The 136252-nt window shown below is 44.8% G+C and overlaps 15 protein-coding genes, 1 long non-coding RNA gene, 3 other non-coding genes and 1 pseudogene across 34 annotated transcripts; 11 read left to right on the top strand and 9 right to left on the bottom strand.

Moving 5' to 3' along the window:
- Window positions 1-5815: 5815 nt before the first annotated feature.
- On the bottom strand, window positions 5816-11772 carry LOC120667236 (gamma-tubulin complex component 4-like). The gene is made up of 16 exons (XM_039947314.1): window positions 11499-11772; window positions 10741-11035; window positions 10433-10569; window positions 10130-10228; window positions 9578-9698; window positions 9208-9480; window positions 8711-8791; window positions 8514-8597; window positions 8299-8385; window positions 8052-8107; window positions 7768-7953; window positions 7351-7576; window positions 7052-7140; window positions 6561-6714; window positions 6310-6432; window positions 5816-6219 (listed from the first exon to the last, which is right to left on the bottom strand). The coding sequence occupies exons 1-16, from the start codon at window positions 11678-11680 to the stop codon at window positions 6154-6156; spliced, it is 2259 nt and encodes a 752-aa protein (XP_039803248.1). The 5' UTR covers window positions 11681-11772; the 3' UTR covers window positions 5816-6153.
- Window positions 11773-12359: 587 nt separating this feature from the next.
- LOC120667237 (E3 ubiquitin-protein ligase RFI2-like) lies at window positions 12360-16862 on the bottom strand. The gene is made up of 6 exons (XM_039947316.1): window positions 16396-16862; window positions 15234-15403; window positions 14700-14758; window positions 13900-13928; window positions 13430-13823; window positions 12360-13047 (listed from the first exon to the last, which is right to left on the bottom strand). The coding sequence occupies exons 1-6, from the start codon at window positions 16583-16585 to the stop codon at window positions 12585-12587; spliced, it is 1305 nt and encodes a 434-aa protein (XP_039803250.1). The 5' UTR covers window positions 16586-16862; the 3' UTR covers window positions 12360-12584.
- A 10509-nt stretch (window positions 16863-27371) lies between these two features.
- On the top strand, window positions 27372-37833 carry LOC120667238 (kinesin-like protein KIN-13A). Its single transcript, XM_039947317.1, has 12 exons — window positions 27372-27888; window positions 29850-30083; window positions 30203-30376; window positions 30466-30570; window positions 31259-31336; window positions 32230-32311; window positions 34484-34646; window positions 35244-35579; window positions 35690-35908; window positions 35997-36597; window positions 36677-36742; window positions 37186-37833. The coding sequence occupies exons 1-12, from the start codon at window positions 27721-27723 to the stop codon at window positions 37366-37368; spliced, it is 2409 nt and encodes an 802-aa protein (XP_039803251.1). The 5' UTR covers window positions 27372-27720; the 3' UTR covers window positions 37369-37833.
- Window positions 37834-38490: 657 nt separating this feature from the next.
- Window positions 38491-41924, top strand: LOC120667239 (serine/threonine-protein phosphatase PP1-like). Its single transcript, XM_039947318.1, has 4 exons — window positions 38491-38832; window positions 39563-40122; window positions 40221-40412; window positions 41490-41924. Exons 1-4 carry the CDS (start codon window positions 38631-38633, stop codon window positions 41502-41504), a joined length of 969 nt encoding a protein of 322 aa, XP_039803252.1. The 5' UTR covers window positions 38491-38630; the 3' UTR covers window positions 41505-41924.
- Window positions 41925-42852: 928 nt separating this feature from the next.
- LOC120667240 (U1 small nuclear ribonucleoprotein A) lies at window positions 42853-46541 on the top strand. Its single transcript, XM_039947319.1, has 5 exons — window positions 42853-43036; window positions 43761-43933; window positions 44392-44485; window positions 45456-45547; window positions 46058-46541. Exons 1-5 carry the CDS (start codon window positions 42928-42930, stop codon window positions 46346-46348), a joined length of 759 nt encoding a protein of 252 aa, XP_039803253.1. The 5' UTR covers window positions 42853-42927; the 3' UTR covers window positions 46349-46541.
- A 5497-nt stretch (window positions 46542-52038) lies between these two features.
- On the bottom strand, window positions 52039-53786 carry LOC120667242 (mediator of RNA polymerase II transcription subunit 28-like). The gene is made up of 3 exons (XM_039947321.1): window positions 53527-53786; window positions 53014-53126; window positions 52039-52437 (listed from the first exon to the last, which is right to left on the bottom strand). Exons 1-3 carry the CDS (start codon window positions 53693-53695, stop codon window positions 52303-52305), a joined length of 417 nt encoding a protein of 138 aa, XP_039803255.1. The 5' UTR covers window positions 53696-53786; the 3' UTR covers window positions 52039-52302.
- Window positions 53787-54001: 215 nt separating this feature from the next.
- Window positions 54002-57064, top strand: LOC120667241 (60S ribosomal protein L18-3-like). Its single transcript, XM_039947320.1, has 5 exons — window positions 54002-54151; window positions 54243-54332; window positions 54660-54788; window positions 55010-55195; window positions 56381-57064. Exons 1-5 carry the CDS (start codon window positions 54149-54151, stop codon window positions 56537-56539), a joined length of 567 nt encoding a protein of 188 aa, XP_039803254.1. The 5' UTR covers window positions 54002-54148; the 3' UTR covers window positions 56540-57064.
- LOC120668285 lies at window positions 55384-55459 on the top strand. Its single transcript, XR_005672379.1, has one exon. It is a non-coding gene; the product is annotated as a small nucleolar RNA snoR53Y (small nucleolar RNA).
- On the top strand, window positions 56140-56239 carry LOC120668277. The gene has a single exon (XR_005672371.1). It is a non-coding gene; the product is annotated as a small nucleolar RNA snoR69Y (small nucleolar RNA).
- A 396-nt stretch (window positions 57065-57460) lies between the features above and the next one.
- LOC120667243 (probable ethylene response sensor 2) lies at window positions 57461-62342 on the bottom strand. 2 transcript variants are annotated; one of them, XM_039947322.1, is made up of 6 exons: window positions 61885-62342; window positions 60407-61381; window positions 59322-59690; window positions 58964-59230; window positions 58309-58436; window positions 57461-58159 (listed from the first exon to the last, which is right to left on the bottom strand). In XM_039947322.1, the coding sequence occupies exons 2-6, from the start codon at window positions 61310-61312 to the stop codon at window positions 57931-57933; spliced, it is 1899 nt and encodes a 632-aa protein (XP_039803256.1). In that variant the 5' UTR covers window positions 61313-61381; window positions 61885-62342; the 3' UTR covers window positions 57461-57930. The 2 variants fall into 2 exon arrangements, with proteins under 2 accessions (XP_039803256.1, XP_039803257.1); XM_039947323.1 differs by lacking the exon at window positions 61885-62342 and having other exon boundaries at window positions 60407-60489; window positions 60591-60730.
- A 2682-nt stretch (window positions 62343-65024) lies between these two features.
- Window positions 65025-68671, top strand: LOC120667245 (nifU-like protein 4, mitochondrial). Its single transcript, XM_039947324.1, has 6 exons — window positions 65025-65264; window positions 65639-65803; window positions 66646-66821; window positions 67661-67764; window positions 67848-67959; window positions 68215-68671. The coding sequence occupies exons 1-6, from the start codon at window positions 65051-65053 to the stop codon at window positions 68284-68286; spliced, it is 843 nt and encodes a 280-aa protein (XP_039803258.1). The 5' UTR covers window positions 65025-65050; the 3' UTR covers window positions 68287-68671.
- A 159-nt stretch (window positions 68672-68830) lies between these two features.
- On the bottom strand, window positions 68831-70782 carry LOC120667246 (GATA transcription factor 23-like). Of its 2 annotated transcripts, XM_039947327.1 has the most exons (3): window positions 70579-70782; window positions 70339-70446; window positions 68831-69672 (listed from the first exon to the last, which is right to left on the bottom strand). In XM_039947327.1, the coding sequence occupies exons 1-3, from the start codon at window positions 70600-70602 to the stop codon at window positions 69391-69393; spliced, it is 414 nt and encodes a 137-aa protein (XP_039803261.1). In that variant the 5' UTR covers window positions 70603-70782; the 3' UTR covers window positions 68831-69390. The 2 variants fall into 2 exon arrangements, with proteins under 2 accessions (XP_039803261.1, XP_039803259.1); XM_039947325.1 differs by having other exon boundaries at window positions 70339-70748.
- Window positions 70783-74187: 3405 nt separating this feature from the next.
- Window positions 74188-78981, bottom strand: LOC120667247 (importin subunit alpha-1b-like). The gene is made up of 11 exons (XM_039947328.1): window positions 78608-78981; window positions 78376-78472; window positions 77678-77769; window positions 77449-77580; window positions 77186-77371; window positions 76934-77097; window positions 76757-76835; window positions 75824-75952; window positions 75536-75663; window positions 75057-75425; window positions 74188-74964 (listed from the first exon to the last, which is right to left on the bottom strand). Exons 1-10 carry the CDS (start codon window positions 78821-78823, stop codon window positions 75059-75061), a joined length of 1590 nt encoding a protein of 529 aa, XP_039803262.1. The 5' UTR covers window positions 78824-78981; the 3' UTR covers window positions 74188-74964; window positions 75057-75058.
- A 2212-nt stretch (window positions 78982-81193) lies between these two features.
- Window positions 81194-81267, bottom strand: TRNAT-AGU. The gene has a single exon. It is a non-coding gene; the product is annotated as a tRNA-Thr (tRNA).
- Window positions 81268-81800: 533 nt separating this feature from the next.
- On the bottom strand, window positions 81801-82968 carry LOC120667530 (annotated as a pseudogene).
- A 228-nt stretch (window positions 82969-83196) lies between these two features.
- Window positions 83197-96205, top strand: LOC120667248 (heparan-alpha-glucosaminide N-acetyltransferase-like). 13 transcript variants are annotated; one of them, XR_005672105.1, is made up of 6 exons: window positions 83197-83407; window positions 83479-83616; window positions 84308-84370; window positions 87397-87544; window positions 91101-91269; window positions 95731-96205. XR_005672105.1 is itself a non-coding variant. In XM_039947329.1 (4 exons), the coding sequence occupies exons 1-4, from the start codon at window positions 83213-83215 to the stop codon at window positions 95873-95875; spliced, it is 555 nt and encodes a 184-aa protein (XP_039803263.1). In that variant the 5' UTR covers window positions 83197-83212; the 3' UTR covers window positions 95876-96205. The 13 variants fall into 13 exon arrangements, 3 of the variants coding, with proteins under 3 accessions (XP_039803263.1, XP_039803264.1, XP_039803265.1); XR_005672111.1 differs by lacking the exons at window positions 91101-91269; window positions 95731-96205 and adding exons at window positions 87874-88234; window positions 88352-89131 and having other exon boundaries at window positions 84294-84375; XR_005672107.1 differs by lacking the exons at window positions 91101-91269; window positions 95731-96205 and adding exons at window positions 87874-88234; window positions 88352-89131 and having other exon boundaries at window positions 84308-84375.
- Window positions 92173-93251, bottom strand: LOC120667249. Its single transcript, XR_005672112.1, has 2 exons — window positions 93176-93251; window positions 92173-92993 (listed from the first exon to the last, which is right to left on the bottom strand). It is a non-coding gene; the product is annotated as an uncharacterized LOC120667249 (long non-coding RNA).
- Window positions 96206-102926: 6721 nt separating the features above from the next.
- Window positions 102927-104301, top strand: LOC120667532. Its single transcript, XM_039947591.1, has 3 exons — window positions 102927-103241; window positions 103372-103939; window positions 104020-104301. The coding sequence occupies exons 1-3, from the start codon at window positions 103210-103212 to the stop codon at window positions 104299-104301; spliced, it is 882 nt and encodes a 293-aa protein (XP_039803525.1). The 5' UTR covers window positions 102927-103209.
- Window positions 104302-104721: 420 nt separating this feature from the next.
- LOC120667250 (mediator of RNA polymerase II transcription subunit 15a-like) lies at window positions 104722-106120 on the top strand. Of its 2 annotated transcripts, none has more exons than XM_039947333.1 (3): window positions 104722-104954; window positions 105045-105133; window positions 105526-106120. In XM_039947333.1, exons 1-3 carry the CDS (start codon window positions 104934-104936, stop codon window positions 105731-105733), a joined length of 318 nt encoding a protein of 105 aa, XP_039803267.1. In that variant the 5' UTR covers window positions 104722-104933; the 3' UTR covers window positions 105734-106120. The 2 variants fall into 2 exon arrangements, with proteins under 2 accessions (XP_039803267.1, XP_039803268.1); XM_039947334.1 differs by having other exon boundaries at window positions 105529-106120.
- A 1865-nt stretch (window positions 106121-107985) lies between these two features.
- LOC120667251 (heparan-alpha-glucosaminide N-acetyltransferase-like) lies at window positions 107986-112937 on the top strand. Its single transcript, XM_039947335.1, has 13 exons — window positions 107986-108249; window positions 108341-108478; window positions 109339-109420; window positions 109520-109596; window positions 109696-109802; window positions 109992-110124; window positions 110850-110966; window positions 111093-111184; window positions 111354-111420; window positions 111542-111620; window positions 111719-111810; window positions 112066-112209; window positions 112378-112937. Exons 1-13 carry the CDS (start codon window positions 108043-108045, stop codon window positions 112516-112518), a joined length of 1476 nt encoding a protein of 491 aa, XP_039803269.1. The 5' UTR covers window positions 107986-108042; the 3' UTR covers window positions 112519-112937.
- The last annotated feature ends 23315 nt before the right edge of the window (window positions 112938-136252 follow it).

Raw genomic sequence — 136252 nt, forward strand, 5'->3', positions numbered from 1 at the left:
GAGTCACGACATTGAAAATTTTACCTATACTTATGTTGTAATTGATGGAATTAGATTGGAACGATGAGGAGAGAGGAGGACAAGGAAAAGGAGGCCACGTCGTCAAGCCCATAGGTGAGCGGCATAAGCAACCTCTCTTTCCGTGTTATGCATAAGCCCATAGGTGAGAGGCATAAGCCCATAGATCATGTAACTTAGGCGTCTCCTGTTCGAAAGAGATACGGTTCGAAATATATAGCTCTTTGCATATATGGAACCGTATGTGTTTCGAATTGTCCACGTCATTTGGACAGCCCAAGGATGCGTAGATATGGTTAGTTTTCATGGTCAACTCCGATCCGTGCCAGAGTTTCGGCATCACCTCTCTGTTGTTCTCCGGATACACAATCTCCTTGACAGGACGTGTATTTGGAGAGCAGCGGGGAGGTGCTGCCGAAATTCTGTCTCGGCTAGGAGTGGATCATGGAAACCAACCATATCTACGCATCATCGGGTGGGATTAGGACCTATCTTCACCTATTAGAGTTTGTTAGATATCATGTATATGAAATCGATTTTTAAATTTCTCGCTCGTATGTTAAAGGATGGATGACCGTGAGTGGATGTACAAGGGCTGGCAGAGCGAACAAGAGTATATTGAGTTTGCTCTAAAAGTCAATGACTTTTTGGAAAAGGCATTTGATAGAGGACAGAGTAGAATGCCGTGTCCATGCACCAAGTGTCAAAATAGGATACATCAATCACAACTCACTATGGGTAAACATATTATCACAAATCATGCACCGGTGGATTTGCCATGGTGAAGCCCGTCGTGCGAGAGAAGAGGTAGTCAGACAACGCATCGATGATTATGATGCTGATGCTGGTTGCGCAGACATGTTAGCAGACTTTCATGAAGCACACTTCGAAGAAGGACCTATAGAGGAACCGCCAGAGCCTACGGCAAAGAAGTACTACGACATGTTGTCTGCGGCACAGAAACCACTTCACCAGCATACCAATATTTCTCAGTTCGATGCTATTGCATGCATACTGGCCCTAAAGTCTGGGTGTGGCATTAGTCGAGATGGCTTCGACAAAATGTTGACGGTTTTTGGTAGTCTGCTTCCGGAAGGACACATTCTTCCAAAGAGCATGTATGAGGCACAAAAACTTCTTCGTAGTCTTAAGATGCCATATGAGAAGATACATGTTTGTCCGAAGGGATGCATATTGTTTAGGAAAGAACATGCAGACGCAAATTACGGTACAAAATATAAATCATCTCGGTGGCTGGAGGTAGATTCTGGTGATGGTCAAAAGAAACAGCTCAAAATCCCCGTGAAAATCGTACGGTACCTTCCATTCATACCGAGAATCCAACGTCTGTTCATGACCGAGGACTCAGCACAACAGATGAGATGGCATAAAAACGGCAAACGCTACCGTCCTGAGAAGATGATACATCCATCCGATGGTGAAGCATGGAAACATTTTGACAGGCGTCACACAATGAAAGATCTAGAGGCTCGAAATGTACGTGTTGCATTGGCAACAGATGGATTGAATCCTTATGGAATGACGGCTGCCCCGTACAGTTGTTGGCCCGTGTTTGTTATCCCCCTCAACCTCCCCCCTGGAGTTATCTTTCAACGGCAGAACATATTCTTGTCGTTGATAATTCCTGAATATCCGGGGGATAATATGAGTGTGTATATGGAGCCTCTTATTGATGATTTGCTCCATGCTTGGGAGGAAGGTGTATGGACATATGACCGAGCTACAAAGACAAACTTCAAAATGCGAGTGTGGTACATGTACTCCCTGCATGACTTGCCAGCGTATGCGATATTCTGCGGCTGGTGTGTGCACGAGAATTTCCCTTGCCCAGTATGCAAGGCAGTTATGAGGTTCATCTGGTTGGCGAAGGGTGGCAAGTATTCTTCGTTCAACAAGCACCGACAATTCCTCCCTATTGACCATCCATTCCGACGTGACATCAAGAACTTTAAGAAAGGTGTCGTGGTTGATGAACCTCCACCGCAGATGATGTCAGGTGTCACGGTCCGTGAGTGGTTACAATCGCTGAGGGTTAAATAAGGTGGTGGTTTTGTGGGTTATGGCGAAGAACATGCCTGGACTCAGAAGTCGGGCCTGTGGAGGCTCCCCTACATGGATGATCTTCTTCTTCCTCATAACTTTGATATGATGCACTCGGAAAAAAATATTGCTGAGGCACTCTGGGGTACAATCATGGACATTCTTGATAAAACAAAGGACAATGTTAAGGCCCGAGTGGATCAAGCTAGTTTATGCGATAGACCAAAACTGAATATTCCGCCACCCAAAGATGGTAAGAAATGGAAAAAGCCTGCAACTGAATTCGTCCTGAAGAAGCACCAAAGGAAAGAAGTACTAGAATGGTTCCAGACTTTAATGTTCCCCGATGGGTATGCAGCGAATCTAAGGAGAGGGGTGAACTTATCTACTATGCGAATCAATGGGCTGAAGAGTCATGACTACCACATATGGATTGAGCGGCTTCTTCCGGTGATGGTTCGAGGCTATCTCCCTGACCATGTCTGGCAAGTGCTGGCGGAGTTAAGCAATTTCTTCCGCCAGCTATGTGCTAAGGAGTTGTCTCGGGCTGTAGTTGAACAAATGGAAAAATTGGCCCCTGTGTTGATTTGTAAGTTGAAGAAAATCTTTCCACCCGGCTTCTTCAATCCGATGCAGCATATGATTTTGCACCTCCCGTATGAGGCACGGATGGGGGGGCTGTTCAGGGACGTTGGTGCTACTCGATTGAGAGACAACAAAAAATCCTTCGAACCAAATGCAAAAATAAATGCAAAATAGAAGCTTCCATTGCAGAAGCATACATTCTGGATGAGATCTCCAACTACACAACAAAATACTATAGTGAAACCCTTCCAAGCATACACAATCCACTCACTCGTTACAATGAAGCCGAAAATGAAACGAACATCAGCCTATTCAAAGGGCGACTTGGAAGTGCAAGTGGTGCGACTCCTAAGGCCTTGCTCAATGAAGAGTTGCGCATTATCATGATGTATGTGTTGACGAACCTAGTGGAAGTCGAGCCGTACATACAGTAAGTTCTCAACAAACTATTTCCTCGAGTATTAACTATTCTGCATCCAACCCCCTTTACCTCTCGTTTATATAGGGAATTTACTCAACAATTTTGGCGTCGCCGAAGAGATCCAACCCCGCAGGAAGTTGACGTCCTTCTTAAATCTGGTGCGGGACAAAGAGCCCCCGATTTCATTTCTTGGTTCAAGCACAAGGTATAACAAACCATCATGCTTGTTAGACATTTGAAGTTTCTTGTATGTGCGAATAGTATGACAAATCATCATGCTTCTACCTGCAGGCCCAAAATGACGTGTCTATGTGTCCCGAGTTGAGACAGGTTGCCAACGGTTGTGCCTATAGGGTCTTGTCATATTATGGTTATGACGTTAGTGGATATCGCTTTCACACAAGAAGCCACGAGCAGAGTCGGCCCAATCGAAGAACAACAAATTCCGGAGTTTGTACGACAGCCCTTAATGGGGTCGAGTATTATGGCATAATTGAAGAAATCTATGAACTCACATTTCATGGTTGCAAACCTCTTAAGCCTGTCATATTCAAATGTCATTGGTTTGATCCTAACGAAGTGCGACGGACCCCTCATCTCGGCCTAGTCGAAATTCGCCAGTCATCAGTGTATCCAGGAGACGATGTGTATATTGTGGCTCAACATGCCACGCAAGTTTATTATCTCTCATATCCATGCAAAACTGACGATCGCCTTATGGGTTGGGACGTTGTGTACAAGGTATCACCACACGGTAAAGTACCTATTCCAAATAATGAGGATTACAACATAGACCCAAACACATATGACGGGGAATTCTTTCAAGAAGATGGGCTTGAAGGACATTTTGAGATAGACTTAACCGGAGTGATCGAAATGGAAGTACACGATGATGAAATGGTTGATGACAAGGATGCTGGTGAGGAGGTTCGTAATACGAAGGACCTAGAATTACTTGAGCGATTACAATTAGGCAATGACAATGAGGATGAAATTCCACCGTTAGAGCACGGGCTTGAACTTCTCGACTTGCGTGATAGTGATGATGAGACATATGATCCAGCTAATTCCGATGAAGATGATTATTTCTAATACATGTATGATCCGTACTAATTGATTTATTAATGTCACTTTCTAATTATGTCGCATTTATTTTCTTTCTCTTTATAAGATTGTTTTGTATATATGTGCTGATTGGTTTACTATTTTTAATTGCAGGTGATTGAAGAAAGGTGCCGGGCGGCAGACTTCAACGATCGGTCGCCTCACTGTACAGGAGAATGATGCCACACTCGGATGCTGGTGAGGGCTCCGATAGGAGTTCCGGATTGGGGCGAAGCAAGGGTCAAGGGAAGGGTGGACCCAAGAGGGGTCGAGGGAAGGGTGGAGGCAGGAGGCGTCGAGAGCCTTCGCCTGTACCGCCGTCTCAGGAGGAGGAGGAGGAGGAGGAGGAGGAGGAGGAGCCTTCCCAGGACCAGGAGCAGGAGCGAGAGGAGGAGGAGTGGCAGGCGAACGCGCAGGAGGAGGAGGGGGAGTCGTCTGAGGAGGACACGGCTGAGGATACCTCTACGCCGGCTGTCTGGTTGCGAGGTCCTTCGCGACTCCCAGATAGGCCGATACCTGTTGCCTTGCGCCTGCTGATTCGACCGAGCGGAGATATGTAAGTAATTTGACATGTTATTACTACTTTTTTCATTTCCTAACTCGAAAATCACGGTACAAACTAATATTTTCTCTTAATCACTTTTGCAGGAGTTGGACTGTCCTCAGTGGCGGTGCTCACAAACGCAAGGTCAACGGCAACCTGGGTCTTTTGTGAAGGGACCACTTCCCAGGCCTGGTCCACTATCAAGGACAGTACGAGCCGGCCTGGACGTGGGACCACTACATCGCCGCCAACAATGATCAGTTGGATCGGAGCGGCAGAGCCTTTGAGAACAAGACGGAGCGGGTAAAGGGCGAGCTCTGGGTAAGTTTTCCCCGGCAAAAATGGTCAATACATCACATTCATTGAACATTTTGTTAATAATGACATGATCCATCGTCTTTATATGCAGGATTTTTATAGGTGTGACGAGGGATACGAGGAGCGGGCGACGATTGTGGCTCACAATCGATGCGTTAAACTCGTGAAGGACATGCATTATGAGGCGCAAGTCCAGTGCGTCACCAACTATTGTGCACATTTCCTAAAGCAGAAGATCGGGAAGACTGAGGCGAGGGATTTGAAGCTGACCCGAGAGCAATATTTACACACGGCGAATAGGTTTGCCGTGTGCCCGACATTTGGCCCACGGCGAACAAGGTATTTGCTGTCCCCGTGGCTGCCGTCGGGGCTTTGCCGTCGGCCACCGTCGGCGAAGTCTTCGCCGTGTGCCTACGAGTCTTCGCCGTGTGCCTCGGGCACACGGCGAACTCGAGGTCTCGGATAGTGGCTCATCCTAAAACAAATGGAATTTTAGGACTGAGCACGCAAACCAACACTATGTGTAAAATTATAAAAATACATCTTGTCTTTTGTGATAAGTGAATAAGGTATTTGTTATTTTTTGTGAAAATGTTCCGAAAATTAACTTATCTTATATGGTAAATATGTTAAAGTTACCAATTTTTTATGGAACAAATTTTGAACTCTATAGTTGCAATTATTTTGAGATGGAGAGAGTAATCTTCTAGATAGACGTGCCACCAGAGGAGATAGCAGGGCATTCGAGAGAAATTGTACTTGCGTTTGAGTTTGATGGCACTTAGATGAATATATCAAGAATGTGAACAAGCCTGCGGGTTGCAGCCAGACAATTAAGGCCCCAAGAACCGGATAGTATCATCAAATGGCAGCATGTAAAATATACACAAAAGGTAAGATGCGCACAACACAACATCACAAGTATAAATTCACCTATACGCTATACTCCACTTTCCAGGACATGACCTGCACGCTATCATGATCTGCACAAACTACAAACTCCTCTCATGCTTCACACACGCTCCATGCCAGCCAGCAGTAGCACCGTGCCAGCATCCCCGTATAAACTTCAAGGGATTAAGTCGCACGTCAATAGTCATCGTTACAGCTGGGCACCTGCAGTGCTTGGGCGCAGCCTGCCAGAATTCATCACTCCCCTTGCAGTGGTCTATCATTGGAAAGAAGAGCCATCAGATTAAGCTAGTAAAAAGAAGCATTTGTACCGTCTTATCCAAAGTGCCCCAGTTGCTGGAGGTACCTCGAAGAATGAGTTGAAGTTTAGTCTCATCAGGAATTGCCTCAGGAAAGGTGCTCTTTGGCTACCCGCGAGGCGGCTGCTCCTCAAGATAGTGTACAGCGAATTTGATTTCTTGTTGAATTCCTTGTTATCATCAAATACAGCAAGAATGAAGTATGCTTACTAAAAAAAACAAGTGAACGCATATACTTTTTAGCAAGCTATGCTAGAGATTGCCATTTCACATCTGTTCAGGAAAAAGGCAGATATACCTCAGTTATGTGATCAATCTCAGATATGTTTGGGCGGGTTTCATATTGCTCAATGCTCCAACAAAACTGCAAGCATAGCTTCATTATGCTGTCGAGTATTCTAGAGACTGATCCAATATCCAAGAATGATTGTGAAACCAGTGCTGACAAGTACCTGCAGTGCAAGAGGTAACTGTTAAACAAGAACGACAATAAAAATTAATTTAGCCATGTGAGTAAATTCAAAAAAAAACAGTGGGATATCTCCATGTAACCTCAGTGAAATAGAATTCTATAATAGTAGAAATAAAATGCCAGGGTTTATTGAAAAGATATGATGAATGCATGCACAAGTAACTTCCTCAAAGGAAAAACTCCAATCAAACTGATTCAGTTTTAAAAAAGCCATGCACATTCATACTAGCAAAAGACAAGTTTTATCACTTTATGTCTGTACATAACAAATCGAAGAAATTTTCATGTTCAAGAAAGAAAAAAAAAAGGTTCCTTACTCTTGATGAAAGCTCACTAGCTCTGTGAAATCATGTGAATCTTGCACGTGAGATTGCAAAACATTCCATTGGGACTCTATTACATCAACCTGAAAAGCAAGTTCAATGAGAAACGGCAAGATTATTTTCATTTGAATAGCAAAAGTGAAAGAAACATAGAACAAAAGAAAACCCCAGAATTGATATCATGTAGAAAATAGTCCAATTTCAGTGTGATACATTTAAACCCTAAAATCAAGAAACCAAATACATGGAAAATAAAAGAAAAAAAGTGATAAAAGGTAGTAACTTATTTTAACCTGGATATAAAACTGTAGGTTTCTGATCAAGAAAGCCATGTGCTCCCTTACTCTCCACAAAGGCTTAGAGCGTTGCCGACGCAGTTGTGTTGCAGATCCATTTTTTCGATCCTTGCAATAATCGGAAAAATCAGCATGATCTTTATGCATTACTGCTGCCCAGGATTTCTCCAGTTCCATTTGTGTCCTCTTCAATCGGATGAGATACTGGAAAACCTTGCGATACCTGGATAAGATTTGTGTATATTAAAGAGAGGTAAAGCAAATACTGCAAGAACTATCCAGACTTGAAGTCCAACAAGCTGTCTTTTTTTTGTAAATTTTCAAGATATAAGTGAACACTCAGGGAAAATAGCTGCGGAACTCAAAAGGACAAAGGAGTGTAACTTAGAATTGCTTATGTAGTATGATACATACTTTGACAGAACATCAGGAGTGAAGAAGAGCTGCAGTGGCCAGTCAACAGAATATTCCAGAGCAATACTATCCCATCCATCAAGTGCCAATTCTGATGCAGCTTTTCCTTGTGAAGGAAGCTCCAAAGCATTAGGCTTTTGGAGATCTTTCTGCGATGTACTACTTTTCATACCATACGATAACATCCTACAAAAATAGAAATAAAATCAGTTGACAATCGCAGAGCTGAAATCCACTAGGCAGGGCCTGAAATTAATTACTGTGAGGCTATTAGAAACGTTGACCTTAATGAGACTCTGGTGAAATACTCGTCTTCCTCACCTATAGTCTTCAGTGCAGCCTGTGAGAATTAAGAACAGAAAATTTACCTCTGCCACAATAATATCAAATCTATTTTGCTGAAATGAGCTACCACAGCACATAAGAGAACTACAGCAGCTATCTGATAAGTTTCTGAAAATAAAACCAGTATAAAGGAAAATAAGATTGCGTATCATCAAGACTTCTAAAAAACGGGGACATATTACTTACCAACTGAAATGGGATCATGAGATCTGCTTCAGCTGTAGATTGACGCGGTGGTAGATGCATTAATTGGCGGCTTTCCTCTAGAAAACACTAGTTCAGAAACAGGCTTGCGTGTCAGAAAACAATCCCCAACTTGCTTGGGACAAAAGGCTACGTTGTTGTTGTTGTTGTAAAAGGAATAGCAAAGATATTTCATGGGTAAAGAATTGCATGCTCACCTGGAAAAAATCACCTTTCGCTAAAAGAAAATAATCTTTCAATGCCTTCAAATGACCATTCAGATCAGCACGTACCACCACTAGCTTTTAACAAAGATAACAGTAGGTGATGTTAGAAAACAGTTGTTGTAAAAGGCTACGTACCACCACTAGCAATCAAATTTGATAGAATACATAATGTTAGAAAACATTAGTGCCTGCCAGAGATGATTAGCAGCAATTGTACGTATTGACCCAACAGCAGACTCAAAAAGCCATTTGTGGAACTCCGAAGAATGCTGCAAAAATAAAAGCAGCCATATGCCTACATCAGTATAGCGTTTTCAGAAAGAACAGGATAAAAAATTGTGTGTCCGTAAATGCAAAACAATGAAAAGCATGCAATAAAATATAGTGGTGGAATAAACTGTGCTGGCAGTATAGTTGGTAACTACCCCCTCCTTCGACATTTATAAGGCGTACAAGCATATCAAGATTCAAACTTTTCTATCTTTTACCAATAATTTGACTATTAATTTTTTATTTTTATAGTGTAAACTTTATATGGTTGGATTCGTAATCAAATATGCTTTACCATGATTATAAGTTTATAACCATAAGTGATATAACATATGAGAAGTGAATGGTCAAAGTGTTATTTGGAAGACTGTGTCATGTTCTAGTATGCCTTATAAACGTGGAAGGAGGGAGTAACCTTTAGCTCCTTGAGCATAGCATCAATTTTATCAGCTTCAGCTAGTGGCAACAGTTCTTCTGCGCTGATGTTAGAGAAGTTTGGCAGGTCTTTTGGAGCACCAGAACCTCCGGTAAAGCTTTGCATTCTATGAGATCCTTTAGGGTTCTGGCCTTGGTTAACATGCTCCTGCAATGTAGCACCAGGACTCGGATTTCGAAGAACCCTTATTGCTTTGCCGGCGAAGAGAATGGACTCTGCAACTCGCATGTGGATATACTCGGGCAACATGTCCTGTGAAGTGCAGGGGCCAAAACAAAGGATATAACTATGTATGCTAACATTTACTGATAATATGCATGCACTTCGCATTAAGACTATATAAGCATACCAATGATACATGAAATCCTGTATGCCAACTAGCCAGGGATGTGTCTTTAGCTAATTTCTGCATAAACTTATCAGAAAAATCTCGCTGGGATGAGTCATTCTCCCCATCCCTGTCATCTTGTCTGAAAATGAAGATGAGAAGGTCAAGCTTTATATGTCAGGAGTGATACCATAGGTCAACAGTAAAGACTACTTGTCACGCAAGACAAATACTTAGTGAAATTTAACATAAAACAATACATAGCAACCCAATTTATTGCATCCCGCAGATCAATCACATTAGGCTGCATATGATCTGGATTTAAAATACCAACGAAAAGGTATGTGGGGAAAATTACAAAAAAATATAAAAGAAAATGTGATCTACAAGGGAATCTATCATGCTGCAATAGAAGTTCAAAAGCCATGTGAAATTGGATGCCTCCAGATGGAGCATTCCCATTCCATTGACCAGGTTACAATAGACAATCAAATATGGAAATGAGATATGAGAAGCTGGCAGGGGTTAGTGTGAACAAGACAGCTTTAAAAAAGCACTGTAGAAGATGCTGACCTCCTAATGAAAAATTCACTGTACTGATCTTGAAGAATCCCATAAACCATCCAAGATGTCAACTGGTTGAACATGACCTGGTGCCCATGCCAAAGTAGCCTATTCATTTTTTTTCAATCAACAGAAAGAAAATAAATGGACAAAACTCCACCATTAGGGGACATATGGAAGAGAATACACTGCAAAGTAACTGTGACGAAGATGGAAGCACAAAGGTTTCCATGAGAAACACAAAAGGAATTAGAATTTATGGCAGTCCAGTTATCTCAAATGTCACATGTACAAAAGTAGTTGTGGTAATACCTCTGAATGCAGCTTTGCAGTTCTGGAACCCCACAATGGCATCGTTTATGCAAAAGGTTAAGTAGTTGTCCACCCCTGATATCTTTCTGCTCTATTTCCATAACAAGCTCGTAAAGTGGAGGGAGAAGAACCTCAAACTACAATTTAGTCAGCAACAAATATGGTAAATGCCAATAAGTGATAACCAAAACATCAACACATTAAAGAACACAAGACAACATATACTATCAAAACACAACACAGATTTTTCAATTAGAAGATGTTATTTGCAAACAGAAAATGTTAACACGAGATCTTAATAGGCATACCTTATTCAGACCGTGAGTTACCGTCGCGAGGATTGGCAATGGATCTGACAACAGGTTTTGCTCAACCTGTAGGACAGCTGATCTGTAGACTGACAGAATCTCCGTAATACCATTGGCAATTGCCCTCCTATACACACTCCCTTTTCTCACTTTTCCATTCTTATTAGTTTTATCGGTATGAGGTGATGAAACATCTATAGAATACTGGATCCAGCTCAGATCACGAGATTCAGTTGCAAAGCGGTTCAGTTCTTTATAGTAAAATCCCAGAGATATGAGCCTCTCAATAGCACTCCTGCAAACAATACAAGCCATTTAGCATACCAAATTCTATTTGTGTTGGATTCCGATTCTGCATGTCTTGTTATAGACGTTACAATTACAATGCTAATGCACAAGTATAGTCAGTAAGACATCTGGGAAGAGTGAACTACAGTGCCTGTGAAGGTGAATTCTGGGGAACAAAAGTATCAGATTTCACTATATCCAGAGGTGTAGACTGGATAAAATTAGGATGGCTACTGTGAAAGTTTCATAACCATAAACATCAAATGAGGCAACTGTGCTTAGGAATGCAAAGAACCACCACCAAACGCAAAATTCTCCCATTTCTCCTGAATTTGGTGGCACTGGAGCCACACCAAACTCAGTTACCCACCCGCACACACAGATCCCATTCCCACGCAGATCACGGGCGCCACAACACTACAGCACGGCCACAGATTTGCGTCCGAGCGCGGGGGCTAGTGCAGCCTTACCTCTCGGAGGGCTGGAGGAATGTGAGGTCCGGCGCGAGGCGGAAGGCCGGGCCCACCTCGCCATCCCCATCCCCGCCGCCGGCCGCGGCATCCTGGGTCGCGGCACGGCGGCGCGCGGGGGAAGCGTCGAGGACGAAGTCGCCGGTGAAGCCGAGCAGCGCGAGGAGGAGCTCGTGCAGCATCGCGGCGGCTTGGCCCCGGCAGGGCGGGGGGGTTTCACTAGGGTTTCCACGAGATGGCGAGGAGAAGAGTGGGAGAAGAAAGGAAAAGGGCGGGGACGCCTTGGCTTTCCTTGGATTTTGAAAAAAAAATGGTCGTGTGATACACTATTTTGCTATTATAATCTAGGAAAAAAATTACCTCGCTTAACACGTCTTTTCAGTAGCGACGTCTTTTCTCATAAAAATATGATTTAGCTCAAAGTTTACTGAAAAGATTTGAATTCGACAATTTTGTCGTAGAACTTTATGATCTCGCAAAACTGGGTTTTCTTTTTCTTAGAACTTTGAACGATAAAACAACATGCTTCTGCATCACCATCGCAACCAGATTACTGTGGTGAGGTTGTGCAGTAATTAAGAACATCTGTATCTTGCAACATTTCAACATTTTACTATACTAAAACGATGATACCACCAAGTCAATTGTAAGAGCATTCAACTAGTTTTCGTTTTATTGCTAACAGCATGAAAGGTTGCTTGACATGTGACGGTGATGATATGGAAACAACCATCTTCAGTTCAACAACTAACGTGTGCAAGGGTCAGTCAGGAAAAAAAAACACTAACGTGCAAGGGAAATGCAATAGGTCAATAGCACTACCGCACTGGCATCCATCGACCACCAGAACAAGAAATTATGTCACATGTTGAAGCTCCAAATATCCCAATTTGATTTCAAATATGTACGAGATGGAATTCACATAAACCAAATCAAATCCTCTCAGCCGGGCCGTTCCTGTTTCTGGCCCCTCAAATAGTCACAAAGTTTATGGCGCAGACCGGCTTAATTTAATACAATGGGTTTTCCCATCGTTTCTTACAAGCAACTCAGATTCCAAATTAACTTGGATTCTCGCAGCAGGGTCTACATCCGAGGTGAGTGAAATTGCCGATATGAAGAGCCCTCGGGCGATCTGTTTTCAGGGGATGACCTGCCGACACCAAGCCATTGCCCAAATAGCCTCCTTGGCGCAGATGCGGGCTCTGATGTGCTGTGCGACTGCTGTGAGGTCCACCAGCTCGTCTCGCAGTCCACCGGCATCAATGGGTAAGGGGCGAACCGGTCACGCTCCCAGGCATAGAACCGGCTTCCTCCCACATCATCAGTCTCCATTGAATTATGGCCAGATGAACCCGGTGGGAACAAGGAAAATGTGGGGTTCTCTGGTAGAGGTGCTGGGGCAGGTCGCATGCCTCCAGACCTATGAGCCCCAGCAAATAGGCTAGATGATGAATTCTGCTGATACTGTTCGCTGATGCTGCCATGAGCCCTCATAAATTGCGGCATCAATGGAGGAACATTGGGAGCTCTAGATCTAGAACCAGACCTGTATACACAAAAAGAATAATCTATAACTCAAATGGCATAGATGAATCAGATGCTATATGTATGATAGTTTATGTTGTAACAATCAATATAGCTTTTATTCTAAATTTATTCTCCGAAGTCTTAGATTATTTAAAGGTTCAAACACCAAGAGGAAATTTGAATAAAGCAGACAAGGCAAAGACAGTAATGTAACAGCAAGAAATCTGGACGGACAACTTATGGCAAAAGTGTCATATGTGCTAGCAGAGATTTCCATTGTTATTTCAGATCATTTTACAGAAATGATGCATGATCAATGTTCTCATCAAGTACAATGCCAGAATATAGAATTTTGTATTTTCATAGTGAAGTCATAAGAGATGAGATGGACTCGAAATTACCCGTTACTGAAGTACGATGGAGAAACAACAGATGCTCGACGCTGGCTATCACCATCAACCCGTGCAGCCCTTGTCCCAAAAGGGATTCCTGGCTGCTCATTATTGCTGTTGGGCTGAGCATAGGAATGGGGCATATGCGCCCAATGGTTATGATGGAAATCAGCAGGTTGCACTGTTTGCATGGGCCTAACATCTGATGGCCCAGCCAGGGGGTTCCAATGATCATGGTATGCAGGACGATCCATTGTTCTCTCAGGGACATGGGAGCTTGACGATGATGTCAGTGGTGGAAGAGGATGCAAGTATGCCACATACGGGCAAGGATGAGTTGTCCCTGGTGCAGCAGATACAGCTACTTGCTCCGTAAACACATGCTGTCCCATGAAGTCATGAACTGCACAGGACCAATATTTAAACATATTCAATATGACCTCAATTTTACAAATTGTTCAATTCAAATTAGAACTTACAAGTAACTGGAGGTGATGATTCTCCTTCCCTGATAGAAAAAGGGAAAGAGTAAGTGAAAAACACTCATTTTTCCAATACAGGTAAAAAGGAAAAGAGTAGAAATCTCGGCAATAGATAGATAAAGACAGGTCTGCTGATAAGTTGGGTATGATCTTAGAAGATAATGGAAGGAACAAATGTATCATTAATGTACACATTCCATGCCTGCTGACTTGATCAGTACTTCATTGAAAATTACATATGAATTGTCAACCATGCTTCTCAGAAAAAGGACCCATGTATATTCTATCCTGACAAGAATGCCACAACGGGCGTCATCAAATGTCAACAAATTTATGCACTATACCAAATTGTTCAGGATTGCATCACAAGGCAAATAATTAAGTTTTCTAGTAAAATCCAAATAACTGAGTCACCCTCCATCAATTTTTCGTACATAGTAGCATAGCTCAAATTAATTTTTCAAATTTCCTTACATAGTTGCATCCCTTAAATCATTTTTTCTTGCATGCAAAGAAAACAGGATCTTTGGACTGCTCGCTTGTTTTCTTTAATGTACCTTAACCCCACGTGGGCACAGCCACCTATGTTTGCCACCCACAAATTCCAAAAGGGTGTTTTGGGCTGACAAGAGATACTAATCGTGCATTGGAATCTATAAAAGCAAGGTAGATAGACAATGTGACTTATGTTAAAGCTATTGGATTATTATCTATTACATGAAACAGCATGTTTTGAATCCTTGAACAGAATGTCAAACAAAACAAAACAAAACATATTAATCTAAAGCAGAACATACTCAAATAAAGATGGGAGTTGTGCTAAGCGACCGAATGGGCACCAATGGAAGCGAAATGGCTGCACAACACAGAAATACAAAAATTGTCAGGATAGTCATGCAGAAGAACTGGTAAAAAAAATGACAGCAAATAGGAGTAACCTAAACTAGGATGGCTTATTAGATTAAAACAAACTATGATTTTCATAACATCTGCGTAAATATGTTTTGAGGAAGGCAACAAGGAAGCACAGGCATGAATTCTAATTATTTAAAAAGGGAAAAATTTGTCCCAGGATTATTCATGCAGCAAAAAAGTACATCCAAAAGAAAAGTTCAAATAGCGGAGCATGGTCAAGTGCCATCATTTGCATGTGCGTAGTACTGTATAGAAGTACAAGGAATCACATTGAGCGTCAGGCATACTCAAGAGAATAATACTGGAACACAGGAAAATTGAGTGGGAAAAGGCATATTGCCAACATAAAAGAGGAAGAATCAAGATTCTTTAACAAGCACGAACAATTCAAGAGTAAGGTTGACAGGGTCATGTACCATTTCTGAGTAGCTAACGTCATAAAGGTCTTCATCATGAGCCCACTCGTCCATGTTGACATCATGTGCAGATCGGGAACCATTTGCATAAAGCCAATTCCCTTTCTCAATTTTGCGGCAATTGGGGCATTGCATAACCCCTTTGGCATTAAATGCTGATCCAATGCAGTCTAAAAAAATAACTGATACTTAGCATACCAAAGATTACCAAGCAAAAAAATTCAGAGCGGTGCTTTGATACTGTTTAGTGTACACTACGGTAAGCTAGTAACACGCCATAATAGAAAATTTGCATTACGTAAACTAGCACAATATTTAGGAAAACTACGGTAAGCTAGGAACACGTCAAATTTCAATATTTTCATTTTTGCACTTGAACGAACATGTTTCGATCCCTTCGAAGCACTGGCAAACTCAAAAATCCAAATTTATGCTAAGTTTAATAAACTAGATCAACAGACCAAAATTTCTTGCAAAACCCCACGTCTCACTTCAAATTCACACTAATTACAGACAGGCTCAACTACTATCAATGTGCCTGAACCTTGAACTTATTTCTTTCGGGTTTCATCTCTAGCCTACCCCAACTTGCTTGGGAAAAAAGGCTATGTTGTTGTTGTTGTTGTGGTTGGGAAAAATAAGCCAAAACTACGCAAAACTTACACAAATCAGGTAACAATCACCAGGTGTACTCTCCCAAATCGCCAAATCATCCCCTGACATAAAATTGTTCCCCAGAAATTAGAGCACAAAGTTCTCTCTGTTACCCAAATTATATATGGTTTAAGAACTTCAACAAATAATTAGGCACTGTCAACACTGAACACACTCCCAACTAATTATTTGGGCATCAAATCTAGCACACAAACAGCACCTAGATAACTACCGAGCCAAACAAAATTAACACAAATTCACCCACGCCACGAAACTAACCTTACAAAAAAAATTGCATATGGTAACCCCCCAAAAGACCCGACTTTCAGGCCTTTAAACCCAAATTCAGCACCGCCGGAACTATAAAATTGTGAAATTGATCCTAATTACGCCAAATCGAACCTAATTTTAACGATCCTGGTCACATGTGCGGATCCTACTGCCAATTTGGACCACAAAATTCGCAGCCAAGAACCCACTGGCAGATCCAGCGTTCATGGGCACTCACCTAGGTGGAACTCGTGGCCGCACTGCAGCCTGGCGGTGGACCTCTCCCCGGCGGCGGCGAGCACCGCGTCGAGGCAGATCGAGCAGGACACCGCGGCCGCCTTTTCCTCCTTGCCGCTCGCCCCCTCCTCCGCCGCCGCCGCAGAACCAGTGCCCGCCGCGTCCTCCTTGGGCTCCGCACCGACGCCCATATCCCCTCCCCCCTCCCTATCCTCCCCCTCACCAACCGCGGGATTTCTTGGCCGGATCCCGCAAAATCCGAGCCGGGCCGGAGGGAAACTGGGCTCGAAGCGGCCGCCCAGGCGACGGCGAGGCCGCGCCCCGTGCCTCGGGGATCGCGCGCCCTCGGAGTGCTCGCTCCCTGTCCAATCGCGAGGAGAGCCTCCGCCGAGCGTCTCTCTGTCTCTCTCTCTCTCTCTCCCTCCTCTCTATCTGCTCGCCTCCACGAGAAATTAGAGAGGGGAAAAACGCCGGAAAAACAAAACAAAAACACAAGGGGAGGGGAATAAGACGGACGTTTTGCGACAAAGACCTCGTAAAATTTGATATTCCAGAAACTCTTAACTGTTTTAACAGATTTACCTGACTCCGGCTTGGGAGTCAGGACAGCTTCACATCTTGTGTACAGCAGCTGGCTATTACGATTTGTTTGCAGTTAATTTTATCTACTCGCATGTTCCTTGCAGAATTGCATATCATTTTGTAAATAACATTTTGTATCATTGGATCAATTACAATGGCTTTTTACCAAGAAAAAAGTATTCCACTCATCGCTTCAATGGATTAACAATTATTTTTAAAAAAGTATTATAAAGTTGCAAGCATGTTCTATCTATTTAAAATCATATTGGCAAACACATGGTCAATTAAGCTAGCGTATTACTAATAAATATCTTAGCTCAACTTTTAGCAACTATATGATATCAAAGCACTAAGATACGAGTTAGTCGATCTGATGTACTATTATTTAAATAATGATTGTAATATTTAAAAGAGCGCATAGGAAACAATATAGAAATGATGGGTAAAATGCATAAAGAAGATCTAAGGGCAATCCCAACCTATGATATTCATTGATGATGTCTATAATGCTATATAAGTAAGATACTCCTTACTTATGAAAGCAAGTACAATAGTTGGCGGCTTATGCTATGCAAATATGTGGAGGAGAGAAGAGAGATGAGAGACGAGAGCTTGGCTATCATGTGAGCACCAAACTGAATACAAAAGCATATAAAGCTAATGGGCTATATATTAAATGGATGTGATGAAGACTAAGAAAGATAAGATAGAACATGAAATTTAGGGCCTGTTTGGCAGGGCTCCGGCTCCTCCAAAAACAGCTCCGGCTCTGGCTCCTCAGATGGAGCGGCTTCTCTGGTGGAGCTGGAGCCGTTTTAGAAAATACTTGGCAAAATAGCTTCACTTGTTAGATTGATGTGTAAGCCGCGTGAAGCCACGATTTCATGGCTTCACCTTGCCTGTGTAAGTCGCCGATGGCTACAAAACTACCGTTTGGGAGGGCTTCACCTGGAGCCGCTCGTGGAGCCGCTCCCGAAGCCCTCCCAAACGGGGCCTTAAAAGTTTCTTATAAACAAATAAGAGACCACTATTGTATAGCTCTGCTCTTACAACTTGGTTAATAGCCAAGCACTTGACTTTATTATTAAATTACTTCTCACATTTATTCACAACACTACCATCTTCCATTGTAAATTTATAGTGCCTGGTGTATTGGATTTTTTGTTGAAACCGAGTCTTGCATGAGATCTGATTTTTCCGCTCTCTTCTCTCTCGTTTATTATACATCTATATAAGCTTAAAACTATATGTATCAATATATAATTAATACTATAAACATCATTCTACATAAAGGATTGGGAACATTCCTTATTTGACTTTTGATAGGCTGGTGCCCGTCAGAGCTGTGTCAGTGTTACAGCCAGGGTTTAACTTCCCGTTGGGAAGTAATTTCCCGGTGAAGTCCGGGAACGGGAAACCGGGCGGTTTCCGGCGTTTCCGACCAGTTTCCGGCGTTTCTCGATCGGTCTCTTGTTTTTGAGTCGGGACGAGAAACGGGAACTGCGGAAACCGCGACGGCTCCCGTCCGGGAAGTTGAACCATGGTTACAGCTAAGGTGAACCCGCTAGAGTGGCATCCAAGTAAGGACCACTCTTCGCGTCACCAGAAACATCAGGGTGCCATCTGCAAAAACCAACCACCGCTACCCCACCCCACCCGCGACGGCGAGCGCACAAGCCACCCGTACTAGCCGGCACCTACCCGCAGCCGTCCGACGCGGATCGGACGGACGCCACGCCCGCCCCCTCCTCCGCCGCGAGCCCTCTCCGCGAAAGCAAGCGGCGGCGTGCCCGCATCCGCACCCGGTAAAGGGAAGCCGCCCAATTCTGTGGCCTGTGGGCCCGGGATCCCGTGGGCCCTGTCTGTCAGCGGGAGCAGGTCGCGAGGCGCCCCGCACGCGGGTTTGGGGTTTGACCGGGGCAGCGGAGGAGTGGAGGCGGTCAGGGTCCGCGCGCGCGGCGCGTGAAAGGGAGGGCGCGATGACGTGTGCGGCGGCCGGGTTTCTTTCGTCGGTGACGTCACGCGGGAGAGAAGTGTGCGTGCGCGCTCGCGTACGTGAGAAGCCAGAAGCCGGTACGTGATAGCCTCACGCAATGTGTTTGCAAGACATGGGCTTGGAGATTTCCCCTATTTTTCAAGGCCCGGCCTGCCAGTGGGAGGGGTCGCACAGCGCGTTTTTTTTATTTTTTTATTTTTCAAAAAAAAAATTACAGAAATATATTTTTGGTTTCAGGTTTTACAATTGTGTACCTACCGCCCAGCAGGGGGGCGGCAGGGGGCCTACCGTCCGGCAGAGTGGCGGTAGGGACCTATATATAAATAAAAATAAATTTATTTTGCGCAGAGGTCCTTGGAGGGAGCCTGCCGCCCCCCTGCCGGGCGGCAGGGGGCCTGCCGCTCGGCAGGGGGTCGGCAGGCTCCCTCCTCAAATCTAAAACTCCGCCCCTTCCCTCTGCGCTCTCATTTTCTACCCACGAGATCCAGAGAGGGGAGAGGGAGAGAGGAGGGGTGAGGGAGGTAAAAAACCGGTGAAGCCCTGCAGAATTTTGGATCCGAACCGCAGGTAACCAATATTTTTCAACTATTATAGACTTATTTCTAAAATAATTATGAATTAGAATAGATTTAGTTTTTGGATATTGAAATATAGAATAGTAAACTTAGAATGACAGTACCTTATTATTATTGCAGCATAAGGCAATGGCTGCCTCCAATTCTGTTGGATTTTCATGGACCGAAGAAAAATCTAGTATATTTCTTGACATCATGACACATCTTGTAATCAATAAGAAGTTGGATCCATTAGCGGATGGTACGATAGAGATGGTGTTGTCCAAATTAGTTGAGTTTAAAAATTTGACATTGTTTCGAGGTATTACAATGCAAGATTTAAAGGAACACCTGCTAGAACGTCGGAAGATATACATGAGGGTATGTGAACTAGCGAATCATCCTTATGTTATTGGATTCTTACAAACTAATTGTAAGATATGGATGCGGCCAGAAGTGTATGAGATGCACATTAAGGTAACTCTTATTTAGTTCTAATCACGTCCGTTATTTGTAATCCATATTTACGAAATAGTAAAATTATTGTGTAATTATATGCTATGATTACCCCGAGGACACGGAGTTGATTAACAAATCGATACCAAATTTCCGTAAATTGATATGTATCTTTGGTGGACTTATGCCGCAAACTAGACGAAGGAGGTGGATAAGATCTTCGGGTGATAGTATTTGGCCTGCGCAAGAACAGATGCCCGGAGGTTCGTCGAGTCATGATGCAGCACCTCAACCATCAACTTGTGTTAACTGGGATGACGACATGGATGACTTCATGCCCCCAAAACCATGGCCTCCAACACATGATATTCCTCCCCCTTTACATGAACCTAGAATCAGAAAAGAGACAAAGGGAAAGACAAGAGGTTCATCATGTCATGTTGCACCACCTGCAGCACAAACTTGTGTTAACTGGGATGACGACATGGATGACTTCATGCCCCCCAAACCATGGCCTTCAACACATGATGTTCCTCCCCCTGTACATGAACGTAAATCCAAAAAAGAGAGAAAGGGAAAGGCAAGAGGTTCGTCGAGCCATACTACACCACCTGCACACCTCACCTCGTATTCTTTGCTGCTAGACTTCAGTACTCTGAATTCCTTCCTCAGAGATACAACCCAGAGCTTCACAACATCCTTCACATCCTCAATGGTACGATACTTTGCCTCTTGTATGGCCTAATTCACTCTGTATTCAAACTCCGAACATCTAATATCTTGTACCACTGGATTACCAAAACCCTCTTTACGCCATTCACCTAATACTGGGAAGCGCTCATCGTCCTCATCGTCCGATGAGTCCCCACATTGCTCTATTATTTGTGCATCCTAGTCTTCTTTCTCCATGTCCTCCACAATTCCAGGTATTCGCTCGCCTTCATCTGCTAAACCTTGTGGTTCTGGTTCTGGTTCTGGTTCTGGAGCTTGCATGTTCTCTTCTTCTTTATCATCTTCCATCTCTTCATTGCATTCAGATGTTGTGTGTGTTGACCCTTCACCTAAATCAGCGGTCTTCTGGTGAATCTGAATTACCATTGCGAGAGGCCAACCACTTTCAAGAGCTGCGTGCATGTAATGTTGTCATTCTTCCGTACTACTTATATGCGTCAACTCCCAGAAATCCCCATTAGCTTCCCAGGAAGTCAAGGTATGAACCGTAAGCAAATGGGTCTTTGGATTCACATTGAACATCTTGTGAAGACATTTCCGTATGGACTCAAAACTCCTCTCTAGGGGTTTATCTAGACTGCACTGTCTTCTTTCCAATGCTGATAGATTTACTCCATAGGAATCATGAGTAATTCTATAGAAGTCACCGTAATGAACTTGAAACGCCACTTTGCTCGACATATCTGGCCATGCAAAGACTTCATTTTAATTAATTTAATATCTACAAATATACTATGCCTTCAATTATAACCACTAATCCGAACCCTAAGTGCTTACAATAATAAAAAATACTAATCATAAAATTAAACATACAAAAAAAACTGAAATGACAAAGTTGAGAAATATTGGTTACCTGCGGTTCGGATCCAAAATCCTGCAGGGTTTCGTCAGTTTTTTTTACCTCCCTCACCCCTCCTCTCTCCCTCTCCCCTCTCTGGATCTCGTGGGCAGAAAATGAGGGCGCAGAGGGAAGGGGCGGAGTTTTATATTTGAGGAGGGGGCCTGCCGCCAACTGGTGGGGCGGCAGGGGGCTTGCCGCTCGGCAGGGGGGCGGCAGGCTCCCTCCAAGGACCTCTGCGCAAAATAAATTTATTTTTATTTACATATAGGTCCCTACCGCCTTCCTGCCGGGCGGTAGGCCCCCTGCCGCCCCCTGACGGGCGGTAGGGATACATAACTGTAAAACCTGAAACCAAAAATATATTTCTGTAATTTTTTTTTTGAAAAATACAAAAATAAAAAAAAAACGCTCGCACAGCCGCCGGCCGCTGAGGATGCACGGCCCCGCGGCCCGCTCCGCTTTGCGGCCTGACTGAGCCCACGCCACCGGGAAGCCGAGCAAAGGTTGCTGCCGTCGCCATGACACCGAGAGAACCCTGCTGGTTGCCTTGATCTTGCTCGCCTTTAAAATCCTTTTTTTTCTTTTGAAATAAAAGCCAGGAGCACTGCCGCATCATATAAGAAGAAGAAGCATTCGTACATAATGTGCCGAAGCGAACACCACCACCACACAAACAACACACGCAAACAACGCACACAACAAAACACTACACCACCACAACCTGAGAGAGGAGCCAAAGAAACTACCCGCGAACCGCGCCGTCGTCACCAACGCTGTGCTACGCCAAAAGCCGCAACCCGCTGCAAGCTCAAGTGGCCACCTGAACTCCTCCAGCATGGGCTATCACCATCGTCGATCCCTTTGCTTTGGCGTTGCTTCGGCAGAACACTCCTGTTGCAGTACCAATGAAACCACCGATCCTGGCCACTCTGCGTGGGGGCCTCGCCTCACCCACCGCCTCACACTCCTCTGCCAAGGACTCGGACACCTGAGACTGCTCTGAGAGCAACACCACCACCCAGCCGTCACCGAGATCACCACTGCACCAAGCGCGCCAACTCGAGGCTACACACCCATGGGCCCTCTGCACCTCCATGCCAATACGGACCAAGTGTACCACCACAGCCGCAACGCACAAGGCAACACCACCAGCCCACCACCACCGCTGCAAACAGACCGAGACGGATCTCTAGATGCGGTGCCTCCAAGAAGGGCATGACGCCAATGGCGCCATCGTCGCACGCCACAACGGACTGGGTTTTCACCCTGGGACCCCGTGCTGCAAGGACATGGTAACCCTCAATGGTGCCCTCTCCGCCACCATTGCCACCAATGGTGGAGGCTTTCGCCCGGAAAACACCATTCCTGCCGCACGCTCTCGACCAATGACAGAAGCCCGCACCCCACCGCAACCATGACACCTCCACCGGGAGAAGCCCGGCATAGCCCGAGGAGCCACCACGACACCACCAGCAAGTACCTGTCAGCCCCCGACCCCACCACCAAGGCAGCGCCGGACCAGCAACGCCGTCGAGGAGGAGAAGAGGAGCACCACCATCTGGCCGAAGCGCCCATTGCTGAAGCGTCCCCTCATAAGAGAAGACTTAAAAGTGATACAATATCAGTCCCAAGAGGACGATAACACTTTTATTACATCAGATGGTACATCACCGTACAACTCTACGCGAAAGTGGGCAGTGAAGCGCCACTATCGCGAGGATAACAACTAACACCCACACAACGATATTAACTAAGAAGAGGGGGTCATCAGTGTCTTGTGCCATACGGAACTTCCTGCGGGTGACCCTATCCACAGGCAATGTTGGGTGCAGGACGGAACCTCTACTCAACGTCTTCGGGGACGAAGTCTGGATCTTCCTCTGTAAAATTAAGAATGGGGTGAGTACAAACGTACTCAGCAAGTCCAACCACACCCACGGGAGGTACAACAAAATATAATGCACAGGGTAAATCAAGGAACACACAATCAAGAAAAAGAAATAAAAGTTCACACCGTGATCTATGACGCATACAAACAAACACACAATCAAGAAACAGAAATAAAAGTTTTATCGTTGAGCTCGAATCGAGAACAATTAAGATATAGAGATAGAAGCAATATTTTTGGGCGGTTTCCTAATGGAATGGCCAAGACTATGTTAGGATTGGCGTGGTAAAGTTTCAGGTCGATCCGAGATTGTTTGGCGCATGAAATGATAGGTTATATAAAGGTTTAGGGGTTAAATAAGGAGTCAGGGACCTGTTCGTAATTATTTTTGAGGAGGCAGGGGCTTGATTGGTATTTTAGAAATTATCCGGGTTATTCTGAAAAAGGTCAGGGGTTTATTTAGAAATATGTTTATATGAGGGTAGAATTTATTTTTTGAATATAATAAAGGGAAGGGTTTAATTTGAAAAAAGGCTAATGGGTGGGAGGGCTCTTAAACAAATAGAGAAAAAGGCAGGGGGTTTTGTGGCAAAAAGCCACCTTCTCCCTCCTCTCTCCACGGGAAACAGAGGAGGGGAGGGGCGGTCGCCGGCGGCCCTAGGCCATGGTGGCAGATGGAGGAGGGGGAAAAGGGGCATGGAGGCGCGGGGGTTCGATTCCCCCCTCGATTTCGAGGGTGGAGGCCCGCAGGGAGGGGAGCCATGGCGGCGGGCGGAGGCCGTCTCTGGCCGGCGCGGTGGCGACGCTGTAGGGCCTGGCGGCGGCTGGAGCTAGAGGGAAAAGGGAGAGGGAGCCAAGGGGGTTCTATCCCCTGCCTTGGCTCGGGATGGGGCGCGGCGAGGAGGGGGGCTCCGCGGTGGCTAGCATCCTGGAGGCGGCGGCAATGGCGATGGCGGCGGTGGGAGCTCGGGGAGGGAGCTTGGAGTGGTGGTGGAGGTCGTGTGGGAGATTAGTTGCGCGGGGAGCCTCTTTATAGGCGGAGTAGGTCGGTGGAGGAGGAGCGAGGCGGTGGTGGCGGCCGGCGAGCTCAGCGGGGTGCCTTAATGGCGTTCGGCCGCTTGCGAGTGTCGCGGAGCGGCGCACGGGGCGGGCGGCGCTGTGCTTGACGGCGGGCAGCGCGGCGAGCAGTGCCGCGCGTGGGCGCGCACAGGAGCGGCCGGCGCGTGAGGACGGGGCACGCACGTGGCCCTGCTCGCTGGCGGGCGTGGGAGTCCGGGCGTCGAGGTAGGCGAGCGGCACGGCGGCTCGGCGAGGCGCGGTGGCAGGGGGCGGCCGGCGTCGAGCGGCGAGCGACGCGGCGGGCTGTGCGGCCGCGTGAGGCACGTGTGGGCAGGGGCGCGCGCGTGCGCGTGTCGCGTGTGGGGACGGCCGGGAGCAGGGGTGCGCGTGTGCGCATGGACGGGAGCGGGGCGTGGCGGTGGCGCAGGCGGCGGTGGGGGCGGTGGCCAGCAAGCGGTGCGGCGCTCGGGAGCGCGCGGCAGAGGAGGGGGGAGAAGGGGAGAGAGAGGGAGGGGAAAGAAAAATGGAAAAAGGAAAAGAAAAAAAAGAAATGGAGAAAAAAAGGGAAAGAGAGAGAGATAAAAGAGAGATCGCTCGGCGGATTTCGCGGCGGTGACCGCGGCTGGTCACGCACGCGGGACGAGGAGGAACAGAGAGACGGGACAACTGTTGGATTCGAGTGTCGGGACCGGTTTTTCGGGAGATCGGGCGGGGAAACGATTTTGAATGGATTGAGCTCAACGATTGAAAAGAGATTTTGAAATTATTTAGCGCGTGATTTGATTTGATAATTTTTCGGGATGTCACAGTTGCCCGCACGCAGGACACCTCCGGCCCCACCAGCTCCTAGCCGCCAAGGCCCGGAGCAGGCAGACCTAGCGGGTCCCGGGCGCAGCCATGCCCGGCGCCACTGCACCGGCAAAAGCCGCCACCGGCCGCCACCTCCCTGCGCACTCCCACGCCGGGCGTCGCCACGCTGGCCGCCGCCGCCGCAAGAGCCCATCCGCGCCAGCCACAGCCGCCGTCCTCATCAGAACGCCGGCTGCCGCCCCCGCCACCCACCGGCGCCTGCCCCCCATGCGGCCTCCAGATCTGGCCGGGGCTGCGCCGGATCTGGAGGCTTGAGCCTCCGCCGCCGCCAGGACGCCGGCGAAAGGCGCCCCGGGCGACCGGACGGCCGCGCCCGCCTCAAGCCGCCGGAGGAGGGGGAGAAGGTGCCCGCCGCCGCCTTCACCGCGCCGGCACGACTTGCCGGCGGACCGCTCGGGCGGCGGCGCGGCTAGGGGCGACGGGATGAAGTTGGGCGCCGCTCCGTCGCCCTCTCGGGAGGCGACGCGAGCGGCTGGGCCGTCTGGGCCGTTTGCCCCTAGTCGCCTTTAAAATCCTAGCCTGCTGGTCTTTGTTGCCACGAAATATTCTAAATTTAAAGCGAGGACCTATGACAAAATTTGCTATATGACACCATTTGATCTCGCAGTTTACTCGACGACGACGATATATGCAGTTGTGGAATAGTTGTTGGGAATTGTTCCCCTGTTGCAAATGATCGGACAGTCACACTCACACACGTTGATTTGGATGGATGAAACACGAAAGTTCACGTATTTGTTAATGTGGAAATTCACTCGGCCCAATAAATTCTTGTTCGGTTTGGTGGAGATTCTAGAGAATCTAGAAAGATTTGGCTTGTATGGCCTACAAATGCTAAAGAAGAAATGTATATGTCATACGCGGCAGACCTGTTTAGCGGGGAATAAGACCAACTAATGTTGCCCTATTGGTGAGGCAGAATGACATACTCTACATGCTAGTCTAATAGATGAGTGGTTCAACTGTAAGAAAATAAACCACATCTGAAAATGGTAATGTGCTAGGTCTCCCAATACAGTTGTGATGAGCGATAGTGTTGTTTGCAACAATAGCTTGCAAATAGCAATATTGATTCCTATTTGCACTTTACCACTCGATGTCTCGATCCATCCATATCTTCATCTACACTCTCTAAACAAACAAAAAAATTGTATAGTGTTGGTCTCCTATCTCTGATGACCTTCTTACTTGGAGTTCTACTAGGGAGAAGGGGATTCGCTAACTGTTTTTTTTATGTGTCGTCTCTCTATTCCGTTAATTTGGGACCACCTCTGTGAGAAAGAATAGAGGAGTAGAGATATTCCGTTATCATTTTGTAATTTTATTATTTTAGTATCATATACTTGTATTTTAATATATACTTGAAATTTAAGGTCCACAACGTTGTGCTTCTCGGTTGGATGTCTACCTTTTTGCTTTTATCGAGCATAAAATAAAAAAATCGCATTTTTGTTCATTCACACGTTTCTCTCCCTCCTCTATATAAAAAAATGAGTGCTGCGTCCTAAAACAAATTGCCACAAAGTATATCGATCAAATCTCACGATTGAGCCCGTCTCACAACATTTTTGCCTTATATTCTAGTATATCTGAAGACTGAAGTTGAAATAATTCATTTTAATTGTTATTAGCCTATATAAAAAATTGTCCTAGCTTGCAACCTCACCACTTGGTGTTACGTGGTGAATAGTGATAAACACTACCCGATGCCACCGTAACACCTGTTATGATGGTAGTAACCAAACCACTAATGACACTCAACATGTTGATATAAAATAAAAAAGAAGCCGGCCATCCTCTTCCCCAAGTGAGCAAAGCCACAAACAAGTCCTTTTCAAACACAAAAGTTTCCAAAATTCGAAACAAAGCAACACATTATTCCTTGCCGAAATTCTTACTCTTTTTTTTCTTTGTTTGCATAATGGAAATACTTCGACAACTCCATTTTGCAGCTACCTTTTCTCACTCTTAAAGCACTTTCTCTCTCACCAGCGAACCCATTTTGGAGAGCGAGGAAAAGAAATAAAAAAGTGAAACCAGCCAGCCAGCCAGGCCAGCGGCCAGCCACCCGAACTCTCTCTTCTTCCTCTCCTCTTCCCCCAATTCCCATTCCCAATTCGCCCTCCTCAAATCCGGCGCCCGCATTCCTCAGCCCCCCCGCAGATCTGGGATCCGCCGCCGCCGGATCCCCCGCCGCCCGCGACGCCTCGGCACTCGCGTGATCCCGCCACCCAATCGCCAAGTTGGCGCCCCAGCGGAGGTCGCAGCGCCTCGCCGGCGGCGGCGCGGGCTCCGCCGCCGCCGCCGCTTCATCCGCGCAGCCACCAAGGGCCGCGAGTCAAGGCGGGATGGGTGATTCAGGTGACGCCGTCACGGCGCGGTGGCTGCAGTCCGCGGGGCTGCAGCACCTCGCGGCGTCCTCCGCCGCCGGTGGCAGCGGCGGCGACTACCGCGGTGGCATGGCTGGACTTGGCGGCGCCGGCGCTGGAAGCATGCTGCCCAGCCTTCTCATGCAGGTGAGGTTCCTATCTCTGTCGGGAGAAAATGCGTGATCTAGCTGTGGAACGCGGATCGCAAAGGTGGCGTGGCGTCTTTGGTGCGCTCTAGCGCCGTGTGTTCGGGATCGGAGTACAGTCGAGACGACGCGTTGGAATCTCACGATTCGCTCTAGGGTTTGTTGCTTTGCTTCGAATTGATCGGATTCAGCTTGGTTTGGTCTAGAATTTGATTCTGTTGTCCGGTGACTTCAGCATGATTAGAATCTACTCTCACAAGCGTTTGCTAGGACTTTTCAAGGCTGATTAATCCAGAATGGTGTTGAGCTGTAAGACAAGGCCTGCACGCTCATGAGATTTTCACATTAATTTATGGACAAACCCACATTATTGAATTGGGAGCTAGCTTCAAATCTTTTATCCAATTCGATGATAGACAAATGCTTATTTCGTTCCAGCTTTCAGTTATGCAAGTATGCAATGCATAGTCTGCTGTAGTTCTAAACGGAAGGGTGGAAAACAACAACAACAACAACATAGCCTTTTTTCCCAAGCAAGTTGGGATAGGCTAGAGATGAAACCCGAAAGAAATAAGTTCAAGGTTCAGGCACATTGATAGCTAGTCTCCAAGCGCTCCCATCCAAAGATATCTCTTTAGAGATATTACAATCCTTAAGGTCTCTCTTAACCGACTCATCCCACATCAGTTTAGATCTACCTCTACCCCTCTTTACATTATCGACCCGCTCAAGAACCCCATTACGCACCGGCGCCTCAGGAGGCCTTCGTTGGACATGTCCAAACCATCTCAGCCGATGCGGGGTAAGTTTCTCCTCAATTGGTGCCACCCCGACCCTATCCCGAATAACTTCGTTCCGGACTCTATCCCTCCTTGTGTGCCCACCGGTCATTAAAATGGAATCGAGGAATTAATCTTTGTTCTTTATGGTTCATTCAGGCCTAGTTATTAGAACCGGACCGGCCGGTCCGACCGGTTAAACCGGGAACCGGAGCCTTCACCGGTCCGGTCCGCCTAAAAGATCGGATGTGCAACTGAACCGGGATAAACCGGTTGGACCACCTGGTTTTTAGGTAAAACCGGACTTCTGAGCTGCGGTTTGGGCCGCCGGAGAGCCGCTACGTGGGCTAGTGGGCCGCCACCTGGACAGCCAAATGTTGCTGGGTAAGAAATATGCGCAAAAATAGGTGGGGGAGGGGTTCGAACCCTGGTTGGAGTGTTCCCAACAGGTGGAGCACACCGCTGCACCACGCTAGAACTTGTGATATAGTAGAAAACTTATTTCTATTTGAACCGCATTAGACAGGTGGTTCAACCGGTTGGACCAATGAACCAGCGAACCGAGAGACCGAGCGGTTCGACGACCGGTCCGGTCCTAATAACTATGCATTCAGGTGGCAGTTTCAAATTCTTTTGGAATGCCTTTGAGATCATACTCCTGTTGGGAAGTTATTTGAGAAATAATAAGAGATTATCTCTTGATTCATCTGTCTATGTTTGTTATATTAGAAATAGCATGTGCCATTTTTTTTGTCTCCTGTTCATATAAAAGGAAGTTCTTACTGACTGAAGCAAGAAATGTTCATGGAACTATTGCAGAGAACCATGTATGCTCACAGCCTCACATCATATAGCATATTGGCTTTGTTAAGGAAATTCCCCAATATCATGCTAAGGAAGTTGGGAAACTCTTCTTACTTGAATGCAGTATTATTGTTGTATTGTTAACGAGCGCCCAGTATAAACTAGAAATTAAATTCAAACACATATACACATGTGATATAACTAAACAAATTCTTCTTCTTTTTTCCCAATGCCGTTTGCTTTAAGTATTGTATGCCACCACATAAAAGTATTATGCTTTTCCTAGTGATAGGATATTTACATATGTATATAGTCAATATACTCTCTTTGACATGCCATTGCATAGCTGATGGTTACTATTACTATTATTGTTTGATAGGGCTATGGGCCACAATCAATTGAAGAAAAGCAGAGACTTTATATGCTTCTGAGAAGCCTAAATTTTAATGGAGAATCTGCACCCGGATCAATGTCTGAGCCGTACACACCAACGGCTCAGAGCTTTGGTGGTGGAAACTCTGTAGAGAGTTTTTATTCACCCGAACTTAGAGGTGACCTTGGAGCTGGCCTTCTAGATCTCCATGCTATGGATGACACTGAGCTACTGTCTGAGGTATATGCCATGAAAATATGTGCGATTGCATGATCTATGTACGAAAGCAGCGTTTCATATTGATTCATCAGTGTGAAGTCTCCTCATTCGGTCTATTATAAGCTTATTATGTTTGGCAGGATGTAGCATCAGAACCATTCGAGCCTTCCCCCTTTATGCCAAAGGAAATTGATGATGAGGATGAGGATCTGACATCAGGGAGCCAGCAAGTCCCAGTAGATAATTACGGTTTGGTGACCAGTGAAAAAGAGAGCACTGCTAGAGAAAATAATGTAGCAAAGATTAAAGTAGTGGTACGTTAATTATGTTCAAGTCATTCATATGTTTGTGCCGACTGGTTAATCTTGTCATGCCTGACTTAGTTTCATCACCACATGCTCAGGTAAGGAAGAGACCGTTGAACAGGAAGGAGCTATCTCGAAAGGAAGAAGACATCATAACTGTGCATGATTCATCATTTTTGACAGTTTATGAGCCTAAGCTAAAGGTATCTATGGATCATCTTCAGGAAGTTTTGTTGTGCTCATATAACTACAACCATTTGTTTAGTTCTTTTTTGGTTATTTACATGTCTATGCAAGTCAATCCGTTTTATACTTAAATGTCTATTTATGCATTAGATAGTCAATATAGAGGTACTCTTTTAACTCTTTGATGGTTGTACTTGATCACTGCTGCCAGTACACTCATGTGTTAAGGTCCTGTTTGTTTCAGCTTTTAGATTGTAGATTGCAGCTTGCAAGGCTGTTACAATCTGCCAAGCTGAAACAAACAAGTCCCAGATTGCAACAATCCACATGCCGCGATGTTATAATCCATCTGCTTCCCCCCAGCTTGCCAATTGTAACAGCCTGCAAGCTGTAATCCACATTATACAAGCTGAAACAAAAAGGGCCCTACTCTGTTACTCATTTACTGGCAGTCAAATTTAATTATGTATCAAAAGGTGGAATATTGATACTTTTCCATGCTTACTGTTTTACATAGCTACCACATGGGTACTAGGTAGACACAACTTTGGTGATGTGTTTGTATATTTGTGATGTGACCTGCCTGTTCCCTGTGAATGGGCAGGAAGAGTCTGAGCATCTTGGTGTAACATGTTCTAATTTAATGATAACTTAAATATTTTATCCTAGCTCAAGTTGTCTGCTAACATATTCTTTCTACTGAAGGTGGACTTAACAGCTTATGTAGAGAAGCATGAGTTTTGTTTCGATGCTGTCCTGGATGAACATGTTTCGAATGATGAGGTATTGCTCCTTCTCTTGTTGGTCGAAGCTGCTGTCCTTGATTATTCTGTGGCACCCGGCACCATGTAGTTACGGATATGGACTATTCGGATTAAGACACCAAAAATTCGATGACCATCCTGTTAATTAATCAATGGATGATAATTTGAATTTCACTGAGAAGATGACACGATTGGCCAATAAATGTCAAGGATGGATTCCTTTGTTCAAACTGACAAAGTAGTAGCACCAGTTGTGTTTAACCTAACTACAATTTCTTTTTGTATCAGTTAGGATTGCACTAGCACACCTTTCAGTTATCCTTAATCCATGGATATAGATAGAGAAAAATCATAATGAGCTAGACATGAGAAATGGCCAAACCATCCTGAAGCTGAGTGATTCTTTATTCACTATTGTTGAAGTAGGCAACATGCCTGCATTCCTCAGGCCTGTTTCTCTCCCAAAGTGCTCTCTCTTATGCATGTTGCTGTGCCTCATAATCAACATTTTTCTGTCTTAAATCTGAAGCGTTCTAGCCCCTGTACTTCTGCGGTGCCGCAGATGCTTCAACTTGATGCCCAAGTATGCTTCTTGATTGATGAAAGGCCTATCTGGTTAAGTCACTTGCCTCATAACCAATTTGAAATACCTGTCCAAATGCCTGCCCTTCCCATTATGACCACCAACTCTGGTTAATTGTGAACAAATCCTTGTTACTCCATTTTTCTCATCTAACTGTATAATGACAACGATTTGATTCTAAATTGATGGCCCTAGTTTTTTTGGCTGCAGGGTTTTAGTCCATAGTATCATTTTTCTTATGACATTTGATGTTTCTCCATTATTGTGCATAGTGTATATTCTCAACAATCATCATTGAATTTTTATTGTCTACCTTATGGGATGAACAGGTGTACCGTGAAACAGTCGAGCCCATAATTCCAATTATATTTCAGAGAACGAAAGCAACATGTTTTGCTTATGGCCAAACAGGTTAGTTCTTACAGGCATATAGAAAGTATATCTTATACATTATATTTTTTTTACGCATAAGTGAATTGTGGTTTCTGATAGTTTCTGCTGATCATGTCAATATCATACTGCGACCTTTTTTTGTCATTAGTATACTGCAATTTTCCTTAAGTCTTGTTTACCTTAATGCTCTATATGCTTACACAAATAACTAATCATGAGCTCTAAGTTCAGTCACTGAACTTTAAATAATGCCCCTTTTGTAGGAAAGGTAGGATGCGTATAATGTGGTCGATGTATTGCATTGAGCCCCTAGGGTGAATATATAGGAGTACATGGCTTGGAGGGCAAGTAGCCTCTCCTAGAGATAAGGTTATCCCGGGATTACAATCAATCCTAAACTAACCATATTCGGAGTTGCCTAATATACTCTAACATCCCCCCGCAGTCGTAGCGGTAGCAACACGAACGGTCAGACTGGAGAACAATGGAGACGTATCCCCCTGCAGTCGGAACGCCGGTGCGAAAGCTTTGACTGGAGACTCATGCAGATGATAGCCCTTTAGTGCCGTAGTAGCCGAAGTCGAGGTGGACGTGGTCGAAGCCTCGGAGGGGGCGCGGGTCGAAGCGTCGTCGAGGTGCTCGAGTACACAAACTCAGCAGTTTCTTGCCGAAGACAGCAGCAGGACGGTGCGGCGGATGACGATGGTGGACGGCGCGGTTTGTGACTTAGGTCACGCTCAAGACAGGGGTGGCGACGGCGCAGGTTGCAGCAAGTGTCGCGCTCAAATCAGGGGTGGCGACGACGTCTTCCTTCAGGAACATCGGCGGCGATGTCCGCGTGAGAACGGCTGGAGGCGCGGAGGTGGATCGAGCGCCTGCTTGACGAAGATCGGCGGCGAGTGGCGCCACCGCCTGAAAAGGTGACGACACCGGTAGGGTGGCTTGATCACGAACATCATCGCTGCAGCCTGGAGGGCGCAGCAACAACCTCGTCCTTCGGGAGTGTCGACGATGAACGGCGACGAACGGCAGGGCGACGCAAACCGATTTTAGATCGGAAAAGAAAAAATAGCAGCAGCATCAAGACGAACCTGCGGGTACATTCTCGGGTGCACCAAGTGATGCCCTCCCAAACCTTATCCTCATCCGCCTGTTGGCCAGAGGACAAAGGAAGGAAGGGGCAAAACAAAGGGGGCGAGACCCGCCCGCGAGCGAACTCAACTGGGCGGGGAGCAGCCCGAGCGGCTCCTCTGCTCCGGCCGCGCAGCAGCCCGACGACCCCCAGAGGCCGCCCCCGCAGCCGCGACCTTGCGGACGGCGGCGTGGCGCTGAGGGAGGAGGGGAAGCATGCCCGCGGCGGCGCGTTGGAGAGGACCGGTGGTGGAGGGCGGCGGCAGCGCTGCGGCCCGGCGTTGACATCAATTGGCGGTGCGGTGGCCTGCCGGCCCCGATGGCGCAGTGGCCTGGCGTCCCCGCGGTGGTCCTCCGTAGCCACGCACTCGCGCTCATGGCAGCGGTGTGGCGGCGCTGGTAGGAGTCGGGGCGCCTGGCCTAATGCGCGGGAGGGGCGGGCAGATCCGGATGCGGAGCCGTGGGGGACGACGACGCAGAGGCATGCAGGCCCAGTGGCGCCTCCATGGCGTTGTGGTACCCGACGGGGACGTCGAGCGGCGCCGCCAGGGAAGAGGTAGGTCCTTCTGCTGTGCTTGACGATGACAGGCACGACGGATCAGAGGGATCCGCCGGGCATCCTACGAGGGCGCTGCCCCCGGCGGAGATCGATCTCCCTGGGGGCGGCGCGGGTTGCAGCGGAAGCGGTGGCGGCTAGGTCAGGATCTAAAACCTAGGCGTCTGATGCCATGTAGGAAAGGTAGGATGCGTATAATGTGGTCGATGTATTGCATTGAGTCCCTAGGGCGAATATATAGGAGTACATGGCTTGGAGGGTAAGTAGCCTCTCCTAGAGATAAGGAAGGTTATCCCGGGATTACAATCAATCCTAAACTAACCATATCCGGAGTTGCCTAATATACTCTAACACCTTTGTTGATTGTTGACCTTTTGATTACATCCCATATAGTAAATTGAAACATCTTAGGTTGCAATTCATTTGCTTTTCAAGATCAAGATTGTTTCTACCTTCTCTTGTATGTCTTATCTCGTATGTCTTATCATCTAATTCATGAACAGGCAGTGGCAAGACCTACACAATGCAGCCTTTGCCTCTGAGAGCTGCGCAAGACATGGTTTGTCTTTTACATCAACCAGTCTATCGGAATCAGAATTTTAAGTTGTGGCTTAGCTATTTCGAAATATATGGTGGGAAGCTCTTTGATCTTCTATCAGACAGAAGGTTGGTTATTGCATTTTTTTATATGGTCATGTCAGATACGTATAAACATTTAAAAATTGCATAGCTTTTTGTCTGATTTTCCATGGCAACACTGTTCTTTTATGGTTTTTATGTATCGAGTGTCAAGATGTCACATTATATTTCTTCCCCTTTCTTTTCCGGGTTGGGTATGGGTGAACTTGTGGATGTCTACGCTTGTTGATCTTGAATTGATGATCTCTGCTGGGAGTGTTGAAGCATGTGCTCTACCTAAAAGTATCTATTCTTCATCAAAACATAATCTGTTGTTGCCTTCAGCCTTATTTTCTGCGAAGTCCATGTTTTGGATAGGTCAAAATGTTGCTTTATGCTTTGGTTGTAAAAGTGCATTTTTGTAGGTTTACAAAGCATCATTAAAGTTCTCTTTGTTGTAGCCTACATTTTTCATCAATTAATCGAAGGAAATTTTCATGCCTGAAATAATAGCACTACCTTTTGGGATTTTAGAATTTAACTTAGGACCACATTTGTTTAAAATCTGGGCCAATGAATCAATTTTGGGATGCGATACCCAAATTATTTTAGTTGAACTGAAAATTCTTATCTTTTCTTTTGTAGGCAACTACTCATGAGGGAAGATGGCAAGAAACAAGTTTGCATTGTTGGCCTGCAGGAATTTGAGGTTTCTGATGTCCAGGTTGTCAAGGAATATATTGAGCGAGGAAATGCAGCGAGGAGCACAGGGTCAACGGGGGCAAATGAAGAATCGTCAAGGTCACATGCTATTCTGCAACTGGCTGTGAAGAAGCACATCGTTGTCAAAGATACCAGGAGACTGAGAGATCGCGATGCTAATGAAGCTAAAAACACAAAGGCTGTGGGGAAAATATCGTTTATCGATCTTGCTGGTAGTGAGCGTGGTGCTGATACTACAGATAATGATAGGCAGACAAGGTGTTGCTTATGTCTCTGTAAATTTGCACCCTTTTGTTGATCTATTAAGTTTCCTTTGCTGTCTAATTTTACTGTCACTTATTTTAACCATCACCTTGTTATCATATCAGGATTGAGGGAGCAGAGATAAATAAGAGTCTGCTAGCTCTGAAAGAATGCATTCGAGCTCTTGATAATGATCAGATACACATTCCTTTTAGAGGAAGCAAGCTTACTGAGGTTCTTCGTGACTCATTTGTTGGTAACTCTAGGACGGTGATGATTTCTTGTATTTCACCAAATGCAGGTTCATGTGAACACACGCTGAATACCTTGAGATATGCTGATAGGTACTTCATTATGTCCAAGTGATACACGCCATTCGATTATTTCGAAATGGTTCCTGTCTTTAACTTACTTTCTAATAATAAATAACAGGGTCAAAAGTCTTTCAAAGAGTGGAAACACAAGAAAAGAACAGCCCACAGGGCCAACTAACACTTCTAGTAGGGAGTCTTCTTCAGCACCATCATATCCATTACCTGCTGAAGCTGAAGAACTTCCTAATCAGAATCAAGATAAGAGACCTGTTGATACTCATAGGAAGGGCACTGAAACTTTTACCTCCAACCCTTCTGTGGAGCCAGACAGAAATTCCTTTGGTATGATTCCAAGTTATTCTAATAGGAGAGAAGAAAATGGTGCAGCATCTGGTTTCAATGATAGGGAGAGGTATGATTTGAAGTCCAGCCAAACTGGTTACACTAGTAAGGCACAGAATTCAGCAAACACCCAAGAAGAGGAGAAAGTTACAAAAGTCTCTCCTCCTCGAAGAAAGGCATATAGAGAAGACAAATCTGATAGGCAGAGCAACTATGCAAAAAAGGATAATGGGCCTGAGACAGGTCGGGCTGGGTATAAAACGCAGCAGGCAAAGCAGCCACAACAGCAGCAAAGGCCACCATCTGCTTCAGCTTCCTCGAGGCAATCTGAAAAGGAAAGTTCTTGTGATGATGTGGAAATTGATGCAATTCTTGAGGTAACAAAAATTTATGAGTACTGTTGTGTTATTTGATCTTGGATCAAGCTATGGCGCTAAACATTCTTTTGTATGATAGGAAGAGGAGGCTCTCATTGCAGCTCACAGGAAGGAAATTGAGAATACAATGGAGATCGTACGTGAAGTAAGTCTAATTTCATCTACTAAATGATATCATTCTATTTCTTAGATGCGTAACTACATTGGTCTTGAGGTATACTGTTTAGGTCATGATATTATGATGTGGACTTATTGCTGTTGGTGTAGCCCTAGGACAAAATGTTAGCTAATTTAGTACATATAAGTTCATTGAATCGCATGGGGAGGGAGGCCTAATATTAACCTTCCCATTTGCTGTGATGAAAAGTTTCCATTTATCGATGGTCTAGTATTTTTTTTACACAACTCTGGGGGAGTTCCCCACACTGTGTTTTTCTTTTATATAAGAAACAAAACATGATGGATGAGTGTTATTGAGTACATTTCAGCCTTTCCAGTTTGTTCTTAAGGTGGCTGGTTAAAAATACAGCACTTACAATGTTATTAGTTTTGACCACGTTGCTGAAACATGTGCATTATTTATCTCAGGAGATGAACCTTTTGGCAGAAGTTGATCAACCAGGTAGCCTTATTGACAATTATGTCACACAGCTGAGCTTTCTGCTCTCACGCAAGGCTGCGGGCCTGGTGAGCCTCCAAGCTCGCTTGGCACGTTTCCAGCACCGCCTCAAAGAGCAAGAGATCCTTAGCCGCAAGAAACCTTCCAGATAATACGATCATCAATGGCTCTGGCATTTTGCCTGGTCATTCGTTTACTTGGATATCAACTGTGGTCCACTAGCTGTTTTTCTCCCGTGGGCTCTAGTATGGCTGGATCAGAGCAAGGTGATGAAAGAAGACACATGGGGAGTGGCTTAGGTTGGGCCGGGGCGTACCGTGCTCCTGGTTGATATCATCTGGACACTTTGGGTTTTTCAGGGTTGATGACCAGTTTGGCAGTCCCTTTTACAGTTGGCCTGCTTGGGCGTGTTATTTTTGGCGGATGCATGGCTTGCCTTCTTTGCCTTTTCCTCTTTTCCCATTTTGTATGAGAAATTGTAACTGTTGTTTGCAGATATCAGTGGGCCGGTTTTTGCCGTGGGGCTTTTTGTGGAAAACAGATACATTGTTGTATATTCATCACTGATATTATTTGCGTCGAGGAAAAAAAAAGGATGTGTGTATGGTGAAGAACTAGCATTAATAGCATTTTTTAGACTCATATATACTCACAAGTCACAACCACAGAGCTACACTCGGTTTGAATTAAGAGCAGGTAGCAACACATGTGTCCGTTCAGACCATTTAAATCCATCTCTCCTTCATACCTGCTCCAATTCCACGCAATCAGGATGGTTGATGCTAATACTGCAACTGGCTTCAAAACTACCGTGATTGAGTTGACGTGAAGGTAGGAAATTGCAGAATCTCAGTGTGCAAGAAACAATTCAATCATGTACAGGTTAGACAAATGTATTGGAAGTTTGAAACCCCACGAAACTCCTATGTTCCAAATGTGACCAGAAATTTCAAATGGTCTGATAAAAAAAGAAACTGCAAATTGCAGACTATTTTTTGATGGATTGCAATTGTGGATCTCGATTTTTTTTTTGAAAAGGTGGACCTTTTTTTTAAACTGAAAAGGTGGACCTCGAATTGTACGAATACGACCTTCGATGTTTTCCCCTTATTGGCAGAGAAACATACACCCGCAAACGGCACAATAGGAAATGACAAAACGGTTGGAGAAAGAAAGACCCGCCTCGTCGATCTGAGTCCGTTCGTCAGGGAACCAACGGCTGATCCTCCTTCACGCGGTTTTGAACACTTCAGCTCCAACGATTTGTTCGGTTCGTCGACGACAACCTCCATTTCCTCCCTCCTCTCCCTCTCCTCGCTCTCTCTCTCCTCCTCACACTATCTCTCTTCCTCCGCCACAGGCCACACGCCGCCGCCGTCCCGTCGCCGGGGCACGAAGGGGGGACCGCGGTAAGATGATGATGACGCGGGCCCCGATGGGGCCGATGGAGGGCGCGGCGGTGGACGAGGTGGTGCGCCGGCTCGTGGAGGGCGGCCGCGGCGGGCGTCAGGTGCAGCTTTCGGAGGCGGAGATCCGGCAGCTCTGCGTCGAGGGAAAGCGTGTGCTCCTCTCCCAGCCCAACCTGCTCCGAATCCACGCCCCCGTCAAGATCTGCGGTAATCGTTCGCCGCGCGCTCTGTCTGTCTCGGCGTTTGCCGCCTAATTCCTTTCCCTTCTCGTTTGGGATGCCCGCCTGATTCCTCCGCCCCTCGGCGTCGCGGGTTCCCCGATGAATTGGATGGGGAAGGGTAATTTCGGTCGTGCTATTTTTGGTTTCAAATAGAAATGTTGAATCGTAGTGGGAATTGGGTCCAGGATTAGCGCGGTGCTCAATCAGAGGATTAAACTGTCGTCTGGATAGCTGGTTAGTGCTGCGTTTGGGTTTGGCTGTCTGCATTCCATACGTGTCCCGTCTGCAAGCCTGAGGGCATGGGACTGAATGATGGAATCATCAATCATGGACAAGTTGCCAGGAGTAATGATGTGTGGTTAGGTAGGACTGTAGGCCACGAGAAATGCAATCGAGTGGCCGTGCCCTTCTCTGTTCTATCTGGTTAGGATGATGTTTTGTCCATATTACTCCATGAAGAACCTTCTTTGCCAATAAAACACAATTCTAGAAAAATAACATTACCAGGCACTTATGTCTACCTGCTTTATTCCTGATCGTTTAATGATGTATCCACTGAGAGTCAGTGTGAGTTTCAGTGAGGTGAACTCACCTGTGCGGTTGAGAATTATGTTGGCGTAGGGGTGTAGAACTCCTTTCCAGTGCGTTTATTCTATAAACTCATCTATATCTTTGTACGCAATGCTTCCGCCTTATCAACTGTGGGGTTTGTGCAGGTGATATTCATGGCCAGTTTGTTGACCTTCTGAGACTGTTCGATTTGGGTGGTTACCCTCCAGCTTCAACTTATGTATTCCTAGGAGATTATGTCGATAGAGGAAAACAGAGCTTGGAAACTATATGCTTGCTGCTGGCATACAAAATCAGGTACCCTGAAAAGATTTTCCTGTTGAGAGGGAACCATGAAGATGCAAAAATCAACAGAGTATATGGTTTCTACGATGAGTGCAAGAGGAGGTTCAATGTCCGGCTGTGGAAGATATTCTCGGATTGCTTCAACTGCCTTCCTATTGCAGCAGTCATTGATGACAAGATACTGTGCATGCATGGTGGTCTCTCACCTGAATTGACTAGTTTGGACCAGATAAAGGATATTGAGAGACCAGCTGAGATTCCTGATTATGGTCTCCTCTGTGATTTGCTTTGGTCTGATCCTAGCCCAGATGGAGAAGGATGGGGGGAGAGTGACAGGGGTGTTTCATGTACGTTTGGTGCAGATAAGCTTGTAGAGTTTTTGGAGAAGAATGATCTCGATCTTATTTGCCGAGCTCATCAGGTTTGTGAAAGTTTGTCTTCTGCATGTTTTCTCACATGTTTTTGTTCACTGTGATCTTTACCTGACACTGCTAGCATATACATCATCAATGGCCCTAGGTGGTTGAAGATGGCTATGAGTTCTTCGCACAACGGCGATTAGTGACGATCTTCTCTGCTCCGAATTATTGTGGAGAATTTGATAATGCGGGTGCTCTATTGAGCATAGATGAGAGCCTAATGTGTTCATTTCAGATCCTGAAGCCAACTGATATGGGTCCACCACATGCTAGAAAACAAATTCCAAATAAGGTAAATCATCTGCCTTCACATAGGATTAGTATTCTGTTATAAATTTAAAAATTAACTTACTGGAGACAAATGTTTATTATACCCTTACCATGTTAGCTAGAGGTCTAGAACCCATGCTTCTTCCCTTAATGACGTAATGAAAGAACATTTGAAGTTCCAGCTATTAGCTGATGTAAAAAAAAATCAAATTATTAAGAAGGATGATGTGGACTATATCTTCTGTTTTTTAATTCTAAAATTCTTCCATAAAGAATCGATTCACTCGGCTAAAGTTTTCATGAATGGATAATAGCTTAATGTACAAAACTTATAATGCTTAATAATTACATTTGACACCATGACCCTACTATTAATGATATTCATAAGGAAAGCTTAGGTATGATTTTCCTCCTACCAACAATTATTAATGATGTCTTCTGCCAATACTTTGAATAAGGATGGAGATTTAATTACTACAAGTTTTCCTTTAATGAGTCTTTTTCTCAGATAATCAATTCCATCTTTTTTACCCCTGAGATAGCCAATTCCATCTCTTTCCACCTCATGACACATCCTTTGATGACAATGTTTGTATATGTCAACATTAGGGATTCTTGTATAGCTGTGGGCTTATGAAAAAAAAAACTTTATTCATAGTACTGCATTAGTTCACTTGTGTCTCAGCAGTTGTGTGTAGTCAGAGAACAATAGGGGTTAGTAGGTTACTGTTGAGTACCCATCAAAGATCTGATAGATCCAGGACTATATGAATATAGTTTACTTCATTCTAGTTTGCTTGGGGCTATATTAAGATCAGTAAAATAGTAGAGTTTGCATACATTATATCCCTTCTGAAATTGTCTATGTAGATCAGTTAACAAGTGACCATCAAATAGCTACGTGTGAACCACCAAAAGGTGCAAAGAACAATTTGACTCCCCATTGGATAATTTTATACTGATTAAATTATCATGGCAACAAAAGAAGCACTTTATGATTCTAGTACTTGTTTATGTTCAAACCAAACTGTACTTTCCGTCAGACGCATGAGTTGAAGGCAAGCTAACTGATTACATCACTCTGTCTTCCACTTTACAGCCAGCCAGAGGGTGAAGCCTTTTATCAGCAGTACTTTCGGTCCCATCATCGTCAGTCAGCTCAAAGGGGGTGATCTATTGTTTGGATAGTTGGATCCACCAGGGCATGTCATTAGACATCCATCAGCCAATCCCCTTGAACTATCCTTTATCTGTGTCTTGAGTGGCAGCTTGGCTGTAAAGGATATTATGTACAGCATTAGGTTGGATTCATCACCATATGTTCTTGTTCTTGTCCTGCCAGCACAGAACCTCATTGGCAGCATGACATCCAGTAGATGTTGGTAGTCTTTATTTTTCTTAGCTATGTCATGCATTTTTTTTGCACCCTTTGTGACTTGATGTATGGTAATATTATCTTTACAATATGTAGTTGTTGGAGGAAAAAAGCCTGCACAATTGTTTCCATCTACAGAATCATTCTTTGTACCTTTCATTTCTTTGCGGATCCGAAAGCTGGAAATGCCATTTCGATGTCATGCAAGAGAAGGATTGTGTGTTGGTTGGTTAACTACGGCCCATTCAAGAAACATTTTTGAACACATATTCTATTTGAAATGCTTTTTCTGTCTCCTGAAGAAAATTTGGTACCAAATATCAAGGTTCGTTGTATGGTGAGAGTTGCTCAAATTTGGAGCGATCTATGCAAAGCTGTCATGTCACAGCACAAGTTGGTATATTTAGGTGACCCAAATCCAAAGGAGCATTTACTTTTAATGAAATAATAAGGTGGGTGCGATTAGAAGGTTGTTTAACTAGTACTGTACTAGTTCAGACAAGTAATTAACAACTATGGTAGTTTTTAGAGGATTTTAGCTTTGCACTTAGCAGTCCAATACTCTAATATCCAACATTCCAGCCGGAAGCGCCTTGGGCGCGTTTAGTTCCCAATTTTTTTGGGAAAGTTACTGTAGCACCTTTTCAATCGAAGATTGGGACTAAACGTGATTTAATTATAAAACTAATTATATGGATGGACGAGAAATCGCGAGACGAATCTATTAAGCCTAATTAATCCGTCATTAAAGGTTGGTTACTGTAGTACAATATTGTCTAATCATTGCATAATTAGGTTCATTAGATTCATCTCACGATTTTACCCGGGGATTGTGGAATAGGTTTTGCGAGTTATTCACATTTAATACTCCAAATTAGTGGTCAAACATTACAAGTTAACCTAACGAGTGAAAAATTTTGGGAACTAAACGGGCTCTTTGTTTTTCGGTTTGGGGATGAAAAGTTAGCAATGCAATTCAGACCTCCGGCCCAACAAATCGCTCCACCCAGAAAGCCCAATGGGGGCCCAATTGATATTAACCACCAGCAAAGCCCAACCCCCCTCCTCCTAAAAAAAAAGCAAAGCCCAACACGGCGAAGAGGCGAGGGGGGAGAGAGAGTTCTCGAGCTCGACGAGCGCCGCGCGAGGAGAGAGAAGGAAGATGAGCGGAGAGGCGCCGGCCGTCGGTGGCGGCGGAGGGGAAGCGAACGGCATCCCGCCGAACGTCACCATCTACATCAACAATCTTAACGAGAAGATCAAGCTCGATGGTACCCTCCCCTCCCTCCCTCCGTCGCTAAACCCTAGGGATTTATCTCGATTTTTCTTTAGTTTTTGCGCCTCCGTCGGGAAAATTGCATCTCTGCGGGTTGATTTTTAGCGACTTGCTCAAGGCGGCCGGCAATGGATATCTGTGTGACGTTTGCTACTAAAGCATTCGCCGGAGACGATGGTCGTAGGAAGGAATAGGAGACGAGGATGGTTGGATTGCGTGGTCTCCCCTTTATTTACTAGCATATTGGAATAGCTAAAACCCTAGAGGAGCTAGGAGTGTTGGTAGCCCTTGTTTAGGCTTTCTTTATACAGCAGCTTGGTTTGATAGCTGTGATGTGGTTTGGTGTTGGTGTTGGTCCATGGATATGTGAGTTTTGTGCCCAGCTAGTCTGAGCTATGGGATGGTCATGGACTCCTTCAGCTATTTGTGTTGAAACTTTGAAGTGTGGATTTAGTGGTTTCCTGTTGAATTGTGTTGGGTAAGCAATGTTTACTTATTTTGCTGCTGAAGTTTTGGGCTTTGGTGGCTATAGAACGCACTGTTGTTATGTTCATATTCTTTTTTGATATACTTGCTACTGGAACTGAAATTTCGGTTCAATTTGGAACCGAAGAAGAGGAGCAACTACATACATTTTGCACTCATGTTGGCGTTCTGTTCAACCTTAGCTCTATCCTATATTTTGTTATAGCTGACAATTATTTCTGAAATCCTTACAGAACTTAAAAAGTCCCTCAACGCTGTTTTTTCCCAGTTTGGGAAGATTCTTGATGTGCTTGCTTTCAAGACTCTGAAGCATAAAGGCCAAGCTTGGGTTGTCTTCGAAGATGTCGCATCAGCAACTGAGGCTATAAAGAGGATGCAAGACTTTCCCTTTTACGACAAACCTATGGTGAGTTCATCAGTGAAAGGTGTCTGCGAGCTTACGTGTCCCTTAATTTGTTTGCTCTACAACTTTGCTGCTGTGTCATGCTGTCTTTGGCTTAGAGGGCAGGTTTATTGGGTTTGTGAATCTCATGCTGAGAAAGAAGATATACTAGCCCTCACACTGTTTCTGCCATTCTTAAGGTTGTAATTTTTAATTCTGTGTTTATCTGTGCAACCTCCAAGGCCTGTGACAAATAAACTATTTTTTAAGGCATTGTTCTTTAATGGTTTTGCTCAATTGATTCTTCTTAGAAGATAATCCTAAAAAACATGCCTGTGCATGTTTTGGTTACACTTTTTAGCTGAATAATATGGTTCAGAAATGTCTTTTCATCTGGTAACTGTATTGCATTTTGGATCCAAGAAACTATGTCAATTGTGTATTTCTATTTGCTTTACTCAAATCTTATTGTCTGAATTCAGAGAATTCAATATGCCAAGACCAAGTCGGATATTTTAGCAAAAGCTGATGGCACCTTTGTCCCTCGAGAAAGAAGGAAGAGGGTTGATGAAAAACGTAAGATGCTGGCCAACATGCCTTTTGTATTACATTCATTGTTTAACTGGTGTCCTGTCTGTTGGCTAGCACACCTTTTCATTTACATTAGTTGTTTAACCGATGAGGTCGTGATCCATGTTTGCTTAGTTATTAATGTTTTTGCCCTTCCATGTACGTTGATGTTCACCAATCACCACTTCTGTTGACCTGGAGATCAAGGATTTAAGTTTAATTGATCCGTCACATATGAAGACTTAACACTGAATACTTCAGTTGTACTTCATAAATACTAATCAAATTTAGTCTGATGATTGATTTTCTTACACATATGAGTGTTTTGTGGGATAAATATGTGTCATGACTCATGAGGTGTTAATGTCCTTGTAACATGTTTTTCTAAAAAATGTTGCTTTTCCTCTTTGTTGTGGGACAAATGATGTTGGCAGTTCAGTGTTAAAATTGTTAGAATTAATCAAAGTAATGAGGTATCAATATTTCTTGTGGTCTTTCTCCATTACAAAGCTTTGTCATATGATAACTGATAACAACTCTCAAGCTATTAAAAAAAATGTAAATAGTAGGATATTTCCACCCAAATCAATGGTTGCCTATTCCTTTTATACCAATAGGGTGATGAAATGGCTATTTGATTTCTGTAATGAGTTCTGACAAATGCCCTTTTCTGTTCCAACTTTACTATGAACTTACAATTGCCAGTGCGTATACTAGGATGTTATTTACGATGTAAATATAAATGAAATAGAAGTATTTGGGTCAATGAGGAGGCTTTCTTCCAACCTGAGAATAAGTTAAATGTTCTGTACACTAGACACAGCCTTACATTTACATACTCTTGAGATTTGAAAGAACTGCTGCTGGGTGAACTTGTGCTAGATAAAGATATGGTTATGGGTTATGGAAACTTGGCTTGCCTTCCTCTATTCTTTTATGAGAGCAAACCTCATTAGTTTTTCTTATTTCTTTGCAGCTGAAAAGAAGCAGAAGCGCGAGCAGCACCATGATGCTAGTCAAATTGGCATGGGTGTAAATGCCTACCCTGGTGTTTATGGGGCTCCTCAGGTGAGTATTGTAGAATAGACTAGAATCATATTTCTGCTTGTTGTGTTTTCTTGACTCGTGCTAGATGTTGCGCATGTCACATGTAAAAGTAGGCCCTTCTCTTTGGATGGTGAAGGCTTGTGCAGTTGTGCTCAAAGCCCTGGCCCTCTATTGCACATGTTTGAGCATGGGTGCTAAGATCAACACATCTTAGAGCTGTTTGTTCACATACTGTGTTTTTACAGATTACTGCTCATAATTTAATACTATATGGCAAATAAATTTCCATGCCTGTGCATGATCCAGATTCTCATTGCACTGTGTTAGGAGAATTTGTCAGGCAAAGTATTGAGTGGTGATCTGAAATAGCTTGAGTTTCAGGCATGATGATGTTCTAGCTCTTTATGCATTGCATAATATTATGGATATAAAGCCCAGCAGTTGGTGCAATTATCTTTATTCGTATGTACTGTGTTCCTCCGTTACTTGATATGATGTCCTCCGCTTACACGACTTATTTTTCTGTACCAGCTCACCCAGTTGCCGGTAGCTGGAGGCCAGAGAGTCATGATGCCAGAGATTATTGTACCAAACAACATCCTCTTCATCCAAAACCTGCCACATGAGACAACCCCCATGATGCTGCAAATGCTCTTCTGCCAGTACCCTGGCTTCAAGGAGGTTCGGATGGTTGAGGCAAAGCCTGGGATCGCTTTTGTGGAGTATGGAGACGAGGCGCAGGCCACCGCTGCCATGACCCATCTTCAAGGCTTTAAGATTACAAAAGAGAACCAGATGGTCATCACTTATGCGAAGAAGTAGCGAACTCGCGAGCTGTATTGACTTGATGATTGAAATGTTGTATCTGGAGTTTTGCGCAATTGGTAGATCCCCTTGGTTTGTTAGGTAGACTCCATCTTGGACAACCTGTTACTTGTGCCACTTCAGCAACAGAGATGAAATGGAAACTGCCTTTTCTCGCTCGTGTAATCAATGTAGCGATTGATCCGCTGAATCTGGTATTTGTTTGGAGAAGTAATGCTCCCCAACATACTGCTGCCCATGAGGTACTCTAGTTCGCCTACGTGGAATTTCGAGTGAGGACAGTATATCTGCCATAGAATGCAATGCACCTGTCTAAGTTACTGGATCATGCATTCTCTTTCCTGAGTGCATCAGTATCTAATCACAGTGCGGTTGAGATGTCCACCTGACATCGCGACGTTTTATTAGGAAGTCTGGTATAAAATGTAATGAGGAGATATCCCTATCTGTCTGTCTCTATCGCTGCCTGTCTGTGCGTGCGTGCATGTACAAAGTTGCATGACAACATTATTCTCATCAAGTCCAAATGTTGCCTAACCTGAAAGAATGTATTGGTGTAAATTGTGATGAGATTGGAACAGGAGGAGAGGTTCCAATTTCCCAGCACACTGTCTTCAGTTCCACGGCCTACCCAAAGCTCATAACAGTATTTCTCATGTGCTCCATTTCTATGGGTGCAAAATGATGATCCTTATGTACACCTCCAACCTTTTTTAGTTCAAATATTCATGCCACCCTCATATGTATTTCTCATGGCTCTTATTCCATACAAGTGCTGTTATCAATAACAATAATAAGGTCATATAGATAATTAAGACACTGCTTCTAACAAACGAAAAGTTCACAACATACGGCTACAGACTGTAATACACAAAAGCTTCATTATATTATTTTTGAAGTATTTTCTCAACACATCCTCATCACCAGCTTCATTATAGTATTTTTTTTAGTATTTTTTCATTTCATTAGGATTTTCTCATAAATTAGATTTATTTTATATATTTCTCTATGAGAAAATTTGTGGGCATTAAAATTCCTTGTAGCTTGAAAGACCCAAATGATATAAGGGAGCCCACAAGAAGAGGGATTCATACCTAAGCCCTTTGAAGTGTCGGTAGTTAACAACTATGGTAAAGTTTTCTTCGAATCCTCAGTACAAGAAATTGTTTCACAGTTTAGTAGTTCACTACTTTACCCCACTCAACCAAAGATTCCTTTTTTCTTTGATCCTTGCCTCCCTTACGCGCAAGCGGAAGCTCTAACGTGCTATGGCCACAACACTTCACATATGAAGTTGTTGCGATTCTCGATTCATGGGCCCACTTCCTTTTTCATGTGGGCCCACAGGAGAGGTGGAGCGAAGAAAGCTCTCTCCTATATGTAGCCGCAGCCCTCCCCCCTCTGCTCCCCCTCCCTCCCTCCTGTTCCTCTCTTTTATGCACATACTTGAATGAGATACCACATTAGATCTATGAAGGATTGAGGCTCAAACCAAGTAGCGCCGGTGCTCTTGTGACTAATTAACTCTAGTTTCGCGACCACATCTCCCCCTTTCCCCCTCTCTCTCTAGATCCCCCCCCTTTTCCCCTCTCTCTAGATCCAGATCTAGATCTAATCCGAGGCAGAAGGAATAAGGAAATCAAGTTAAATCAATAAAATCAGAGAAGAAGGTATGATTTTATTTGTTATCTATGTTTTGGATTTTTATCAAAGCTTTTTAGGTAGTCGCGAATACATATCTCCGATACTTTCATGTTAATCTCTGGGGTGATCCAAGAGGTGACACGAACATCCTTCGACACCATGTGCGTGACCCACATCACTCTATCACTACACCACTCAACAATGGTGGCGGTGGTGGTGGCCAACAATAACTTCAAGCGATGCTCGCACACGTTTCTTCCTATTTTTCTCTCTTCCCCTCCCTTTTGTTCTTCCGGTTTTGATGTGTTGGTTTGCAAGATCTACTATGGGCACACAAATTCATGAATGGATTTGTGTATTGTGTTTGGACCGCAACTGCTGTAGGATGATAGAACAATATGATGGAATGTTGGTGCACTTGCATCGATATTGTGCGAGTAGGTAGGTGAAAGGAAGCGAAGCCAGTGTCCATAAAGATGTTGGATTTGCATGGACTTTGTAGATCTGTAGAAGGCCTACATATCTAGGACTTGGCTGTAGTAAGGTAGTGCGTGACAGACACATATGGACGATGTGCAAACATTCATGTCACGCAGGTTCATATAGATATGCACTACCGTGCTGTTTATTTTGGGCTGGCACGCGCGTGTTGTGGCTAGTGGCATGTTAGGGTTAGTGAAATTTGTCACTTTGTATTACAGAGACCGGAAAATGGGTGTGATGGTGTAGTAATGTGGTGGGCGACAACTAGTGCAGGTATATGTTGCACTTTCTAGATATCTCATGCGATCAGGTTGGCGGCATTCTTAGCCTAGCATCATAGCACTTAGATGCCACAATGTGATTGTATATGGGGGGTGATCGAAAGCGGGTGCGGTCCAATGGTTGCTAGCAATAGGTGTGGCAACATTAGCTGTGGTATATGCTATATATCTTGATACGGAGGTGGTGTGACAGTCAGTGGCGAAGCTAGGATCGAATTGACACTGGTGCACTTTCCATTGCAAGAAATAAAACTAATATGATTTACATGGTAAATTTCAATTAACTAGTAGGAAATTCTTTTTTTCACCATGGTGCACGTGCACCAGGGACACATAGTGTAGCTTCGCCTCTGGTGACAGTGCGAAGACCAGCAACTCATAGTGTGGGAGGTGACATTGATATGGTGTGACATGGTGGATCGCGGTGATAAGTTGCAAATGCTGTTATTTTAATGTTAGTTTTCAATAATGGTATGACATGGTGGATCGCGGTGATAAGTTGCAAATGATGTTATAATTATTAGTTTTCTTTAATAGTGTTCTGCTAGGTAGTTTTTCTTTGTGTTCTCCCTGTTTGTAGCATCTATGCTCTTGTTTTTTTTGTCTTGTTACATTAATAGAAATAGGCATTGATTAGTGTACAGAATTTATAAGTAAATCCTTTTAGGCGATTTGCCTGCACAAGTTATCCAGAAGGGTTTCCATGATAAAAAAAATACTCTGGGAAATTTCTTCAATTCCTTTTTGAAAAATTTCTGTAGAACTTTTTGGGAAAAGTATTAGCTGCAGAGAATGTTTGCACACATTTAACATCAATCTTCTTCGTTTGCCCATCTCAGGTCACCAGCATCAGTTGTATTTCGTTGGATGCCGACGCAAGCGCGGTATTGGCTTGACCTCAACCATCCTGCACTCTTGAGCACATCTGATCTGATACCAACTTGCTCTCTACCCAATCAAGAAAAAACTCCACTGCCACAAGCCATGGCAAATCAGCCACAAGAACCTCAACATCCCAACCCTCGTCAACGCTTGGATAGCTCTAATCCTAACTGGTTCGCCCCCCTCCCTCTTCCTCCTCCCCCTCCTTGCCATCCCCTTACTACCAATTTTTTCACCTAGATGTCAGTGGTGTTTGTGTGCATGCAGGAGAGATTGGGCAAATGGCTTGCCACAGGAAATGAGGGCGCTCATTGCGGAGCGCGCCCTGGACACTGACGAGAAAGACCTGATCCGTTTCCGCGCTGTTTGTAGCGCATGGAGGGATAGCTTTGGCGGCGAGAACAGAATCAACCGCGGCACCCACCCCCGTAGGTGGATCCTACTACTACCGGAGGACAGCTATGCTGCAACCCGCCATCGTAAGTTTGCCAACATCGCCACTGGTGAATGCATTCACCTCCAGAACCTCCATCATCTCGCCAATCACACTGTGGCGGAAGGGTCACATGCCAACCCAGAGGGCATGCTTGTCCTGCGAGACAACACCAGCTTCGTCGTCAGGCTGTTCAAGCCGCTCACCCGGCAGCTCACTGACCTCCCATCACTCAAGACACTGGTGGATGGAGTTGAAGGTGGTGACGATCATCAGATGTCGGACCAGGAATTCCGACAGCTTCATAAGGTTACGGCTGCCGGCTTTGTTGGTGGCTCGAACTCGAAGCTCGTCCTCTACCTCGATGCCATCAAAACGATCGCTGCTGCTAAGCCAGGAGATGAGGCTTGGGAGGTGGTTACCTGCGAGCAGCCGCTCTTGTCAGTGGCCACAATTGGCGACCACTTTTACTGCCTCCGCACCGAGTCCCTGTTTGAGCTGGACGCATCGACAAGCCCCCCACAGCTGGTGGTTGTCTCCCAGGTAGCCCGCCCGAGCAACACCATCTCGGACACCATGAGGCTGGTGGACAATGGTGGGGAGCTGCTAGTCCTATGGAATGAGCTCCATCCCCATCCACAGGGCTTCTGGCGCCTCTGGTATGCGGTGAGGCGAGTTGACTTCAGCGAGGGACTGATGATCCCTACCTATTACCTGAATGACCGTGCTGTGTTTGCTGGCCCAGCAGGCGTAATATCGGTATCGACAGCGGACTTCCCTGAACTTGATGCTAAACTCCATCTACTTCCGCTATGGTTGCAACAATTACTTCATAAAGCAGTGTGCCCTAAGCAACACATATGAATTCTATCGACCCCCGCGGCGAAGCTTCGCTAAATGTCTGGGCTCTTATGTCACCAGTTTCGGTTATGCAAGTTGCCCCTATTAATTTCCATTTCCAGCGAGATGACTTTCCTTTTCTCGCAAAACCATGGGAGGAAAACATCTAAGGCTTAGCTTCATTGATCTTAGATTTAGTGTGTGGTTTCAAGAATAATGTCTGTCTTAATTAGTGGTGTGATGTGATGTGTGACGAGTAACAATGTAAGAGTTTCCTATGTCTGGTACATCATATACTGTCATTTGCATTTTCCCTTTCGTGTTGTGTTTACATGACAGAATTAATCTAGTTTGTGTGGCTCATGAATCAAGCTTTACGTATCAAATTATATATGTAGCTCGTGAGAATGGTATACCCAGTGGAAACACTAGCAAGGGTGGAGCCCTGCATGCTTGAGGTTTTCGATAAAAAAGAAATCTGGATTGATGAGGTTTCCGGTTTCATGATATGAACTGCAACTTTCAGTGAATCAGTGTAGGCTAAAAATTCTAGCGTGTCTCACAAAAAAAATGTGACCATTCAAGATTGGTTCCAAGGGTGGTAGTGGGCCATGGCCCTGGCGGTCTCTTCACAATCCAAGTTAACTTTTATATATTTTTAGCTTAAAATTGTATAAGATTCGAGCCCGGTCCTTTTAGGACCCGGTCCTTAAATAATCAAAATCAAATTTTAAGACCCTTAACCACCCCCAGGTTCCAAGATAAAAAAAAATATGTGGTTTGGAGAGAGGAGAGATCATATTGCCTGCCATGCTGCTAAATTTAATGGACAAATGCATTTCCACGTGCTTCAAGAGGTGAGATAAATTGGGAACTATCTTGCAGTCATATGTCCTCTCCAAGTTAGTCAGATATAGTTAGCAAAGTTGCATGACAAAATTATATCATCGAGTATATATGCTAGCTGACCTGAAAGAATTTATATCAATGCAAATTATGGTGAGTCCATAAGTGAAGAAATATAAACAATATTTTGCAGTCATGTATTCATAATTTCTTATAGTTATTAGTCCTGCAAGCCACTATTTATTTTTTAAAAAAAGCTGCACGATTAGATTTTCAACTTCATCGTGTGTGTTAGCACACAATCAACACAGTTTTATTGATGCATCTTTCACACAAAGACAAAAAAACATGCCTAATACAACTGCATAGTCCATAAGCAAATGCATCATCAAACATCGATAAGGGGGCTTTGTTTCTGTCTTCCACAACAGAGAACCAAAAGCCAACTGACGGTTAGCACCCTAAAAACATGTTACAATGGGTGGTCTACTGAATGTACACAGTTCATGGTCATTGCAAGGTAAACTGCAGCATCACACTACTCACACTCTTTCGAGCTCAGTTACGTGCTTCCCCAGCTGCTCCTTCAGTTCTTTCTGCCACCCTTCAATCAGCTTCTTGTTCTTGGCAATAAGCTCAGACTTGATCTTCAGTTCTTCCTCCATTGTAGTAATCTCCTGTGTAGTGCAAAACAAAACATGTCAACAAGATGAGTAGGCATGATTCTACTAAGGCATTATTATAGAAGCAATTGCATGAAAAATACATGTGTGAAGGTGGATACAAGTACTTCGAAATTTCACTGGGAATTGGGAACACCATGTTTTCTAGAAGTGAGAATTCAGCGAGTCTATCAGTTCCTTCAAATATATTATTTAATTTTGAGTCAATAGATATCCTATTCAGTACATAGGTTATATCAGAATACAACAATATTATTGCATCATAAAGTTCAGTTTCAGATTTTCCTGGGTTACATACATATCTGACAAAAAAAAGGAGATGACGCCAGAATAGGATCAAAGAGTCTTGTAACTAATAAGGCTCACACAGTCACGCTGAGTGTCACAAACTGCCTGTAGCAAGTAGAAATAGGTAATTTTTAAGATAGCTATTCCTACTTCCAATGACAGTTTCCAATCAGCCTCCAGTTCTCCAATCACCATGCCCAAACCTCATTCCCTTTCCCATAAACCATAGGATGTACACATCTTTACTCCACTCTCGGTTAGATGAGGATGAAGTGAATGTACCTTCCGAAGCAAATCTTCTGCTGTTGGTTGGTCCTCACGCTGCAGGCTGATCAAGTAGGACTGGAGCTTCTTGGCAGCCTCCATGAAGTCCCTGGCGTGCCTCTCAACATCAACTGTTCAAGACGGTACAAACAGAAACATTCAGAATCTCCAGTTAGGTAGTGTCGAATGAGAAGATGCAATTCAGCTCTTTAATAAGTTAATAACCATTCTACACTATACAAGTTATCTTGGTACTCCCCGATTGCAATGTGTTCTATACAGTTGATAGAAGAAGTTTATAATCTCCTCGGCAATGAAAGCGACCAATCAAATAAAGATGCAATCTTTATCTGCAAAATAGCAAGAGCCGCCTATCCATCTCGCAGGCAAAACAACGAACACCTGGCGCGCGACGGTGCCGTGGACCGATTAAACACCAGGATACTGGGCCAGCGACGCAACCACGAGGATCGAAGGCGAGGCGACAGCGAGAGGAGAAAGGGAGGGAAACGATGGGTCGGCGGGCCGTACTCTGGTGCGAGGACTGGAGGGAGCGGTCGACGGCCTGGAGCTCGCGCGCGGGGAGGCACGGCAGCAGCGCCACCTCCAGCGCCGCCACGCACGCCAGCATGTCCTCGCGCCCGCCCGCCCCCGGAGACGGCTGCGGCTGCTGATGCGGCGGCGGCGGCGGCTCAGCCATGACGGAGATGGAGAAGAGAGAGATTGGGATCGGTTCGCCTCCGATTCGTTTCGTTTCGACAACTCCTCCTCAGACAAGGAGACGGCCGTTCGTTGGAGGACGGACGGCTAAGATCGATTCTCAGCCAGCGAATACTGGGCCTGGGTGGGCTCGAGCCAGACCAGGCTGAAGGAAGGGCCCAATTTGCGCAGGCCTTCACGTGCAGGTGAATTTGGTGCACCCGAACGAGCCAAGGCCCAAACCAACCGAGTCAAACAGCAGCCCGAAATCTCCATTTCGTAGCCCATGAAGGCCCCACTATTCAGCCCAATAGCCCACGAACTCAAAAAAACCCTAGCAGCTGCCCCGCCCCCACTATAAAAACTCCTCCGCTGCGCCGCCGCCACCCTCCTTCCCGAGCCGGAGGCGAACAAGGTAAGCAGCAGCAGCAGGAACCCTAGCGCCGCCGCAGCCATGGTGAGCACCCTCTCACTACTGCCGCCCGCTTTTCTAGAGGTCTTTCCCCGCCGTGTTTCTTAACCTGGTGTCGCGTCGTGTTGTGTCTTAGGGTATCGACCTCGTCGCTGGCGGGAGGAACAAGAAGACCAAGCGCACCGCGCCCAAGTCAGACGATGTCTACCTCAAGCTCCTCGTCAAGGTATGCTACCACTTCTCCCGTCTAGCATCGTATGTCCTGTTCGGCAGATCTGCCCGTGGTTGAGCTGTTGATCTCTGAAATGCTCCGTGACTTGTAGTCTCGTACTGTTTCCTTATAATAGAAAAATCTAGTTGAGGATTGGCTTGATGTGGTGGTGTAGTAAGCATATGAACTTCAATAGCTTGGGTGGACTCTAATGTATTGGCAGGCAAAGGATTCGTATTTTGTTCATTTCTGTTTGGTAGATGTACAATAGCGTTCCATGTAGTTTAAGGTTTGTATGCATGCCAAGGTTTTGATTTGTGTTTGTGCTATACTGGAGTGCAGCTGTACCGTTTCTTGGTCAGGAGGACCAAGAGCAACTTTAATGCCGTCATCCTCAAGAGGCTCTTCATGAGCAAGACCAACCGCCCTCCCATCTCCCTGCGCCGCCTTGCCAATTTCATGAAAGGAAAGGTATGCAGCCGACAGTCCCTTGAACACTGACTGTCATTCCAAAATGTAATGTAGCGCACAGTTCCCTTTTTTCATTTCCTTTTGTCCTTTGTAGGATATTTTTATGCCTCTTGAAGTATGCTTAATTAATAACTGTCTATTATTCTAGTTGGGACAATTTTAGTGTTGTAGCTTGGGTCAGATCACGTGTATGGTGCTGAAATAGTGTCTTTTATTAACAGGAGGAGAAGAACATCGCTGTGATTGTTGGCTCAGTCACAGATGACAAGAGGATCCAAGAGATTCCAGCAATGAAGGTTACTGCACTGAGGTTCACCGAGACAGCAAGGGCGAGGATTATCAATGCTGGTGGGGAGTGCCTCACATTTGACCAGCTTGCTCTCCGTGCTCCACTTGGCGAGAACACGGTAAGCTTTGTTTCAATTCTTCAATGTTAAGCTTTATCAATTTAGTATGCCCAATTCGGCACTAGTTCTGAACAAACGTTAGTTTACACATGTTTTTGAAACCATTGTGGGACTCGTGGATCTAACAAGCATGAAGTTTTTCAACAGCTTTTGAGCTAGTTTCTTTGATTGTATTGATCCTTTTTTTTGTTCCCGGTGATGGTATAAATTAACCATGCTAATACTGATGTCCTTTGACGAGTACAGTAATGTGCTGAGGGAACCATCTGCCCACATTCTTTCTTTTTCTCACTTAGAGCAATAAGTTCTTGGTTCTTTTTTTGTTGCTGATATTTCAAATTTCGAGCAGCTGCATGTTTTTTTGAATGATGTTTGCAATGATGATAATCTTGTTACCCAGCTCATTATGAGACTTCCCTCTGTGGGTTGTCATGATATGTGCTTTTCCTTTTCGTCTGAGCTCATTCAAGAATTTTATATTCATTTTTTTTGTATTGGCTTTTTTCTTACTATTCATTTAGCTACCTCAGTCAAATAGGAATAGCTGGGGCTGTGATTACCTTGCTGTGATGATAAAATTTCTAATCCCAGCTCGATGAGACTTCCCTATGTGGGTTGTCTGGGATCAAAATATGACATTACTATCTGAGCAGGTTTATTGTTTTGTTTTGTTAGCAATCTTTTTAAAATTGTGATTTCTCTCCTGTACTGCAAATATTAGCTTGATGTGTAGCAGCTTGTTGTCTTGAATGGTTTTGTGCAATGATGATACTCTTTTACCCAGCTCATTATGAGACTACCCTCTGTGGGTTGTCATGATATGTGCTTTTCCTTTGTATCTGAGCTCATTTGACAATTTAATTGTGAGCCCTTTGGTATCTAATTTTTTCTTAACAAGCTTGTGCTCTTTCGCTTAACTATTTAGTTACCATACACAGCTTGATTTGTTCGGCAGTGATGATAAGTATTCTAATCCCAGCTCTATGAGACTTCCCTTTGTGGGTTGTCTGGGATCATAATGTTTCCTAGTATCTGAGCAAACATTGCTGTGTTGTCAACTATAAGATGTCTTGTAGAATGTGCAATGCATCCAGTCTTGTTCACTGTAAAAAAAAAACTTATACTGCATTATTTGTGCTTCCTTTTACTTGATAAGCTGATGTTGTAAATGCTCGCCTTCTGTAGGTCCTTCTGAGGGGTCCCAAGAACGCCCGCGAGGCAGTGAGGCACTTTGGCAAGGCTCCTGGTGTGCCACACAGCCACACCAAGCCGTATGTGCGCTCCAAGGGAAGGAAGTTCGAGAAGGCTCGTGGCAGGAGGAACAGCCGTGGGTTCAAGGTCTAAGCCATTGGCCTTTGCCTGTGCGTGCTGCCATCAGCATTGTACTGTGGTTCTGTTTGAGCAAGCGACAGTAATTAGTAATCACTTTCTACTGAGTAGTAGCACAATTTGTTGTCCTGGTTTGAATTTTGAAAGATATTTGAAGGATTCGTGGTGTTATCTGCTTGTTAAGCTAAGATACAATGTTCTGTTTGCATCCCTTACCAGAGATTGAGTCCTCTTCCATGGCCCTTTCAAGGTGAGGCTGCGGTCTTATGTGCTGTGATTGTAAATGTTTGGTCAGTGGTACTTTCATGGTTAGTTGTTATGGTCGACCAAGTATCTCGGAGAAGAAGCCATGACCGTGACTGAAGCCCAAGCCAACATCAGCGATCAAGACGTGGAGCAAGCGACGCTCCAGTCAGTTATCCTTTTATTTCAAATTTGTAATCGTAGTCAGTTAATGTAATGGACCTATATGTATTGTACTAGGAGATCTAATGACGAGTTACGCTAGAGATCATTCTGATCTCTCGGCGCCCTTGTGCCTCTCGCAACTCTCGCTTGGCATGAAGTTGTAGGAGTTTACAAGCATGCGATTTCATACTTCTATCGTCCATTGCTACCTATTCCGACCCACTGGGTGAAGGCTCTATTCCGAATGCTTTCATCGGACGACCTGTTTGGAAATGTGATTTTGGAATCCAGCATGAAGAAAGTTAAACTAACATTTGGCATAAAAAATGGAGAGAGAAAAGAGAAGCTAGCGTTAATTGTTAAGTTTACTTCTCAATGTGAATACGCGACACTCGTATTAGACTGATATTTGTCTATTGTACTGTCTGTTAGGTAAGACAGAAAAGTAGTAAGCTGGCTTCGTTACACTCTAATCTACGATTCACAGATCATTCACGCCTCTTCGAGTTTAATGCTTCAAGCACATGCTTCTTTCAGAGTTCAATCATTTGTCACGCTTCTTTCAGAATTAAGTCATTAGTCAGACCCATGTTTTCCGGTTCACGGCATGCTCACGAGCCATTAGCACTTCACTGTGGTTCACTTATTTGCCTCATGTACAGATCAGCTTTTTTCTGCTTCTCTGTACAAAGACTACTGCACTACAGAACCCCTAAACCACCTGCAATAACACCCTCATGTCACAAACTTACATAACACTGCACTCCTTGCCCTTGACTCCCCTAGGGACGAGCCAAATTTTCAGACTTGCATGATCGCGCCTGCAGCTGTGGTAGTGCAGAAGCAGCAGCCTTGGCAAGAGCAGGATAGCTAAGGGGTGAACAATGTCTACCATGCCATCCGTACACCGACACTACGAATGCAACTATGAATCATGATCACAAAATCGGGCTTGTGGCCCGCCTCCCGTTGGCTGAGGTTGCCTCCATAGATTCTTGTCATACCATTGACTGGTAACAAAGCGGAAGAACTGCCATGTCATTGTTGGCTACCAATGATGTATCTGGACTTGCAGTTCCCTGTCTTGGCTGGACAGGAGATGCTATTCTTCGGAGATTTGCATTTGGTTTATCAGATAGGCCTAGCTTCACGAAGAATGTTGTGGTGCAGCCCTTCCCTGCACCTTCACTTTCAAGCCAGATGTTCCCTTGCATTAGAGCGACAAATCTGAAGGCACCAGAGAAAGCAATATATAATATATTAGCATCGGAAATCAAATGTTTTCGAGGCTAGAGTGCCCAAAACTATAATATATTAGCACTGGAGGTAAAATGTTCTCAAGTGGAAATGCATGACAAAAATCTTTCTAAGTGTACCTTCTGGAAAGCGCCAGCCCCAATCCATTGCCACCGTGCGATTTCATTGTAGCATTTTGTGGGTGTGCAAATTTTGCGAAGGTGTGAGGCATATCTTGTGGGCTAATTCCACATCCAGTATCTTTTACCTGCAGCATTACATAGATCAGATTTGCTGTAGAAACTGCACAAAGTAAGAAGAAAATCAGTGTTGTGGTGTGCTTGATCATTAGTTTTCCTGCAGATTTTGCAGATAATAACCTAAACTCCTGTGAAAAATCTCTGATAATTGTAGGTCTTCCTTTTGAAATAGAACAGTTGTTCATCTAGATAAAAGGCCAGTTTCTCCTCAAATATGATATTTATGCATGGCATCACTGCATAAACATACTTAGACCTAAAATATATAATGTCAAGGGCTACCAAGTGACTTCCAATACCCTCCTTCATGTTGAACAGTGAAAAGTAGAATCCCTACAATGGCTAATTTATATGCAACTAAAAATGCGGTAGCCGGTAAGTAAAGGCCTACTACCACTGCAGTATTGCACTAGCTAGCTGGGCATGAGAAATAGAAGTAGACATCTACTGGACACACAAATTCAAAGGCTGATCCATACACAAAGAAGATGTTCATCCGGATTAAACCAACACTATTAAATGTTCATCAGCTAACCTGCACAGCCAAGTAAAAGGACCCATCGGATAGAACTGGATGGAAGTCGGGAGCATGTGGGTCCCTCAAAGAATCTGGCCTAGCTATAGAAGCTGTAATTGAAATGTAACCCTCGTTTGTAAACTTAACAGAGTTCCCAGCAACATTTAGTATTGTTTGCATCAACCTCTTTTGGTCACCAACTGCATAGGTAGGCAACTCCGGAGCCAAGTGAACCATTACCGATAACCTTTTGAAGGCTGCTACTGGCTTAATTAAATCAACCACCTACAACATTAATAAGTGAGTTTAACTGATTCCGCTTATGCATAACATAATAGTGAATTGTAAGGCATAGAACTGAAGAAAGGGTGCTTACATCTGTAAAGGTGGCATGCAGATTGAAAGGTGCAATTTCCAGCTCAAGACTTCCATCCCCAAGCTTGGAGATATCCAAAACATCATTTGAAAGAGTTTCTAGAAGATTGCTACTTTTTAGTATAGTTTCAATCATCAGGCGCTGTTCTGCAGTAAGTTTCGTTTCTAAGAGAAGGGATGACAAAGAAATTATTGCTCGCATAGGAGTCCGCATTTCATGATTCATGACTGCAAGAAAATCATTCCGAGCACAAATGGCCATTTCTGCCTCTCGACGTGCTGCATTCAGAGCAATATTCTGCTCCATTAGCAGATCACGGGCTCGCATGGACTCTTCCAAAATGGCAGCATGGGATAGTGCAACCGCCACCTAAATGAGCAAATGATCTTACTGAGTTATGTATTTATAATGATAGAAAACATCACAAACAGTGCAAAATACTTCATAGAAAGGCTTGTCCGTATGCTAAGTAATAGCAGATAGGCTCTGCATCAGCAAAACTTGCTTATAGTAAGTGAAGTGAAAAAAAAGGAGAACTCATCACTGTCAACCAAGGGCACGCTGCACAAACAAAACAAAAACAAGCAGGACGAACATTCATTTCCAGAAGATTAAGCAACGTAATTACTAAAACCTTACAGGACACGTATCACATCATCAAGTTAATCAACTCTAGAATAACATAGTTTCTGTTACAGCACTTGATTGAATATGCCAGAAATATTTATTTAACAACAATGGAGAATGTGATTCAAAGCAAGTTAGCAACCGAAGTCCTAAAAAATTCAGAACACAAACTGAAAAGTGCTGAAAAGCCATTAAAGAGCATGAGTATTCCCAAGCAGGATCTTATTCAGAAAGAAAATAAATAACTTCCAAGAAAATTTATTTTGGCTCCAAACTAAATTATTCAAGAGGTCAACTTAATCTCAAATCCTTCGACTAATGTTCTCTTCCTCTGTGATTTTTGTTGTTGTTATAAACCTTATAATTGTAAAAGATACTGGTACAAAATGCAAGAATTTAATGGACAACCATACCACATGTATACACGAATGCGCAACAAAGATAGAATTGATAACTACCTGGTCAGCAACGACTTCAACCAGCTCCAGTTCATGTGCTCTCCATTTTCGTGCACTGTCTGGAGGAAGCATCAAAACCATCACTGCAAAGGCTTTTGTAGATAGCTCAGGCCAATCATTTATTTGGAAATTTGTAAGCTGCAGCAGCGGAACACGGACACCAACGACCTCTGGTGGCACATACCTGCTTGTCCGAGCCTTTATTGCAGCCAATGGGGAATTATGTGAAATTCTCTCGGCACGATTACTATTAAAAACTGTACTAACAATTGGAAGATTGATAGGAACAACTGATCCAAGCGGAGCATTGTTATGGAGCGTATGTGAGAGCTGAAGAGTTGTTCCAGTGCGGGATGGCATCCACAAGGCACATTCTGCTAAACCAAGAGTTCTTCCCATTTCAACAAGTGTAGATCTCAGAATAGTGTGCCTGTCAAGTGTGCTTCTTATCTCGTGTGTGAGCATGTGCACATGTCTTCCCGTCTCCTCTTTTGTTCTTATTTTCCCCATCTCCCTATCAAGCTCCTCAGCTTTAGCCTTTAGGAACCGCTCCCTCAATTTCACACTCAACAAATCAGGAATGATATGAACTAGCATCAAAGCTGTTATGCATGATACAATTGCCGTCGCCACTTTTGCCACAGTTAATACCACAGCAATAGTCTTGGTATATGTGGTGAAAGTCCACATGTTTATCAAGTGGGTTGCCCCACAGAGAACGATGAAAGCACCAAACTGTATGAGCACCCATCGGTACGGAAAGAAAGCAGACTTCTGCACAAAGTATATGAGCTCCAAAGGGATTGAGAAGTACGCAAGTGCAATGAAGAAGTCAGATATGTACTGATACTTCATTAGGAGATCATCAGCCTGCCAAAGTGGCTCAATGCAATCACAAGCATCCATCTGCAATGAGCTAGAACAGTAATCAAGAAGCTTTAGTTCTTGAAACAAGAAACCACCAAAAAAGCCGACCTGTGAGAATCACCATACAGTCAGATTTACTTGAATATAATGCCCATGAAACCAGAATAAGTTTCGATATGGCACGCTGGTGCAAACAAAAAAATGCACAAAGTTATGTTAGACAACTAGGGCAAACCTAGGAAAATACAGTTAAAACCAACGCGAGTGCAAATAAAAAAAAAGTAGGACCAGTCATCTATCAGATAGAAACCATTACAGTGATTTTTCCTATAAAACATGAAATGCATACGATTTTATGAACAGAAGCATGAGCACAATTATCATCTACTTTGTCATTTGCAATTACTTAAACCAGAGTACGAAGGCTGAAATCCAACATATACAGCAATTGCTAAACTCTACCTCACACAGCCATTTCCAAAAGAATCACTAGCAACAAATCTGCAACTTATCCTACCCTGGACACATGAACTAGTTCGATGCAATCATGGAGACTTCTCTGAAATTGGGGAGGACGTGAACTGAAATTAGCAAATACCAAAAAGCTTAACCTGTAATGCCCGAGGATGACCAGACGGGACTACGCGTTGCAACAGCCCAAGCTGAGCTCGAGCAGGACAGGCAGGATTGCTCCAACAACAGCGCAAAATGCAAGAAAGGCGGCAGCTTTAGTCCACCAATCGCGAGAAAAACTCCTCCACAAGTGCACCGAAACCAGCGGCGGAATCAAGAACCTCGCGGCACCAAAACTACACCAAAGAAAAACGCGGGCTGTCGGCGCAATTCGAGGGAGGACTCCGGGTGTTGACTTGAGCAGCAGTTGCGCTTGGGAGGGAGGATGGGAACTCGGGGTTGGATCGGCGTCGAGCAGCGGAGGACGAAGAAGATGCGAACGCGTCGCGGCTACAAGCCTACAAGTGAGCATAAGAGCACAAAGAAAGGGAAAGGCGTCTTTTGGTGGTGATGGTTGGACGTGAAAAGCCCAAACGAAACCCCGCCGCTAATTGGAAGAAAGGGAGTGCTAATTGCTCTGCTCCCCTTTGTTTATGACGAAGAATAAGATACTGTAGCTGAGATGCAAGCAAGAGGGAACAATGAGAGAGACATAACATTTTCTGCTAGATGTATGTGTATGTGTTATGCTACTATTGGCAATTCTTATAAGCCTTAAAATGTTAACACGTAGGCACCCTGGTAGGTGAACAGTAATATGTAGTGCCCCATTAGGCCATTAGCTAAGATTTTTTTTTTGCTTTATATATTTATGCTAGGAAAATGCATTTGTATTGCAATTTGTGTTATTCCAACAATTTTACACTTTTAACTTACTTTCTACGGTCTAATTTATTAATAAGGTTCTCCTTCAAACGCGAAATCTTTTTTCACAAAATATGTGGAAATTGAATTGAACTTTGTTAAATTTCTGCATTTCAAATGATGCCTCTAACCTGAAGATTGTATGTTCTAGAAGAACTAGACCCACTTTTCTAGCCATGTCATATCATTGAGGACACTAAAAATATGGACAACTCGGTTTATTTATTTTTCATCTCAAACCTCACCGGTGAAGATATCAGCTTCAGCTACCATATAGGAACAGAGAATAAAATAGTTATGGGATAATTTGTTTTCATGGGTGGATTAGGGCAATCCTTGGTGACAGGGACTTGGGGGACTGGATGCAATGCATCTACTTTCTCCAACCATTCCCCTCATCCAACTCCCCCCAAACGTACTATTTACTATATTTTACTACCTCCCTCCAAAAAATACCCCCCCTATAACTCCTTCTCTCCAACCATTCCCCTCATATCCATTCCCCCTATACACTATACCTCACTCTTTAACTATTTATTTATCATTTTTAAATTCTGAAAAAATAGTACTATATTTGTACTACTATAATACATATTGTTATTAAGTTACGAAATTCAAATAAATTTTTTATCATAAACAAATGACGTGATTAAAGTATAGAGGGAGTTATAATCTCCCCCTATATGTGAGGGGAGATTCAACTCCACCCCTACGTAGGGGAGCTTTAGGGGGTGCCGTTGGAGGCACCCTCCCCTCTAAAACTCCCCCCACACAGGGGGAGGGGGGTTTGGGGGGAGGCGTTGGAGAACGCAGGAGACTTTTGGACATGAGGGCCGGCAGCCAAGCCCTTTTCTGACCCAGTGGCCATGTGTGTGACACTGTGATGTCAACACCGACGTGGCTGGCCCCATCATTTTTTCTTCTTATATTATTGTTCCCGAGAATTAATTAATTAATGTAATCATCGTCACTGAATACAAAGCCGTGGAGCGGAGCGCACCGTTCTTCACACTTCACGTGATTTCATAGAGATTTTTTATAAGGCCATTGGTAAAATTTTCAAATATACAATCCTGTTTTCCATGAGAACTGTTCTAGTTCTTTTGCAGAAAAACGATGCAATTACTACGGAGGAGAGGAAGTTCTGTCGCAGAATCCAAAAGAATGCCATGTTCTAGATCATTGAAAATCAATGCATAGAAAAGAGTATGTTTGGTAACCTTCGCTCTGTTCAGCTGGCTTCCAGCCAGCCAGCAGTGTTTTTCTCTCACACCAAATCAGCATCAGCTATTCGTCAGTCAGCAGTACTTTTCTATTATAACAAATTAGCATCAGCTACTAGCCACAGCTAGCTGAACAGAGTGACATAATGTGCCCATTTACATGGAAAAAATACTATAGAGCTTTTGCACAGAAATATGCCTCTATAATTCCTATGAAACTTTGAAGTACTCGATAAATAAACCTTCAAAAATACTTTTGAGCAAAATGTCGCGTGGCCTATCCTTCTAAATTGATCTGTATATTCTTGAGAGCTCAATTTGATGGCCATTATTACATTTTTTTTTGGATTGCCAACAAAATTCTACTTCCAATTCATACTTTCTAGAGAGGCACTTAGTATACTAGGTAAAAAAAATGAAAATGTTTGCATTCAAAGTGTAGCAAAAGCAAAGTACATATTCAGACATATAGCATAATAATATACAATAAATTCAAACCTAAAAAAGTATTATCATAGAACAATTATCTTGATTTTTGGAATAAACAAATATGACTAAAAAATATATAAATCTAGACAATACTATCTCCATATTCTACAGTCGATCAAGATGGTAAACCTCTATCTATTCAAAATTATATGGCACATAATGTGACGAGCCTTGTTCTCCGCATATATTTCATATAAATATTATCAAATTTTGTCAATTCCCGTAGATATAATATTTTATGCTCCCTACCTTATATATCCCACAATGTCACGATGATGGAAGCACATTCATTGACTATATCATTTGGTATAATTTGGTTTATGTGAAAAGACACTTTTACAAGGTAAAAGAGAAAGTAAGATGTGCAAATATGTACCGTTGAATGTGCATCTATATAATATTATAATGGAAATGTTCGAAGTATGTAAGAATTTGAACATTTATGCTAAATATCAAAACATTCGTCAAGACAAGTTCTTAAATTTATCGGCCAACTTTTACACTACAGAAAATAATATCGCAAAATTTATGCGTTCAAAAAACAAAAACAAAAACAAAAGGTGCTCACCCGCTGGGCTGCGAGTCTTTAGCCTGGCCCAGAAATGGCCAATGCTTGAGGCCCATGAGATCAGCCGACCTAAAAGAGGAAGAAGACGAGCAGGAGAGCACAACGCCACGCATCAAGGAGATGGCCATGGCCATGGCGAGGCGGAGGCTTCTCGCGCTCGCGTCCCAGCTCCAGAGGAGGGCTCCAGCGCCGCCGGCGACGCAGCCGTGGCGGCGAGCCAGGCCCCGGTTCCTCTCCTCAGCGGCGTCCGCCCCCCTCGACCGCCTGAAGACGCCGCCTTTCGCGCGCCCAGCGCCCAGGAACCCCGCCTCCTCTCCATGGGATCGATTCGGAGGTTAGGGTTTGCTCTCGAACAACATCTTCGCTGTTTAGCGTAAAGCCACGGTATTTACGGCTCGTAAGGTTGGACTATAGAATTGGTTTAGGCTAGGGCGTTTTCTTCATCTGACTTTTATTGTGGTCAAGTTGCTCGTTGCTGAAAAGATGCCCATTTCGTTAGATTGAGGTAGCAATTAGCATGGCTCCATGATATTTCACGTCCATGGTCTGTGTGTTAGAGTTGAGCTCTGATGAGCTCAGATTTCTTTGTGATCTTGTTCTTGTGATGCAGGCATGAAACATTTGCTTTTGTATATATTGTTCCTGCTGGTAATTGATCGTGTGCTTTACGTTCTTGATTGTGAAGGATGAAAATTGTGTCATGTGCAGGAGGGCAGAAGAGGACCATGTTCATCCAGACGCAATCCACTCCAAACCCACAGTCGCTCATGTTCTATCCCGGAAAGCCAGTTATGGAGGTCGGGAGCTCTGATTTCCCAAATGCTCGGACTGCGATGACATCCCCTTTGGCTAAGGCACTGTTTGCAATCGATGGTACACTATGCCTCTTTCCCTAGTCACCTTTTCGACTAATTTCTATTTCCATTTGCACCTTTCATTATCTTGTAGTTCTACAAACTTTATATTCAGTTATTCTTAAATGTTGACATGTGTCAGTTTCTTGAAAGAACTGTCAGTTTATAGGGATGAGGTGCTTACACTTTCATGCATCGGTGCTAATGACAGTCTCCTATGCATAACCAATATGCTTTCCTTCTCTGTGATCAGTTCTTATTTTCCCTTTCAGTTTGTGTTGTACTGTTGTTGTATCATTAGTTGTTGACATTAAGTTTATCTCCAACAAAATCCTTGTGAATCATAGATGAAGAAGAGATGCTAATATATGTTATTAAGATGGCAACTTTAAAGCTTACCATCTTAAACCTTCTGTTTCTCATAGATTCCATTGAGGAATTTTGTGAAAAGCGAAGTGCTTTACAATTTGACCATCCATCTATTTCACCTTATAAACCATGTGAACAAGAAGGCAAATTGGGTCCTGATTTACCAAACTTTGGTGAAACATATGTGGGGGGTGGGGGTATTTCCATGTTATGTCCAAGTCATTGGACAAAGACTAGTATTAATGCCAGCATTGAGATGGGTTAAGTATTAAAAACATGGCAAACATGATACAAGAAAGTCAGCCCTGAAACAATAGTTGTAGCTGTAATTGCATTTCAAGATTCAGTCAGGGAAATTGAGCTACTGATTCTTAGTTCAGCAAGAAATATTGGGTTTTCTTTCAAGATAACACATCAACGGAAATATTTGAGTGTCATAGCTTTTAGTGAAATGTTAAATTCTTTTGACACAGCATTGGAATATATATGCAGGTGTAACCAGGGTATTCTTTGGATCTGATTTTGTAACTGTTACAAAATCAGAAGAAACTTCTTGGGATTACCTTAAACCTGAGGTTTTTGCTGCGATAATGGATTTTTACTCATCTGGGCAACCACTTTTTCTAGACTCAAATGCTGCAGCTGCTATGGACACAGCAATTCATGAGGTATCTTAATTACCTTCTGTAGACATTTGGTCCTGCATTTTTTTTCTTGTCTTATCTTCTGAACTTCCCTGTCTGATATGATATTTATTATCACGAGACCCTGAAATAATATACTGTATGTCATAAGAGGGAATGTCTATTGGCATAATTTTTGGATGTTCTAACTTCTGATCAATATATGGGAAAAATATGCTATCTATCGTGGCAGCATGCCAGCATGTAATGTGTGAAGTACTGTACTGAGTTTAGGCAAGATATGGCAGGGATGCCCACACATATCATATCCAATGGTAACAATATATCTACAAAACTCTGTACGATTCATACATGGATACAAAAAAGTAGATTAGGAGTGGAATAAAATGGAATTCCATTTCTGGTATTCATGAAATTGCTTAGATCTGCTTCGTTTTGGATGTGTTGATTGAATCCTGTATGTGTGCCTGTCACCTACAGGTAGGAATAAAATGGAATTATGATTATCATATGACTTGCTGTGCCAGTGGAAATCTCTTAAATGCTTCATTTTTAATCTGTTGATTCAATCTTGTATGTGCACCAGTTGGTAGAAATAAAATTATTCTTGTCATCAACTAATTTGAAGCTGTAACCTGTAATGATGAGATATAGAGAGATGATAAGACATCTGCCTGTATGTGCTCTTTACACTATATTGCCTCGGAATCTAATCTTAGTAATCTATAATCGAGCTGTACTACTACCTAGATAAAAAATGTTAAACCTGAATACTCGGATTATACATTAGGAATACTTCAAAATCCTCCTATGTTATATTGGCTTGTGATGCTGAATCTGTCCTACACTCTTTTTCCGCCTAGGATGATTCAGAAATAGTTGCCATGATAAAGGAATTGTTGGAGACTCGCATTCGGCCAGCTGTTCAAGATGATGGTGGTGACATTGAATACCGAGGATTTGATCTGTGAGTCTTTCTATCCTTCCTGGGCAGTCTTCTGATATTGAGAATTTGGACTCTTTAGTCTCACTAGGATACTATCCTTTCAGAGAAACAGGAATAGTTAAGCTTAAAATGCAAGGTGCCTGCAGTGGCTGTCCAAGTTCATCGGTTACATTGAAGTCTGGGATAGAAAACATGCTTATGCACTATGTACCTGAGGTAACATGATGTGACTTATCCTGTTCTTGCTGACATTCTTTAATGCTTGTGGCTAGCTTAAAAAATGTTTCCTATTTGATAACTAGAATGCTTGTCATGTGGTAATGTTCAGGAAATCAGTTGCTATTGCAGTTGTTCCGATCCTTATGATCTGTTTTTCTTAGAGGGATATATTATCGTTATCCTTTGATCCATGCGTTTTCTGAATGGCTGTCATCAACGTATCTATTATGCTAATTTGCCGTACTATGGCAGGTGAAAGGAGTAGAGCAGGAGCTTGATGGTGATGAGGAAGCTGAGCTAGCTGGAGCTGGACAGATAGAGTGAGTTTTTACAGATTTTGCAAGGGTCAACACATCCTCTTCAAATGTTAGCAAACTTTGCGTGTATGATATGTTTGGGGAGTTTCAAATTCCCAAAAGGTTATTCATATGTTTATTTTTCCGAAAAAGACTTCTGTGATGATTAGCTGTCGGTAGCAGTCTTGATGTATGCAGGAGGCAGACTACCATAGGTAGCGGAGAGGCAGCAGTTGTCTGAACTAACAACAGTTGCACTAGGATCCAAATAAAATGACACTGTGAATTGCTTTTATTTTGCCGAATTGCTGTATATATGCTGAGCTTGTCTAATCAATTACGAAGGCATCGAATTTGGCGTGACAAATGTAATTCCACGGGACTGTTTGCTTGTACCTGATTACCTTCCTATCCTCCATTAGCTGTATGATTTATATTGCTTCTGCTGTCATTGAATATTGCAAATATATTTTGTAATTTGTGTGCTCACCTAAGATACAAAAACTTTTGCTGTTTTATTATCAGAAGACTGAGTGCCGCATACAGGCACAGAAAACTTACTTTATTGTAACTGAAATGAAACAAATAGACCATTTTTATTCACTTGACCTTTTATTACACATGAAGAAGGGCGATCCCTGCTTTTGATCACCCATCCTCAATCAAGGGGTAACAAAGAACATACATAGGAATTAATCAAGGAGGATAAAACACATACAATGTGGATTTAAAAAGAAAAAAGAAAAAAAGGGAGAGACATGAGAATGAGGCAAAAGGGCCTCTCTGCTAATCACAATTAAGAAGCCTATCAACAACATAGACAAGGACCACCATCTTAGCATGTTGGGCAGACCTGTCTTCCCCAAGTCACCTTCGCTTTCAGAATCGAACAAGACACTACTACACAAGGAGATCAGAGATCTACTACTGCACAAGAGGTGGATGAATCCAAAAAACAAATCCAGCCCTTTCAACATCAGCTTCATCCCGAAAGAGGCCTTCCATCCTGATAATCCGAGAAAGTTACATGGTTGGCTTGGAAACCATTGGGTGGCCCTGTGTTGTGCTTTGTGTCCTGTATCAGGTTTTGTATGTACACATTGAGCAGCAGCCTTTGGGTGGTGTTGAGATCCTAGCCATGTAGCAGTGTGGACCTGGATGAGGAGGACAAGGCCATGAGCAGGATTGCGGCCTCCTCCACTCCCATCAGGACCCTCCGTTTCTTCACCACTTGCAGGCCGCTACTTTTGTTGTCACTGACTGCACTCGGTGCAGGACTGTGATCTTGATGTTGCTGTGGCTGTTGCGGCGGCTGCGGCTGCTGCTGGTTTTGCTGCGGTTTCTTGTTGTTGTCAAGACCTAGCTCTTGCCTCCTCTTCTTCCTGTACCGGATCCCGCACGCATTGCAAAGCGACTGCAATCAAATGCAAGAAGATTGCTTAAGAACTGCAGACTAAGGATAAGACCATTTCATAGCATGATGGTATCCGCCATCACTGTTTTTCCAGTTTTCTAGATTGTTTCCTGCTGATTGATTGCTTGGTGCTGTTACTGGATAGGAACAACTGTGATGGAGATAAGGATACCCCCTAAACGGCTAAACTATTGACCAGAACAATACAAAATTGAGGTTAGGAGCTAGTAGTAGGAGAGTACCAGAGAAGCTAGCTTGGCCCTCCCAACATTTTTTAAGCGTTCACACTTGGGGATTGGGGTTGGAGGTTAGCACCGTTGCGAGGAACAGCTCACCTAACCACCCAAACGGAATCAAAGTGGCTAAAGATTCTCAACTTCTCATGCAGGGGCGGCTAGTTAGGCTCTAATCACACCATGATTGGAACAATCATGACTAGTATCATCACCACATCCATCCCCCTAATCCAAATTACTGAGTACCTAGATCAAGAAGAGGTTGACAAGACGTGATCAAGCGATCATCCCAGCGGCGATCGTGAGCTCTGACCGCGCTGTGCCATGATCGAGAGGTCCGATCATCCCCAGACGGCCAGACAGCGCAAGCAAGAACAGCGAGAGGGCGATGGGGGCAGATCACTCGGTAGGGAGAAAGAAATGAGCTCACCCTGGGCCCCGTCGGCCCGCCGCGCCACATGGGCGTCGCGGTGGTGCGGCACTCGACGCAGCAGGGCCTCCCGGGCTCCGCCGCCGCCGCCGCGGCGATCCCGATCACCTGCAAGGATCGGAGCCAAGCAAGCAACCAGCCGACGAAGGAGAGATCAACCAAGAGGACCGCGAAAGATGGTTCCTTTTCGAGCAAAATAAGCAGAAGGTAGAATTGATCGTGACGAGAGGGAGCGCGCACCTTGTGCTCGGCAGAATCCATCATCTGATCCTGGATTGATCCTGCCGATCGAGACGGCCTTGCTCTGTTTCTTGCTTGGAGAGAGTACGTGAGCTGTTTGGAGAGAGAGAGAGAGAGAGAGAGAGAGAGAGGTGGGGAAAGGAGGTGGAGGAGAAGGCAAGACGAGTCCAGCGGCCGCCGCAGGAGAGTTTTGAAGGAAGCCACGCCAACAACGTCTTAGGAGGCAGGCAGCGATGAAAACGGACGGAAAAATTTTATTTTTACTTCTGTTTCTATATTTTTTGGCGGAAATGAGACCGGGTTCGGAAAATACGGGTACAGAAACAGGATCGGGCTACGCGGAAGTACGGAAACGAACCAATACGGATGTTGAGCTGGAAAGAATAACGCGATCAAATATTCTCGAGTATACATGAACAAAGTCACAAAATAATATACACGTATGAAGTTATTAGTCCAATATTCAATAGTATGCCATGTGTTAACATGTTAACATGCATACTTAGTGATTGGTATGTTTTTGAACATATCAATTTTTAGACATATCTTATGTAGATTAAAAATGAGATGAAAAACGAAATAAATATGGGTCAATTTCATGTAAAAACGGAATTCCTCGAAAACGGACGAAGAAACCTCATTTCTACCTCCGTAAATATGGAAACGAGATCCCACAAATACAGAAACAGACGAACAAAAATAAAAAACGAAACAGGTCGGAACGACCCTAGAGGCAGGGAGATGGAATAGATAGTGCTGCTCGTGGGGCAGGTGATCCTAAGCTCTCGTAGAGCTGCTCTTCTCATCATCTCCCATCACTCCCGAGTCCGGGCTACCCTTATCCCCTACTACTAGTACTGTAGTACATGCATCTATCCCCGTAGTCACTGTGGTTTTACCATGCAAGTTCGGTGGAGGGAATGAACACATGTTGCTAGGCTTGATCTGTCCCTATCAGTATCCCCATCGCGTCGCTTCACAGATGGTCGGTCCACGGAGCCGGGAGGATCACTATGTACGGTACGAGTGTACTGTTGCAGCATCAGATCAGAGTGCCTGCAGGACTACTTAGGGGGCATTTAGTTCCCAAAAATTTTCAATTCGAAATTTGTGTCTTTCTCTTTGGACACATGCATGGAGCACTAAATATAATTAGATAATAAAATTAATTACATAGTTTAGATATACACGACGATACGAATCTTTTGAACATAATTAGTGCATGATTAGTCATAAGTGCTACAGTAATTTCACATGTGCTAATGATGCGGTCAAAGGCCTCAAAAGATTCGTCTCGCGGTTTTCAAGTGAGTTCTGAAATTAGTTTTTTAATTAGTATCCGAAAAGTCCTCCCGACATCTGGTCAAACCGTTGACGTGACACCCAATTTTTTTTTGTTTGGGAACTAAACGGCCCGTTAGCTCCAAAATTTCTCTCTCCAAACTTTACTATTTATCTATCCCATCAAATCTTTTGCCTCATGCATGGAGTATTAAATGTAGGTAAATAAAAAAACTAATTGCATAGTTTTGATGTACACGACGAGACGGATCTTTTGAACCTAGTTAGGTCATGGTAGGACAACAATTACTATGAACAAACGAAAAGTGATATAGTGTGCTACAGTGTCCTATATGACTTTTTTTACTACTATTTTATATATCTAAACACAGCCCACATAGTAGAATGACTTCCTCGTGCCAGGTTTCCACGTCACTCAACCCCCGGTCGCATCATCAAGCCCAGGCAGTACAAAATCTTTTTTTTACTAGGAGAGGTAAAGAGGGCCTCCCCGGTGCCAACGGGGGGGGGGGGGGGGGGGGGGGGGGGGGGCCGAACCCCGGTGGGGGCTGGCTCCAGGAGCCACTCGGGCTCACCAGCCCCACCTGGCAGTACAAAATCTAATTGATAGATCATGTGAAGTTATACAATCATCACAGGAAAAAAGAGATGAATTGCTTGTTTCCACGGGATGAGAAAATGGCGCATTCCCAAATCATTGCTCTGCACATGCTTAAACAATAAGGACACCAGACACGTCTAGATAATAACAAAATCCGACCTACGCCGGTTGACACGCAAAAATGAAACCCAAAAGAGAAGGGACGCAATAAGTACTAGTTTTAATAGACGACCAGCTCAAGCTGAAGGGGCATCTGCAGGATGCATGCATGAACCACCAACATGTTCGAAGAAAGGAGGGGGAGAAAGGTGTCGACGATCCAACAGGGATCTCAGGAGAGGGAGAGAATTTGGGAACGGAGCAGGTCTCCAGCCGGGGATGCTTGCGTGATGGGTTGCTTTGTGAGGCAGGGACAGCTGATAACAAGGGATGTAGATGTTTTTTTGAACCCAAAGAAGGGATAGATTCTTTTACATTACACCCAGAAAAAAAAGGGAGACAAGGAAGGTGCTTGCTAGATTTTGTGTCAAATATATAGATTAGGATATATTCCTACAATGGAAATATACTGATACAACCACACTTTTCAAGATAAGATACTGCTAGAAGAGGGCAGCATGCATGGCCAACAAAGGTGAAAATGGCAACAAAGAATGGAAGTTTCTCCCCCCTCCCAACCACCCTATAATTTTGTCACTACCTTTATGGGGCATCCCTCCATGGACAACACGGCATCCATTGCCTCAAGAGACCAAAAGAGGTTATGCATTCAGCAAGTACACCAAGCTTAGTTTTGCAGTCAGGCCTCGCACCAACCTTGAAAAGGGAAAACAAATGCAAGCAGGCCTGCAACAAAAAAAAGGGAGGAAACAGCAATGGAAAGGTGGGACAAAAGGGGAGAACACAGCCACTGCCTCCCTATCATTGTGCCAGCGCTAGATTCCCTCAATTGGTTTTCACTTCAGTTTAATTCTCCTGTAAAATTGCTTAGCTCTCACGAAGAAATGGATCTGGTCAACTTTAGAAAGTTGTTCTCTCACCACTGGAAAAGATCACCTCAATGGTGAGAGACCATGCCACAGATGATCCTCCATATGTCCAGATCGACTGGTCGACTAAAATGTCCTTTGCTATACATGATGGACCTTCTCATTTGAGGGTACAGGTCTCCCCGTGGTAGGGTACGTCCTTTAGAAAATGGTAGTCCTGTTCCTACGATCCGTCTTTAGAATACATAATACTCTGTTTTGAAGAAATACATAATACTTTCTAGGTTACAATAGAGAATACTCCACATACATCAGGAACACCTGTCGGCCCTAACCTCAGAAATCATATCATTCCCTTTTGATGTTTAGCCATTTAGGCATCTGAAAAAAGCGAAATGGAACCTGTCCATTTAAGCCATCCAAGAGCCGCCTTCTCGCAAGAAAACGATTAGAAAACTCCCACAAGTCAAGCAACAAAACCGCTTCAATCCGCACCATACAACCGTTGGCCTCCCACAGGCTTCCCAATCATTGAGGAGCTGCGGCAGCTACCATGATTGGATACAGATGAGATGCAATCATCACTTTGCCCTTGGCCCTTAACAAAGTACAGCAAGGCAGCATCAATCGCATCACGGAATTGCACAGGACGATCCAAGCTAAAATTCTTAAGGTAATGCCAAAGCAGATTGTAATGGCAAATCACCAAGAAACATGTATGGACTAAGCTCCCCTTTTATCTTCTTCCATTCATTTGCTACAAAAAGTCTGAAGGTTCATGTCATCATAATACAACAGTAAAGATAAACAGGTTCCGCCATAAAACTTGGAACCAATGTCACAGATTACTCGAACCAGAACCTTCCTGATGACATGACACGGATCCTACTATCCTAGACGAGCATGGAAAAACTTTCAGACAACTCTGACTACACAAAGACAACATGACACGACAAACCTGTGGACCATACATGAACCTGTGGAACATACAATAAACCAATGAATAGACTCGAGAGACCAGAGTGGGACTCCCAAAACCCAGTTGACATTCATGTTTTATAAGTTGTGCCAATACTCATGCAACAAGTTATACAGCACAGGAACGCTTTGAGAAAAAACTTGACACATTCCCTATCTTTCAAGGTTCTTTCTACCTCAAACAGGTAAAACAATATAACTCATTCATGCAATATAGGAGGCAAAACCCGACTCCCGACAACACCTGCGACTCTCCATGCTCCCCACCACAGGTGGTGGTGGGAGCCAGAGCCCAAATGATCCAACCGGCTGACCTTGAAGACTGACCACTGACCAAGCTGCACCACTGGTGATGCAGCCCGCGGACTGACCCTGTTGACTGGGACTGACTTCGACGACTCCCTGAGACCAGACCAATGGGACCATACCATGACTTGGACAACACGACTACCCCAAACCGCACCTCCGACTAGCCCCAGCCAAGGTACAATGGCAGTCGCCATTCCAAATGGGGATCTGCATGTACAATATAACGTCAGAAAATGCAATCTACATGACCATATCGCATGCAAGGCACAGAGCCAAAAATGCTATAATTGCTAGAGTACCTTCAGCCAAAGTTGAATCCACCCGATGGAACAGAAGGCTGGTTCCCGAAGTTGAAGCCATTCTGAGGATTTTCGCCTGAGGGCATGGCATCATCTTCCTCCTCCAACCAGTAGGATTCGAGCATCTTGACTGCCTTCTCATATATCTCAGTGTTGTCATGGCTCTGAAGGTTCTCAATCTTGTCCAGGCCCTCAGCATCATCAATCATCTGTGCATACACATTCACATCACCTGCCCCAAGATTCTTCTCTGCTTCCCCAACCTTCAAGATGTTCTCAAGACCTTCCAGGCAAACTGTGACAATTCTGGGGTCTGGGCAAACGAGCAGATCACAGAGTGGCTTGATGCAACCCTGGCCAACAAGGTACCTACATTTCATGGGGTTGCCAATGTTATCAGAAAGCTTTCAAGAAAAAGGGAAAAAACTACTAGAAGTAACACAGCACGTGAAGATAAAACAAAAAAAATATTTCTATACTTAATCTGATCATGTGTGCCACCAGAAGTGGCATTTGAAATTGCCCAGGCAGCCTCTTTCTTGATGTCAAATTCAGCAGTTTGCAGAAGATGCACCAGAGGTGCAATTATGTTCGCATTGATCACAGCCTGCAACAGGATGGTATTTTAGAACACAAACCAATAAGGAATGGAACATTTTGCAGAATGGATAGTTTGCAGAAAATGTTTGACTTGTTAAAAAATTCAAAACAAGTATTGCAGGATTGTAAAGATTTAATTTATCAACAGAACATCAACACATACAAACCTGAATCTGTTCCTTGTTACCAGCTGTGATGTTTGAGATGGTCCAGCATGCTTCTTTCTTGATGCTTTTCTTGTGGTTGGTAGTCAAGAGGTTCAAAAGGCATGGAAGCGCTTGGTGATCGATGACACACTGCAGGAAGGATAAACATTCATGATAAATACAGAAACATAAAAGATCTCAAGTTTGGTGGGAAATGGAATGTCAATATCACAGTAAAAGAGTACCCTAATATTGGCAAAGTTATCATTAACAGTATGGCTGACAATCAACAAGAACAGTTAGTTGACAATTTATCATCATCAAGGCCTAAAAGGCACCAGCTACTAATTTGATTATTACTTAAAGTGGAAGTTGATAGCAAGACTAGGTATTTTCAAAGTCCATTTGTATCACAACAGAAAAGAATGACAACCAATTGACTTTTCATCATCTCAAAGGAACTAAAACTCTAAACAAATGATTTGTAATTATTTAATATCAACTTAGGTAACATCAACACAATTGATAATTATGGCATGTGGGTGGCGCACTAGGTAACTTCTTAGACTAGAGCCATGGCAGAGTGGATAGGGGGTGCTATGATCAGAGAAAGAGGGGCAGAGAGGTAGAAAGAGGTAAACTCTAAACCAATGAAATGATTACTTCACTTATTCAAGTTCTATTCTCTGACAATATCTGACTATTAAATATGATATCTGGCCAATAAAAATATTAATTTGAAAATATAGATCCAATGGAACAAACTAGCATGACAGCCTAGCTCTAGGCTGAAGCAGCATCCTCCTGTCTGCCAACTGCATGGACCCATTATGGGCACCATGACCAAACATGTGTTTAATATTTACAATACTACCCAGGATGTAGACTGAGAGTGACAACACGTACTCTGCTCCACATTCACTTAGCAACAGCAGGATGTAAAAGGAGGCATACCTGAGTCTGCAAATCATCCCCAGTTACAATGTTGCCCACGGTGCGCAGAGCTGGAATGAGCACTGAGGCCGAAGGGTGCCTTTTTCATTTTTAGAAAAAAAAAGAGTTAAGACTTCAATCATCTATCATGTTCTTCAGAATGCAATAGGCAAAACTAACTAAAGAAATTGCACTTACATTAGAAGTTCTACAAGGCGTGGGAACACGCCAGATTCGATCACAGCTTGGATCTTGTCATTAGTTCCATCAGAGAGGTATGAGAGAGCCCAGCAGGCATCAGTTAGGACCTCCTCATCCTGAGAGTGGATGAGACGCTGCAGTGCTGACAGAGCTGGTTTGACCTACTCAAGTACAAACAAATAAATCAAGATCATTCAAATAATCAAACATTGGCCAACAGAACCAAAAGAAACATCATCCCAAATTTACCTGATCGAAGTTTGGTTGTGGCTTCCCACGGCAGAAGTTGGATAGAGTCCATGTGGCATTCCTGAGCATTGAGAGTTTGGCATGCTCATTAAGCTGCTGCAGCAAAGGGAATAACCCACCGTGGCCAAGCACGAGATCACGGCATTTTGGGGAGTCACCAGCAACATTCCCTAGAGCCCATACAGCCTGAAAAACAAATAAAAAACAACAACATAAGCATCACCACATATAAGTCCCAGAAAGGAGACAATATCTGTTCATGCCTGCTCGCGGACATCCTCGCTGTGGGAGTTGAGGAGCTTGACAAAGATGGGCACAGCACCACTCTCAACCACCACCTTGGTGTTCTCTGATGTGCCAGATGCAATGTTGGTGAGTGCCCAAGCAGCCTCAAACTGCAGCCAAGAAAAAGTTAAGGTTTTATACATCAAACTTGCCACTGGTGAGCAAATAAAGTAAACAATATGATCGATCAGTGACATTGTTCCAGACCTGGAGTTGGGGATGGTCCTCACGTGTGAGGAACTCAATAAACCGAGGCACCACTCCTGTGCTGATAACCTCTTCAATTGGAGGACTACGCTCTACAGAAATAGAAGAAAATTCAGTCAACGAGTGACCACTTCACAACTTGCACATAAAGTTCCATAGGCATTAAGAAGGAAGTGTCATGCACTCAACTAGATGACCCGCATCAAATAAAAAACAAATGACAATCCAAGTTGCAATCTAGCCTAGGATCTATAACTACTGAAACAGAGTGTACATGGATGGAGAAATAATTATCCCAGTGACCCAGAAGCTCACTGGAGCACTACAGGAAAAACAGCACAATTCATAAAAAATAAACTGTTTTTAGAGCACAACTTCATTTTTTACAGTCATCATTGAATTATAAACCTAAAATAGTAAGAAAAATGGGGGCTGTAACTGATTTTTTTCAGTAACACAGTAACCTAAGACCCGCAAACGCTTGTAACGAATATGGTCAAACCCTCCCCCTGAAGCACGTAGAACTATCCAAACCCTATCGCCCAAATCTCACCCTAAGCTCTACCTAGCGCAAAATTCATACTCTAGAAACGCTAGAACTGGCCAAACCCTATCGCCCAAATCTCACCCTAAACTCTATCTAGAGTAAAATTCATAATCTAGAAACGCTACAGCAACACATAAGATCCGAATCTCACCGATGGAGAGCAGCTTCCTGAACTGCGTGGTGGCCTCCAGCTGCACGTTGGGGTCGTTGGAGAGCACCGCCTGCACCAACGCCGGCAATCCATCGAGCTGCACACGCAGGCAAGGAGAGAGAAAATCAGATCCGAAGCTGTCAGATCGAGACCACCCCGGCACCCAAACCCTAACGAAAGGGCGGGCCGATCAGATCGGAACATCGAGCGAGAAAGGGGTGAGGCTCCGAACCTTCTGCTGGAGCGCCGAGGAGTGTCCCGCCGGCACGGCGCCGGCAGCGGAGGCGGGGAACCCGACGTGGCGCCTCTTCTGGAGGCTCTCCTCGCGCTTGGCCTTGCGGATGCCCACCATCTGACTCTCGCGGCGGCGGCGGCTCTCGTCCGCGTCCACCGACTGCTTGTAGTTGCCCTTCCGCATCTGCTCCCGCTCGCTCGGCCGGAGAGACATCGCGGCGGAACCCTAGGGGGCGAGCTGGCGGCGGCGGGGTGGGGTGAGGAGGAGGAGCGGGGGGAGTTGTGCAGGCGAATCGCTCGCGCACGCACGCCCGCCCGACCGACTCGATTCGATTTCGAATTGGGGAACGGGAGGGGGGTGGGGGGGGGGGGGAGAGAGATGGGAGGCGGAGGTGGGGGAGGTTTATATAGGAGAGAGGAGAGGAGGTTCCAGGGGCAGCAAGGTCCAAGAAAAGTGCGGTGCCGTGACTTGGTGCCAACGGGACGGGGGAGGTTGAGTTGGTTCCGCACGGGTGATTATGGTAATTCAAATTTCTTTTGAACAAGTAATTGCTTTCCTGCCGTAGTATAACTGTTTTATATCTGGCAGCCTGCCACTGCACATCTTAGGCTGTGTTTAGATCCGTAAAATAGTGATAAAAAGGGTCACATCGGACAATGTAGCACACTGTAACATTTTTTATTTGTTTGTGGTAATTGTTGTTCTACCATGACCTAACTAGACTCAAAAGATTCGTCTCGTCGTGTACATCAAAACTATGCAATTAGTTTTTTTATTTACCTACATTTAATACTCTATGTATGAGGTATAAAATTTGATGTGATAGGTGAATAGTGAAGTTTAGAAATTTTAGAACTAAACACACCCTTAGAATGTTTTCAAAGAGTCATGTCATCATCAGGTTCATATGGACACCGCTACTACATAATCACGTGTTGATAGAGGTGTTAAGGCTATCCGCACTCGTCATACTCTAAACTCACTCTCTAAACAGAATATTCTGTCCTGGTCATCAAGATTCTCTGCTCTATATCTCATTCTTCCGCACCCATCCACTCTCTATATCTCCTCTCTATATCAACTACCAACTACAGAACCCACGTGTAAGAAATTTTTTAACCTTTTCACCCCTCTGCAAACTCCCCCTCCCTCCCACTCCTCTCTCTCTACCCGGCGCACCCGCAACCTCACCGACGCTCCTCCTCATCCTCCCTCGCCGGCGCTCCTCCTCCCCCTCCCTCGCGGACGCCTCCCCCGGAGCTCGGGGCCGCAGGCCCCTGGAGCTTGCGGTGGCCGCCAACGCCGCCCCCCGGAGCTCGCGGACAGCAACAGCGCACGCTTGCGCAAGCCAACGCGCGAGGCGGGGCGGGGAGCAGGCTAGCGGCGGTGAGGACGCGAGGCCGCGCACGGCGGCGGCGCGGAGCGTCGCGGCCGGGCGGGAGGCAGCAGTCTCTGCCCTCCTTGTCCACCCTCCCGGCTGCGGCGGCGGCGGCGCGGCGCGGCCGAGCCTGCCCGCACCGGACCGGGTGCAAGGGGCTGGCGGCGGCGGACAGGCTCGGCCCCCTCACCGGCGCGCTAGACGAGCGGTGGGCGAGCGGGGGCGTGGTCCCTGACGAGCAGCCCTGGATCTCACGGGAGAGCGAGGCGGCTGCGCGCGCGCTGCGCGGGCCCGTGCCACGCTGGCCGGTAGCGCAGCTTCTGTATTGCGCTGGGCATGGCGGACGGGACTCTCGTCCGCAACACTTGCGGATGGGATAGAGAGCCCCGTTGCAGCAAAAAATTTCTCTATCCCATACTCAAGGACGGGATACAGATTCCCAGTGCAGAGAGCCTAACAGTTTTCCAAACATTCATGTAGAAAGACGAGGACGAGTTCATCTAAACTTTGTATTATTGAATTGTGTGGTTATAATTTTTTGTTGGTGGGCTATGCCAAATTCTTCTTTGTTTGTTTCCTCCCGTTTACACGCTACGGCTAGCACAAACAACACTGGATATAAAAAGTTCCTTCGTCTAAGTTAGTAGAATCAACTTGTAGCATTTTTTACTTTGTTTATTGTAAAAGAAAAGATGATAAAATCTAAAATGTCAACTTCTATAAGATGAGGAACGAATACAAGAGCTTATAGCACTAGTTCTGGAAGGTAAATCATAACTTTTTTTTCTCTCTCTCATAGTAATCAATCTTTTTTTTTTTGAAAAGCTCCTAGTAGTCAATCTTATGATGGAAAATAATTTAATGCTAGACTTATGATGGAAAATAATTTAATGTTAGACTTATGATGGAAAATAATTTAAGAGAGTAATCTAATACTAGAAAGTTTAATATTTTGAAATACGAACTTGAAACAGAAACTAAAGGGTACAAACAAGTTTGCAAATTAGATTACCGACTCCGATAGGAATTAGGTGAGCGGGAGGTGTTGAGTTCGACTTCATTTTATTTTTTAAATGATCATGGATGCCATTTTATTTTGGGTTTCGGCGAGAATAGGGGGGCGGGCATGCACAAACTGAACACGTAAGCGCACACTCTAACGAGAAGCAGTTTGAGGATAATAAAGAATGACAAAAAAAACTAATTGCTCTCGTTGAGAGTCGAACTCAAGACCTCCCGCTTACTAAGCGGGTGCTCTAACCAACTGAGCTACGAGAGCTTGGATGCGTGGGTTTGGACCGTAATCATTCTAACCAATTAAAACGTTTTCTTTGAGCACCTCGGCATAGCAGTATAGCACAACTGCTGCAACTGAGAGAAGACCCCCAAAATGGACGGGGTTTTTACATTTTTACCATTATACCGAATTGCACTCATCAGATTATCACTATTACGATGCCACCTACATCTATACCATAAGAGAGAAGTTTGACTTACAAATTTACCACATTTGAGGATGTGGCAGCCACGAGACCGGTCCACGCTGGCACTGAGTCAGCAGGCACCGACGCCGTTCGGCTCCGTTACTGCGCGCTGGGCCCGGTTGCGCGCTGGTCCCCGATACGCTGCTGCGACAGCTAATTGATTGATACTACTAGATTAGATTCGCTTTTTCAGCAGGTAGTATGTGACACATGAGATACACAATACGGGCACAAAACAAGATGTTGGGGCAGCTGTCGTTGGATAATTTAAGGTAAAAAAACTGACTGCAATCTGTTCAAAATGTCCTAAATCTGATCCACTAATCTATCAAGGACGCCACGGACGCCGACGAAGACGCCACGGACGCCGACGAAGACGAGCTCTCCTAAAGCCGCTGGCCCATGACGCCATCGAGGACGCCACGGACGCCGACGAAGACGAGCTCTCCTTGGCGAGCCTCCGCGCTCACCCCTTCCTCCGCTCCCCGTTGCTGCCCGCCTCGCTCCAGTCCCGCTGCCCCCACCGCGCGAGGTACCCTCCCCAGACGCCCGTGTTCCGCCTCGCGGCCTTGTCGGGGGAGGGGTCCTGCCCCAAATCGGCGCCGCGCTCCTCGTCGCTGCCGCCGCCGCCGCCGCTGGCGAAGTCGAACCGGAAGACGAGCACCGCGTGGGCGTGGGCGTGGGCGTGCGCCGATGCGTCCGCGGGGGGCGGATCGCGCGGGGGGAAGAGCCAGTTGTGGAGGTCCCAGGAGACCTGGACGCCGTCGCCGCCGCCGAGGTCGACCCGCTCGCTGCCGCGGAACTTCCAGCGCAGCCGCCGGACGTGGAGCACGCGCTCGCCGTCGATGGAGACCGACATGCCGACGTCCGCCCGCTCCTTGTCCTTGTTCTTGTCCCTGCTGGCGGCGTCGTTGTCCCTGCCGCGGCCGCGGGCCACGAGATCCACGGAGATCTCCCGCTCCTTGCCCTGGACGGTCACCCAGGTCGTGTGGCTGCGGCCGCGGCCGCGGCTGGCGCCGGCGTCGCGCAGCAAGACGTGCTCCCGCCTGGAGATGAGGACGGGGCACCGGCTACCAGGCGGGCGCCGGGCGCGGGTCCTCCGGTACGCGGCGTCGGGCAGGTCCCCGGCCGCGAGGACCATCTCGCCGTCGACGATGGTCCCAGGCGCGCGCGCGAGAGGTCCCCGGCGAGGTCGAGAACCGAGAACCGCGCGCGCGAGAGGTCCCAGGCGAGGTCGACGATGCGGTCCCCGGCGCGGAACCGGCGGGTCCCGCGCCGGCGCCAGAGGAGCCAGGGGCGGGCGCGGAAGGCGATGGTGGCCTCCTCCTCGTCCGCGTCGTCGTCGAGGTAGCCCGCCCCGGACGCCGAGGAGGAGGAGCCGGGCGCGGAGTGGGGCGGCGGCGACAGGCGGAGCACGGCGCGGAGGGAGAGGCCGAGCGAGGTGCGGACCAGGAGAGCGCGACGAGGCCGAGGTGGGTCTCGTAGACGGAGGCCGAGGTTAGCGGCGGCTGCGTCAACCGGGCCCAGCGCGCAGTAACGGCGCGCAGTAACGGGGCCGAACGGTGTCGGTGTCTGCTGACTTAGCGCCAGCGTGGACCGGTCTCGTGGCTGCCACGTCCTCAAATGTGGTAAATTTGTAAGTCAAATTTCTCTCTTATGGTATAGATGTAGGTGGCATCGTAATAGTGATAATCTGATGAGTGCAATTCGTTATAATGGTAAAAATGTAAAAACCCCAAAATGGACGCCACCGTCGTCGCCATCGCCGGCGGCGGAGATGACTCCGTCCGGCGCCCCCTCGTCTCCCTGACCGAAGAGATCCACCCCTATGCCGAACCCCCTTCCCCCCAGCGCCCGCTTCTGGACGCCGCGGCGGCGCAGCCCGAGCAGCAGCGGGTGGCCTCGCTGGACGTGTTCCGTGGCTTCACCGTCGCCGTGAGTGGAGATTCTAACCGGCCTCCCCACGAATCTAGGCAACTTGTCTTGAGCTCTGATTGCGTGCGCAGATGATGATACTCGTGGACGACGCGGGCGGGGCGTGTCCGGGTATCAACCACGCGCCGTGGTTCGGGGTGACGGTGGCGGACTTCGTCATGCCCGCCTTCCTCTTCATCATCGGCGTCTCCGCGGCACTCGCCTTCAAGGTAGAACACTGAACTATGGGTAGCTACTAGCTGCTCACTGCTGCAAATTTCTGTAATAAGCACTTCAAGAATCAATCGGCCAAGCTGCAGAGAATGGTGAATGCTTGAGTAGTTGAGTTTATTATCTTAATAGTTTGTCCGTGTGTAGTGTATGCTGAACCGGGCCATCGGCTGCCCTGGTTCATTGATTCCGCTATTTGGGTTTGGGGATTATTTAGATGTCTGGCTCTCACTGAAATGAAGGGGAACTTTCAGAGAATTCGGTTGCTACGCGATTTCCATGTACGATTGGTGCATCAACTTTTGTGAGGAAGTCCACTTTACTTGTCAATCACGCCCAGCGTAAAGTTTGAGTACCTGCAAAAGTTTATGCTACTGCAAAGGCTACTGGACTCTTGTAGTCTTGTGTACCTCTTCAATGCAAACCCATTGATTTTGGCTACCTTTTCTGCTTGAAGTGGGTGAATCGTTTCATTTTCAGCTTCTATGTCAACTAGGAAAATATGGTTACCTGTCAAGATTGTTCTGGCACGGTCATGGGTTATGGAAGGAATGCTAACTCTACATGGTTCCTAAGAACAATACAGTTCGTTTGTATTTCTTCCATTGGATGTTTGGTGCTTTTTGTGTATTTGACCAGTGACAACCTTTTATAGAATAGGATCTCACAATTGTAGATGCTGAACTGCAGAAAATGCCAAATAAGACGGCATCAACTAAGAAGGCTGTGGCTAGGGCTATCAAGCTTGATTTTGTAAGGTTATACTTGCCCCCCTACTTTTCTGTTCTTAATGCAAAGATACAGTTCTGCATGTTCTCGAAAAATATACTTGCCCCTACTTTGACGACTTGCCCATATCAGCCCATTATTTTCATTTATTTTGGGTCGGTTTGTCTTTGTTATGGTTTTTTTACTTGTTGGATGATACATTCATGGACGACATAAACTAACATATAGTGTCGATTTGGAGCAAATTTGATGGCTACTTAGGTGTGCAGCAGCCAGCAGGTGATAGATCAACCACATATTTTCTATCTAAGTTGTATATTCCATTTCTTTTCTATTTATATACTGTTTGAACTTCTTATTGATATCATGTTCTTTGAATTTGGTACATACTTTGTTGCAACAATTTCAGAGATTTGTCTTGTCAAGAATAATTTGGTAGATTCATCTGTATCATTTATGAAGAAATACTTCATGGAGTGGTTAGTCAATATGGGCAACATTTTGATCCGGAAAAGTTTGTTTCTATCCTTTTGATGTTTTGACAAATCATTACTCAGCATTTAAGAAATATATACTTTAAATTCTATCCTAGTTCTACAGTATGATCCTATGCCCTGTCCCCCACCCCCACCCCCACTCCCACCCGGACACACCACCAACACCGGTGTAGTTGGAGTTCTTCATCTCCAATATCACCTGAATGTCGGAAGCAGTGAATTGTTATTTTCAATCTAAAAGTAATCAGGTCTCAGTACAAACACAATGACAAGTACTTGGCTAAGAATCATGACAATCTCACTACATTCCTCTCACACCTAAGAAATTGTACTATATTAATCTATACTAGCTATAGGATTGTTTGGACCATTTCCTTTGCTGTCAGTTTTTGAGGACTTTGGACCTCCAGGGGTTAGGTTGTGCTTGGAGTCCACCAGCAGGACCGGTAATTTCTTTCTGAAACCATCAATATCCTCCTACACGTCAGGTACACAAAATGATTGTTAGGGAAAATATGTTAATGTTGGAACAATATTTTGGTTTAAAATCAAATGTGTATAGAGTACCTGTGTAAAATTGGGAGATAACTCCATACCTGTCCAGCATTCCATATACTTGAGCATGAATAAACCGCAAGATGATCTACATTATTGGGACATTTTTAGTGATAAATTTATCAAGTAACAAGAGCTAATAGTATTATAAGAAGTGATGGCATTCAATGTATACCCATCTGTCTGCATTTGGCTTTTCACTTCGTCTCTAACCTCCCACGGACTGGAAGTAAAGTTGAAATTCGGCCAACTGTGCTGCTTAGACCTGTTATCTTCTAGTATCTTTTCCATATAATTCTCCAGTCCTATCAGCTGTTAGTGGCAATTATTAGCAACCAAGGTACAGCATGTGGAATAATCTTGACAGGGGATGGGTATTATGTAAATACCGTAGTTCTGAGTTCATCCCGTTTCTTTTGAGGCCCTAGTGAGTCGAGGACCTGTATCTTTCGTAGTTTGGTGTTGATAACTGCTAAGTACCAATGTGCATTCGTGATATTTATTGGCAAGAAAACCTGGAGCAAGCCTATTTTATTGGCAAGAAAACCTGGAGCAAGCCTATTTTAAGTTATATAAATAATCATTGAATTAACAAGGAAGGGTTGCTAGTGTTACCATATCGTGCTCGAGATATTCTTCTACATGCGCTTCAACCCATGAAGACAAATCTGGTTTGCCATGTTTTCGTAGACTTGTACCGTTTTCTTTTAAACGCTGGATATTCAAGGTAAACTTTTGCGTGGTCTCTATTTCTTAAACGATCATCCTCCCGTAGGCAGCTGATATATGCTGTAATGATCTTTAGTTGCAAATAAGATTCATCGTTAGATTAGATATTTATGTTGAAATATGACAATTGACTATTAATGTACTTACATCTTGCTTTAGCCACGTGCCTTGTTGTGTGATTTCTTTTAAATCTTCTGCTTCTAATAAGATCTTGTCGATATTCACCAATCTTTGTTCTTTGTCTGAGGAATTGATGTATTTCAGAGTTTCCTTATCTTGTTCGGTGCACCCAAAATCTGCCTTATCTGTGCAAGTAAGGTTGAGAATAATTATAATTACATATTCAAAGAATGAACCAAAAGTAATAGGAGAAGAACATGTACATACCTTGTATGGAAATAGGTGTTTGATAATACTTACATGCATCATTCTTGTCTTTAATTGGTTTTAACATGTTTGAAGAAGGCCTTATCTGAATGTCTGATTGGTCATTCAACTTCTTCCTCTTGCGTTTATCCTTCAAGAGGTGTTGGCAGGTTAAAATACGTTATATTACTGAAAAAAAACTTAAACAAACAAAGATGAGAAATTCGACTACCTTTTCTGGTGAAGTGTCTTTGCCAACAGTTTTTGCAATTTCTTGTCTATTCTTAAGAACGGATTCATCGTTATCAGGCACATCTGAATCTGACTTTCCCGTGTTGGACTTGAAAGCTGCTTGGTGTTGCCTCCCACTCTACAAAATCGAGTTTAGTCGGGGTTGTGAGTAGACAAGATTATTGAGTATAGTAGGTATGTAAATAACGTACATAATTGTCATATGGACACGTAGACTTACCCGGACTTCTCTTTCCAAGGAAACAATGCAGTTTAACATCGACCGATAGGAGCTCTTAACTTCTGTCATCATGCGACGAGTGTCATGCAGCATCTTATGCTGATTTACCATTACCGCCTTTATACCTAGAATTTCCTGTATACAGTAATCTAGATATTGTGAGGGTGAGGCATAAATTGGGTGTAATTTGATGTACGCGATATAACGGAATACCTCATCGAGATCTTCATCCACCACTTAGTAGTTTAGAGATAGATAGTGAGGCGAGGTATAAATAAATTAAATCGGGTGTAGTTTGATATTATGATTAAAAGAAGGAAATATATATACCTGCTCGGCATCATTATCTACCTCTTCTTCTTCTTCCGGTCTTATGTGTTTCTCTTGGGTATAACCACGCACAATGCTACTGACGTGTGCCATTTTCTCAGATGGTAGCCTACCACACATGGGCGTTGCCAGCACATTTCTCGCCATCTCAGCCACAGTCGGGTACTGTCTGATGCCGTGATCCCTCCACCAGCCCAGAACGTCGAAGAAGGCCTCTGTTTGAGGAGCCGCATCGTCCTCCAGCTCCAGGTAACTGTCCAACTCATTCCCCCCCTGAGCGTAGTCAGTGTAGAGATCATGCATCTTCCCTTTTACCTCGGCGATTTTGTTTTGTGCCTCCTCCTTTGAGCCAAATACACTTTCGAAGATTGGTGTTGTTCTGAGTTTGTGTCGTGGGTCAAGTGCAAGAGGAATGGCCCACAGCAGGTATGAATCTTGTATAGCCTTGTCTAGAGTCTCTTTTGCATGTCTCAATACATCCACAACAGTCCTGACCCCTTGGAAGCCTTTAAATTGGAGGGAGACATCAGCATTCTCTATTTCAGTCTTGAGAGCATCACTGACTTTGAGCAGCACAGGCCCAAGATCTGAAGCGGGACAGGTGGAGGTGGAGATTCTCTGAATGGCGCTGTGTATCTCCCCCCAAACCTCGCACACAAGGCTGACAAACGATTTGGAGCCGTCCACTGCATTCAAGCCTCCCAAGTGCATGGTTTTCAGAGTACAATACCAGGAGTACCACTGCTCACCGTACTCCAAGGGGGAATCGAGGCGCAGGTACGGGAGGAGCCATTCGCGCTTCCTTCTGTTCATGTTGTAGATCTGAACGTCACCGAAGACCTCATTGGTGAACTCTCGATCTAGACCAAGGCATCGAGCAGTGGAGTGAAGCACGCTGTCAATGTAGGTTGCATCAGTCTCGAGCGCTTTGCTCATGTGGTAGGTGGTACCATGATGATCCAGCCCGTTGTTCGGATTCTCCAGCAGTTGCTGCTTTATTTCACCTATGATCCGAGACTGAAACTCATCTGTCGTCTCCCCTGCCATCCTGTACAGACTCGCTGGAGTAATACTGAGCTCCAGACAGTCGGCCACGACACGCTCGGGCAACATTTGAGGAGTGACCTCATTGACCCCGATCAAGGGGTCGTGGTAGCCGATTGCAGGTGCAACCACGTAGGCATCCAGCAGCACCCTGTGAAGCTTCCATTGATCATCGATGAAGTGGCATGCTGTATATATGGCTTCGCCCCTGATGGTCTGGGCTCTGCCCACCGCCAAGGTGACCCGGCCAGGGGAGCTTCTCAGCTTGGATTTCAAGCTCTCCTGGGCTTCGGCAACGATGCCGTCGCACATGCCCGAGATGGCATCGCGCGTCGGCAGACTGTATCCGGGGTTGACGCTCCTCAGGAAGCTCTTGAAGTGCTCGTTGTCCAAGAGCGAGGGATCGTATCCGCCTAGAACGAATAACTGGGCGAGGTGCCTTGTGCCTTGTTCCAGTCCAGGTCCAGGCTCGCCACCTGATGATCCTCCTGGGCGAGACGGAGCCGGCACTGTCGCAACATCTTCGTGTGCCTTCTTCTCTTGGACACGCTGCACTCTACCTCCTCTTCCTGCTCTTCTTTGTCCCTCCACCTCCTCCTCCTCCTCCTGGGCGCCGCACTGGACTACTCCATCTTCACCTCCGCTCCCTCTTTCTTGTTTCTTGTTTCTTCTCTTGGGCCTCTTCTTTTCCGAGCAGTTCAGCATAAAGTTCCGGGTGTTTGCACTTTAGATGATTCCTGACACCGCTGGTGCCGTCTCTCTTGCTGTCTGCTTTATAAATTTTTTTGCACTCGTTGCATTGGCCATCGTAGCTGAAGTAGTCCCACACGAGGGACGGCCGCTTCCGCTTGCTTCCTTCCTGCGACCGCCCTGCCATAGGTGTCTAACGAGGCGAAGCAACCAAATGAATGTGCAAGCTTCGATCTAGAGATGATCAGATGCAGTAGCATACTAGCAGAGAAGAAGATTGTGCTCTAGTGGTGACGACCAAAGATGGCACCCAAGATTGGATATTAGGGTTGTTAATTGGTGACCCTTAGGTGCACCTTCAATTCTCTTTAGTTCAAAATTTGAATAACCAAAATTCGTGGGATGGATTCTTGTGGCTAGTCAAACAAAATTCCTAAGAGCAAACCGGATTTCACAATTAGGGGTAGTTTTGGACTGTTTTAATTTGGAGTTGCCCTTAGGTAGCAAGTAGACAAACTCTAAGGATCAGGTGTGTGTGTGTGTGTGTGTGTGTGTGAGAGAGAGAGAGAGAGAGAGAGAGAGAGAGAGAGAGAGAGAGAGATTTAAGGGTTTTTTTGATTCATACCATTGCAATTCTTGAAGTTTGGAGAAACACCATTACAATTCGCCTATTTTGAACCGCGCCACTATAACTTTTTCTTTTCTAAAAAATGCCACGGAATACGTATGAAAACGACTTGGGCCCAGCTGCAGATGTATTCGTATACGTATATTTCATTGAAGCCCCTCTCCACTAACACTGACATGCGGGCCCCACATGTCATGTTCTTCTTCCTCCTCTTCACATCTTCCTCCGCATCAACTTTGGTGGCGCAGCTCGTTCAGCGGGGCGCGCAAGCTCCACCGGAGGGCCACCGCCTCCACATCTCCCGCGCGAATTGCCGCCCCTGCCTCCCGCGGCACCAGGCTAGCCCCGGCCGACGGGCACAGCAAGCCCCCACAGGCGCGGCCTCCAACGGCGGCGTCCACAACCACGCGGCGAATCGCTGCCCAAACCCCCATGTCCCGCGGTCCCAGGCCAGCCCCCCCCCCCACGCACGACGGAACAGGACCTCGAGCTCCGGTGATTCGAGGTCCTGTTCGGTCGAATCGATGTCCTGTTCGAACTAATCGAGCTCCGGCAAGTCGAGGTCCGGCGAGTCGAGCACGGACGGTGCCGGAGCTGCGGCGCGTCCTCTCGCAGGCAAAGTTCCGTCGGTCACACCGATGCTGTGCAGCACGTCCCACCACTGTGCAAGCTAGAGCAGCGCCGGGCACGCTCCGCCGCCGTGGACGAGCGGGAGCCCCTGTGGGCGAGCTCCGCTGGCTGCTCGAAGCCGTGCAGGCGGGAGCCGCAAGCGATGGAAGTAGGCGGGCGGTGGGAGCACAAGGGGTGATTTGATACACGCTAGTTGAGCAGAGGCGATGCGAGCGCCGGTGCGAGCTGACGACAAGCGATGGAAGTAGTCGTGCACACGCTAGCACGAGGACGGCTACCGCCGCCGTGACGCCGTCGTCTTCGCCGACCAGGAGGCGGGCTTGAGGAAGAAGCCGCTGCCGCCGTGCTTGAGGGAGAAGCCGCCTGGATGCAGGAAGGAAGATGGGAAGAGGAGGAAGAACATGACATGTGGGGCCCACATGTCGGTGACAGGGGAGATGGCTTCAATGAAATATACGTATACGAATACATCTGCAGCTGGGCCCGAGTTGTTTTCATACGTATTCCGTGGCATTTTTTAGAAAAGCAAAAGTTATAGTGGCGCGGTTCAAAATAGACGAATTGTAATGGTGTTTATCCAAACTTCAAGAATTGCAATGGTATGAATCAAAAAAACCCTAGATTTAAAATGCCCTTTTGGGGCCTTAATCTCTCTGCTAGTAGCCAATTTAAAATGCTGGTACTGTCATAAAGTAAAGAGAAAGATGTAGCACCTTGATTCTGTACAATATTATTTTTACCAAATCCTCCATCAAGGATCTCTCTGATCCTCTTGGTCTGGATTCTCAAAGTGTTGCTTTGGATCCCATGAAGGAAGATACACACTCTGAAACTATCCTAAACATGGAGAATCTCTGTAATCCAAGTAAGGAGATGAAGGCACTTAGACAAGAAAGAAGATGCTCTGAGAGGGTGCTGCAAAATATGAATGTGAACTCCAACACATCCATGGAGAAGCTTTCTAACAAAAGGGCTTTGGAAGGTAACAATGCTTCTGCCAACTCCTTTTCTATTTTGAATAATGAAGAAATTGTTGCTAGATCTTTATCTATGGGAGTAAATATTGATTCCTGTACCTTTGCTTCTATTGATATGCTAAAAGAATTGGAAAATGCTAGAATAGCTCTGGCTAAAAAAAACTAATCAAAAGAATGTTCTCCCAGAGGATAATTGTCCTTCTCCTATTACTTCGGATGGGGAAAATCTTGATCCTGATGGAATGTCTGAGTTTGAGAACTTTATCTTAGTTACTTCTAAAAGAAACAGAAAACCCACCAAAAGATTCAGTCTATCTGGGAGGAAACCTCCTAAGATTAAGGGCAAGAAAATTCCTTGCTCGTCTTCTGTTCAAGGTACCATGAACAAGGAAAGTCCTTGTGGTGCTACAAAAAACAAGAAATCGAGAAATAAAAAATCATGAAAGGTTTGATTTGGAATTGTAGGGGCATCAAAAAGAAAGGTGTCTCCTCCTTCCTTAAAAACCTCATTTCTGAACACAACTTTCACTTCATTGGCATCCAAGAAACAATGGTAGAAAACATTGATGATATAACACTAAAAGGTTTTGATCCTAATATTAATTACCTCTGGAAATGGATTCCATCTAGAGGGAAGTCAGGAGGGTTGCTCAGTGGCATAAACACTGAATTTCTGGATGTGGGTGGTTTTTGTGAAGGAAAATACATTCTTCAGTTGGATGTGTGGGACAAACACTTGAAACAAAAGTGGAATTTCTTGAATGTTTATGGTGCTGCTCAACTTGAGCATAAGAATGAGTTCCTGGCTGAGTTGGCTCGTTTCTGTTGTAAAAACAATCAACCTCATCTGATTGGTGGGGATTTTAACATTATCAGGTTCTCCTCTGACAAGAATAAACCTTCAGGAGTACACAAACATACTGATCTCTTTAACAACATCATTTCCACATATGAATTGTTGGACATGCATTTGGTTGGTGGTAAATATACCTGGTCAAATAACCAGGAGAACCCTACCTTAGAGAGGTTGGACAGAATTCTAATCTCTAAACAGTGGGAGAACTTATTCCCTACTGCCTTTCTTTACAAACTCCCTAGGGAGATCTCTGATCACAACCCTTTAATTCTTTCTAACCAATATGGGATACCTAATAGAAAAATCTCTTTTAAGTTTGAGAACTCCTGGCTGAAAGATTAGGAATTCAAATCTCTAGTTGCTAAAATTTGGAATAAACCTTGTTATGCTACCTCAGCTCTTGAAAGAATTCAAAAAAAATTGAAACACTTTAAGCAGTAATTTAAAGACTGGGGGTTCAACAGGCAATGTGAACAAAAGAAAAAGAAAAGAGACATGCAAGAAGAGTTGTTGGTGCTGGAACAGTTTGAAGAAGAAGCACCTCTTCTTCAGGATCAGATGCTAAGAAAGTCTTGGCTAATCTCTGAATTATTCAAAATAAGTGAAGAAGAAGAACTGTATTGGAACAAAGATCTCATGATAGATTGCTACATGAAGGAGACATCAATACTGTGTACTTCCACAGAATAGCTAATGGTAGAAAAAGAAGAAACCTTATCTTGAAATTGGAAGATGGTGATAGATCCATAGAAGGAGATTCTGATTTACTTGCTCATGCAACTGAATATTACAAAAAATTGTTTGGTCCTGAGCTGGGCAACTCTTTCCCACTGGATCCTGCTCTATGGGATGAAGAAGACAAAGTGAATGAACCTGAGAATGCTTTGTTATGTCAACCTTTCTCTGAAGAAGAAATTAAATTTGCTTTATTTCAAATGGAAAAAACAAAGCAGCAGGACCAGACAAAATTCCAATTGAGTTCTATCAGACTTGTTGGGATATCATTAAATCTGACATCATTGAACTTTTTGAAAACTTCCACACAGGCAACTTACCTGTCAGCAGGTTGAACTATGGTGTTATCACCCTCCTCTCTAAAGTCCAAGATGCTGCCAAAATCCAACAGTTTAGACCAATTTATCTTTTGAATTGCCTTTCACAAGTGGATCACTAAAACTTTAAGTCTGAGATTAGAAAAACTGGCTGACAAGCTGATTCTCAAGACACAATCTGCTTTTTCTCAAAGGGAGAAACATCAAAAATAGTGTCATGGCTCTACATAAGATTCTACATCAGACAAAAAGGAATAAAGAAGTGGGAGTAGTTCTGAAGCTTGATTTTGAAAAAGCATATGACAAAGTAAATTTGAATTTCTTGTTTGATTGCCTACATCTTTGGGGCTTCTGTGACACTTGGATCAATTGGATTAAAACTGTTGTAACTGGAGGTACTGTTTGTGTCAAATTAAATAACATTGAGGGTCCTTATTTTGTCAGCCACAAAGGGGTTAGGCAGGGAGACCCTCTTTCACCAATCTTATTCAATTTTGTGGCTGACTGTCTGGCAAGATTGGTTAAAATGGCACAACATAATGGACTGCTTTGTGGTTTAGCTAAGAATCTAATCCCTAAGGGTGTGGCCATTTTACAATATGCTGATGATACGATTATTTGCCTTAAGAATGACGTGGAAAAAGCTAGAAACATGAAATTATTGTTATACCTCTATGAAGTGATGTCTGTGTTGAAAATTAACTTTGGTAAGAGTGAAGTCATTTTGGTCAATGGGGACAATGACACACATATTCTATATGCAGATTTGTTCAATTGTCAAGCTGGTTTGTTCCCAATTAAATACCTAGGAGTCCCTGTTGGGTATGGAAGGTTGCATATCAAGGACTGGGTACCTTTACAAGAAAAAAATCTGAAAAAGCTGTCCACATGGAAAGGCAGCTCCTTATCCATGGCTGGCAGACTAACACTTATTAATTCTAGTCTCTCGAGCACTTTTATATACCATATGTCCATGTATCTCCTTCCCAAAACAACAACTGAGAAGGACCTTCTTCCGGCAAGACAATGGATCTAAAAAGAAATATCATCTTATCTAATGGAAGGTTATCTGTAAAAGTAAACATAAAGGAGGTTTGGGCATTAAAGATATTAGGTAAATGAACATTAGTCTACTATCCAAGTGGTGGTGGAAGCTGGAGACAGGGAGACAGAGGATGGGTTGTGGCTGTCAATTGTTAAGGCTAAATATATGCAAGGCAATAATTTGATTACTACCATTAAACATAAAGCTGAAGATTCACCCATATAGTCTGATCTTCTCAAAATCAGACAATTCTACCTTAAAGGGAGGTCTGTAACCACCAAGAATGGCCAATCCACTCTTTTCTGGGAGGATCCTTGGCAACACCAGAAACCCTTGTGCATCCTACACCCAGTGCTGTATGATATTTGCCAAGACAAGAACATTTCAGTGCATACCTTTGTCCTAAAGCAGGCACAGCTGTCCTTTTCAAGGTGGCTGCCTCCAATTCTGTTTGATTCTTGGGTATCTCTGATAGATGAGATCTATGCCTATCCTTTTGCAAATAGTGCTGATGAAATCTCTTGGAAAAGGGGAAAAAATGGCAAATTCTCTACAAAGTCTGTTTATGACATGCTTACTTCTGGTGAAACTGGTCTCTCTTTCAAGTCTATTTGGAAAGCAAAGATCCCACACAGGATCAAACTCTTTCTCTGGCTAATTGAAAATCAGGTAGTCCTCACTAAGGATAATTTGCTTAAAAGAAACTGGCAAGAGGACCCCTCTTGCTATTTCTGCACCTCCAATGAGAATATCGATCACTTGTTCTTCTTGTGTCCTGTGGCTAAAGTTATCTGGGGACAGTGGCCCTATGCCTGGGTGCCAAGGTACAAAATAGCCCGCTAATAGCTCGCTATTGTCCGCTATTAGCTTTTTAAGAGGTCTCCCGCTACGCTATACAATATTTGTCCGCTATGTCCGCTATATGGGTTTTTTATAGGATTTAGTGATAATAAATGTCCGCTACTTCCGCTAAAGATGTAGCCAAAAGAAATAAAGAATCAATATAACTAGGGTGGACCATAGACAAAGCATCACGAGCACAATTAGGCAGTCAAGAGACGTGTTGAGTCTATCTTAGAATGTTAGACCAATGATGCTTCTAATTTTATATGTATTATGGACGTATGGCTATGAAAAATTTGTTGAAATTGGTTGCATTACTGATATTATTGGCCACATTATGCATATTTTTTTTGCAAACCGCTAAATGGATAGCTCCGCTATAGCTTTCGCTATAGCTCTCTTAGCTTTTTGGAAGAGCTTCCGCTAAATGTCTTAGCCCGCGATTTTATACCTTACTGGGTGCTAATAACATTTCCGAGAATATTTTTCAGTATAAGATATGGATTACACACTGGTTATCTCTTGGTCACCCAGTCTATACTTTCTGCTTGGGTGAAGTTTGCTGGGCTATCTGGAAAAAAACGAAATGAAGTCTGCTTCAAAAATAAATCACTAAAGCACCCAACTGATATCATTTTATACGCTTGTGCTCTTATGGCGTATTGGGCAGGGTTGTACGGGTCAGACATGCAAGGAAAGATCCTGGATGGTGTGAAGATCCTCATCTCCTGTGTTCACAAGGTGATGGCGCAGCAGAGAAGCTCCTCGCCTCGTCTCCTGCTAGACGGGCCCTCTCAGCCTCAAGCTTGTGCTGAAGATGCGTCGGATGAAGACAACTAGGCGTGTGGCTATTTTTGGAGAAAAACTTGGCTTTCCGTTTCTCTCTGTGTCTGGCTGTTGGTCGTTATCTGTGATGTGGGTAAAACTTAGGACGTTTGGTCTAATTCCTGTGCTGCGCTCCTGTGAGGGAATGAATGTTATTCTCTCGAGTCTCAATAAATTTCTAGTGTCGCCCTGCTAACTCTCTCCTGGAATACCTGTGTATCGACTTTTATTTCCGTGTTGCAATGGAAATGGGGTGATCCTCGTCTCCAAAAAAGTACAATATTATTTTTGACATGGTAATTAACATGGTGTGTTCTCAAGACAGTGTGTGTTGTCCAAAGGTATCTCGCTTCTCGCATAGTAATAAGTATATGTATGACCGTGGGAGAAGAAGAGTGATGATAGATAAGATAAAATACTACGCTACATGTCGAATTTGGATCACAGGAGTGAGCTAAGGAATCAACATAAGATCCAACAGGCAGATTTTGGTGACGTGGATTATAATAATCCAACCACCCAAGTTACTGCAGTCCTATGATCCACTGTCCTATTTGGAGATTCTTGTTGTGCAGCAATTCAATCACCTTCTAAAGGGATTCAAACAACCAGGATTATCATAACTCGCCATCTAGCTAGATTCTTGTAGTAATTTGTAATCACACCAAAATTAATTTCTATAATCACTATGAGGTCCAAACTGAGCCCTGATGATTTCTTAAAGATGAAAAGCTACCTGTAGCATGGCAGTGACGGGATGAAATAGACGGATGGATCAAGTAGTAATAAAATTGTACTAGGTGAAAGGCGACCCGGAAGGGAAAAGTCATGGCGGGTGCTTTGTACTCACATTCACAATGCAATGCGATGACCTTGGGGGGCTCCTGGAGAAGAGAAGGTGGAGCAGATCGTCCGGTGGCCTCGAGGGTGTGCCTGCCTCTGCCTGCCTGCCTGCCTGAGCGCGTGGGAGTTAACTGGTCAACCGGTGGTGCAGAGCGAGAAGCAGCCGAGCCTGGGGTGCTTTATATACCCCGGCCCCCGGGGCACGCGGAAAGGAAGAACGGCCATGAGCAAGTGGCAAATTTTTAAACAGGTGAGGGCCCCGTGTGCTTTGATTTATCCGAAGTCCGATGACCAGGGTTTCGGTTTTTTCTTTTTTTCCCCTTCTCGGTGGTCTCGGGTATTTTTGGTTTGTAGGCTAGCTTCGGTTAATCGGTTGTCGGATATTTTTTTTTGAATTTTTTCTTCTGCCCACCTGTACTTCTCGGACTTCTGCAGTTGTTGAAGAGAACGTCTGCCGTTTCCATTTCTTTTGTCGGTAGTCCGAGTTCCACTTTGCTCTCCACCCCCCCCCCCCCCCCCGACGTGTATTGTTTGGTAGGGTTGTGCAAGCAGCCAAGCACGTTGCCGTAGGAGGAAAGCTCTAAAAGCTGGTCATACTCGTCAGCGTGTCCTATGTATGACCGCGTTCGGCACCGGCAGTTTAAGTCATAATTCTTGTGACATCGAATATTTAAATACCAACAACGAGAATTAAATATAAATTTATTATAAAAATAATTTTATAAGTTGTGATTTAATTACAAGACGAATCTATTAATTCTTATTAATTCATAATTTAACTACTAATTGCTACAATAACCATCCTCTAATCATGCACTAATTATACTTAATTGATTCATCTAAATTTTTAATTACAACTTATGCAATTAGTTTATATTAAATAGATATCTGAACATTCAAATTGATTTTCTAAATATTCAATATGACAGGTACTTAAAAAACTAAACAAAAACTAACACAAGAGGGACGTCTATTAGTCTTTTTCCCCCCAAGGGCTAAACACAAGAGGGACGTGCAATTTTGCAGGTCCGAACTTTACATGAAGCACGCGAAATTCTTGCGCACGCGATTTTTGTGAGGAGTAGGAGAGAAAATGATCCATTGGAGGTCGATGTTACAAAATAGTACTGTTCAACCAACGATTGTAAATTGAGGGATACTTGCGTCGATGTGTCCAAAGTGCAAGGCCGTGTTTGGTTAGGGGTATAAAAGTTTTCATGAAAACTTTTCGCCCATTTGACCACTAATTAGAAGTATTAGATGAAGTCTAATTATGAATCAATCTTCACAATTATGGTACTGTAGCATGTGCTGTAGCTGATAAGGTCTTTGACCGCATGATTAGAGAATGATCTAGCGGTGGTTACTGTAGCACCAATGTAGCCAATCATGATGGACCTTGGCTTATTAGATTCGTCTCGAAAAGTTACACCCATCCATGAAAAAGTTTCGCAAATAAACTTCGTTTAATACTCCATGCGTGCATTCGTCTTTTTATGTAAAATTTTAACAAACACGTTCCAAAATCGGCAGCCGCAGTACGAAGCGAAAGTCGGCTGAGTGCTGACAAGCCGTCGACCGTCCTCTCGTAAATTCACCCCTGGTCTATTTTACCCTCAGATCTATTCATGTTCATCTACATTAGTGAAATAGTAAAAACAAATTAGCAAGAGATGACTAAGATAATTCTAGAAACTTCTAAGTCACTAAATATCCAATTATATAGTTGAGGAGGTTATGTAGATAAAAATCGATACTTTAGAGGGTGAAGTAGATTCTAAAACATGTCTTGCCACATCATTGGTCACTTGTGATGCCGCATCAGCAAAACTACCTCAAAAATCAACTAGAGGGTTATTTAGACATTTTTGTTGATTTCAAACTAATTCGCGAGTAGACAAATGAATGGCAAAGGAACTAAAATGAAGTTTGTTTACATATAGACAGAATAGAGAGACGTCATGAATCAGCGTCGTGCGCGAACGGCAACCATCCGTGCAAACGGGCGCTAGCACCATAGCACGAATGTAGTCAACCTTCCGTGTAAATCCGTGTAAAGGATGAGCGCACATCCTAAAGAAAATCTCGTAACTGTTTTTAGGTGGTTTGGGACGTAGAATATCCGGTATTATAGACGAGAGGTTAAATAGACGGGAAAAATCTAGTTTACACCTACTATCGCAAAAGTCCGATTTTCAATCTTAAACTACAAAACCGAATAAGATGGACAATCCAACTATCCAAACCAGGCAAATTTGACCCTTTAGGTGGTTTTGAATGTGATTTTCTATTTTATGAAAATTAAAAAAAATTAAATTAAAATTAAAAAACTCATAAGTAATTTTGAATACAAAAAATAGGAAATGGTTATCAAAATTTTCCTAAATATGTAACCTATCTATTGGCACTGTACTTGTCATTTATTTGAATCCATTTTTTATGTTCATAGTATTTGGTTGCTTGTAGTTATGCCTATTATTTTTGAATAAATAAGATTCAAATACAACAATAATAGATAGGTTATATTTTTGGAAAAATTTTGATACTAGTTTCATATTTTTCTATTTTAAAATAAATTAGTTTTGATTTTATAGATCTCATTAGATTTTTTAATTTTTTTTATAAAATACAAAACCACCTTCAAAACCATCCTAAGGGCCAAATTTGCACGGGGTCGATAGTTGAATGACCTATCTTACCTGATTTTGTAATTTAAGGTTGAAAATCAGATTTTTGAGATAGTTCAAGGGTGTAAACTAGACTTTTTCCTAAATAGATAGACATCAATAAATCAGAGAGTAAAATAGACTTATTCCATTTTTAAACAGGTGAGGGAGCCCGTGGGATTTGCTTTATCCGAAATCCGACGACCAGATTTCGGGTTCCCACCCCTCGGGATGCCGATTCTCGTCGATCTCGGGTATTTTTTGTTTAGGCTTAGGTCGGTTAATCGGTTGTCGGACTCTTCTTCTGCCCACCCCACCCCCACGGCCCCATCTGTACTCGTCGGATTTCTGCGGCTGATGAACAAAACGTCCGCCGTTTCCGGGCCTGTTCGGATGGGCTAAAAGCCATGGCTGGGCTGATTCAGCCCAGCCGTTCGGCAAGAACGGAGTAGCCGAACGGCTTATTACCACGTCCGCCCGACTTCCTCTAAAAAAATCCGTCCGCCCGAAGGCTCTCGCCTTCATCCCGTCACAGCCCCCTTCCTCCCTCGCATCCCGACCACCCAAGTCTAGGGTTGGGGGCCGCGCCGTCGCCCGTCCTGCCTCGCGCCGCCGCCGCCCGTCCTGTCCTGCGCCGCCGCCCGTGCAGCCCCGTGCCGCCGCCTTCCCTCCCGCCCTGCATTGCCGTCGTCTGGGCCGCCCCACCCCGCCGTCGTCTGGGCCGCCCCGCGTCGCCTTCCTGGCCGCCTTGCGCCGCCATCTTTGGAGTTGCCTTCCGCGCCGCCGCCCGGGCAGCCCCGAGCCGGCGCTGTCCGAGCCGCCCCGCGGCCCCATCCGGGCCGCCCCGGGTCTCCGCCGTTCTGGCCGCCCCCTGCCGCCGACGGTCCCCGCGCGGGCCGCTCTCCCCAGCGCCGAGATCCGCCGACAGACGTTGGTGCTCGATCATTGCTTACCCGGTTTGTCTTTATACCATACTACATGCTTGATATTAGAACCTATATGTCCGAATCATAATAAACTGACTGTTCATCCCTGATGCCCTTTGTTCCTTTCAGATTTGATCTACTTCGAGTTTAGTCAGCCCCTGGCCAACGTTGACCATACTGGCAGCCTCATCTACTTCCTCGTGCTCCCCCTCCAGCCAGGCAGTACAACCTCCATTCAAGACGAGCGAAGCCAACTGAGTAGGCAAGTGTCATGTCCATTACGTACTTATGCCGTCTGCTTACATTCATTTGCATAAGATCCATGTAGATAACACAAACAAATGCCAAACCTTGGTACAGATGTCTCGTGATCGTGCTAACTGGGATGACCGTAAGTTGTCCCTGATGCTTGACCTAGTGGCTAAGCAGAAAGAACTATGCCATTGGGGAGAGAAATGCCCTACCTCCATCGGCTGGACTAATATTTATCGTTCCTTCAACGATTCCACTAAATTGGGATACAACAAGAAACAGATCCAAAACAAGTTCAACGAACTCAAAAGATTGTACTTCAACTGGCGCGACGGGCGCAAACACACTGGGCTAGGCGGTGACCCGGAGACCGGTGAGGTGGCAGTTGACCCCGTTTGGTATGCGGCTGTCCATGGGGTACTAGCTTGGACCTTATCCTTCAATCCACGATAATATGAGCCTGTTCCCATTAACTAATTACTAACATGTCGAACCATGCCGCACGTGCAGGAAAGTTCTGAACCAGCTGGTGAGAAGTACAAACGTCCGCCATTCTGTGAACAATTGTTCTCGCTTTTCAGACACCCCCCTCCCCCGTGATAGGGGCGAGTTGTTTTCCGCTGGTGGACATGGTACGGACCAAACCTCTAGTGGTGACAGCCCTCGAACTCCTCAGGATTTCTCCAATGAGCCTGTAAGATCCCAAAGTGTTGGTCAATGCTCCAAACGATCCAGCAGGGAGCATTCAGTTTGCAGCCCAATTAAAAAGAAGAGTAGACAGACACCCTCCCTTGATGACTGCCTTGAAGACCTCGACAATATCATCAAGGACGCGAAGGAGCACAAGTCCCGTCATATCACTGAAGCCGAGGAGATGGCCCAAGTCAATCAGATTTTGAAAGAGGATGGGTACAACGAGAGCGATCTCTTTTTTGCCCAAGCCTTGAGTCTTTGCACCCACAGGCTCCATCGTAGGGCTTTCCTGGGATTGGTGACCAAAGAAGGCCGGTACAACTATGTCAAGGTTACTTTGGACATGATGACTCTATAGTCCAAGTGATCCAAACAAACGATGCTGTTGCGTGGCCGTCGTGTGTATCTGTTTTCGTTAATTCCAGTGTTGCGTACTTCGAGCCATGGTTGTTGTACTACAGACCGTTTTATGAACTTTGGTTGATGCTCAATGTTTGTGTTGTGTTATAAACTTTGGTTCATAATCAATGTTTGTGTGGTGAACAGACTATGTGAGCTGCACTACCTGGTGCCTACATCATATTCTATGCGATTGTTAGAATCTAAATATTATTATGTATTCTATACTGATAATGAGGTAGTTTATGCATTCTACTTGCTCTATATTATTATGTCTCTTTGACTCTTAATTTGTTGCTGGTGAATGGACTCTTAATTTGGTATTATTATGTGAACAACCAGAATTGACTTGTGGTTTGGCGCCATGTATGGAACTGATGTTGATTGGGGATTTTTTTAAAATTCTTAATGTTGATCAGTTAATTGTTAATGTTGAATGGGCCGAACTAGTAGTTTGTTGGTCCGAATGTTATGTGTAATTAACTGTTATTTGAATATCATTGCCAGGTCTTTTCCTTGTAATGAAAATAAGTGCTACTTAAGAGATGAGGATAATTGTTGCGGTTCATGGACATGGGTGCATTTCCGTTGCAGCAGTGGCACCATTTTATTCTTTTCATATACTGCATTGGCGCCAAAATTTGAATTTGAATGGGAGTGTGAAAGAGGAGTTTTGAGTTTGAATATTCGCTTGGGCAGCTGCGGCGCGGGAATGGAGGCCGACGCATGGGGTACTTCTGCCATCATCCCAGGCATCCAGCGGATCCATCCAGCCGCTGTAGTAAAAACCAACAGTTACTGTTCAGTCTGCAACCAGCCCAGCCCAGCCAGCCATTTTGAGCCCATCCGAACAGGGCCTCCATTTCTGTTCTGTTCTCAGGTATTCCGAGCTCCGACGAGTACTTTGTGGAAGCACGTTAAGAAGAAGAAGATGAGAGGAGGAGGAATAAGTCGCGGAGGCGGCAGTGTTCTTCCTCCTAGCCGAGCAGGGTCTCTCGCGTCGCGTCGCGTCGTTCGCATCAATTTCTTCTCCCCCCGTCCGCCTCGATTCCTCCTCCTCCTGCAGCAGCTGCTTGCCGTAGAGCGAGAAATTTGGGATTTGGCCATCGTCAAAAGTGGGCTTTGCCAGTTTGCCATAGTTTTCATGGGCTTCGCTCTTTTGCCATTATGAAACGAGTGCGTCCTGCTACAATGCCTTTTCATCCTTTTCCTATTCATTTCTCAGTTTCTCCTTATTTCAGCAATCTGACCTGACCGTTTTGCCCTTTAGCATACCCTTATCCTCTCGTGAGTCATCACGAGCACGTGAACCCCTCCTCTCTTTCTTCTTTTCCTTTGCTGCTTGTGCCTGTTCCCCTCTTCCGAGATCTCGCCTGCTCCCATGGCCGCCGCCACCCCCTGCACGGCACGGCCATAGGGTTGGCGCCCCTCCTATTCTGGTGCTCGTGCTCCCTTTCCTCCGCTGTCCGCAGCAGCTAGATTTGGGCGCGATAGAGGGGGTCTGCATTGTGGATCTGCATCTGCAATAGAGGAGAAGGAAAGGCCATGAACTGCGATTGGGCTGATCTTGTTGCTGGGTAAGTCCTTTCTTCAATTTCTTACTCGTCAAGCTTCCGAGATCCATTAGTTAGCCCATCTAACTTAAGTGCACAGAAGCTTAGTTCGCTGTCTATCTAATCCTTTTTTTCTGTAACCAATTTTTACTAGGCTCGATGGAGAGCCTGAGCATAGTTTAGTGCCAGTAGAAGCACCTGGTATAGTAGATGAAGCTTTACCTCCTGCAGTAGAGTTGCCAGCACAAATTGTTGATTGGAATGCACTTGAAATAACTAAAATATATGATGAGTATGAAGGAAGGTTGGGAATCATCGAGGATGACCATGTGTTTCGACTTTTGGGTTTGAGAGATGAGGAAGAAAAGGCCGAGAAGCCTAGAAAAGATGCAGGAGTAGGTGGTATGCCTGCTGAGACACCTGCTGATAAAGCATATTGCCATCTTGGAGTTGATACTGCTGGGGCATCCCTACCCGTTGATGATTTCATACCATGGGAGAAGGAGATAGTGTATGATGCAGACAAGCCATGCATGAATATTGGGTCTGTATACCCCAGCATGAAAGAGTTCAGATTGGCTATGAGACAATTTGACATCAATGAGGAGTTTGAGCTTGCCATTAAGAAAACTGACCGAACTAGATACATTGCTAATTGTAATGCAGATGATTGCCCTTGGCACATTGTTGGTAGAACGCAACCTGATGGAAGAACTGTTATGGTATTGACTTGCTAACAATTTCTTTTGTATTTGTTGAGATTTTTGCTCTTTATTAGCTCCTAACAATTTGTTAATGACAGGTCACAGTATTGATTGCCCTGCACAAGTGTATGTCCAGTAGTAGGAGGAAGACTACTACAGCAACAAGTGCCTGGGTTGCTTCAAAGGCTGTTCATATCCTTAGAAAGAAGGCAATGGGCACTAAAGAGTTGCAGCTGAGGTTGCAAGATGACCACAAGTGCACAATTCATTATGATACAGTGTGGAAGGGAAGACAAAAGGCTCTTGTAGAAGTGTATGGTAGCTGGGAAGATAGTTTTCAGCAGCTATTCAATTATTCAATTGGAAGGAAGAGGTCATGAAGCGGTCACCAGGTAGTATTATTGAGATTGATGTCAAGGTTGTTGCTGGTCAGGTGTACTTTCATAGGTTTTTTTGTGCATTGGGTCCTTGCATTGAAGGCTTTAAAGAAGGATGTAGGCCATACCTTAGTGTAGACTCCACATCACTTAATGGCAGGTGGAATGGGCATTTAGCTGCAGCCACAGCACTAGATGGTCACAATTGGATGTATCCTGTCGCTTTTGGATTTATAGACTATGAGACATCAGATAATTGGACTTGGTTTATGACAATGCTTCACAGAGCTGTAGGAGATATGCCTACACTTGCTGTTTGTTCCGATGCATGCAAATAGTTAGAGAATGCAGTGCATGAAGTGTTCCCTCAAGCTGACCAAAGGGAATGCTTTAGACATCTTATGCAAAGTGTTCCGATGCCTATCTAGTGTTTGATCCCATATTGTGCACATCGTTTTGCAGGTGAACCATGCTCTAATGGAGGAGATTCAGGAGATAAACCAACAGCTCATAGACACAGAGCTCCATGTCTCCAAGGATGATACCGAGTCATCCGCTCTACATCTGAGGGGGCTGAAGGGACAGTCATTATATGCACGTTCACTGCTGTTTCTGTTAGCCCCAGCTTGAAATCCATGTTGGCTTGGGCACAGATGGTGAGGCAGCGTATGTGCTTTTCTTTTTGTCGAAGGGTCTGTGCTGGCATTGGTTGCCTCATTCTGTCGTATTTTGAAATTGCGTTGCAGAGCCTGATTCCGCCGTTGAGGTTGCTTGTCCCTGCTGGCTACCCCAAATGCTCCCCGGTGCTCCTAGACAAGTTTCCGGATGAACAGAGGTGCGTCGTGGTGTGGCATCATATATTGGGCTTCTCCAGTGGCGGTTCGAATCCTCGAGGAGAGAGATTACCACGTACGCAAAAATGAAGAATCGACTCTTACACCAAAAAGAGTTGTGGGCCCTATGTATAAAACAAAAAAATCACAAACTCTTCTCTCTCCTCCATGAGTGGACGGCAGAAGGCTTGACGAGTGGGCCAATCAATTCTTTATTGCTCAGGAGTCGACTCTCAGTTACGATTCGACTCTTCTCTCTCTCCTCTATGAGTCGGCTTCTCCAACGGTGAGGGTTCGCTTTATGGCTGCCACATCGATCCATGATTCGGCCACTGGAGAAGCTCTTATTGTGTATGGAAGGTGGTGATTGATTTCTTGTATATTGTGGCTGCAGCAGGAACTCGGACGACCTGTCTACAAAGGCCAAGTCAAAGTTCGGCATAATGCTCCGTGGTCGAGTAGAGCCCATGTCACTGGGCGAAATCGCAAGGGCATGGGATACCTGCGCCCGCAAAGTGATCTCCGAGTATGCCGAGCAGACTGGTGGAGGCAGTTTCAGCTCGAGATACGGTTGCTGGGAAAGCTGCGTGGGCGCATCATGACTCCGGAAGACCTTGGCGACCGAGTACATTTTATTTATCATGACTATCGTCATACCATAAGTATTTATGTGGTGAGAAACAAAAAAGAGAAGGGTTGTCTGCCTGTTGTATACCTCCTTGATATCCTTTTGGTATTGTCAGTCTCGATTCTCGAACCCAAATATGATTGTGTACAGGATAGGACTGTGTATGGAGCAAGCAGAGCGCTGTGCTTTTGTCGGGGAAGGGTTGAGGGTTGGAGGTGCACCAACGGTGCAAATTTGTACCCATAATTTTGCCTAGTTAGGCTAGCAGTATCATGCGTATATATGCTTGCCTTTCCTCCTTACAAAAGGAGACTCATTGTGATAGATGTGACTTATGGTTATCAGCATTCAGCAAACTAAACATGCATGTACTGTGATCCTAGTTAAGGTCCTGTTGGGTTGGATGATCCAGACCTCGGGCTCAATCAAAACATATAAATTACAACAATGTCGTGCAGCACATGCTACAACTGAGCCGCGTGCAGATGGGGACTATATTGCATTTGTCGTGGTGTGCAAATCTACAGCCGGGTGGTGTAATGCACCCGCCTAAGTCAGAGGGTGAGTACTCGGGGGTTAGCTAGGACTAGTTCGATCTCGCTAGAAGAACACGATGAACACAGTGAGTTTAGAGTGGTTCGGGCCGCCGGAGCATAATACCCTACGTCTACAGTGTGTTGTACTGCTTATGCTCTCAAGAGATTGAGAACGGAATTGTTCGGAGTGAATCCGAACTTGTGTTGTGTCTGCCTTCCCCTCCCTGGCCTCGGCCTTGGCCTGTGTGTATATGTGTTCTAGCGGGCGTGCTCTCCCTTTTATATATCCAAGGGGAGCACGTACACTGAGCGGGGCCCCGACATGTGGACTCGGCGATGTATTATAAACTACACTTTAGCCTTCAATGCCTCAGATCCGGAGATCTTGTCGTCATTTTCCGTGCGTAGCTTCTGACCAGGGATGGTCTTAAGCTGTCCTGTCAGAGTAGAGTCTAGCCTCTGCAGCCGCGCGTCGAGGTCATGATGAAGTGCCGAACTACTGACTCAGTCCACTGTAGCAGCATGCACTGTTGCTCCAGTCAGTAACTGATCATCATGACTCGTCGCCCATGCGCGCGGCGCTGAGTCTTTAATGCTTGACTTGGTAACTGACGAGCCGCCTCGGTAACTGGCGATCCACAGTGTGGACTGACAAAAGCTGCCCCGTGCCCAGCGGCAGCAGAGCCCGCCTCAACCACTCGCACTTAATGCGGGTGGGTGAGGGAGCTTCCAGCGGAAGGCTTGCGCCCGCTCCGCGTCTGCGTGACACGTGGTGGCTCCGGACCCCTCCCGAGCAGCTAGCGGAGCCGAGAGCTCACGGGGGTCCGGATAGGCACGTGGAGGTCCCGGACCCATTTTCGGGAGTCCGGATGGCACGTGGAGGTTCCGGACCCACCTGCGGGGGTCCGGGTCCGCGGCCACAGGTGCTGAGCATTTCCACCTCTGGGACACGTGGTGACACTGGACCCGTCCCTGAGCGGGAAGCGGGTCTGGGACCGTTAGTCCGGTGAAATGGAGTCGGACCACAGGGTCCGGCTGCTCAGCTCCTTAGAGCGTAATTACGGATAACTACGCGAGTCTTGGCACAGTAGGAGTGGGTACCCCAGTTGTAGGGTACCGACAGCATTCATGCGTAGTTTTCTTTTGTGCCGCGTGCACATGCTAAACATGTAAACCTTCTAATTTGTGTCTTTGGTGAAGATTGTATCAAGTTAGTCTCAGTAAAATCATGGTAAGGCAAAAAAAAAGAAAAAAAAACTTACAAGGATCTGAAAATCAGGCTCTCTAAGAGTCGAACTCAAGACCTCCCAATTACTAAGCAGGCACTTTACCCCTTGTTTAGTTGCATAATTCAAAATTCCAAAAAAAATTTCCGGCATCTGCATGGAGACTTAAATCCAGATGAAATAAAAAACGTATTGCACAATTTGTCTGTAAATCGCGAGATGAATCTAATGAACCTAATTAGGTCGTAATTAGACGCTAAATTACTACAGTAATGCTATAGTAAACAATCTCTAATAATGGATTAATTAGGTTCATTAGATTCGTCTCGCGATTTACAAACGAGTTCTGTAATTAATTTTGTGATTAATTTATATTTAGTACTTCAAATATAAAAATACTCTCTTTCAAAAATTTTACACGAGACACTAAAACCAGGCTTTAACCAAATAAGCCACGAGAGTTTGTAGGAACACCGGCGCACAGTAAACTGCTGCAACTGACAACAGAGAAGACCCCCCAAATGGACACTACCGTCGTCGCCATCGCCGGCGACGGAGACGACTCCTTCCGCCGCCCCCTCCTCGCCCAGACCGAAGAGATCCACCCCTATGAAGAAACCCCTTCCTCCCAGCGCGCGCCTCCGGACGCCGCGGCGGCGCAGCCCGAGCAGGAGCGGAAGCCGCAGCGGGTGGCCTCGCTGGACGTGTTCCGTGGCTTCACCGTCGCTGTGAGTGGAGATTCTATCCGGCTCACCCTACTGTTCCTCCCACCCCTTCCGGATTTGGACAACTAGGCTCGAACTCTGATTGCGTGCGCAGATGATGATACTCGTAGACGACGCGGGCGGGGCGTGGCCGGGCATCAACCACGCGCCGTGGTTCGGGGTGACGGTGGCGGACTTCGTCATGCCCGCCTTCCTCTTCATCATCGGCGTCTCCGCCGCGCTTGTCTTCAAGGTAGAACACTGATTTTTCTTTCAAAAAGAAGGTAGAGCACTGAATTATGGTAGCTACTAGCTTCGTTGCTGCAAAATTGCAAATAAATCTCTGTAATAAGCACTTCAAGAATCAATCGACCAAGCTGTAGAAAATGGTGAATGCTTGGGTTTATTACCTTAATAGTTTGTTCGTATGTAGTGTATCCTGAGCCCGGGCCTCCGCCTCCTGTTGTGCATTGATTCCACCATTTGGTTCGGGGATTGTTAAGATGTCCAACTCCCACCAAAATGAATGGGAAGTTTCAGAGAATTTTGTTGCTATGCGATTTTCCATGTACGATTAGTATATTAATCTTTTGTGATAAAGTGAGTTTGTTTGTCAATCAGTCTCTGTCTAAAGTTAAGTACCTGCAAAAATTTACGGTACTAACAAGGCTACTGGACTCTCTTCAATGCAAACATGTTGACTTTTCTTTAATCTCTGACAGCTCGTGATCAATTTCACCGATGGTTTACGAAAATCACGAACCACCGAATTATTCTGCATTTACAAAGTTAGAAGGGCTCATTCCAAACTTTGGACTGACGCGGGCTTTTAATTTTTGTGCTCATAAACCCGTTGACTTTGGCTTTTCTTGAAATGGGTGACCCGTCTCATTTTCAGCTTTAATGCCAACTATGAAAATGTGGTTACTTGTAAAGATTGTGCTTGGTTATAGGTTATGAAGAAACACGAACTCTGCATGGTTCCTAAGAGCAATACAGTTCATTTGTATTTCTTCCCCTTCTTCCTTTGGATGTTTGGTGTTCCTTGTGTTTTTGACCAGTGCCAACATTTTTATAGAATCACGTCTCACAATTGTAGATGGTGAACTGCAGAAAATCCCAAATAAGACAGCAGCAACTAAGAAGGCTATGGTTAGGGCTATCAAGCTTTTCATCTTGGGTGTGATTTTGCAAGGTTATGCTTGCCCCTACTTTGCAGATTAGCCCACATCAGCCCATCCTTATCATCTATTTTGCGTTGGAGTTTATCCTTGTTATGTTTTCTTACTCGTAGGAGGATACATTCATGGACGGCACAAATTAACATATGGTGTTGATTTGGATCAAATTCGATGGCTAGGTGTGCTTCAGGTGATATACAGAGCACATATTTTCTATTTAAGTTCTCTATTCCATTTCTTTTCTACTCACATAATGTTTTAATTTCTATTCTTATTATGCTTCTTGCAGCGGATAGCTATTGGATACTTTCTAGCAGCAATTTCAGAGATTTGGCTTGTCAACGGTAATTTGGTGGATTCATTTGTATCGTTTGTGAAGAAATACTTCATGGAGTGGTTAGTCAATATGGGTAACACTATAATTTGGAAAAGTTTGTTTCTTCCATTTTGAATTTTCACAAATCGTTATTCAGCATTTCATAAGTAGGTATACTCCATATGAGATTAGTTGTGTGGATGGCTCAAAAACTATTTTTAATGGAAGGTGGACTAATACCAATACTGACATTTGTTTATCTTTTGAAGGATCATGGCCATGATGATTACAATACTTTATGTTGCCTTAGTATTTGGCCTTTATGTTCCAAACTGGCAATTCAAAGTTAAAGTTAGCAATCCAACCCTTTCGACCCCAATTAGTTTAGTTGAAATGAAGACGGTAAGAAGAGAATCTCCCTTTCATTATAATTAATTATTTGAAAACCTTTTGCTGTGAGCTGTATGATGAAAATTGCCTTCTGTGGTACAATGTTATCTTCTTTTGATACTATAGATAATTTGTAATGCTTTGAGAACGTGATGCTTCTCAATATGTGGGTAATATGTTTGAAAGGAGATGAAACCTACTCAAGTTGCTGCAATTCAGCTATTTCTAGTTGGTGTACACCTAATATGCTATGAGACTATTTGTTAACTCATCAGCTAATTCTCTTTGCTCTGATATTTGCAATGCTAGTTTGTATGATTAGTATTATTTCAAGATTCGAAGTTTCAAAATTCAACATATTGTTGTTATTTTTGTGTTGGAAGTTACACTAAATCGGTTTGTAGGATGGAAAACAGAAATAAGAACATTGGCAGTTACCAACTAAAATTCAATCTTACATGGATTAAACCTACAAATAGTTCTCTGCCAGTTATCACGTGGAACCAGAAATTTGAACTCAAAGTTGAAATGCAAATTAAGAAAAGATCAACTGGCTTTCTAAATGCCGGTTCTAACCAGCAATTCTGGGAGCCACCAGCTGCTTATGCTATATTGAAACCTGGGAGAAAAAAGTGATTCTAATTCATCCAGTAATTGCTTCCTTTATTTTTACTGTCAAACTAGAAACTACTAATCATCATATATACCTTGCTGCACTTCTTTTTGGTATTTTGCAGATCCACTGTGGAGTTAGAGGTAGTCTTGGACCACCTTGCAATGCAGTTGGCTTGGTAGATCGAGTTTTGCTTGGTGAAAATCACCTGTACAAGAATCCAGTCTACAAAAGGACAAAGGTCATTCAAGATATGGACTGATGTTCCCTTTTTTACTCTTTAATCAAAGAATCTGTATTTTTTATAGGAAATAAATTTGTTAGTACTATATCCTAACCATCAAATTTATTTTGTTTTATCCCATAGGAATGCAGTATTAATTCTCCTGATTATGGACCGCTTCCTTCGAATGCACCAGACTGGTGCCTGGCTCCATTTGATCCTGAGGGTTTGTTAAGGTAGTTATGCCTGCATCTTGTTATCATCTGTTGGTCCATAAAATAAACTGTGTGGAGAAAACATCTAAAATCTATCTGAACCAGATTTTGGTCCACTGCCCCTACGAAAGTTAACTAATCACATCTCCGGCAGGCAAATCAGGATATAACACCCTTTTTAATTTTGCAGTACACTGATGGCTGCAGTAACTTGCTCTGTTGGATTGCACTTTGGTCATGTTTTAATTCATTGCAAGGTATGCCACTTGAAATGCAGTACTTCCTGTACTATAAGCTCATCTTTTAGGAACCCTTGAGTATCGAACAAAAAAAAAGTAAAATCATTATACTTCTAGACTAACCTTGGTTCTGCTGCAGAATCATTCACAGCGAATGCTATTCTGGCTGCTAGCTTCGATGGTGTTGACAATCTTTGCATTTTTACTGCTACTATTAGGTAATTATGCATTTTTTCCAGAACACGACATGCAGAAGTTCAATATTTTAATTAGTCCTTCCATTCTGAGTATGACACATGTATATGTTGATTTTTAGGCATGCCTTTCAGCAAGCCTTTGTATACAGTGAGTTACATGCTACTCAGTGCTGGAGTATCTGGATTCTTGTTGCTGCTGTTATACTACATAGTAAGTGATTTTGGTCCCATATCTCAGGTTTGTTTGCTACATGTACATTGTGAGTGTCCATCCATTGTACTGAAGAAAAGTAATATCATTCTTGATACATATAATCCTTGCTTCCCGGTGACTGGTAGTGTCTGTATGTTAGTATGTAAAAGGTTTATGCATCAAATTGTTCCGAACTTGAATCTTATGAAGGCAATGCTTATTATTCCTTAGACGATTCAGATGCATCGTATTACAAACCTACGTTTTGTGCAGGTTGATGTTATTCATATCAAGAAGCCATTTATTCTCTTCCAGTGGATGGGCATGAATGCGCTTATAGTCTATGTTCTGGCTGCCTGTGAGCTGTTCCCTACTCTTATTCAAGGGTTTTATTGGCGGTCAACTGAGAACAACCTGGTAAATGTCTTGTGTGTTGCCAGATTTATGTATCTTCTCACATTTACTGATTTATACCAGCTTAATACAAATGCCGAGGCTTAAGTAGGAGCGATGATATTGTACTTTAGGCCGTGCCCTTGTTATTTTATTTCAGAAGACCTGACTATAACAATAACCTGTTTTCAGGTGGACATTACAGAGTCTTTGCTCCAGGCCATCTTCCACTCGAAACGATGGGGCACCTTGGCGTTCGTCCTCCTGGAGATAGTCTTTTGGTGCCTGGCCGCTGGTTTCCTCCACATGAAAGGCGTCTACTTAAAGCTGTAGAACCAATCATGGACACATAGAACTGCGGCTGCTTGGCTACATTGTTTCATCTGTAAATGCTGTGTGGGTTGGGACCCATGGGTGTTGTGGTTGATTTCGGGATAGAGAAGCTGTTAAGTTGTAGATAGTGCTGATGTGGGGGGTTTTTTGTTTACCAAAATTTGTGCTCCCATGATCTATATCATGCTCCTCCAATTTCTGAGCTTGCATATGGCTGTCTTGTGCTCCCTGGGACCTGCTGGCTGGAAGCTGTAAGTAATGTGCTTGCTGCTTTATAGGGTTGTCAGCGGTGGAGTGCCGCCCAGCCCAAGGGCCAAGGCTGTGCCGTTTGTTGGTCTGATGGAAAGTAGTTTCGCTGCAACTTGTGGTGATTGTTGATGGCCCAGAATGGTCAAATAAATAAAAACAAAAATCATGTCCTCTTATGCATATTTTTATTGCGCATATCAACCTAGGAGATCTTAGCCAGGCATGGTGAAAGTTTAGCAGTAGTGTGCTTGATTGAGGCTGCTATGGGCCTGAAAGGTATACCACCACCTTTCAACCAACCAAGCTGGAGTTGCAATATTGGTGATGTCCTAACTATGGCTGATTGTTTGAGAACAGTGCTGTAGCGGTGGCTACCTTGTGTGCTCGTTACCTTCGTTGCTACCTAACCATGAACGTCATGTGCTTGTCCTTGTAGCTTGCAAGGTTACTGCTGGGCTGCTAGCAGGGAAGCTATGAAGGAGGCAGCCAGCAACGCGAGGTCCGAGGACAACACCGGCGACTTTTCCTGTGCTGCGCATGCAGAAGACTCGGATGACAACATAAATAAACAGTTTGATGATCAACCTGAACTTTAAATTTAATGTAGAACAGAGGAGGAGGTACAGACTACAGAGGAATGGAAAAGTAGAACCCATATCACCGTCTATATAGTCTTATCCGTTCTTCCCCTGACCTAGCTATAAAATGTGAGTTGCCTCAGTTCTGAATCCTTAGATGACCAAGCTATATTGGTACGGAATAATAAGAAGGTAGTGGATAAAAAAACATAGATAACAATGGCATGTAAGCACAGAGGTTGGAGAGTGGCCGTGAGTGAAGAGAGAACAGAGGAGATAGAGATGACTGGCAACGAGAAAGAGAAACTACCTCTGCTGCGCACTTGGAAATAGGAGGCGTCTGGAACTACTTCTCCAGCAGCTACTGCTTTGTATGCGTGTGCAGAAGAACTAATCCTTGCCATGCTGGACTGTGTGGTGGATCTCACCTACAATGCTACAGCCTGCATTGCTAGAACTTAGTTTAATAGGTGAAAAAATCAGCTCCTTTTCTTTGTAGCTGCTTGTGCAAATGACCCCGTTCCTCTAATGGACCTGCCCCCAATCCTCTTGCCTCGCTTCACCCCTTAGGTCATCCATGGCTCTATGTACTAGGCTCCATTACTCACATTGCAGCTAGCTGATACAAAATCTATTGGATACATATGCTTAAGACATATAGTTAGTCTCGTAGACATGATACATAGTTTGGTTGCTCTATATATCTGTCAGCAGTTGGTTTACTGAATCAAGTGCATTAGATTGGGTATGCCCACTGAAATCACCGGAAATTATCTCTAGCAATATTTCAAGACACGAGTATGTGTATGCCCACTGAAATGCATGGAATTAAGTATGTTGACACACTTCTTTTGTTTCCATTCGTTTATGTAAAACACCGGACCTCACAGTCATATGATCTGTGGTAAAACGCCTTTTGGTTTTCAAATAAAGGAGGGGGGGGGGGGGTTTGGTTCCTTTTGTCTAAGAATTGTGCGAATTAACAGCGCTGATCACTGTACACAGCGACAGGATGTAGTCTGCCAGATCACTAAGGCGTGTTTAGTTCGAGCGCAAATTTTTTTTTGTTGGAATCTTACTAATTTGAAGTACTAAATGAAGTCTATTTACAAAATTTTTTGCACAGATGGGTTGTAAATCGCGAGACGAATCTAATGATGCTAATTAATCCACAATTAATCAATAATTAGCGGATAGTTACTGTAGCATCACTATTGTAAATCATGGATTAAGTAGGCTCATTAGATTCGTCACGCGATTTACAGCCTATTTATGCAAAAAGTTTTGTAAATAGACTTCATCTAGTACTCCATGCATGTGTCGAAATATTCGATGTGATGATATTTTTGTGTTTACGGGGTTTACTGGTAAAGATCTAAACAGAGCACTTGTATCACATGGATGTGGTTGAACTGCACGGACTCACCCACCAAGTTCCCGCTAGCTGCTGCAGGCTTGAAGCAGCATGGCCATTATGGCCTTAACTCTTCTCAGCATATTTTTTTTAAAAGAGGAAACTTTATTGATCTCAAGAGGATACATCAAAGTGATATATTAACTCGAAATGTTTCCGGCTTCTGCCGCAAATGCACACAGCCTAAAAAGAGTAAATATATGACAAATAGCCATATCTACCGACCATGCATCCAGCTTCTGTATACTCCCTCTGTTTTTAAATATATGATACCATTGACTTTTTTTCTTCATTTGACTATTCGTCTTTTCTACAAATATTTATGCAAATAGTCAAATCTTCAAGTTATATTCAAGAGACTCTTGATAATAGACGTAAAGTTACCCATTTCACTTCATTTAACTAACTGATTAATTAAATAATGTTGGTCAAAGTTGAAGAAAAAAGTCAACGGTGTCATATAAAAAAGAATGGAGGGAGTATATGCAGTCGGCATTCTTCTTCTTCCTTATTAGCTATCTATGTGTGTACCTTTCATTCTATATATATCTCTTTAGCTCTTAGTACATAATAGCGTGCAAGTCGGTAGAATGAAATTAAAGTAGAAACAACAAAGAACATTGCAGGGAAGAAATGAGAGTGATGCATGAGGAAATGTGTGGTTGCAACAAGGACACAGCACATTAGGGACAGGAGGCATCTGGAACTACAACACCCATGCAATTGGGAGTTCTCGTGCAAGGGCGATGAAGCCTGCAGGGTCGTTCAATGATGTCGTGATTGCAACGAGGATTCTTGTGTTGCAACAGCATGGACGCCTCACCACTTCGGATCACCAAATAAAGCTTGATGTGATCTTCACGAATGCCGATCTCCCATAACACCCGCTCCAACAACAGAACCATCAGTGTCAAAAAGGGTTTATTAACTTTCTATTTAATTTGTTTCCCTCCATCGGGAACTAATTAAGTATAGAATAATAAACTTTCTGTAATAAATTCCATACCACCCAGGAGGTGAAGTAGAGTGAAAACGGAGCCCTCGCCCCAGAGGTGAAATTTCAGTGCTAAGTAAAGGAGGCAAATGTTTTTGTATCATAAAAGGAACCAAGATTTTTATCCAATGCTATATGAAAATTTTCTCATTAATTATTTACCGGTTGAAAAATATCCGGATATATAGTTTAGGGGTGTTTGGTTCCCCGGCGTTTATTTTAAGCCTGTCATATTTAATGTTTGGATGTTAATTAGAAATATTAAATATGGACTAATGGCAAAATAAATTCCATAACTTCTAGGCTGATTCGCGAGACAAATCTATTAAGCCAAATTATCCATGATTAGCCCATCTGATGCTACAGTAAGCATGTACTAGTTATGAATTAATTAGGTTTAATAGATTCGTCTAGTGAATAAACCCTATGTTTATGCAGTTAGTTTTATAATTAATTTATGTTTAGTCTTTCTAATTGGCATCGAAACATTTGATGTGATAGAGCTTATGTTTAGTTACGCTCAAGCTGATTGGTGGTACGTTATGAAACGTGATCACCATCCATGCACACATATTTTACTCGCACACTCTCGACTCTCAACCTGCATCAATGCGGAAGATATCTGTATCACCACTTCAAGGCAGTGCTTCAGAGTGCAGGACTGCAGGACAGCATGAGCATGCATGCAGTGCACGGCCAGACGACCTACGAGGCTACGACGAGCAACCTGGCAACCGGCCTCCCATTGGTTAAGGCTTGAATCAAGCAGGACTTTGTTTCTTATATAAGAAGCACACTATGGCCTTACCCATGCGTACCATCTCATTGATCTCTCTTCTGCTTCATGAGATCGACCTCCTTGCTCATGAAGCTTCTCTCATACTAGATGAAGCTGGAAACACGACAACGATCTGGGGAACAGGAGGCATCAAGGACATCCCGTGCAGTGCTTCGCATCGAGGAACCGTAGGGCCAAGGTCTGAGAGCAACCACAATGTGTGCCATGAGGTAGTCCATAAGTTTAAAATATTTGCTATCAGCTAGCTGGAACATTGTAAGACTAGTCCATAAAGTAGTCCATAGCAAAAAGTACCCATAAGCTTATGGACTACCCATAGGAGTTAAAAATTATTACTTTTTCTTACTCCCCCCCTCTCTCTCTTATGATTTTGCACAGGCTTGTAAAGATAATATTTTTTATTTCATATGGACCCACCTTATAGACTACTCGTTGGCTGAAACATTGTGGGGTAGCAATAACTATAGTCCACTGACACAAAAGCTGCTTATATGGACCGCTACATTGTGGTTGCTCTGATACAAGAAGTCCTTGTCAGTCAAGTGAGACTAGGTGGCAGTGGCTGTCCGGATTGGACGGACGTACTCTTGTGATGGCTCGAGTAACCGATCCCAATTGCTACACATGACGAAGATGCTTGTTGCCGTCGACAGCAACCAGCTGACGGGCTACCGCGACAGTTGACGCAAGTGTTGTGGTGCGTGGCCGCTTGGATGTGTAGTGGAGGATTGTAGATGGTGTGATATTGGCTAGGCTTCGAGGAATCCGTGGTAGTCGATGATGAAAGACCGGATTATGTGCTCTAGCCTAAGAGGATGAGGGGGTGAATTAGGCAACTTAAAACCTAGACCTATGGCTCCAACTAAATTGCACAATATTAAACTAAAACATACTATCTATATGTGCAACTAAGGTGTTCTAGTGTGAAACTCCTATCCCAAAAGAGTTTAGTAACATATAGCCTTTCCTATCAAGATACTACTCTAGAAAGTAAAGGCACACAAGAATTGCTAGTATGAAATGCGAAAGCTTAAATAGCGGGATAGGAGGAAGCAAACTCTCGATGCGGGTGTTTATCCCGTGGTTCGGTTAGCCACAAAGACACACCTACATCCACATTGTTGAAGCACTCACTAAAAGTATTACTTCTCGGTAATCATTCTCTTCCGCGGACTCAACCACGGTCACCCTGATCCCGATTTCTACTAAGGAGCTTCTTCACAAAGGATGGGGGTCTCCACGTCCCCCGCACAAGGTTGTCGTCGCCGCTCCACACCAAATCAGATGGTCGATGACGTGCCGGCGAGCCACCAATGCTCCAAGGTGCTGGCGCACCGAAACTTTCTCGTTGGTTCACTCAAGAACCAGCTCACAAGGTACAACACCTTGCAATCTCACTCAATAAAGAGCTAATCTATACACAACACTCTCAAAGTGTGCTAAGAACTAAAGGTATGAACACTAAGCTATTGGATGGCTTGGAGATGTTCTTGGGTGTGGGTGTGATGTTCCTAAACTCCAGCAAACTTCAAATGGCCGGGGGATGGCATATATATAGGCCACCAAGTGGAGAGAGTCGTTGGAAGCCATTACCCAACTTTTCTGCGTAGCGTCGGATAGACCGACGGTGGGTCACCGGATCATCCGGTCACACTGAGCCATAGGATAGCCGTTGGGGTCTCTGACAGCTGACGCAGGAGGCAACGGATAAACCGATGGGGTGGCGTTGATTTATCCGGTGCGCATCGGATCATCCGGTGCTGAAGGGATCTTCGGCTGTCTGCTGACGTCATTGCTCCGACGCTATGCTCCGGTGCCCGTCGGATCATCCGGTGCTGAAGACTTGTCTTCAACACGCTTGACATGCTCTCTGGTACATCCTCCGGTGATTGCTCCGACGCTTCAACTTGGCTTCGTCGGATCATCCGATGCCACTTGGCTCTTCCCTCGCCAGTGCTGCAAATTGCACCGATGCCTCTGCATCGGTTTATCCGATGCCAACCGGATACTCCGGTGCCCCTGCATCGGATCATCCGGTGCCACTGACTTTAGCAGAACTCGTCTATTTCAATCTTTCTTTGAGTTCTTTCTTCGTGTTTAGCTTTGCTTGGCCTTTTTGCATTATCCTTGGGATCTATAATTATTCACTTGACAAACTCATTAGTCCCATTGATTGCGTTGTTACTTAATCACCAAAATCACAAAACAATGGCCTAATGGGGCTGTTTTCCTTACAATCTCTCCATTTTTTGGTGATTGATGACAACACAATCAAAACAAGTATAAAATTTACAAAAATGGAAAAATTGAACCACTTACACTTGCTTGGATGCTTTCCAACATCCAATGTTTACTTGGCCTCCCCCTAAATCTATCATCCCCTTTGTTTTTCCCCATGTTTGCTACTTCTTCTTTTTTTTTCTCCCCTTTTGGAATCAAAGTTGTTCCCCCCTTTGGGTGATACTCATTTTTACCTTGCTTTGATCCAAACTTCTCTCCCTTTGAAATCAAATCACCTAAAAAAGCTTGGCAAAATAATATAGCTCAAAGGGAAAAAGTTAGTAGCATAGGGAGTTAGTTCCATGAATTATAATCCAATTGTATGATATCAATGAAGATACCAATTGAGCGATTACTAAGGTGGATCACAAAATCACAAAACTAGCATGATATGAGCTAAACTTTCCATAAAGTGTGTGCACAAAATGATAATGTGAAAATCAAGTGCACAACTAGACATTGAATGAGAAAGTTTAGATCATATCATGCACGGAGGTAGCCCTAAAATAACAAAGAATTGACAAAGATACCAATTGAAGGGGTTGTAGATCATGCATACCTCCGGGGAATGTAGTTACCTTGCATGTACCAATTTGAAAAAGACTTGCGCCAAATGATATCAATTGAAATTAAATATCAATTAAAAGTCTTTGAGGTCAAACACACTTGGTACATGAAGGTGAGCAAATGTATGAGCACATAGCATATGAACTTAGATATGAATTTTTTAGTTCAATAGATCATGGCTCAACATGAGACTACAAAAAGATAAGCTTGAAAATATGTTAGTCTTAAAATCACAAACCATAGGATGAACTCCACTAAATGTGTGCATTTAGTGTTTGAATCATCAAGTAAATGTATGCACATTATTTATGACAACAATGAGAAGTTTTACCTATAGCTTGTGTTCATGGTACACAAATGAAACACATACCTCATGAAGTCCATGTATTATGAAGGGTAACCTTGTGTAGCTTTCTACACACTTATCAAACTATGTAGGTTGCTCATGGGTTAGAGTCATGACACAATCAACCCACCATATATAACACTAGGTGATGCAATGCAAACAACCTAGCAAGGGTAATGAAGCTACATGATGCTTGAATCGAAATCTAGCTACTATTACCTTATGGGGGACTTGGCAACAAAAGTTCAAGTTGTGAGCTTAACTTCTTTGGCTTGAACCTTCTCGTCATCTTGTAAGCTAAGCCTCCAAATCCCCTGAAGCCGTTTTTGGGCTTCAAGTCTCCTTTGGAACCCACACCATTTGAGACCCCTTCATATTAGTGATGACATCCTTGGGCACCCAAATGGAGTGATTCCAACTCCTTTCTTGCTTCCCAACCTTGTGAGCAACCACCTTGCCATTTGTCTTCTTTTTAATCACATAGGAGGTGCTTTGGCTTTTGTTCCTTCGGTTGAGCTTGGTGTAGATGAGAGAACTCTTGATTGTGAGCTTCTTCTTGTTCTTCTCATCCGAAAGCTTCTTCTTTGGTTGAGGGCACTTGTTGGACTTGTGACCTTCTTGATGGCACTTAAAGCAAGTCACGGTGGACCCCTTCTCAAGCTTCTTCACCATGTCATCACAGTTATCTTGAGAAGGTTGGACATTGCGTTCTATGCCCTTTCTTTTTAGTCTAGCCAAGTACTTCATGGGCTTTTGTACTTCTTGCTTGAGTTCATCATTCTCCTTGACAATGAGATCATCACAAGATTCTACAAGAATCTCCTCAAAGCATTTCTCATTGCAAGGGTTAGATTAATCAATTGAGTCAATGCAAGAAGTTGAAAGCTTAGTTTCCAAAGAGTTATTAATTTTTGTAATGCTCTCAATTTTTAATTTGAGCTCTTCATGCTCCTTACCAAGCAATTGGAATTTGCGCAACAGATCATCATAATTTGTGGCAAGGGTAGCATTAAGATCATTGAGAGCACTACATTTTTTAGATTGTTTTTTAATTACTCTTTGGTGCTCATGAACTAGGTCAAGAAGCTCATCATATGAAGGAGAATCGGAGTCATTATCACTTACATCGCTTTCCATACCTTGGGCCATAAGGCAAGTGTTTGATGATGATCCCTTGTTGGTGCGGGTGATGAATTTCTTGCTTAATTCATCGCTTGAGCTTGCACTTGATTCTTCACCACCGCTTACCCATTCACCAAATATGGCAAATGATTCATGTTTGGGCTTCTTCTCCTTCTTTTCTTTCTTCTTCTTGAATCTCCTCTCAACCTTCATTTGTTGGTGATGAGCCCCATCTTTGAGGAAGAACATATACCCATTGAGTTGATTTCTTGCAAGCATTTATTCATCATTTTGACTTGCTTGTAAAGGTTGGGGTCCATTGGCTCTTTTTCATCATTTGAGGAGTTTTGGCATGCCTCCTCTTCTTCCTCTTCACTTGAGCTACCTTTGATGTCCATCTTCTTCAACTTTTTGACTTACTTGCATGCAAGTGCGCTATGAGTTGGTGAAGAAGATGACACTCTTGGCTTGATGTCATGGCGTAGCTCGTGGGCGATCACCTTGTTGAGGACTTGATTTGGTGTCAATGTGTTGATTTCTTTCTCATAAAGAATTGTGATCACCAAATAATAGTCGGGCCTTCGTAATGAGTGAAGGATCTTGCGAATGAGCACCATATCATCAATTTTCTTCACACCTAAGAAATTGATCTCATTCACAAGAGTGTTCAAACGTGAGTATATAGATTCAGCGTTTTCATCATCAAGTTGCTTAAAGCTATTAAGCCTATCAATGAGAATATAATGTCTTTCCTTGGCTACATCCTCCATGCCTTTATGGTTCTCAATGATAGTTTTCCATAGCTTATGAGCATTTTCATAAGAATAAACACGATTGAACACATTTTAATTTAGAGATGACAAGGTTATGCATTTAGCGGTGTGTTATCGCCATAAATTAACAGGGTTAATTTATGGGCCGAAAGCAAGATGGGCTTAAAGCAGAAATTGAAGAAGGCTTGTAAATCGGCTCCTGCGTGAGCATATGGGCCACATTGGCCGTGTATCTTTAGATTTAGTTTAAGGTTAGAGATAGAGTCCAATCGGGACAAGATTAGTTTAGATTGTTTCCCAAGTCTCCGGACTATAAATATGTATCCTTTGTTATTCATGAAGGAGAGCATCATCACGCCTCACAACAACAACAACTCTCGGCGCATCGCCACCCCTAATCCTAGGGTTTCATCCAAGTAAGTGCCATGCTGCCCTGATCGCTTCCTGCGATCAGGGCAGCGTAGTTCTTGCTCTTACCTTGGTATTACTCGTACTGAAGCGTTTTTGATGGCGAGTAATACTAGTTATCCTGATGTTCGTAGCATGGCTTTTGGTAGATCTATTACGCTTCATTGCTTATCATCTACGAATATCACGTTGTTTCTGTGCTGTCATGTTTCAATCTTATGCTAGTTCTTGTTGCATAGAATTAGTCGCACAGAAGCAACACTCTGCTTCTTTTATGTTTAGTAGATCTAATCTGTTATGGTTTGCTCTTATCTTAGGAGTTGGCGTAATATCTGCTAGGTTAGGCCTTGCAAACGGATTGGACGATCCGGTGGCGTAGTAGATGCTTTATCTTGACCTTGATAGGGATTGTTCCGGGAATCGGCTCTTGCTAGTTCTTAGGCCTCTGTTTTGGGTTATGGTCTAGTTGTCTGTTACGTTCATTAGGCCTAGTTACGTGTAGGATGTTCCGATCTAGCAGTGAAGCTTTTACCATCATGGATTAGATTAGCTAGATTTAATTGAAGCAGCATTACAATTATTTGCTTTATTCGTCGACATCTGGATGGTTACAGATCCAATCTGACATCGGGACTCGATCGGCTCTTTAAAGCCGATGCAAGAGTCATCCCGGGGAGCCGACCACGGCTCGGACTTACGTTTACACGTGTCTTTGTATGCAGGAAACTGTTCGGAGCACGTCTACACCCTCCTGATCGGGTATAGGTCAGGTGGCACGCCCGGTTTTCCACAAAACCTCCGGGCGCGTGACGGAATTTGCGGGCCGTCGACGGGGGAGCAGTGCCTGCCAGCGCCCCAGCAACCTCCCGGCTCTTCGTGTTGCCCGTCGCTGCTTGCCGGTGGGTTTCGACTGACAACACATTCTGGCACGCCCGGTGGGACCACTCTTCTCGGCAACAACGTCCACTGCAACAATGACTGGAGCTCAAGATCAAGAACCTGCTCCCAAGCCCGTCACGTATGAAGAGCTCTCTCCTGAACACAAGAAGAAGTATGATGAGATCAAAGCTCTGCTGGAAGCCGATCTCATCGGCTCTTTTGAGAGGACCCGCAACCATGGCATCAGGTGGAAGGGGTTCTCGCCTGAAGGCGCTCTCGACAACGTGGACCTGTCTGTACCATCAGAGGAGCGCACCAGGGCCCTGCGTCAGGAGATGAACTACATGGTGGCCCATGCACTTCATCGGCACTCTCAGAGCTTGATGAACGAGCTTGAGCGCATGGCGCACCGCGTCATCTAGGAGATAATCAAGAACCAGTACTCTCCATCGGGACCAACCCTGGGGAGTCACATAGAGGAAGCTGCACTGCATTCTAGGCCGCAACTGCCATTCTCATTTGCAGCTCCCAGACCACAGAGCTCGCCGATCTACGTCGTCCACAAGATCGGCGGTGATCCTGGAGAAGGCCAATTCCTCACCGAGCCACCCAAGGAGATCCCGCACGGCTACACGTGCGCCTACATCCCAGACAACGTCAGTCCAGCACGCTCGGTGCAGATGGTGAACCCAGGAGCTTCTGGAGCAGACGCAGAGAAACAAGCGTGGCTGGCAAAGTACGCTACTGGGCCGAATGCTGAGCCATCGGCCCCAGGAGTTCTCAGTGTGGAGCAGGTCAGTGCAATACTGAGAGACCAGTTCGGCATCCTGCCCAAGAGGAAAGCGATCGGCTATTCCAAGCCGTATCCAAGTGATTATGACTTGATCCCACTGCCACCCAAGTATCGGCTTCCTGAGTTCACCAAGTTCAACGGGTCAGAAGGAGCCAGCTCCATCGAGTATGTGAGCCGATACTTAACGCAGCTTGGGATGATCTCAGTATCGGATCCATTGAGGGTCCGGTTCTTTGGCCAATCCCTGACAGGCCCAGCTTTTGGATGGTATGCATCACTGGCTCCGGATTCGATCCGGACTTGGAGGCAGCTTGAAGATCAATTCCACACCCAGTACCACTCGGAGGCTGCTGAAGCTGGAATTGCTGACCTCGCCCAGGTCAGGCAAAAGCGAGGAGAGACCGTGTCGGAGTACATACAACGCTTCAGAGAAGTCAAGAACCGATGCTACTCGTCGCGCATCACAGAGAAGGAGGCAGTCGATCTGGCTGTCCTGGGACTCGCTAAGCCGATCAAGGATGTGGCTTTCCAGTTGGAATTCACATCTCTGGCTCACCTGGTGCAGAAGCTTACAGCGTACGAACATTACCATCCTGAGCTGTACCAGGACGAGTTCAAGCGCCATGTAAACATGGCCCAGGCGGATGAATCTGACGACCCTGGCGAGGAGCAAGAAGTAGCCGTGGCAGAGTGGACCCGGGGGGCAAACCCTGTCCCGTGCAAGTGGGTCAAACAGCAGGGGCTTGTGAAGGGCTTCGACTTCGACGTGACCAAGGCAGAGCAGATCTTTGATTTGCTCCTCAAGGAAAAACAGCTGAAGCTCTCAGAGAACCACAAGCTACCGACGCCACAAGAGATGCAGGGGAGGCTGTACTACAAATGGCACCACTCGTTCACTCATGCCACGGGTGAATGCAAGGAGCTGCGTCGACAGATCCAATCGGCTATCGAACAAGGCCGATTGATCCTGGCTCAACACACCATGAAGGTTGACACGAAGCCCTTCCCACCGGTTAACGTTGTGGAGCTGTCAGACTTCGAATCCGAAGGCCAGGATATAGCATTCCAGATCAACATGGTGGGACCTGTGCGCCGCCATAACAAGCAGAGGAGAGAGGCCGTTTCTGGCAAACAGCCGCAAGATGAACGTGAGTTGGAGCAGCAACATGTGACTGAAGAGCAAGTACGTCATATCTGCAACCAGCTCCCAGCTTCTAATCGGCTCCTGGAGAAGTACCAGTACCAGTACAAGCTGCGCCGCCGACGCGAATCGGAAGAAGACGAGTACGAGCACCGCACGGGAAGGACGTTGGGAAGGCACCAGGCTATACGCAACCACTTGCATTGCCCATTCTTCAGGTATTGCTGGAACTCCGGCATGAGCCGATTGCCTACTATAGATGATTGCTTGGAGTGCAGGCCTCGAGGGCGCCACCAGGATGAGACATCAGTGTTCCGGCGCTTGGGGCCCAGAACACGTCAAGACAATCATATAAGGCGACCATCCAGGGGTGATTCCGAGCTAGAAGAAGAAGACAGGTACCATCGCCCACGGTGGTGTCCTGACGGGCTCAATCGGTCGCAGAAGCACAGAGTACAGCGCTAGCGCAATCTGGAAGAGGCAGAAGCAAAGTACCTCGACGTGATGAGGAAGGCGCGTCTGGATCTCGCGGAGCAAGTCAGGCAACCGCAGAGGGAAGAGAGGCGCCCTCCAAGAAAAGAGTGGCGCCCCAAGCAGACAAGCCGATGAGAAGCCATCGGCTGATGTGAACATGGTGTTTGTGCTCCCATCGGAGTTTCGAGTACCCCAACTGGAAGAATCGGCCATCGCGCAGCTGGATCTCGGCCCACGGCCAATCATTTTCAAGAAGCCCAACGAGAAGAGCTACAAGCACTTGAAGGGGTTATATCTCAAGGGCCTCATCAACGGCAAGCCTGTGAACAGGATGTTGGTCGACACTGGCGCTGCAGTCAACTTGATGCCGTACTCTGTGCTGCGCCGATTGGGTCGTTCTTCTGCTGATCTGATTAAGACCAACGTGATGCTCAATGAATTCAACGGACAACCATCAGAAGCAATGGGGGTTCTTAATGTGGAACTGACAGTGGGCCGCAAGACTGTATTGACATCGTTCTTCATCGTTAACAGCAAGAGTACATACATGGTGCTGCTTGGAAGGGACCGGATTCATGCCAACTATTGTATCCCCTCCACAATGCATCAGTACCTCGTCCAATGGGACGGCGATGAAGTAGAAGTGATCCCTGCAGACGATTCCAGTGAGGTCGCCATCGCGGATATGCATGCTTGGGATGCAGAAGGACAAGAGCCGATCTCAGGGATCGCCCTTGAAGACTGTGATCGGATCGAGGCGACAAAAAACAGATTGAGGCTGGTCTTATCCACTGGCCTCACAGAGTAAACGCATCATGGCATGCCACGGGATGTAATAGAAATAGAGAGGCCGGTCCCGGCGACCGGCCGCAAAAAATAGGAAAATCCTGTTTGGGTTCGGAATTGTTACATCATGTCCACACGATGGCCTGCTCTGGCAGTTGGCCACTCATCGACTATTTGATTTCGAATTATAATGGAAGTGTAGAAGCGGCCAGCCCATGCGGTTGGCCAAATAATTTTTCTTGTCATCTCCCTGTGTTTGCCGCTGATCTTGCAGACAATGAAGACTCGCCTACGTTCGCAGCTGGTTTCTCAGACGACGGCAAACTAGGATACGGGTTCACGTCAGCTGACGATTTGGAAGAAGTTGACATTGGTCCTGGGGATAAGCCACGGCCAACATTTATCAGCAAGAAGTTGGATCCGGTCTTGCGTGAGGAGATGATTGCATTACTGAAAGAGTATCGGGATTGTTTTGCATGGGACTACACTGAAATGCCCGGTCTGGATAGAAACATCATCGAGCATCGGCTCCCGCTCAGGAAGGGATTTCGGCCGTTTCAGCAACCAGCACGTCAGATGAAGGCCGAAGTCCTAGAGGAAGTCAAGAAAGAAATTGAGAAGATGTTGGATGCTGGGTTCATCAGGCCGTGCCGATATGCAGAATGGATCTCCAGTGTGGTGCCGGTGCAAAAGAAGGATGGCCGATGGCGTGTCTGCGTCGATTTTAGAGATCTCAACAGAGCAACTCCGAAGGATGAACACCCGATGCCTGTTGCAGAGACATTGATCAATGCCGCTGCTGTCCACAAAATGATGAGTTTCATGGACGGTAATGCCGGTTACAACCAAATCTTCATGGCCCCGGAAGACGTGAACAAGACCGCGTTCAGAGTGCCAGGCGCAGTTGGCCTGTTCGAGTACTTGGTTATGACTTTTGGACTGAAGAATGCCGGTGCAATGTACCAACGTGCCATGAATTACATTTTTCATGATCTCATCGGCAGATTGGTAGAAATCTACATTGACGATGTTGTGGTCAAGTCCAAATCGGTTGGGGGCATCTAGAAGACCTGTGCCAAGTTTTGGAACGAACTCGAAGGTTTGGGCTCAAAATGAACCCAAAGAAGTGTGCCTTCGGTGTATCGGCCGGTCAATTTCTGGGATTCCTGGTGCATGAACGGGGAATCGAGATCGGCCTAAAGAGTCAAGAAGCCGTGAAGATGATGAAACCACCTACTACGAAGAAAGAATTGCAGAAGCTCATCGGTAAAATTAACTTTGTCAGACGGTTTATCTCCAATCTATCTGGGCGTATCGAGCCGTTCATGGGTTTGGTGAAAATCAAGTCCGATGATGAGTTTCGCTGGGGGGCAGAATAGCAGCAAGCTCTTGACAAAATCAAAGAATATTTGTCAAAGCCTCCAGTGTCAGCATGATAGGCCGTTTTATGTGTACCTATCCGTGGGTGACACTTCCATTGCTTCGGTGCTAGTCCAGAAGCATGACGGCCAGGAGAGGGTGGTTTTCTACCTCAGCAGACGCATGTTAGACGCCGAGACCAGGTACCCTGAAATCGAGAAGCTTTGCCTTTGCTTATACTTTACATGTACAAAGCTTCGTCATATTTTGCTCTCGGCGGAAACAATTGTTATATGCAAATCGGATGTCATAAAGCACATGCTGTCGGCTCCTGTCCTGAAAGGCCGACTTGGAAAATGGATGTTTGCATTGTCAGAATTCGATATCCGATATCAGCCTGCAAAAGCAGTCAAGGGACAGGCACTGGCGGATCTTGTTGCGGACAGGATCAGCACTGATATTGCTGCGGTATTTATTCGTGCTTGGGCTATGTTCTTTGATGGATCGGCTTGTGATGATGGGTGCGGTGTGGGAATTCTGTTGGTCTCGTCTCGTGGGGTGACATATTCCTTTTCCATCAGAATGACTGCCCCGTGCACCAATAATTTGGTGGAATATGAAGCCGTTCGCAAAGGGATGGAACTACTCCTTGAAGCTGGAGCAGAAGCGGTGGAAATTTTCGGGGACTCAAAGTTGGTGATTTCTCAGCTCACGGAGGAATATATATGTGAGAGCGAGGCTCTTTTACCAATATGGGTGCAATGCCGTGAGTTGATGTCACAATTTAGGTACATCAATTTCCACTGGATACGCAGGACTCTGAACAATGAAGCCAATAATTTGGCACAGATGGCTTCCGGGTTTAGGGAAGCAGCCGATGGAGTCGACGTGGAGGTTCAGTTTCTTGAGCCCGGAGACTGGAGAGCCGATATCTTCAATTACTTGAAGGATTCGGCTCGGGGGGCACCCAGAAGGATAAGACTCAAGGCCATGAAGTACGTTCTGATAGGGGATGACATGTTTTACAGGACCTTGGAAGGACCACTGCTCAAATGTCTGGGGCCTTCAGAGTCAAATCGGCTCTTGCATGAGGTTCATGAGCGAGCCTGCGATACGCACCAATCGGCTCATAAGATGAAATGGCTGATTAGGCGATCGGATTATTACTGGCCCACTATGCTTTAAGATTGTTTCAAATATTACAAGGGATGTCAAGCATGTCAGAGGTTTGGCAAAATTCAGATAGTGCCAGCATCAGTGATGAATCCTATCATCAAACCCTGGCCATTTAGAGGTTGGGGCATGGACATGATTGGACAGATCAACCCGTCGTCTAGCAAGGGTCACCAATGGGTCTTAGCTGCTACAGATTATTTCACAAAGTGGGTAGAGGCAGTGCCCATGAGATAAGTAGCATCGAGAGATGTGATCAGCTTTTTTAAAGAACACATCATCCACAGATTTGGGATCCCTCAGACCATTACGACCGATGGAGGATCGGTCTTTATATCAGAGGAGTTCAGAAAGTTTGCCAATGACATGGGGATTAAGCTGATCAGATCATCTCCGTATTATGCCCAAGCCAATGGACAGGCTGAAGCATCCAACCAGAGCCTTATCAAGCTCATAAAGAGAAAGATCGATGAATTTTCTAGGCGCTGGCATGAGGTGTTATCAGAAGCTTTGTGGGCATATCGTATTTCGTGTCATGGGTCCACCAAGACGTCGCCGTACCATCTAGTCTACGGCCAGGACGCTGTGCTACCATGGGAAATCACGGCTGGATCAAGGCGTGTTGAGTTTCAGAATGATCTATCTGCCGAACAGTATGCAGCCTTGATGAACGATAATGTGGAGGACCTGACAGAGCTAATGCTTTGGTCACTGGAAAAAATCAAAGAGAACAAAGCTAAAGTTGCTCGTGCATACAACAAGAAGGTCAAGCCTAAGGATTTCCGAGTTAGAGATTTGGTTTAGGAGGCGGTATTGCCATTGGGAACTAAAGACAAAAAGTTTGGTAAATGGTCTCCAACTTGGCATGGGCCGTACAAGGTTGATCAGGTTTTGCCTGGGAACGCATACATGCTCGAGGAATTGGACGGTGTCAAGTTTCCTATTGCTGTCAATGGTCAGCATCTCAAGAGGTATTTCCCGAGCATGTGGGAAGGCGAGTAATGAAAGCCGATGACATCCATCTGGCTATATCACGACAGGCCGACACATTGAGTTGGCCAGTAAAAAAAAAGAAGAGTCATGAAAGGCCAACACGTTGAGTTGGCTAGTAAAAAAAAAAGAGAAAAATCATGACAGGCCAACACTTTGAGTTGGCTAGTGAAATATATGAAAAGCAAACAGCCGATGTGTGACCATCGACTTCAGGTGTTTTTAAAGAACAGTTACAAGTTTCAAGTTAACAGACAGTACTAATTCTCTCTTGAGCCTATCTACTGGTTCAGGAATTCCTCTATGGCATGGATGGCTTCAGTACGGACGGCGTCTGCTCGTGCTACAATCGCTTCGTCATCCTTGTCATCGCCTGTAACTATCTGCCGACTCAAGGTGCTGATCTCTGCAAACTCTGTTTGTATCTGCTTGGATATTTCCTGGGTTTCTTGCTTGGAGTTTGCGATGGAGGTTTCCTCGGCCTGGATGAGTTCTTTGGTGGTGCGGACCTTTTCTTCAAGTTCCGCCAGTTCTTTCTTCAGGAGGTCGAGTCGGTTCATGTTGGCAGACACGTCAGCTTTGATATCTAGAATTGCTTTCTTCTGGTTGAGGGCCTTGCAATTTTGGGTAATGTCAGCTTTCAGAGAAGCTTGAGAGTGACGTGCTTCCATCCTTTGTTGTGCTTTACTGACTTCTATCCGAAAGAATGGGAGGTTGCTAGCTGACCAGAGCTTGATTTGCAATGGCTCCGGAAGTTGGGATTCTATTTGCTCGAAGATGTTCTTTATTTTGCTGGAATCGTCAACCAGAGCGGTGATTGGAGCTGACAGGAGATCCTTGATGAGTCGAAGCTGATGTGTCAAGTTAGCCGATTGCTGCAGAGATGATGTTTCTGCTCCAGGGACAATCAGACCCATTGATGCTGGGTCGAAGGAAAGCAAACCTGAAATGTCAAAGCTCTATGGACATCTCTGGAGTTAGAACAAGATGCATTTGAGAAGCTATCGGCTGGTTCAGAATTGGTTTTATAATGTCACCTGTTCTGAAGAAGAAGTGTTGGTCGGTTCGGGAGCAATCGTCCTATCAGAGTTGGTATTAGCGTCAAGAGCATCGACTGTGTCAGCTTGCTCTTCGCTTGCATCCATCAGTGCATCAGGAGTTGCAGCTGTCTCTTGTTGATCCAGGGTTTCTACACTAGGGATTTCTTTAGCTGCATCCTTTAACATAGAACTACAGTCAACTAGAGTACACATGTATGAGATAAAGAAGAAGTTTCAGAGAAATAAGTTACCTGGTTGGTATTAGACTCTGATGGACTTGAATAAGCTGGTACTGGTTTCTTGATCACTCGCCTTGTGATCATCTTACTTTTCTTGGTCAAGACTCGGGGGGCAACTACTGCAGAAGCTTGTCTTCGTTTGAAAGGCGACTGAAGTAAGTCTGGCTGAACAGTCATTATCAATTTCTTCATTGGTGGTGATCCTTTGCAGTAGAGTACATTAGGAGCAGTTGGAAGGAAGTGAAATGGCTCCCCAGTGCTGGTCATGGGTTCTGGACCATCTTGTTGCTGCTGACAGGATGAGCAGGTTCAGCCAAGAGAAAGGAATAGAGGACTCAGGAGAAATGAAGTGCATAAATTCAGTACCTCTTCCTCGAGGATTACATATTCAGGATCGATTTGCTGCAGTCGAGGACCTAGAGCTTTCCTGAATACATGTGTTTTCCACATTCCCCGCCAAGTGCTGAAGCCGATTGATGAGGATGTGAAGGACAGATCGACTGGTATTGGAATGTGGAGGTCATCAAACATGCTATAGCATCTTGAACTGGTAAGACCGTCAGGCAGATCGGCTCTGCTCTCCACCAAGTGGTGAATATGGAAGTGGGGAGGGATCTGTCCTAGGCCGAATTGTCGAGCTGCTATGGTTGGTTGGTAAGATTCATAACCTGGCTTGATAATTCTATTAGAGGTGCTGATGCCAACGGGGAGGAAGCCAGGTCGAATCATCAGAGAATATAGATGCCGAGTGCTGTCGTCATCGGCAAAGTTATCTAATTTGAAGGCAGTTGGGTTTTCGAAAGATTCAGATTCAGTAAATGGGAAATATAGAGGATTATCTAGTCCTTTGTAAAAGACTCTAAACCAGTTTGCTGCATCTGCTGAATTCAATTTACTGCCAGGGAGACTGGATAAAGCTTGGCCATAACTAGTACATCTAATTGGTTTGCCGTTCTCATCGGGAAAGGAGTTCTTGGTTAGGCCTTGGAAGCTGGGAATATGGTGCTGGAAGTACAGTTGTGCCCACAACTGAATAAACCACCAAGGGCCTCCAGTTCTCAGTTTCTTATGGTTGAGCAAGTTAGATGTCATCAGATGGAGATATCTGTATGTTTCTCCGAGAAAAAGTTTGCCTCGGCCGGTGTGATTACCATGGGCCAGGTGATAGGCCAAGGGGAGATAGTTCTTAGTTGGAGCTAAAGAAGGACCACAGAAGATGAAGTGCTCTAGCCAAAGATTTAAGAAGGTTGTGTGTTCCTTCTCAGTCACTGGACCTTTTGTTTTCATGTGCTGACTCATGTAAGTACCCCAGTTTGTGCAGTTAACCTTGGAAGAAAGTTTAAAGGGGACTTCTGCCATTTTGTGAGCAGCAGGATTAGGAGAGCTAAAGTCTAGTCCAGTGATCATGGTAACATCTAGCAGAGTAGAGTCATGGGTCCATGACCAAAGAGGAAACAATTCAGAGCATCGGACCAGAAATAGCCGATGGTTTTCAGAAGATTTTCATCTTTGTCAAGAGGTGATAGTGATAAACTAAGTGCGTCGGCTGTGTTCAAATCCTGCCATAAGGGCATGTGAGCTTTCGCTACTCTGTTGTACCATGTAATCGAGCTTTCAGGTGGGTTAGGCCAGGCTCTTAAGCAGTCGGCCCAGAGGTTCAAGCCGATGTTTTGACTCACAAAAGGAATCATATTTGCTTCACAAGAGATCAAATTTGTGGGGTTTTCATGGGTTTGTGGGCCAAGGTAGAAAGATTTTGGATTAGAGGGATGCGGCAAAAGGATGTCTGACACCTGAAGTTCAGATGTTCAGAAATATGCGTATGGTGTTATGTTTCAGAGTTTCAGTTTCAGAAACTTGGAAAGCTGAAGAAAACTAAAGGATTAGGCCGAATATTACCTTCAGGCCACAGATTGCCGTATCATCAGTTGCAGAGCTTGTTGTTTGAGTTGCAGAGCTTGTTGTTTGAGTTGCAGAATCTGCCACGGTACAGATCTGTCGACTTAGGGTTTGCTTGCTGTGGGCTCTGATTCGAATTCTGGCTGCTTGAAGAGTTCTTGCTCGGATTTGTAGAGCTTGGTTTTCGAATTGCACTCGAATTTGAGGGTTCGTCGAGTTCGGTTCAGACTGGAAGTATTATTCTTCTGCGGGTTGCTTCTGGTTTGAATTTCGTCGGCTCTTGGATATTTATGGAAGCCTGATACGTTGCCATCGGCTTTTTGGAAGGTTAACAAAGACACGAAATTGGGGAAACTCGATTTCATTAAAAGGAAAGTTCATTACAAGGAAAGCCGATTTTACAAAGGAATCAATCCTTCGGCTTTTGATCCTACTCCTACGATACTGCCTACATCTACCAGTCGTAGGTGTCTGAATTCCTACGGCGCTTCGGGCTTCGCGACGGTGCGTCTCCGCCGTCGTCGTCATCGTCATCATCATCGTCGTCGTCGCTGCTGTTGCTGCCGTCGTTCCCGGTGCTGCTGCTTCGCTCGTCGCCACTGCTGCTTCCCTCTTCGCTTCCCTTCATGGGGGCTTTGAGGAACTGGTGGGGGTTTCCTCCTGCCGCCGTGTCGTTGCTGGAAGAAGAGCCGATCTCTTCGGAGGAGTCGGCTCCTTCCCAGGAGAAGGCGTCGTCTTCGCTACTCTCCAGTTCCTCTTGGAACAGGAACTGGAGGTATTCTTCTCCTTCAGTCATGGGCTCATCCTCCTCGGAGGCGACCCCGAAGTCGAACTCCTCTGCATCCCAGTGCAGAGGAGCCGGCGCCTCGTAGGCTGCTGTTGGGTCCCACTCGGGGGTCAGCTCTCGGCTCTCTGGGACAGAGTTGATGGAGGAGGCCGAGAGGGAGGAAGAAGAAGAGGGAGAAGAGGAAGAAGAGGAATCTCCAAAGGAGTTGGAGCCGGAGGAAGAAGAGATCGCCATTGCTGGTGTTGAAGGATTGGGGTTTCTGCGCTATTGGCTTTGGGAGGAAGAAGGAGTTTTGGTTATGAAGAAGAGCCGATTCGGAGTGAGATTAAATAGTGAAAAGGTAGAAGATGGATCGGCAGTTTCACATTCTACGAGGAGCCAGTTGCAGAGACGTTGCGTCTTCCTTGGTGGTTGCAGTATGTTTAATGAGCATTAACGAGAAGATGAAGCGACGGATTGGTTTTGGAACTATCATTGCCAAAACCAGGGGGCATGTGTTATCGCCATAAATTAACAGGGTTAATTTATGGGCCGAAAGCAAGATGGGCTTAAAGCAGAAGATTGAGGAAGGCTTGTAAATCGGCTCCTGCGTGAGCATATGGGCCACATTGGCCGTGTATCTTTAGATTTAGTTTAAGGTTAGAGATAGAGTCCAATCGGGACAAGATTAGTTTAGATTGTTTCCCAAGTCTCCGGACTATAAATATGTATCCTTTGTTATTCATGAAGGAGAGCGTCATCACGCCTCACAACAACAACAACTCTCGGCGCATCGCCACCCCTAATCCTAGGGTTTCATCCAAGTAAGTGCCATGCTGCCCTGATCGCTTCCTGCGATCAGGGCAGCGTAGTTCTTGCTCTTACCTTGGTATTACTCGTACTGAAGCGTTTTTGATGGCGAGTAATACTAGTTATCCTGATGTTCGTAGCATGGCTTTTGGTAGATCTATTACGCTTCATTGCTTATCATCTACAAATATCACGTTGTTTCTGTGCTGTCACGTTTCAATCTTATGCTAGTTCTTGTTGCATAGAATTAGTCGCACAGAAGCAACACTCTGCTTCTTTTATGTTTAGTAGATCTAATCTGTTATGGTTTGCTCTTATCTTAGGAGTTGGCATAATATCTGCTAGGTTAGGCCTTGCAAACGGACTGGACGATCCGGTGGCGTAGTAGATGCTTTATCTTGACCTTGATAGGGATTGTTCCGGGAATCGGCTCTTGCTAGTTCTTAGGCCTCTGTTTTGGGTTATGGTCTAGTTGTCTGTTACGTTCATTAGGCCTAGTTACGTGTAGGATGTTCCGATCTAGCAGTGAAGCTTTTACCATCATGGATTAGATTAGCTAGATTTAATTGAAGCAGCATTACAATTATTTGCTTTATTCGTCGACATCTGGATGGTTACAGATCCAATCTGACACCGGGACTCGATCGGCTCTTTAAAGCCGATGCAAGAGTCGTCCCGGGGAGCCGACCACGGCTCGGACTTACGTTTACACGTGTCTTTGTATGCAGGAAACTGTTCGGAGCACGTCTACACCCTCCTGATCGGGTATAGGTCAGGTGGCACGCCCGGTTTTCCACAAAACCTCCGGGCGCGTGACGGAATTTGCGGGCCGTCGACGGGGGAGCAGTGCCTGCCAGTGCCCCAGCAACCTCCCGGCTCTTCGTGTTGCCCGTCGCTGCTCGCCGGTGGGTTTTGACTGACAACACGGTGGTGTCATATTGTCTCTCTTGTTGACTTTTGCTTTTCATTTCTTCACTTGGTACTCTCCAAATATTTAGACCCTTTGTTTGGAGGTGCGATTGCATTAATATCTTCCATCGTTGAAAGCCCGTGCCATCGAAACGTGGAGGAGGTCCTAATGAATCCATCCCTTCCCCAAAGTGCTAACTCACTAGGCGGTGAAGCCTAACCGATCAAGTGAGCCGGTAAACACAAATTGCCAATGGAATTTGCTTTCTTTGAGAGAGAGGTGAGTCCCGACTCTGATACCAATTGAAAGACCGGATCGTGTGCTCTAATCTAAGAGGGGGAGGGGGTGAATTAGGCAACTTAAAACCTAGACCTATGGCTTCAACTAAATTGCACAATATTAAACTAAAACATGCTATCTATATGTGCAACTAAGGTTGTTCTGGTGTGAAACTCCTATCCCAAAAAAATTTAGCAACCTATAGCCTTTCCTATCAAGAAACTACTCTAGAAAGTAAAGGCACACAAGAATTGGTAGTATGAAATGCGGAAGCTTAAATAGCGGGATAGGAGGAAGCAAACTCTCGACGCGGGTGTTTATCCCGTGGTTCGGTTAGTCACAAAGACACATCTACATCCACGTTGTTGAAGCACTCACTAAGAGTATTGCTTCTCGGTAATCAAGTCTCTTCCGCGGACTCAACCACAGTCACCTCGATCCCGATTTCCACTAAGGAACTTCTCCACAAAGGATGGGGGTCTCCATGTCCCCCCCCACAAGGTTGTCGTCGCCGCTCCACACCAAGTCGGAGGGTCGATGACGTGTCGGCGAGCCACCAATGCTCCAAGGTGCCGGCGCACCGATGTCACACCCTGAAATTTTTGAATTTCAGGATGTGATTAAAATTAAAAATAAAACAACAATTTTCTCATAGCTTTAAAATTT

This window comes from Panicum virgatum, chromosome 3N, assembly GCF_016808335.1.
Source record: "Panicum virgatum strain AP13 chromosome 3N, P.virgatum_v5, whole genome shotgun sequence".
Lineage (NCBI taxonomy): Eukaryota > Viridiplantae > Streptophyta > Magnoliopsida > Poales > Poaceae > Panicum > Panicum virgatum.

Excerpts from the sequence above, each read along its gene's own strand:
- LOC120667250 (XM_039947333.1), top strand. The coding sequence starts at position 104,934 with ATGTTGGCTTGGGCACAGATG. Across the intron at positions 104,955-105,044 it reads TGTTGGCTTGGGCACAGATG|AGCCTGATTCCGCCGTTGAG; the intron begins GTGAGGCAGCGT and ends ATTGCGTTGCAG. Across the intron at positions 105,134-105,525 it reads AAGTTTCCGGATGAACAGAG|CAGGAACTCGGACGACCTGT; the intron begins GTGCGTCGTGGT and ends TTGTGGCTGCAG.
- LOC120667246 (XM_039947325.1), bottom strand. The coding sequence starts at position 70,602 with ATGATGGATTCTGCCGAGCACAAGGTGCGCGCTCCCTCTCGTCACGAT. Across the intron at positions 69,673-70,338 it reads GCGGGCCGACGGGGCCCAGG|TCGCTTTGCAATGCGTGCGG; the intron begins GTGAGCTCATTT and ends ATTTGATTGCAG.
- LOC120667238 (XM_039947317.1), top strand. The coding sequence starts at position 27,721 with ATGGGTGATTCAGGTGACGCCGTCACGGCGCGGTGGCTGCAGTCCGCG. Across the intron at positions 27,889-29,849 it reads TGCCCAGCCTTCTCATGCAG|GGCTATGGGCCACAATCAAT; the intron begins GTGAGGTTCCTA and ends ATTGTTTGATAG. Across the intron at positions 30,377-30,465 it reads TAGCAAAGATTAAAGTAGTG|GTAAGGAAGAGACCGTTGAA; the intron begins GTACGTTAATTA and ends CCACATGCTCAG.
- LOC120667245 (XM_039947324.1), top strand. The coding sequence starts at position 65,051 with ATGGCCATGGCCATGGCGAGGCGGAGGCTTCTCGCGCTCGCGTCCCAG. Across the intron at positions 65,804-66,645 it reads GGCACTGTTTGCAATCGATG|GTGTAACCAGGGTATTCTTT; the intron begins GTACACTATGCC and ends ATATATATGCAG. Across the intron at positions 67,765-67,847 it reads GAATACCGAGGATTTGATCT|AGAAACAGGAATAGTTAAGC; the intron begins GTGAGTCTTTCT and ends CTATCCTTTCAG.
- LOC120667242 (XM_039947321.1), bottom strand. The coding sequence starts at position 53,695 with ATGGCTGAGCCGCCGCCGCCGCCGCATCAGCAGCCGCAGCCGTCTCCG. Across the intron at positions 53,127-53,526 it reads CCTCCAGTCCTCGCACCAGA|TTGATGTTGAGAGGCACGCC; the intron begins GTACGGCCCGCC and ends CGTCTTGAACAG. Across the intron at positions 52,438-53,013 it reads CAGAAGATTTGCTTCGGAAG|GAGATTACTACAATGGAGGA; the intron begins GTACATTCACTT and ends TGCACTACACAG.
- LOC120667241 (XM_039947320.1), top strand. Across the intron at positions 54,333-54,659 it reads ACCTCAAGCTCCTCGTCAAG|CTGTACCGTTTCTTGGTCAG; the intron begins GTATGCTACCAC and ends ACTGGAGTGCAG. Across the intron at positions 55,196-56,380 it reads CTCCACTTGGCGAGAACACG|GTCCTTCTGAGGGGTCCCAA; the intron begins GTAAGCTTTGTT and ends CGCCTTCTGTAG.
- LOC120667251 (XM_039947335.1), top strand. The coding sequence starts at position 108,043 with ATGGACACTACCGTCGTCGCCATCGCCGGCGACGGAGACGACTCCTTC. Across the intron at positions 110,125-110,849 it reads GTTTAGTTGAAATGAAGACG|ATCCACTGTGGAGTTAGAGG; the intron begins GTAAGAAGAGAA and ends GGTATTTTGCAG. Across the intron at positions 111,185-111,353 it reads GATCCTGAGGGTTTGTTAAG|TACACTGATGGCTGCAGTAA; the intron begins GTAGTTATGCCT and ends TTAATTTTGCAG.
- LOC120667239 (XM_039947318.1), top strand. The coding sequence starts at position 38,631 with ATGATGATGACGCGGGCCCCGATGGGGCCGATGGAGGGCGCGGCGGTG. Across the intron at positions 38,833-39,562 it reads CGCCCCCGTCAAGATCTGCG|GTGATATTCATGGCCAGTTT; the intron begins GTAATCGTTCGC and ends GGGTTTGTGCAG. Across the intron at positions 40,123-40,220 it reads TTATTTGCCGAGCTCATCAG|GTGGTTGAAGATGGCTATGA; the intron begins GTTTGTGAAAGT and ends CAATGGCCCTAG.
- LOC120667240 (XM_039947319.1), top strand. The coding sequence starts at position 42,928 with ATGAGCGGAGAGGCGCCGGCCGTCGGTGGCGGCGGAGGGGAAGCGAAC. Across the intron at positions 43,037-43,760 it reads CGAGAAGATCAAGCTCGATG|AACTTAAAAAGTCCCTCAAC; the intron begins GTACCCTCCCCT and ends AAATCCTTACAG. Across the intron at positions 44,486-45,455 it reads GAAGAGGGTTGATGAAAAAC|CTGAAAAGAAGCAGAAGCGC; the intron begins GTAAGATGCTGG and ends ATTTCTTTGCAG.
- LOC120667532 (XM_039947591.1), top strand. The coding sequence starts at position 103,210 with ATGAACTGCGATTGGGCTGATCTTGTTGCTGG. Across the intron at positions 103,242-103,371 it reads TGGGCTGATCTTGTTGCTGG|GCTCGATGGAGAGCCTGAGC; the intron begins GTAAGTCCTTTC and ends AATTTTTACTAG. Across the intron at positions 103,940-104,019 it reads CTGATGGAAGAACTGTTATG|GTCACAGTATTGATTGCCCT; the intron begins GTATTGACTTGC and ends TGTTAATGACAG.
- LOC120667247 (XM_039947328.1), bottom strand. The coding sequence starts at position 78,823 with ATGTCTCTCCGGCCGAGCGAGCGGGAGCAGATGCGGAAGGGCAACTAC. Across the intron at positions 77,581-77,677 it reads AGGACCATCCCCAACTCCAG|TTTGAGGCTGCTTGGGCACT; the intron begins GTCTGGAACAAT and ends TCTTGGCTGCAG. Across the intron at positions 75,953-76,756 it reads GGGATGATTTGCAGACTCAG|TGTGTCATCGATCACCAAGC; the intron begins GTATGCCTCCTT and ends TCCTTCCTGCAG.
- LOC120667237 (XM_039947316.1), bottom strand. The coding sequence starts at position 16,585 with ATGGGCGTCGGTGCGGAGCCCAAGGAGGACGCGGCGGGCACTGGTTCT. Across the intron at positions 15,404-16,395 it reads CGGCCACGAGTTCCACCTAG|ACTGCATTGGATCAGCATTT; the intron begins GTGAGTGCCCAT and ends TTATTTTTTTAG. Across the intron at positions 13,824-13,899 it reads ATCATCACCTCCAGTTACTT|TTCATGACTTCATGGGACAG; the intron begins GTAAGTTCTAAT and ends GGTCCTGTGCAG.
- LOC120667248 (XM_039947329.1), top strand. The coding sequence starts at position 83,213 with ATGGACGCCACCGTCGTCGCCATCGCCGGCGGCGGAGATGACTCCGTC. Across the intron at positions 83,408-83,478 it reads TCCGTGGCTTCACCGTCGCC|ATGATGATACTCGTGGACGA; the intron begins GTGAGTGGAGAT and ends TTGCGTGCGCAG. Across the intron at positions 83,617-84,293 it reads CCGCGGCACTCGCCTTCAAG|ATGCTGAACTGCAGAAAATG; the intron begins GTAGAACACTGA and ends TCACAATTGTAG.
- LOC120667236 (XM_039947314.1), bottom strand. The coding sequence starts at position 11,680 with ATGCTGCACGAGCTCCTCCTCGCGCTGCTCGGCTTCACCGGCGACTTC. Across the intron at positions 11,036-11,498 it reads TTCCTCCAGCCCTCCGAGAG|GAGTGCTATTGAGAGGCTCA; the intron begins GTAAGGCTGCAC and ends TATTGTTTGCAG. Across the intron at positions 6,433-6,560 it reads AGATTGATCACATAACTGAG|GAATTCAACAAGAAATCAAA; the intron begins GTATATCTGCCT and ends GATGATAACAAG.
- LOC120667243 (XM_039947322.1), bottom strand. The coding sequence starts at position 61,312 with ATGGATGCTTGTGATTGCATTGAGCCACTTTGGCAGGCTGATGATCTC. Across the intron at positions 59,231-59,321 it reads TGCATGCCACCTTTACAGAT|GTGGTTGATTTAATTAAGCC; the intron begins GTAAGCACCCTT and ends TTAATGTTGTAG. Across the intron at positions 58,437-58,963 it reads CCTTTTACTTGGCTGTGCAG|GTAAAAGATACTGGATGTGG; the intron begins GTTAGCTGATGA and ends GTAATGCTGCAG.